Source organism: Pangasianodon hypophthalmus, chromosome 10 (assembly GCF_027358585.1).
Source record: "Pangasianodon hypophthalmus isolate fPanHyp1 chromosome 10, fPanHyp1.pri, whole genome shotgun sequence".
Taxonomy (NCBI): Eukaryota; Metazoa; Chordata; class Actinopteri; order Siluriformes; family Pangasiidae; genus Pangasianodon; species Pangasianodon hypophthalmus.
The window spans coordinates 20,647,750-20,764,942 of record NC_069719.1 but is presented as its reverse complement, the minus strand read 5'-3'; the positions used below and the strand labels follow the sequence as shown (position 1 = coordinate 20,764,942).

The following is a 117,193-nucleotide window of genomic DNA, read 5'->3' as shown; positions in this document are numbered from 1 at the left end:
CTTTTGCAGCAATTACAGATTTGAGTTGTCTCTGATGTGTCTATATGAGCTTTACACATTTTGATTTTGGCTTTTTCTTCCATTACTCAATGCAAATTTTCCAACTCTGCCAAATTACATGGAGAATGTTGGTGGACAGTGTTTTTTGGGTCATGCCACAAATTTTCAGTGTTGTGGAATTTTGGGAGTCTGGGCTTGGACTCAGCCATTCCAAAACACAAACCTTCTATTTTTCAAGCAAGCCCTGTGTTTTGGCTCATTGTCCTGTTGGAACATATATTTTTGCCCTAAATGCAGATGTGTGGCAGACTGGAACAGGTTCTTCCCAACAATTTCTTAAAAACATTCACTCCATCACTGATGCCAGTGATGGCAACAAGCATTCCAGTTCCTCCTGCTGAAGAGTAACCCTATAGCTTGATACTACCACCACCATGTTTGATCACAGCAATGGTGTTACCTGGGTGTTGGGCTGTATTTCATTTGCACCAAACATTATGCTTTGGCTTTAGACCAAATGGTCAGACCACAAAATCTTTTTCAAAAGCTCTCAGATTTTCTAAAATGGCCTTAGTCAGAAGTGGCTTTCTTCTGTTCACTATTCTGTAGGACCTGTGAAGTACTGATGATATTGTGAAGGTCTACACTGGTTCTCCTATTTCAGCCAGTGAGCTCTGTAACCCCTTAAGTGTTGTAGTTAGCCTCTTGGGCACTTCTATGACAATTGCTCTTCTTGTCTAAGCACTCAGTTTGGAAGGACAGCGTGATCTTGGTAGTTTTCCACTTTGTTATAACGGATTTCACAGTGCTCCTAAGAGGGTTCGGATTTTTGCTGATGTTTTAATAACCTTCTCTGTCTTTTGTTCCTCCTAACAACTTCATCTCAAAGCTTTATAGGCAGTTCCTTTTTCTACATGACAGGACTGATCTGCTATGATCCCCCCCCCCCCCCCCCCCCCCCCCCCCCAAAAAGTCAGAGATGTTTATTTTGCAAGCATTCATTTTTGTTTGGGTCACTTGGAACAAATTGGTATTTTCTTGCTTTTCTTAATGTTCATGCTGTTTATCTTTTAAAAAGAGGAACTGAAGCTTGCTAAAGACTGTGGAAAAACAACATAGTCCTTGAGCCCTTGCTCAGCAGTCAAAACAAACGCTCAGAGAGTATGTTGTGGTTCGACAGTCAGACGCACTGTGGTGGATCCTCAAACTGTTATTTTGACTCTGGAGTTTTCTCAGCCACTGGCAGTGGGTAGTATTTCTCCACCATCATGTGATGAAAGCTGAAGTATGTTTCACAGTATCTGTAAACCAGCTTGGTGGAGGCCAGATGGTTTGTGATAGTTTCATCCCTGCTGAACCACAGTGCTACTACGCTGGAGCATTCCACCAGGGCAGTACAAAGAGCATTTGCTAGTGTGGCAAAGACATCTGAGATGTCCTTGTTGAAGACCTGGGTTTAATAATAATAATCCTATCACCCTGCTAAATTTCTTGGAATGCAGGCTTGGAATGGAATGCTAAGGACTCAGCACACAGCTTTTGAAAATGTGAAAATTTCTACCATTTACTGCTGGGAACAAAAGTGCAAGATTACAGTGTTTTAAATTTCCACAAATATGGAAAAAAAAAAAAATAAGAACATTTTCTCTACTGAATGGCATGCTGTATTTGTATGGGGGAAATATTATAGTGGAAACTGGGTATGCTTAATTTAAGGTAAAGGGCAGGAAACAAATATTTGTGTCAACATCTAAAGTGGCATTCTATTAAGTTCAATAATTTATTAGGTTTTAAAAAACTATTGTAAGATATTTCATAACTAATACTAAAGCTCAAAGAGCCTCAAAGTCTAATACAGAGAGACACATATGGAAAGGATTTTTAAAGGTAAAAGGCAGGGAATTAATGAACATATAAATGAAATTAATGAACAGTGGTACTAATTTATCAAGCTGGATTCAAACGGATTGATTCATAAATTGTTGACAGGAGCGTTTGCAAAAGAATAGTGGTATTCATGAAAATCTATTTATATCCTATGAGAGCTCCTATAAGGAGACTCCTAATGTGAACTTACACTGCACTGCACTTCAAGATTTTAAGACAATCACATGAACAGGTTACACTTTGTTGCATCTAAATGAGCTCCAAATGTGTGATCCTGAACACTAATATCTATTGCCACTGATATCAACTGTTCTGCACATTCAGAGCTTTTAGACTATTGAAAGAGATTAGTGATGATTAGATTCCATTGCACTAGAGGGCAGTATTTTAACACAGTGTTTACTTAGGGAAGTACTGCTTGGACAGAGCACAAGTGCATTCAACTCTGACCTCTCTAACTCCACAACCCTGCAGAGTTTCAAGTCCATCCTATTCCCAACAAACCAGTCTCATTGGAGAATTATAATTATACTCTCCATAAGTAGGATTAGAAGCAGAGAAAGGTTTAAAATGCAGGGCAATGGTGCGTCAGGACTGAAGTTGATTAACCCTGGGCTAGATTGCTCCAAACAGAAGATGAAAAACCTGAGCTCATCTTTTCAACTTGTGCCAAACAGTTCACTACTAACACTGCCTAATGCAGTGACCTTCCATTTATGCAAAATGCAGGAACTTTTTTATTTCATCTACCTAATGTGGGTTTTTTTTTTCGACCTGGCAGCGACACTCTAGATGGAACACATTCCTAAGCCAGCAGGGGTGACATTCCAAAGTGCTAAACCCTAACATGCAATGCATAATGGAACCATTGATAGAGTGAAACCATTTCCTCTGTAAAACAGTGAGGGGATTGAGGAAATGGCTGTCGACACAGAGCTCAGGTGTAGGTCTTCCTGTTATCTGCTATTGGTTCCGCTTAGATTTCCATTAGAAAGGTACAGTAAGGGCTACATAACAAGATATATGACTTTGTCAGGATAGTGAATCGTGAAAATCCAGTATGGTTGATGAGAATCCAATGTGGTTATCATGAAGGTGCACAGTCCCAGCACCCAAGCTTAGGGTACATTGTGTGCAGAGCACCAAAGCTGCTGAATTGAATCATCACTCAACACAGGAAACGATGGAATGCAGTGGGTAAAACCGCATTCTTCTGGTGTCCAGAAGCTCAGATTGCTAGAACGTCTCAGTACATTCTTGATTTTACTGTGACCATTTTTCTTTCTTGAACTGTCTAACAGTCTAATATACCTGAATAACCCTGTTCCCCTATTAATGCCAGGAAGGAATCTGTTTCAAAAATGTCTAATACCACATGTGTTTTCTTCATTACCACATGCCTGCAAATTATAGAATGAGGGCTGTTACTTGCTTATTTGGGGTATATTTAGCTTAAAACCATCTTCAGGTAATTTATCAACACTGAATTTTTTAATGTAATTTTTTAAGTAAAAGATAAAGTTTACAATTGTGGTGCTTGATCTGGATATATGTATATATATATATATATATATATATATATATATATATATATATATATATATATATATATATATATATATATATATAAACTATTGGCCAGTCATTTTATTGACTTATGGTAAATCCTCACTGTATTATATAGTCATCAGGGTACATCTAAAAAATCCAGTAAAGGGCTATACACTTAACTATTCAGATCATTTACATTTATTAATTTGGCAGATGCCTTTATCCAAGGACACTTAGAAGGCAAGTACAATCCAATCCAAGCTTATTTTTGTGCATTTGTTTAATTAGAGTCTTGCTCAAGAGTAGTAGCAGTCCTGGATATGAAATTACAACTGTCTGGTCACAAATTCAGAATCCCAACCAAAAATTACAAAATCCTGAAGAATAATAAATAAATGAATAAATAATAATGTCTAATGAACTACTGCAGTGAGTAATTTGATCGGCAAATACATTTGTATATATAAAAGGTGAAATTAATATTATTTTTTTTTCTTTGGCTGTTCATGTTCAAGGGCACAGACTCACCGAAACTGGACAGTTGAAGACTGGAAAAAGACCAGGTGATTTTTTTCTTCTAATCTTCAACTGTCCAGTCAACTGTCCAGTCTAGTTTACAGTTTGGGTGAGCCTTTGTGCAAGATACCCTCAGATTCCTGCTCTTGGCTGACAGGAGTAGAACCTGATGTGGTCTTCTGCGGTTGTAGCCCATCCACCTCAAGGTTTAATGTTTTGTGCATGCTGTGATGCTTTTCTGATCACCACGGTTGTAAAGAGTGATTATATGAGTTACTTTATCCTTCCTGGGAGCATGAACCAATCTGGCTATTTTCCTCTAGCCTCTCTTATTTACAAAGCATTTCCATGCACAGAACTGTCGCTCACTCAGTGTTTTTGTTTTTCACACCATTCTGTGTAAACTCTAGAGACATTCCCAGGAGGTCAGCAGTTTCTGAAATACTCAACCAGCCCATCTGGCTCCAACAACCATGCCACGGTTGAAGTCACAGAGATCACAATTTTCCCTTTTCTGATGTTTGATGTGAACGTTAACTGAAGCTCTTGACCTGTATCTGCATGATTTTATGCATTTTGCTGCTGCCACATGATTGGCTGATTGGATAACTGCATAAATGAGCAGCTGTACATGTTTTCCTATTAAAGTGGATGGTAAGTGTAAATTAGAATTTAATCAAACTTTCTGTAGGAATACAGACACTTTTGTTAAGCATCTAACGGCTCATTTGTGCTTTTTTGCTTTTTGCTTATTTTGTCATCACTGAAAAATGTAAACTAGCCTTCTACACTACTATAGACCCCTTTGGTGTTTGTGAACAAAAAGAGATGTGCGCACAACCTGGTTGCAAAAAGACACGAGTAGCGGCAATCTGACCGAAGCCTCTATCATTTTATTTAGGAATCAGCTAAAATATTATCCCCATAATAATATGGATTACCACTAAAAGACACAGAGTGCTTTTCGGCTAAACTAATACTTTCACTTTCAAGACTTTATGACTTGGCACCCTGTCAGTGGCTAAAGGATCCTAAGCAGTGGCCTAGCCTGCAATGGCCGGATATTTCCATTACGAGCTCCACCTCTTCTTACACACTAGATGAAAGTAAAGATCTAGTAAAGATCACCTGTCCTCTGTTGCATCACTCACTACAGAGTTTCAAACTGCCTCTGGAAACAACATCAGCACGAGAACCGTGTGTCGGGAGCATCACAAATTTGGTTTCCATGGACGAGCAGCTGCACACAAGCCTAAGACCACTATGTGCAATGCCAAGCGTCAGCTGGCGTAGTGAAAAGCAGGCCGCCACTGGACTCGGGAGCAGTGGAAACGTTCTGTGGAGTGATTAATCACGCTTCACTATCTGGCAGTCTGATGGAAGAATTTGGGTTTGGTGGATACCAGGAGAACGCTACCTACTGGAAGGTACCAACACGAGTTTGGTGCTGAAGAACTCCAGTGGCCTGCACAGATCCCTGACCTCAACCCAGCTGAACACCTTCGGGATGAATAGGAAGCCAAGACTTGATCATTTGGAGCCTGATCTTCTCGTCCAACATCAGTGCCTGACCTCACAAATACTCTTTTGAGTGAATGAGCACAAATTATCACAGACGCCCTTTAAAATCTTGTACAAAGCCCAGGGTCATATTAATGCCTATGGATTTGGAATGGGATGTCCAATAATCTCATATAGGTATGATGGTCAGGTGTCCACATACTTTTGGCCGTACTGTATAGTGTGTATACAGAACTCAAAGAAACTCTGAACATTTATACTAGAGAGAAATTGAAGGTATACAAATATATCAATGCTTACAGTTTATTGTGGACATACAGTACTGTGCAAAAGTCTTAGGCACCCTACTTTTTAGTACAAACTTTGTTATGGATTTTTATTTTATGACTTGTACATTCTTGATTCAGTACAAAAACATTTTAGATTTCCAAACATTAGTTTTCCAGCACAAAATTAAATACAGAAAAATGTTTGTATGTCAGTAAAGAAAGCAGCATATTACATAAGAGATCACTTTTCAGACAAAAAAATATAATGAGGTTATAATGCTGGGTTTTGTTGCAAAAATAAGAAACAAGTGTGACAGTCTCCAGAAGAGCTGTGGCTAGTTCTGCAAGATGCTCACGAACTGAAGGATCGTCACACCAAATATTGACCTTACTTCATTTATTACTGTTTACTGCTCTTTATAGTATTTTTTTAATGTAGAAACATATAATTTCATTATTTTTGAAGGCATCTTTGCTCTACAGCATTTCTTTGCATGTGCCTCAGACTTTTGCACAGTACTATATTTAAGACATAATGTTTTACAATTACAATATCAAAACAAAGTTGAATAGAGTTAGCTAGCTAGACGTGTCCATTATAGGCAACTCCTCAGTAAGAACATGACCTAGATATCTAGGGTTAGAGAGCAAGTTTCTTGATGTAGTTTTTAGACAAGCTGTATATGCTTGTTAAAGCAATATCAATTAGGATATTCAATTCAATTTATTTTTCTGATTCTGCTACCCAACATGACATTCTAGAAAAAATTCTGGGTTGCTGTTAAAAATCACTATAGTCTCGCACTACGTTTCTGTAACTAAAAGGCATGGCTGATGTCACAGTGACAGGTCTCACTCAGGGGTTTGGACATCAAGGCATAATACTCCTTTTTTCCAAAGTAAGGACAGAGTTCAAACTGTCAGTCTCCAGTAGTCTTTAGCTCCTAAAGAAGCAGCTTTGGCTGGCGTTACTGAGTAAATGATGATGTTGCCATTCTGCACTATACACATTTTATGATTCACTTTACCTTTTTAATAATAATGTATCTGTTGTGTAATGGATAGCAGCTGCAACAAAAGGTCTTGGCACAGTAGGAAGGAACAGCCACAGCTGTGTTAGGAATCATTTTTTTATACTTGTTAATTGTTTGCAGGTTTAATTTCTTTTTATGTTTTTAAACCATCTGTTGAATGAAGGAAAAGACTTTGTTTTAAAATGTTTTTCCCCTTAACAAACCTCAAAAAAGGGAAAGAACACAGTGCCATGAGCATAGGTATTTGGGCAAGATGACATTGCCTCATACTCAGGCTCTTTGGATTAAAGATTAAAAGATGAACATGAGGGAAAACATACAATGTGATCCTAATTTTGTGTGCTGTATTTTTGTAAAAGAGCAGAACATTTTGTGTTCAAGATTTCTGGCTTATCTTAGCCGTGGATCAGGACTGCAATTGTAATTTTAGTTGCTTCGCTTTGAATTGGGTTATTAATGGATAGTATTAATTTTATTAATTTTAGCTCCTACTGTTTTTACAATATCTTCCTAAATCAGGAAATGTTCATTAAACAAAGCATATGAATGCAGCAGGGAGCATATGCAATGCATACACATAAATAAAAGATGTCAGAAATCAACCTTTGGCCAAAGGTTTGTGGACACTTGACCATCACACCCATATGTGCTTGTTGAACATCTCATTCCAGATTTAGTTCCCCTTTGCCGTTATAATATCCTCCACTCTCCTGCGAAGTCTTTCCACTAGCTGAGCCTGGCTGTGGGGATTTCAGCCACAAGAGCATTAGTGAGGTTGGGAGAGGAGTGTGGGACACAGTCAACTTTATAGTGTATATTTAATTTGCCTTTTACACTATATGGCCAAAAGTTTGTGGACACCTAACCATCACAACCATATGTGGGCCTTCCCCAAATTGTTGCCCCAAAATTGGAAGCACACAATTATAGAGGATGACTTTATATGCTGTAGCATTGCCAAAGTTGGAGTGGAAGGACTCGAGTGGTCTGTACAGAGCCCTGACCTCAACACCACTGAACACCTTTGGGATGAACTGGAATGCAGACTCGCCCAACATCAGTGCCTGACTTCACTAATGCTCTTGTGGCTAAATGGGCAAATCCCCAACAGCCATGTTCCACCATCTAGTGGAATGCCTTCCAGAAGCCTTATTGTAACAGCAAAGGGGGACTAAATCTGGAATAGGATGTTCAAAAAGTACATGGATGTGATTGGTCAGGTGTCTACAAACTTTCGAACATATAGTGTATTTTTGTTCTGGTATGCAAGACACACTTTTTTACTTTATTCTCTAGCCTGAGAATACTGATGAGTAATTATTGGACATGCATTTATAATCTTGGGAAGCAATAAATCTTTTACTTTTACTAGACATCTATAACACACGTATAGTGCATGTTTTTATTCCTTGGATTATTATAACATTCTGTATAGACCTGCAGACAACTCTACCAACAATGACCATGATTCATTGTCGTTACCGAGTTATTTGTAATACTAGCAAAGACTTTGGTGCTAGCTAGCTGGCTATCTAACTCTAGTTCCAAATTCATGAAACGGATATATAGGCTAGTTAGTGTCAAAATCATGTTTTTTTATTTCCTGTTTAAATAATTGCACTTTTTCACCTTAGCGTATACAGATATCAAAGGGAATTATTTATAGTTGCACTATTCATTGTCACCCAGATGAGGATGGGTTCTCTTTTGAGCCTGGTTCCTCTCAAGGTTTCTTCCTCATATCATCTCAGGGAGCTTTTGCTTGCCACCTTCACCTATGGCTTGCTCGTTAGAGATAAATTTATAAATTTAAAATGTACATCCTGAATTTATATATTTCTATAAAGCTGCTTTGTGATAATGTCCATTGTTAAACGTGCTATATAGATAAAAGTGAATTGAATTGAATGATGAGCAGAAAAACATCTCAGCATGCACAAAATTTCAACCTTGAGGTGGACGGGCTACAACAGCAGAATCATTTTACAGTAGGTATGGAGGCATTTGCTTGTATGTAGTCCAACTTTGGTGTGCATGACCAAAAAGTTGGATTGTGCTTATGTGTCCAAATCCTGACAAATATTTTAATTGCTCCAGATATTGGAAACATGTTTATTATGGCTCTGATTGTGTTTAATGGTAGTTTTAACAGCTTCAATATATTTTATATCCATTACCTGACTTGTGCTGGTCAAAAACTGTCTGTCTTTTGTGTCAAAGGTCTTAAGGTCTTCTTCCCAACCAAACCAACCGCTCCTAACCCCCCACAATAGTGATGGATGACAAAAACATTTTCATGTTTACACTCCAGAGGAACAGGGCATGGTCAAGTCTGATAGCAAGTTAAAAAAAAATCATTTTTTAGAATGTCTTTCTTTAGGCATGCTAGTAATTTCAGCAAATGTTATTTAAAAAAGTTCTCATGAGAATTGTTTTTATTAGAGGAAATAAAAAACCCAGGTCCTACATCAACATTCGTATTTTGGTAAGATTAATGACTATTTAAATGAACCCGGAGCAGCTAAAAACAATTGAAAATTTACCCATTGTGTTTTATTCTAGTGTCTCTACAAACAACCACAATAACAAACTCTATTTTATTACTATAACTACGCTATTTACACAGCTACTTTCACTGTTTATGCTGTCCACTTATGCACTCAGCAATGCCTTAAATTCCCTGTCTTGTGCATAAAATATATCTTCAAGCACATCTAAACATGTGTAGACAAATTTGATCAAGTCTCAGCCTGTGATTGAACAGTGAGACTTACATGGATTGATTACTCAGTGTTAGGATAGGTGCTAGGATATGTTACATAGATACAAAAAATCTCTATATGTGGAAATTATTTTGTTGTGACTTACTTACACCTACCAAATAGGTGTATTATGTAGACTCAAGGACATCATTTGCAACAAACGTATGTCTAAACATTGTTTACGGTTCTTAATTTTTAGTATCACAGAAATCTGTTCTTCATAAAGATTGGGACAGGACAAAAAATCACAAAGTATCTTCAAGAATTTGTTTAGCTGGAGGCAGTTGTCAGGGGCAGCACTGACCTCAATATGCAGCTTTGTTCTCAAGATACTCTTTGTGACTTTGTCACAGAGAAGAAACGTTGGGAAGAGAAAATATGGCTCCAATATTTTAAAATATGAAAATCCAGAAGTCCCTTCTGGTTGTAATTTAAGATTTCCCTGGCTGCACATTTTTCAATGAGGCAGATTAAAAGGCTGGATCTGCTAGCCGATTGAAAGCATTTTGAGGTGGCTGGGTGTTTCCTGCATGAGGCTGTATGTGAAGGCATTAAAAAATATGGAATCTCAACTTTAACTGCAGTTACTCTGTATTGAATATGTACCTTAATTGTATATTAGTATACTAACAGTATCAAACATAATATCAAACACTGTACACACTGGCAATCCAAAAGGATTGGAATTTAGCTGGAGATTTTTAAGAGAAAAACAGCTACAAAAAAGGAAAGCAGAGAGGAAAGCATTTTGGTCAGAAAGAGCAAGACCCGCCATATGGTTGGTCATCTAGATATTACGAGGAGCCAAAAGAGGAAAATTTTTCCTACTCTCTCTCCCCTGTCAGTAATAGTGACACTAGCCAAAATATTGTTTTGAAGAAAATAGAATGAACTCTAATCAATTATGGCAAACATAGGCAATGGGAAACGAAGGGAAATGTAATTGCGGGCAGTGTATGTAGGATGTACAGGAGATGATACCAGGTGATGATAAAAAGGTGCATTGCAGATACTGCAAATCAAGTGTGTGTACCATGGTGAAGCCACACTCACTGATAGCTTGTTGGCTAGCTGGCTAGCTAGCTCACAATGATTTGTACATTCCTGTTAAAGGGGCATCTGGTGAAATGGGTGTCCCTTCTTCCTTTTCATTTTCATCTGAGGAGCTTTCATATTTTAAGTCAGAAGTTATGTTCATGAAAAATGTATCGTTTCCATATTCACTGATGAGTTTTACAAAAGTACATCATGCAAAATGTTTGTTGATGAGTTTTACAAAAGTACATCATGCAAAATGTTTGTTGTGAGGTTTAGCCCATATTGTGAAGCTCATACTGCATTGCTGAAATGTTATGGCTGCAATGCATCGTTGTATCTCCATGATCTACATACTAGCTCTAGTTCTATGATGGCATTTAATAGAACTTGCTGTCTCACTTGCTGGATCACCTCTCTCTTGGTGTTCCAGTACCTCATGTTCTGCAAATTAATGTCCAGCCTAATTTTTGGTGTCTAATCACACTTCAGCATCATGCAAATATAGTATGGGTTTAAATTTATCAGGGTATATTACCCAAATGCTGTTTTATTAATTGAATCAATAGCAAATGTTTCAGTTTGCATGTACTTGCCTTTGGCAGCAAGTAGAATGTCATTGATATAATTCCCTTGGCAATTTGTGCAGTCTTTTATATAAAATGTATATAATCTATATATAAAATCTATATATAAAATCAACTACTATTAACTATGTATAAAATCATAAGGCTAATTAGCTCTATAAGTAATGTGCTTAGTAAGCAAACTAGCAGCCACAATAAAGTAACAAAGTACCTCAACTGTCCTGTATAGATGGAGTAGTTTACGTTGTTCTTCCAAAACAGGACAACCGGGTGTGCTACAGGGGTATAAACAATTGTGTTGCCACTGGTGCTCATTGGATATATGAGAGGTAAATATCAGATGAAAAAACAAAATATTCCAAGTCACTCACATGGTTAAGCGTAAAAGGCCTTTATTAACTAAACATTTGGTGTATCCAATGGCAAGGCATTATAATGATGTGGGTCATGGTAGTGACAGCTCCCTTAAAGTGATTGGAATTGAATCTATTCCATGTACTATACAAGGTGGGAATAGATTAAAACATCTTTTACAACGCGAGACTTTTTGGATTTATACACTTAAGGGTACGAAGTTACCTGGTATTAATGAGGAAATTGATTTTTTAGCATTCGGGTAGTAATTATCATTGTGTTTTTTTTGTTACAATGTTTTATTTGTGTGTGAGTTGGTTGGTTATAGCCACTCCCACTTGTTAATCAGCTGTGTTGATGTTCTACTGATTGCAAACAGTTTAAAGAGTGCTTTTGTGGACAGTGGATATGTACCCTGAGGAAGGCTGTGTTAAGCTGAAATGCGTCGATCAACGATTTTTCAAATGTTTTTATGATTTAGCCCAATTTAATAAAGGCCTTTTACGCTTAACCATGTGAGTGCCTTGGAATAGTTTACATTGTTCATTCACCCTTGTTAACTGCCTATTCAGGGTCATGGTGTGTTTACATTTTGGGAAATAGAACCAACTAAATTTGAAAATTTGCAAGCAGACACCAACAAAAATAATAACTGTGTGAGCAGGATTTAAAAAAAAAAATCCTGCACACATCTTTACTTCAAAAAAAGAAAGAAAGAAAAAAAGACCTCCTTCTGTTTAGGCCACGCTCACTTTTGGTTTAAATCCGAATACAGATACAAATATAGCTGCAAGCAGCAATTACAGGGCCAAGCACAACAGAGGCAAAGTAAAGAGCTAAGCAGACATCAGAGCATGCTCATGATTTTACATATCAAGTTCCAGTGCAATAGGCAGTAGTGTTTCCAAGATATTGCATAAAACACTATGTGGCGCTTATGTCAAATTTGACTATGCGTTATATGGAAACGGATTGAGATATCAAAAACTTTTTTTTGCCAGTATGCTCTGATGATTATCTATGTGAAATTTGGTGAAGATTGGATAAATGGTCTAGGAGGACTCCAAAAAGTAGGTTTTTTGACATGACTCAAAATGGCAGACAGACAAAATGGCCTACTGTGGAAAAAATGTGTATCACTGGTTTCTGTATGACCTAAGGAATAGAAAGAGGTGAGATGGCCATTGGATGAATTTCAGAAAAGCTATAAGCATGTATGGTTATAATGGCACATATAAACTTTCATCACAATACATCATACACAGTACAAAGAAGTTGCACAGGTACAGCCTCAGATCCTTGTGTTTCTCTGAAAAACTATGTTACATAAAACTATTAACACGCAAGGAAAAATGTGACAGCTCCACCTGGTGACTGATTTTCTTTCCTTTTTTTTTCAAATTTTGCACAAACCTCTCAGCCCAAATGGCAAATATGTCCACAGTGTTTTGTTTTGATCTTTGGTAACCTTGTCTAAAAACTGCTGAAATGTGATTGGCAGATGGCAGGCATGTTTTTAAGATACACAGCTGTCCTCATGAACAATGATAAACATGGACATAGATGCGGCATGCCAATTTTTAAGTCAGTCTGCCTGACACTTCTGTTTGGTCTATCAATGTGAAATCCATAACTTATTGCTAGCATGGACTGAAGATGTTCTGAGTCGAATTTGGTGAAAATTGGACGAACGTTCCAAAAAAGCAAAAATATGATTTTTTTCATATCTTGTGAGCACTAGGTGGCACTGTTCCGAAACTGTGCAGGTACCCTCAAGTCATGATGGCTATGACATATGCTAAACTTGGTCTGAATATGCTAAAGTGTTATGGAGATATAGCCTTACGTCCATTTCGGCATGCTTATTGTCAAATTCATTTGCACGTTATTCGAGAACGGTTTGACTAATCAGCTTGAATTCCATCAATTTTTGTCAGCATGGTCTGAAGATGGTCTGATTCGATTTTCATGAAAATCAGACAAACAGTCTAGGAGAAGTTTGAAAAAGTAGGTTTTTCAGAAAATTCAAAGCTGCGGAAATAATTACATGATGGAATATTCAATCACTCGGCATTCGACTCGGCATGAAAGTTATTAGCATAGACATGAGTGCAAATTTGAGCTGTTGGTGGCACTAGAGGGTTTGAAATAGCAACTATAAGTTTGCTATGGTAACATTTCAGACTGTCCCCTATCTGTGTGCCAAATTTCATAACTTTCCTATGTATGGTTCTATGGGCTGCCATAGACTCAAGAGTGGAAGAAGAAGAAGACTAATGATTACCTGCGGTGCTTGGCCCCTAGATATGAATATTTGGAGCATTAAACAGATAGAGATATTGGTGTAACACCCTTACTTTACATAAAGCATGACTATGGTACTATGGTTATTTACTGATGTTTTCAGCATTGTTGTGAAGCAGTGAAAACCTGATCAACCAATAGGATGTTGACTTTCATTCATGCAATAAATTTCATGTCAATCTGTCAACCTGTCAGCCGAGCTCACCTGCAGTCACCCAGAATTAGCAGCAAAAACAGACATTCTCCAGTTTGAACTTCTGTATGAGGACATGTTGAATCCTATGCAAATATTTCTCATTTTCATGGCATTTAGCTGAATAGGCTTTTACAGTGAAAAATCTGTGAATACAAGAGCTGTGTGTAATCATAAAGGCTACAATGCTTATAATGCACATCCTTTCAACACACTTAGTACTGTTTGTTTAAATAGTATACAATTGTGAAGAGTAATGATTTACACTCCCACTATCCAGTGTCACAATTTCTGTAAAGCTGCTTTGTGACAATGTCTATAGTTAAAAGCGCCATACAAATAAAATTGAATTGTTTTGAATTGAAGCTCAAGAATGGTTGCATCTTGCCCACTTTCACCAGCATCTAGCACTGTTGACGGAGACGGTGACAGTGAGAAACACTATGTAAGTACGTTCACTAAACCTATCTGTGCTCCTGCAATAAATACAAAGGTGCAGGAAGAGGATTTATAATCCATTCCAAATCGCAATAGTAAGTCATCCAAAGGTCAAGTATACTTCCTGAGACTCAGATGTCTCATAACAAAGCACTGGTTGATCTAGGGATGGTTTTTATTTTCTCAGTAATTGTTATTTCTCAGAAATCCTGTTTAAATGCCGAAGTTTTCGTGAGTACACTTGAGGTTAAGATCATAGCAACTGCAAGTATTTTGTACAAATAACTTTTTCCCCCAGTGTAGCCATTTTGAATCCTCTTCCTTGACCACATTTCACACAACCAGATCAAATTCCTTAACTTGACTGGAAAAAGCTAAGGTTAAGTACTTTTTTTAAATACAGGCTTAACCCTCATCCATCACCTCCATTACCTGTTCACTTGATTGTGCAGACTCAGATTCAGTACAGAATCAGAATCATCATTCAGTTGGATATATACCATCCCTAAGGTTAGGGTTAGGGGTAGACCTCTGTATTCAACCCAAGTCCTGCCGTAGCATGGAATCTAATAGATCCTGGGCAAAGAAAACCTATGGGCTTTTAGCTATGCCTGAACAAAGTGATTTGCCTCACGTCACACCCCAGCCATGCTGGATATCAAAGATCTTCCTGTCTCAGTGGGGTATCCATTTTCCAGATTCTATAAGATTAACATCACCCTCCTGGTGGCAAATCTCATTACCCTTCCAGTCAGTCCTGGGGTGAGTTGGTTCCTTCTGACATTTTGCTCTCGGTTATCCAGGTGGTAAAATACCCCTGGCGGTCTGTGGTTCTATGAACACTAGATAACCTCCAAGGTTCCCTGTCACTGTGAACCAGCGCCAACCAGACGAGAAGTCAGCAAGAAGGTTATAGGGACAGAAAGCCACTGACAAGTTTTTTTTTTTTGACAGAACATTATCAAGTGGTCTCGGCATGTGTGCACACATCCCAGAAGGTATTCAGGTGTTCAAACACTGCCCCTGGTTGTTATGCGGTGTTCATAGAATCACAGTTACATATGTAACTTGTGTTATATGAAATAGGATAGAATTATAAGGCTGTGCCTAAAGTTTGGAAATGTCCATGTACTTCAGCACTGGTACCCATTTATGGTGCGCATGTATGAACATGAAAATAGCATCAGAGAACAAACATGAAGCCAGCCTATGTATGTATGTTCCAGACAAATATAATAACACACTGGTTGTACAAGACAAATAGATCTTGCTCTCACTGTTTTCACTGCTTTCTAAGTTGATATTTAGCTTTTTTTTTTTTAATTTGTGAAAACAAGGTGAGATCCTGCTTAAAAGAATAAGCTTCTCTTCCGCTCTATAAGGATGCCTAAAAAAGGAAAGGGAGGAAGTTGATATGTCGTCATATGAGACTGGGAGACTTCGCCTCATGGGCGGCCTGAAAGGACCCAGCTGCTGAATCAGTGAGTCACAGTCTCAGAGGAATGCAGTTCTCACTCCCACTCTTCATTAAAGTCTAAACAGATACACTGTTGACATTTGGCATGTCTTTGCACTGAATCAGTTAACAAAGATTTTGTCTGTTGTAATACTCATGAGTCCTCATGATAAGTTGTCTATTTGAAGTGATAGGGAGGAATAAATGGGAAAAAATGTGAGAAATGATGTATTTCTGGTAAGCACAGTGTGTCACAGAATAACCAAGCACTCTGACTTGGAGGTTATACAAAATATTAATATGTTGTGTGTGACATTACACAGTACTCAGTAGCCAAGGTGACAGTACAAACGAAGGCCTCTGCAATACTGCCTTAAGAAGAAACCTCTAGTGTAAAACCTGTAATAGGTACCAGGTTATGAGTTTAGCTTCAGGTTCATGTCCATCATACACTTGATTCATGTACCTCATTACCATACTGTATGTACTCATTTACCAAAATCTCACTCAATTGGAACAAACCTCATTTAAAATATTCACATGCCTTTGCTTCTTCTTTTTGCATTTTGTCATGCTTAGTACTGAAGCCCTGTATTGTCTAGTATGTTGTACAAAGCTCCTGAAGGCATAATATGAAGGACTTTCAAGGCAGTAGGTACTTCTTTAAACCTTCTAAGTGATTCAGTTGAAAAGCTGTGAGAATGTTTGGGATCCAAATGAGTGACCTTATCTGGAATCAGTAGTTACATTACTTTGACCATTTTAACTTTTTTTTTTTTTTTTTTTTTTTGTCCAATTCCCAGAAATTGTAAAACAGTGCGTGTATGGATTAGAGTGGGCTTAAACCAGAGGAAATGCCTTTGTTACATTTGATAACCAGTAGACAGATAGCTATGAAACACTGCCAGACTTGAGTTCCTTCTAAAGTCATCAGCATCTGTGCTTCTGGTCACCCATACAGCAGCTGTGTACTGTCTGGAGTAACAAATGTACATGGTATGAAGCAGCTTGTGAATATGGTCTAAGCTAAAGGTAACATGTCCACCAAAGCTGGCCCAGCAATAGCTTCCTCTCATCTCTTCTGAGATGAGAGGTACCCACTAACTTTTAGTTTCCTTGCTGACAGTACTACCCTTATTAGATATCTCTCACTGCACTAGTTACCTCTATGAACTTTTGAGTGTTGTTGCCAGGCACATCTCTCAATCTCCCTGCTGTGTCCCTTGGCACTATGTACTCTAAGTATTTCACATCCACCCCGTCTAGCCAATTGGGCCTGTGACTATAAGCTGCTAGTGTTGTTGAGTGGTTTTCTCATGGTATACGACATACTAGCTGCTAAGTTAGCTGGATTCTGCTAACTCACAACAGTGGGGTGGGAGTCGGGTTTCGGTGCACTCTGTGCACTCACCGAATGCACTTTTTTGCACAGTGTCAGTATGCCTCGATGCAAGAACTGCTCATTTTTTACTTTTAGGTCATGACGAGCAGGTCCCATGTTCCACCCCAGAGGTTCTAACTTCCTTGCAGAAGTCAGGGAGAGTTACACCCACAAGCCCCTTGCAGGTGCTTAAGCATGGTGCATATCTCATGGGGCAGACCCTAAAAAGTACCCCTCACATGAAAGACCACCAGCCCCCAGCCTTCTTGTGGCTCAGGGCTTTGGCTCTTCTGATCGCCAGTCTTCAGAATATTGCCATACTTGAGGGCAGGCTCCTATGTGCCGCACCAAGAAGCAAGACCTTTTTGTGACATGTCCACCCTCTTCACCCTTATTGAAAAGTGCTTATTAACACCAAAACAGACCACACAAATCAGTGGAGTGAAGCTAGATTTGCTGTGAATGCTAGCCATGCTGTCATACCTATACGTGGCAGTCTATTGAACATACATTGTCTATTTACTTTTATGCAGAGCTACCTTGTGATACTAGGAGAGGAGTGGAGTGGACTGGGAGATGCTTGGAAAGTTATATGCAGGGCAGGATATCATATGCTAGCAACCTTCTCTGACTGTGTGGCTGGAGAACAAATTATAAACTTAGAGCAAATGCTACACGTTTTTTTTTGGTTTGTCTCTTGGACACTGTGTTATCATAATACTATTTCAACAACCAAAAGGCTATGCCGACATGACTATTTGGTTTCATGATGATTTGTCAGGCGGGAGGTCGAAAGCCCTGCTGTTCCCTGTACTGTTTATCATTCTGAGGCTGCTATCGTTTCCTCTCGTGACTGATCTAAAGAGCATAATGTCTAGTGTGCTTAGACAGGCACAGCCAATCAAGTAAAATTAGATTTACCTACCACTTATTTTTAACCACTTTAAGCTTTCTTTTTAAGTACATAGCATGCTCGCTTTTCATGACTAAAATACTGTTTTCTAAAATAACATTTTGCACTGTTTGCACTGTCTGAAAGAGAACTTCATAGCTAAACAGAGAATGAATCCAAACGCAATTTCCATCCAACTCCTGTTTTTATGTGGAAGCTGGGGAATGGAAAAGCCATTCTGAGCCAAGACCTGCCTGAAAGACCAGCATGCAGAAAAACAGCAGTTGCATGAAGAACTGAACTTCTTTCCAAAACATTACATGTGACACGAACAACGCACAGGACCATCCAGACACATCTGTGATAGTTTGCTATTAGTTCATTAGGAACTCATTAAAAAGACTCTGGAATAAAAACGAAAATGAAAAGTTATGATGTGTTAACTGTGCTATTGTCTGGTGGGATTGCGTTCATGTTTCTAAAATATTTGTTGTACTTTTAAACTAACATGCTATAATATCAATTAAATTCCAGATACCATTGTAGAAGTGGACAGACCTTTATAATGATTATACCAATGAATGAGTCTACTTTATATAACATTCATTCACTGAGTCATCTTAAGTAATCACTGTGTCCTGGTGATGGATCTGGAGCCTATCCTGGGAACACGGGGCATGACGCAGTGCTAAAAGTTTGTTAAAAAATAGTCACCAACTCTGTTCCTAGAGGTTCACAGTTCCTACAGAATTCACATTGAGCCCTAATTAATCACCCTTATTCCAAACTCTGACCCATAATTAAACACCTTAACTGGCTGGAACGGGCTGGAAATGAATTCTGTAGGAATGTTGTATGCAATTTACTAGATCTCCTCCTGAGAAAAGTAATGATTATTTGGAATATACTGTGTTTAATTATAAATGCTTTATTATATCAAATTTTCTGACTACTTCCATCAGCTGACAACTGGGGAAAAGACATTTGAGAGAGGAAAAATATGAATAATGAGGATATTTTCAGAACACATTTGGCTGTTTTGATATGGATATTTTCATTCCAGGCTGCCTTAGAGGAATAATCATGAACACTTTTCCATATCAGGTATTACAAATGCACAATTTCTAGCCATACTAGATCTGCTGCAATTTTAAGATATACTGCAAAGAGGATAAAGTAAAGACTATCATTCATAACTTTTGCTCTGTGTCCACACAAAGATTCCAGGGCCCCCAGTGACATTAAGTGATTCAGCAGAAGCTAACTGCTTGTCTGCAGCCCTGTGTTTGCAAAGAAGCATGCCACTAACACTTCACATGATCAAATGGAAATTGGGATCAGATCCCAATAAGTGCTCTTCTCTTTTAGGTACAAGAGCAATGGAAAGTGTTCTCCATATGACCATGTGTGAATGCCATTCTATAAACCCCAAGGGAGATTACAAAACATATGCATGGCTGGACCGTACAGTGAGAAAAGCAGCCTGACAAACTATAGATTTAAAATTATAACAAGTAGCAAATGTAACCCTTATATATGTGTGGTCACAATGTGTCATTTCTTATTTATTTCCTTATTATTTCCCCCATCCATCTACTGCATAATTCTAAGATGTTAAGTATACTAGTTGTAACCACTAGAGGGAGCACTGCTGGCACTAGTTGATGAGTCAACACTTCACTTTGAATCATACAGTAAATGAAGGAAACCCTGTCACTAAAACAAATACTTCTACCGGCTAAACATTGCTGCTGTTTATACGGGTGGATAAATGTTGAAACCTGCAAAAATACTCTAGAAATAGTACAATAACATATGATGAAATGTCACCCAATGGTCTTCTGTTGCATTATAGACCAAAAAAAGTATCATTTAGAGCTGTGGTAATTTTTGCTATTGCAAGTAATGGACATGTTGTGTTGTCTATGCATTCAAGCCTATTGAAGATCCAGTAATGATTTATTTTTTAAATCAAAGCTCCTATTTATTTTCAGAGATAAAGCTTCAAATACCAAAGTTAAAGCCCCTGTCAACTTCATAATTAGCATCTTACTGTTAGCCATGTGGATGTTTCTCTTTGTTTGTTTGTTTTTCAGTTGTAAGATTTTAGATTTATTTACTGCTTTTTATTCTAGCTGATTTGAGTTCGAAAGGACATCAGTCCTACCAATGTGCCAATAAGAATTGGACATCTATTTACTCAGTTTTGCACCAGCACTGTAAACAGTTTGCTTATGTTATTGGGGTGACTCCATTGGAGGTGATGTACAGCAAACATATTTGTTGTTGGTAAATCTTGTTAAAGTTACACTACATGGCCAAAAGTTTGTGGACACCTGACCATCACCTGACCATCATATGTGGGCCTTCCCCAAACTGTCACCACAGAGTTGGAAGTACACAATTGTCTACAATGTCTTTGTATGCTGAGAGCATTAAGATTTCCCTTCACTGGAACTAAGGGACCCTGCCAAATTTTGTTCCAGCATAGTAATATAGATGCCATTTAAAATGACTTGCTCCTGTGCACTAAGTGAGGTCCATAAAGACATGGTTTGCCAAGGGTGGTGTGGAAGAACTTGAGTGGCCTGCACAGAGCCCTGAGATCAACCCCTCTGAATAATTTTGGTAGTAGTGTATAGTAGTAGTAGTAGTGTATAGTAGTAGTGTATATTTTATGGGAATTTAGGTTTCATGCTTCTTCAGTATGGAATCATTCCATAAAGTGCTTTTTCTACCCAAACTCCACTGAAACCAGACCAAAACCAAGCATTGGAGTTTAAAGTAAAAACATTGACAAATATATAATATAAAATATAGATAATGTTTAAAAATTATTTGTCAGAGAAGCAATGATTCTGGGAATTTTAGGTAAGGTGTTGAGTTCCTAGTACAGGAACCTCCTACAGACATGTTATGAGCACGTAACCAACTTATACTGAAATATACGGGGCCTGGGAAGCAGGTCATAGTTCAGTTTAGTCACTTAACTGCAATGTTAGTATGCCAAATATATGGGTGAGTTTTACTGCTGACCAAATAATTCTGCAATGCACAAGACAGTTGAAGGCTGCCAAGATTGCTCATCAGACTAAACAAGGAAAGTACTATGACTGATGATGCTTTGTAGGCTGTAAGCTCTATGATGGCAAAGAAGAATATTTCACCACTGAAGTACTTTGAAAACAAAAATTCAGCACTGGATAAATTGCAAGACTCTAAAGTACATTTGTCATGTTTAGATTTGGGAGGTACTTATAAAACCCAGGTACATTGAAAATGAAAGTAAACTCACATGTTTTTGACTAGATTTTCCCCCCAATTCTAACTTTTTTCAAAAATTGTAACACCTAACAAACAACTGAATGATTAAACAGAATCATAAGTAAATACGAATCATGAGAATGGTCATCACATTACACTTCTACTACATTCATTAAGCTAACCTGAGTTTTTTACTTTACTGAGACCTCTTTCAGCCCTTCACTTGGACACCTGAGTAGCAGCTTAGGAAATTTAGGACTTGGATGCAACAGTGATATGATTAAACTTAATTTGGACTCACACAGTCAAGCAAGCGCTTGTGATACCCCAGCCAACCTCTTTGTCATCTGCAAGACTTGTGACTATGCACCCAGTCATAGGAAACCTATCCTCGATGGTAGTCAGCAGACTTCTGATCACACACACCTGTTCATAAGCCAGACTCGCACACGTGGTGTGAAGTCTTGCTCTGGCTATCTTGTTTGTGACATTATAAACCATTGTAATTGCCTGCTTGTCTCACTGGTATTGACGCTTGCTTAGTCTATCAATTTCTTGTTTAGTCTTAACTATGCCTAGTCCTCCTGGTTGGTTTGTATTGGTTTCTTTTAAAAAACCCTGCACTTGAACCCTGTCTCTATGCCTGTCGTGATAAATCTATTTATCTTGTTTGAAAGATGCAAAATGCATTTCACAGGTAACTTTGTGTAATTTAAACCTTTGTAAAAACAAGTGTACTGCATCTTCCACAGCTTTAAGTGAATTACATGTGAAAATTCAATAATTAATATAAATTGTAAGTGCAGTGCAGAATTGTAGTATAGTGATGGTGTTTGTTCTCATACTGTACATCTTTAAAAAAAAGTTCAACCTTAAATCAAACGGTTAACATTAGTTTTTGCATGTCTAGATGTCTAGAAGAGACTCAGTGGTGGTATGAGACAGCCCAGAGAAAACTATAAAATATTTTAAGTATTTTTTTCCTCCTGAGAAGTTCTTTTGGGCATTTATGGACTGATTTATTTTTACTGACCCCAAAATCCTTACAGATCAAAAGATCAACAATCTGTATTCATAAAATATTCCCTAACTCATGATGATCCCTTTCCAACCTGAGGCACATACTTTCCCAGAGCTCTGGAGGAAAATAAAACATACCTTTGCTCATGAATCTTGCAAAAAATGGTGCAGTTATATTGCAAAATATTGAAAAGTTTATTAAATTTAAAATATTAAAAAATATTTAAAGGGTTTGTTTATTATTATATGAGAGTGAATCAAATAAAAAACTTCATTTTTCTATTTTGCGTTCTTTATTGCAAATAGGTGATACACGTTTATTGCAAACATATAATTTTTCTACATAATGGTTTTCAGTGCAAGTGTTCGAGCACTTTACGAGTGTCTGAATTCCTCTAGAAAATGATTAAATTCTAATTTATGTCGCCTTTTTCATTTTCTCTTGCGTTTGACTCACCCTTGTATTTATGCAGGTCCCCCATAATGTCACTGTACCTGCACAGTACTGGTACACAACACTGTACTTGCACAGTAGCAAATAACTTCTACAGCAGAATGAGTTAGAGCAACCAGACCACAGCTGGATTACAAAGAAACTGTACTTGTTTTGTATGTTTTTAATCAATTTTTTTTTTATTAAGTGAATAGTCTGGTCAGCGAGCAGACCAAAACTGGTCTCCACAGACCAATAAGTAAAGTGTGATAATTCGTTCCATATTTTTAACAAATTGATTTTGGGCTCTGATGGCTGTATTACATTTTAGCTGCAGTGATTTATTATTAAGTTTTCTTTTGCTATTGAACTTGAGATTGCTACATCTTCTTTTAATCAGTCTTTTTACACACCCTATAAATACATTTCCTAAAAGGACTATTATTTAGACAGGCTTGGTATTAAAATTTCACCATTATTCAGTGATCTGTATCAATGGAAAATTGATGCACAATTGTGCCAGTTGTGCCATGGTGGCACTTTGCAGCCGCACGGCTCCAGGGTCAAGCTCCTGAGCTCGGTTGCTGTCTGTGTAGAGTTTCACATATCCTCTCTGTGTTTGCATGGGTTTTCTCTCGGTTCCCCGGTCTTCTCCCACCTCTCAGATAGATTCCCCCTTGGGGTTTGCGTGCATGGTGCCATGTGATGGACTTGCGTCCCAGCCAGAGTGTATTCCTGCCTCGCATCCAGTGTTCCCAGAATAGACTTGTAAACTAATTCACATAGGCTTGGCTAAGAAAGTAGTGTGTTATTTCTATGATCAGTGTTCTGTTCCTAGCTGTCAAGTACACATGAGTCAACAAAAGTATGAGCTTTTATGTAGAACTGGAAGGCTTAGTTTCCCTGTTCCTGCTCTTCCTGTTACGGTATGTCAGATCCCTGGTTGGATGTCACACCAGAGCCGGAATCCACCAGAATCACCACTTCCCAGAACGCACCTCAGCCTACAAACTAAATAACTGTAAATGCTAATGTATTGTGGAAGCCATTATGTTGATTTATATCTCGAAGGATTTAGAAGTGCACTCCCAGCATGTGTTTTATTTCAGGATGTTACTGGTGAAGATTTACACTGCTAGTTAAATGCTTCTTTCATAGGTTTGCTAAATTGTAATCTACGAATCCTAATCTTTCAGTGATTGATGTATCATAACTTGAACAGAATTAAAAAAAAAACTTGTTTTTATAAGCGTGGTTTACAAAACCGTAATTCTCTGAAGAAACAAGAGAAGAGACTCAAGATTTATTTGTTTTGGTGACAGCCTTTGTTTTCAGGTATATTTTCAGATATCTTAGAATCATTTATTCCATGTAATCATTTGCATATTTTATGTCTATTAATCTTAATTAATAGGTGACAGTAGATGACAAACACAATTGAAAATGCTTTGATGTTTATTATGAATGTTAAGATAAAGATTTAAATAAAGTTGAATTTAAAAGGAATAAAAACGAGTCAGGTCCACATTGCAAATCTTTCCTATTAGGCCTTTTAAGAAACCACTTTCTAAAGGAGTCTGCAATGTATAACCTGAAGCTCAATGATTTTTGCAGGCACACTTCCCTTGCATGAGATTAGCAGTAAACTATTTCCTGTTACCTCCTCTTACTCATTAGAAGAACTAAGGGATTTGTTTTTAAAGCATTTACCTTTGCAACATTTGACAGGCATCCTTAATCAAAGTGAATTCCAGAAGTCCTTCCTAGTCTCTGTCAAAAACATATTCTCATGTTAGTACAAATAGGTCAGGGTCTAAGAATACTATCAAGCTAAAACTGTTACAGAGCAGTTAGTACAGCAAAAAAAAAAATCTTAACACAATTCTGTCTGTTTTCTATTTTCAAAATAAACTACACAAAGGATTCAGCAGCCATGTTTCTGCATTCAGTTTATGGTAATGTAATCACATATCTCCATCTGCTTTTTCTGTTTTTGTTCATCTTGGCTCATGGCACCAATGGCGCCTGGAAAACCTATATCCCTGCAGGAGGCCACACTTGACATTTTGCACATTGAACATCAGAGGTACAAAGCTGTGCTATATTACATCTCCCAATGGGAGAAAAGTCCAGAAAACCTTAAGTCACAAGCTACAACTGTCCATGAGGGAAAGCAACATAAACACGGCCAAGGAACTCAGCGCTCTATTTTGCCTGACGCAGCACTAGTGTGCAGGCCTCTTCCCATAGAAGCTTGTGGTGTAGTGAAGGCTGCAGTACAAAGGGTTTAAATGAATGAGTAGTGAGAGTAGAAATGAATGAGTAGTGAGAGTTTAAATGAATGAGTACCATTGTGAAGATATGGATCTCTTGAACTCTTGAACACCAGTGCTGAAGTTGTCTCTCATCTATCAGCCATTGGCTGTTGGCTTCCATTACTTCTCCTTTTTATCGGATCACAAAATGGAATATACAGTGAGATCTATAAATACTTGGATACTGACAAAGTTATTGTTATTTTAGCAGTCTACTACAATATTGGATTTGAAATTAAATAATGAATATGCAGACTTTCAGCTTTATTTCGAAGGTATTTATATCCAAATCAAGTGGTACAGGAATTACAACCTTTTTTGTACATAGCCTCCCAATTTCAGGTGCTCAAAAGTAATTGGACAAACTAACACTCATAAATAAGTTGTGTCATAGTGCTCATGAAAGGATCAGAATTTGATGGAAAGGACCATAGTGCTATCCTGTTTTGTGTGGTGGTGTTGGGAATATTTTTCTATCACTGATACCCACTGAATATTTCTAATCGTTGTTGATGAAAACGTTTGTCCCTTTATGGTTACTCGAATGGACACTTCCAACATAATAATGCACCATGATAAAGGGCATACTGAATGCAAACAAGGTTTCACTGCTTCATTCACTTGAACAGTCCATGGATCTTAACCTTATCCACATTGTATATTCCTGCATAACACATCTTGTAGAATCTAGTGTGAAGTGAAGTGACTTGTGGCCAAGTATGGTGACCCCATGCTCTGCATTTAACCCATCCAAGTGCGCACACACACAGTAGTGAACACACACCCGGAGCAGCGGGCAGCCTTTTTTTGCCGCGGCACCCAGGGAGCAGTTGGGGGTCTCACCTCAGTTATGAGAGAGCGCTGGTCATTCACTCCCCCCACCTACAATCCCTGCCAGACCCAAGACTCGAACCCACGACCTTCAGGTTCACCTTCGGGTTGCAAGTCTGACTCTCTATCCATTAGGCCACGACTGCCTCCAATCTATGGGTGTATACCAAAGAATGTGTAACGTGCTAATAGCTAGGTGTTGATTACAGAATTTGAAGCACATGGCATGAATGTTGTGAAGGTAATTGCTGTCTTCCAAAATGAACATACAGGTTGATGCCGAATGTTTATCACTAGTTATATTGGCAAATGTAGTTGCTCTCTGGAATTGCTTTTCCTCCAAGAAAGTATGGGATTTATAGAAGAATCTTTTATTTTAAAGAGAGGTTTTCATCACAGTTTTCACAGCAGATAGAGGGATATTCCTATATTACTTAATTCATTCATTCATTCATCTTCCATAACTGCTTTATCCTGGGCAGGGGTTCACACACCCATTCACTCCTATTTAAAGTACCAGCATGTTTTTGGACAGTGGGAAGGACCCAGAGGACCAGGAGGAATCCATACAGACACGTGGAGAACAGGCACCACTCCACACACACAGTAGCGTGAAGCTTTGAGGCCATGCTGCCCTGATTTTCAGTTCTAAAATATATTTTATAATTTCTTGCAGCCTAAGGGCAGAAATATGATTAAAAATTCATGGAATAAGAACAAGCATGGTTACATAATAGTTATTCAGGTTTTTGTATTATTTGTAGATTAGTTTTATCCCTAATACAGTTTTATTTCGATTATAGTTTGAAGGAACATATTCAGGGACAAAAATTGCTTGATTACTGTATAAGAAATACACCATATACTGTATGTAATTCATTATTAATTAAAAAACAATAAATAAGTAAATAAAAATATATACTTTACAAAAGGAAATATCTCATAATTAACAAAAAACAAATTGCATCAAATGTTTTAAAGATTCTATAAATTGTTACAGAATAAAATCCAACTTTGTTGTAGGGTTGTGAAAGCCAATGATTTAGGATAATGATCCAAATTTCAAACCGTGAGAGCACAATAAAGCAATGTATGTGATTGACTGATTAACAGAACTATCTGTTTCAGTCAGAATGCTATTGGAAGTATTGTTCTGAATGAATTTCAAAGTGTATGCACTGTGAGGTACATCATACAATATTTTAAACTATTATGGCATTTGAAATGTTTGAGACAAAAATCCTGTGTAAATAAGGATAATGCCATGTATCACTTTATACACACTAAACGTAAAAAAAAACACGACTCTGTCACTATAGAGATGGATATATTGTAACACTGAACTCTTAACTATGATTTTTGCATCCCATACGCTCACTTCCCCCAAAATCACCCCGTACCCCCACCCCCTTTTCTCTCAAAACAGCCTTATTTATTGCCTCAATTCTTTATTTCATGGATTCCATTAGGTCTTGGAAATGTTCCTTTGAGATTCTAGTCCATGTTGATATAATTGCATTACATAATTGCTGCAGATTTGCCAGCTGCACATTAATGCTGTGAATCTCGGGTTGTACCACAACCCAAAGATTCTCCACTGGATTCAGATCTGAAGGCTGGGTAGGTCATTGAAGTACACTAAACTCACTGTCATGTTCATAGAACCAGTTTGAAACAACTTGTGCTTTGTGACATGGCACATGCTTATGCTTAAAGTAGCCATTAGAAGATGAGTGGCCATAAAGGGATGCATAAGGTCAGCAACAATACTCAGGCTGTGGCATTCAAACCATGCTCAACTGGTATTAAGGGTCCCAGTGTGTTCCAAGAAAACATTCCCCACACCATTACACCACCACCAGCAGCCCAAACTGCTAACACAAGGCAGGTTGCGTCTATGGATTCATGCTGTTGAGGCCAAATTCTGAGGCAAGTTTTTTTTTTTTTTTCAATCTTCAACTATCTGTTGAGCCTGTGCCCACTGTAGCCTCAGATTCCTGTTATTGGCTGATGGACGTGGAATGTTGAAGTCCATCCACCTCAGGGTTCTACATGTTTTCTGCTCACCATGGTTATAAAGAGTGGTTATTTGCTTTACCATAGCCTTCTGCTCTGACCTCTCTCATCAACAATGTGTGTGTTTGTGTGTGTGCCGCGTATAAGACTTTGCTCAGAATTGCTAATGTAGAAAATGTATAAAACATAACACAATACAAATTTTGTCTTACTATTTTTCTTTCTGAAAGAAGATATCTGAATCTTTTGCTTTTAGTCTATTTTATAATAATAGTCTTTCACCAAAAGATGACCACATGAATACATTATTTCTTACCTATTATTGTACAAATTGTATTTGATCCCATATAAACATGTACCACTGTCCACTGTGTAATGTGTTGAGTCATCCTCTTCTGAAGGATACAGGGAAGTCTATGGTCTGCACTTCACAGAGGAGCATGCAGATTCCTAACCAGTGAACAAGCACTGGATGCTATGATAGTCAGCTTTTACTTATTTTTAAGAACATGTTGATTAATTCTTTGGAAACAATAAGAAGATATTGGGAAAGAATACGCTAAAAACAAGTTTTTTTCAACATAACCACACATGTTTCTACATAACTTTATTAAATAATATCTTAGTGTTAGTACTGACAATAAACATAATAATAATAATAAGCAGATCCTCTGAATGTTCACAAAGTCTCTTTGGTGTATTGATTATTAAACATGTAACACAGCAGGTTTACGAATCCTTCTGACACTGATTAGGAAGTTAACTAGGTTTGTAATGTAAAACAAATGGTAATCTCTTGAGATTCAAACTGTATGTATTGCACTGTAGCTTTACCCTAAATGCACAGGCACAAATGCGTAAATCTGTCCTCAAGCATGGTTTAAAATAGAAAGAGGCAGATGGAGAAAGTGAGGAGATTCCGGACAGCACACTTTTTTGAGGGAAAAGATGAAAGTGAGCCAGGAATACAAAGCATTCCACAAGTTTTTCCATCTTCCAGTAAAGAGTCTGGTTAAGCGCCTGAGTAGCTGACACATGTTTCCTGTGTTATCTGTTTCCTCTGTTGCCTATAAAAAAACAAATCTAATTATCAGAGTCTTGAGTTTTCCATTAATGGACATTACTCTTGTTTCTGTATTCATAGCTTTTATTTGAATAAAAAATTCCCTCTAAATATATAGTATCATTATATAACAAATGTGGTTTGCATTAATTTCAACAAAACACTTTTTACATCAGGCAAATGTTTTACATTAGTCTTTTAAACGATGCTTTCAATTCTGTGTTAATCAGAGTAGTCCTGTGTTGTTTTATGGTCATGGAGGAGCATTGTTTTGTTTCACTGAGTACAATAAAGCCGCTTGACTTGACGTGGAACTTGGAAAAAGGACCTAATCGTCACATAAAGCCATATTTCTATCAAATGCTGTTTGTCACATGGTCATCACAACATTATTATAAGATATAACAAGTAATTTTGAACAATCACTTAAAAATGATAAAGCCGTTGTCAGTAGCAGCCCAGTGTTTAAGATTCTGTAGCAGTGTTAAGATAGTTTTGAGTTCAGATCCCAAAACTGAAGTAATTGCAAATATCGCTGACAGTATACATGTTGTGCTGCTTTTAATTAAGAGTGACTAATGAATGCAATGCAGATAACTCTAAAGTTATCATTATCCATATAATATATGGCCAAAAGTTTATGGACACCTGATCATCACACCTATATGTACTTGCTGAACATCCCATTCCAGAGTTAACCCCCCTTTGCTGTTATAACAACCCCACTCTTATAGGAAGGCTTTTGACTAGATTTTGGAGTGTAGCTGTGGGGATTTGTTCATTCAGCCATATAGGCGTTAGTCAGGTCAGGCACTGATATAGGGCGAGGAGGCCTGCACATAGTCTGTGTTCCAGTTAATCCCAAAGGTATTGGTCAGGGCTCTATGCAGGCCACTCAAGTTCTTCCACTCAAGCCTTGGGAAACCATGTCTTCATGGACCTCGCTTTGTGCACAGGAGCATTGTCATGCTGGAACATGTTTGGGCCTCTTAGTCCAGTGAAGGGAAATTGTAATGCTACAGCATACAAAGACATCCTATACAATTCTGTGCTTCCAGCTTTGTGGCAACAGTTTGGGGAAGATCCAAACATGAGTTTGATGGTCAGGTGTCCCCAAACCTTTGACCATAGAGTACAAGGCCAGATTTTAATTATTTCCTGAATGCTTTTAATGTCCTCATTTACAATCGATGTGCTGTTTGATCGCTGTTACAACCGTTCGTGCTCTTCACCAAGATGACCCTCAAATGTTGCCAGTGTGCTACAAAACAAAAACATAACTAGCAGAAGTTCATTAGCTCGTTAAAAATTATCATGTTAAATGTCTGTTACAGAGGCTGTTATTATTAATACAAATGCAATTATTCATAATAGTTTCATATTTATCCTCATTTTAAAATGCAATATTTGGATCATGACTGATGTGCTCTTTTTTCCCCTAACTGAACTAAATATTGGCATTATATAATACTTTCTACATGTCTATGTATATGTTTCTTAGAAAGACATGAAAGCATTTGCTCAAACTATTGTAATCTTCTCAAGATGTGTAACACACGCAGTAATGCTTGTGCACTATTTTTCTTTTCATTTTGTGTACATGTGTCTGTGTGCTTCATACAATTAAAAAATACATTATAAAATGTCATATATATGCCTATGTAGTATGTCACTGCTAAAACAATCTTAGTGAATTTTGAAAAAAAAAAAAAAATCATCATGGCTGGAAACTTGAGTTTGCCACAAAAAAATAATCATCTGCCAAAATTGACAAGGAGACTATTTTGTGTGTGAGTGTAAGATGACTTTGTTTTCACTGAGGACTTGTGACAGTTCAGTATATTTATTCTGCCTCCAACTATTTCCATTTGCACAAGCTATTTATTCAAGGCAAGTTCAGCTTCACTTGCTCTGAGGTCTTGGCATTCTCTCAACACCCCCCATGGCTCAAGCAGCAGTCAGGAAAAACAGAGAGACAGAGATTTTAATAGATTTTCAAGACAGAGAAGAACATTAACAGAAGCCATCATTTCTGTTCAAGCACCATCTTAGCTGTTTCTAGAGCCTCACTGCCCATCTCTTTTAGGGGTTTCAGTTGCAGGGTGGTTAGGGGTTAAAGAGAAATGAGACTAAAACAGGTTTTAACTAACTTAAAGAGTGGCCAGACCTGTGGCCAGACCAGCTAGTAAGCTCAGTGGCGATAATTTCTGTCTAAGCAAAGTTACATAATGTACAGCAAATTTGAGCACTTTAAGTTTAATTTGTTTATATAAGTTGAAATAGTATAATGCATTGATACTTGCACCATCCTGAAGGTCGGGAGGATGAGAGGAATCATAGCTATAAACCATATACATATGCCATATACACACCGTATACACACATATTTTGGTCTCATAGTGTATATCAGCCATTCAGCAGTCCTCATTCACAACCCTATACATTTTAAATTCTTTTGAAACACTAATTACCTCTTTTGAGTGCCCAACAATTAAAAAAAAAAAAACATTGCCATATGATAGATATAAGTTGATGTTCTATTGTGTCATCAGCACCCCATTTAGCTTGGCGGAGTTATTATATATTATATATTATATATTGTATATTGCACTTAGTGGTCAGAAATGGAAACTATAGCAAGTGCTAAAAGATGCCCCTGGGGCAGGAATCACTCTTTCCCCATGCTCACTCTATAAAGATTTTGTTTATGAGTTGGGCTAGGGCAGAGGACAGGACATTTATTAATATTATCTCTTAATCTTATCTGCCTATTACAGGGTTACTCTAAAAAAAAATCACTAGACACTAGCCTATAGCATAAGTCATGTGTTAGCCTCTTGACTTAATTTTATTTGAGGCTATATATATCATTATGAATGTCATTCTTCCTCACCAAAATCTATGGTCACATGACGTCCTGTGTGTAACACCAATATTACACCAATATTACTATTACCAATACACCAATATTTGCAATAAATACAGCCGGCATACAGCAATTGTTAACATTTTCACCTGGGTACATGTCGGACTACATGAGCATGATATGGAGCTATTCCTGCCATTGATGCTTGCATCATGTTGCTGCTGGTCTCACTAGACAAAGAACTATGCCCAGATGTTCAGTCATTAATTTTCCTTCCACTTTTTCTCCTGGTGGGGTTATGGTGAGAAATGCTTTAGCTTTAGAGGCCACAGATTCCAGCATCTTCTGGGGGATCTACAGGCTTTCTCAAGCTAACTATGAGTTATAATCTCTCAGTGGGTCCTGGGTTCACCCTAGTGTGTTCGTCCAATGGGATACAACTCATGCCTGATACAGCTCAGGTGGTCGCCAACAGGGGGCATCCTTGTAAGGTGCCTCAACCACCTCAACAAAAGACTGTCCTGGATTTGCCAAGCTCCTCATTCATTTCCACCACCTGTAGTCATGACCTTATTGGACATAAAGCTCCATCCAAAAACTGAGCTCCTGATTCACCACCACAGAACACTACAGCTTCCAAGGTACTTCCAAGGCAATGGTCTCTCCAACTCTTTTCCAGAAGAGAGCCATGGCCTTGGACTTTTTGTACCTTTCATAGGGATCTTTAAGATTGCTCTTTGTGCACTGTACCATGGCATGGCATCTCTTTGTGGCCAGTAATAGGCTTATTACTAATTTTCTACAGGGGGCTGTAATAGTCTATGCATGATGATAGACATCATCACCTTGGATGACCAATCTCTACTGTGACATGCCATTCTCCTCCTCTCGCCAAATTTAGATATGTGCTTTTACAAGAAGACTGATGCTACCTGGTTGTCACCATGCACTTCCTCCTTTCCAGATCCTTTCCAGTGGTGTGAGTCTGATAGGTATCTCCAGGCACCTTTCAGGTCAGTTATAAGGTGAGTCTTGTTCCTCATTGTTGGTATACGTTACACACTGGCCCTGCTGATTGAGAGGGTGTAATGTACTTATCTATGAATGACATGTAACTGTGATCCTATGAACTCCAGATCAGTTTTTTTGGTGTCTCTGAAATCTTGACCTAAATATGAATAAATGTGGTACTTGTATTCTTACCTCTTTTGGCTGATGCTTTTACCCACAGGGATTTACAATGTAGACAGAATAAAATATAACAGATACCAAATGAAAATTTTCTATACTATTCAGTTTGCAATGTGTCAGGCTGCAGAGACAGCATCAGTTGCAGAGAGTGCTTTTATTAACAACACCTGGCAATAGCAAACAAATCTGAATCACTAGGCAAATGTCAAAAACAGAGAACAGGCAGTGGGTCAGGTGATTTGCTAACAGTTTATCAAAGGTCAAGGCAAAAATCCAGAAACAAGAGAACACACAAAGGTCAAAACCAGAAACAACAAACAGGAATAGAAGGCTTGGTACGTCAGGGTAATATACAGAGCTGACCGCATATTTCACAAGGTGAAAGAGCCATGAGGGTTCTTATATGTTTGTGTAGGTGATTGAATCCAGGCGTGTGCAAGTATTTCGGGTGACTGTGGACGTTACAATGAGCATGGCGTGTAGGTATTGTAGTCCAAGGTGTCCATGTTAATAGGCAGATTATGAGAAGTGGAGTTCAGTGCAGATTCTGGTGTGGACATGACACAGTGTTATCAGACATATACTGACTACTTGCTAGTCTACTTTTATTAAACTAGGAATTCAGAATGTAAATAATATGGCATGGTCAACAAATGAAGATAGCACAGCTGATTAAAGAAATCAAGCTTCCTTTATATCCAATTTGTTTACTAATGTTTGTGCATGCACAGAACTCCAACAATTCAAGCACAGTTACTGTGCTGTTCTTGTAGGTGACAAATTCTCTAACACTACATACAGATCAGTGATAGATTAAAGGGAAAAAAAACAACATAAAGTGTCTTAGTAAAGTGTAAACCACTTTGGAGTAGAGTTCCTCTGGAACTCTTCCAAAAGATATTCCCAATTGGTGTTTGAATGATGGTGATTTAGAGGACTGTGCAAAATTTCACATAGGTGTTTAATTGGGTTCACATCTGAAGAATGCAAAGGCCATAGAATTGATTTACATAAATTTTATACTTTCAGACCATTCTGTGACCCATCATGCCCTGTGGATGGGGGCATTGTCATCCTGGAGGAAATCACTTACACCGAGATAAAAATGTTTTATCATAAGATAAAGGTGATCAGTCAGAATTAATTTGTATTGATTTACAGTGACCCTTCCCTATAAGGGGACAAGTGCACTCCATTCCAGCAAACCACTCCAGCAAATGCCCCAGACAGTAAAACAGAGCCACAGAATTTCCTTTAATTTGTCATCCATCTGTATATGGTGGCTGTAGTAAACGGGAAAACTAAAGTTTGTTACACTGTAACAATTAAAAAATATATATGTACTTGAAATCGTAAAATTATTCTGAATTCTGAATGTGGAACGTCATTTAATTGTAGAGTATAGGACAGACACAAAGAGAAATATAACATTAGAAAAAAAACTGATTAGAATCATTTATAGTCACATATAGGTTCTAGTTAAATTCAATCCAATGGTAACCCAGTTTTAAGCCTCCTGAAGTCTATTTCTTGTGCTTCTAAAGGCAGTCTTTTTCAGGTCAGAATAAAAAAGTGAACCAGAAGTGTACAAGTTTACTGCACAATTTATGAAGAAAGACTGAATAAAACATAATAATGGTTAAAGTATTTATCACCAGTTATGATCCTGACAGCTAAAATATAAATAGCATCCTAAAAGAATGTTGCTTTCATAACCCTTTTTCTACAGGACACTAAAAAAAAAGGTTTGATTATTTTTTAAATTACAGATAGCTTAAATCACCAACAATTCCACTCTTACATATACTATATAAAGAGGGGCTCTAAAGTGGTACATTGAGGAATGAAGTTCCTTGTAGACAGATGGCTTTATATGGCCTAAATGACTTTTTACAAAGCTGGAACCATCATTCTGGCACATCATTATGTTTGGAATTGATTGATGTGTAGTAGTGGGTGGTTCACAAACACAAACAGTGGAGCGTTGCAGAAAAGAAGAAGTTGCTATACCTCCATTAGCCTTTGCCCTAGTGCCTTAGTTTATCACTTTCCCCAGCTTTCAGCCTTAAGAATGCTTCATGAAAGCTTTATGGACCACCATGTAATAATAACAGACATAAGACTAATAGGCTCAGAAAACCTGCTGGAAAGGTATCAACTCAATGAAAGAAAAGATGTAGCCAATATAACAACCTGTTTAGCTTTGATACAAGTTTTCAAATCAAACACAGAGCAAATTACTGGTCAGTGTGTGGATTATAATGGTTGTATTTTGGTTGCATTGCACTTGTTAAAAAACAGATTCATACAGCATCCTGTAAATTTATATTTTATATAATAAGTTTATTCTAAATTGTATGTTGATTTAAAAAATTTTTTTCTTTAATTTGTAAGAAAAACAGACAAAAAGAAAAACCCTATAAACTGTTAAAAAATTTTTTGGAGCAGTTTACAGTGAACTATATTGTAAAGGCAGAATAAAAGTCTTAAACCCTACAGTACTAACTAGACTACTGATGTGAGCCATTAACTATGATTAACTATTGTTCAGTTGTTTCCAGTTGGACAGATAAAAATACTGCAGGTATTCGTTTCATACAAGGAATTTTGCTATGTAATACTGAAGTCCATCTGCAGTGTGAGACTCACATCTGTCATTATTGGACAAGCTCCAGTTTGGTGTAAGACAGGATTAAAATCGTATTGGGTGTTTTGGTATGCTCCACTCCTACCTCTGACCATAAATGGAGATACCATATGAGATTTTATGAAATGCAAAAGCACTAGTCATATTATTGCAGTACATTTACTTGCAAAATGTTCCAGTTATCCACTGGATTCCTTTTCCATAACACATTAATATTGCAGTATGGCTCTACTCATAGGATTTGAGAACATTCAGATCCTATGATTACTATATAGATGGGCAAGAATCAGTAACCAGTGAAAGGGTTTACATTTGGACACAACTTAATACAAAAACTGAAGAAATATCTCATCCTTCCAAAGGCATATTCAGACTCACCCAGTATCATGGTCTAACAATGAGATTAAGATGAATCCCGAGTATCCAGTGGGAAACTGTATTTGTGAATTGGGAAACCTATACAGTGTAAGGGTTTGTCTACAAATGGACATTAAACTTAAACTTTTATTACATAATACATCATTTTTTGTTATGCAACTTATAAAAATCTTTGATATGTTGTGGTTTTTTGTCATACTCTAATAATCACAACATAGGCTTTTATTTTTTACCGCATGAAAATGCAGTCCTGCTAACTGCTTTCTCCATCGTATTACTGTGACAACAAATGAACTAGCAGCCTCCTGCACCATGATTCCTGTTACAGTGTTATACACTACACATCCACCAGGACACATTAATACAACACAAACAAAATGTGTCTTTTCAACATGGTTTCATAATTTAAAAAGCAACACTTAATAAAGGTATCACTTTACTTAAATGCTATATGACATTCACATAAACACTTCCATAGACATTTAACATAAACCTACATACACATTTACTCTAAAGGCTTATTCCAATAGGTGTCAGCTGTTATAAGACTGCTTTTGTCAAATGATGTCAAGACAAAGCTTAACATGATAAAAGGATAAAGTTTATAACATTTAACATTAGCAGGACTGTAAGCTTATAAGTAAGTTTATAAGTAAGCTTATACACTTAGACCATGTACATAAGTGTATATTAGAGTAACATTATGGTTGTAATTTGACATGTCAAAACCAAACCAAAAATTTTGTTATGATATTTGTTAAAACCTACACTACAGTGGATATAAAAAGTCTACACACCCCTGTTAAAATGGCAGTTTTTTGTGAAGTAAAATAAAAATGACACTAAGATAAATCGTGTCAGATCTTTTCCCACCTTTATGTGAACTTTCAAAGTATACAAATAAAGTGAAATACAATCAGGAACCTTTTAGGGGGGAAAATATACAATAACTTAGTTGTATACATGTGCATCCCCCTAAACTAACACTTTGTTGAAGCACCTTTTGATTTTATTACACCACTCAGTCTTTTTGGGTAAGAGTCTATCAGCATAGCACATCTTGACTTATCAATATTTTCCCACTCTTTCTAGCATAAACATTCTAGATCCATCAAATTATACAGGCATCTCCTGTGCACAGCCTGCTTCAGGTCACAGATTTTTAATTGGATTCAGGTCTGGGCTCTGGCTAGGCCATTCAAAACATTGATCTTCTTTGGGTTAAGCCATTCCTTTGTTGATTTGGATGTATGCTTTGGGTCATTGTCATGCTGAAAGGTGAAATTCCTTTTCATCTTCAGCTTACTAGCAGATGTCTGAATGTTTTGCACTAAAATCGACTGGTATTTGCAGCTATTCATGATTCCCTCCACCTTGATAAAAGCCCCACTTCTGGCTGAAGAAAAGCAGCCCTAAAGATTGATGCTGCCACCACCATGCTTCACCGTGGGTATGGTGTTCCATTGGTGATGTGCTTTTTTTTTGCCCCAAACATACCTTTTGGAATTATGGAATTATTATACCTTTAGGAATTGGCCTCATCAGACCATAACACATTTTGCCACATGGTTTAGGGTGATTTAGTTGGGCTTGGATGGTTTTTTGTGAGAAAGGTCTCCGTCTCGCCACCCTACCACATAGTCCAGACATGTGAAGAATAAGAGAGATTGTTGTAACATGCAGAGAGTAATCAGTACTTGTCAGATATTCCTGCAGCTCCTTTAATGTCGCTGTAGGTCTCTTGGCAGCCTCCCTGGTAAGTTTTTGTCTTGTCCTTTTGGAGGGATGTCCTATTCTTGGTGATGTCACTGTGGTGCTCCATTTTCTTCACTTGTTGATGATGGCCTTCACGGTGTTCCATGGTACATCTAATGTTTTGGAAATTCTTTTGTACCCCTCTCCTGAACGATAGTTTTCAACAAGTGAGATACCATGCATGTTTTGTAAGCACTTTGCAGACCATGCCATCAGCAGTCCAAAGAGACCAAGAAGATGTGAAGAAAATTCTACAGAAAAAGCTGGCCTTTATTTGGTGTTAATCAGAATAATTTCATGATTAAACTTAGTTTAATTTTTTTTACTTCACAAAATTCTGCCATTTTAACATGGGTGTGTAGACTTTTTATATCCATTGTATGTAACAGTATTGTGAAATCAGGATTTAATGTTGATGCTTCCACCAAGTGCCATATTCAGGAGACAATTTTGAAAGTGCTCACCTTTGTTCACTTTTTCTAGTTAATCTCACTTGGCAAGCTATGTCATATTGTCACGAGTATGTGACTCGAATATCAGAGGTACACTAAGCAAACATAATCTTATGTCAGTTAAAATCTGGTACTTGTCTGGTAATGTCACAATACAACCTTATGTGAATAGAAATGTGGTACTTATAATGTCAATTTGTAAAGAAAATGAATGAAATGAGTGTTTATGACAGCTGAAAAATTGAAATAAACATTTATAAATATTTATGTCAGTTGTTACAAAGGATTTACCCAGATGTCTAGCCTTATGAACACTACACTTTTTATCCAAATAAATAACAGTTTAATTGGACCAAGTTGTAAGGAATGAACTGTAGGTGGTAATTTTACGTGGCATGGCGGCCAGTGGGTGGACTGGTGACTCTAGGTGTTTTTTGTTTTTTTATTTCCCCTCAGTGCTTTTGCCCTCGCTATACACGTTTACGCTGTCTCTGGTCTCTCTAGGACTACACAAGGAACTAGTATTTTATGAGTGAAATTTTTCCAAGACCTGAGACACAGCACCATTTAAGGCCAAAATAACTATCGAATTGTACAAAGGGATCAGTTCCAAAACTTTGTGCAATATATCAATATAAAGCAATACATAAACCTGTCATTTTTTCATCGTTGACAAGCTGTTAAAGTGTAAAACCTACTTACATTTCTGATTATATTCATAGGAACGCAGTCTATTGTCAAGCCATGAAAACTGCGACTTCTGGCAACACAAGGAGCCAAGAAAGCAACACAAAAAGTGATGCACGCTAACTGACTCACTGTATTTATCTAGATACCAAGCCCCAGGTCAGGATAAAAAGGCTGTTATCACCTGTCAGGAGGGAGATGCAGATCATGTTGAGGCTAGTAAATAGCCATAAGGCATAAGGTGTGCTGAAGAAAGTGAAATGGATTCTAATAAATAACAAAGGACTCATCTTACCAGTAATAGAGTCAGTATTCACTCATTGTTTATACTTAGTCATACCTGTGAGTCAGTATTGCTCATGCAAAAGAGGGACACTTGTAAGTTATGGAATATGCACCAAAGATAAACAGTACAGTTGAAATAAAACTGCAGAGGTGAAGTACTTCAATCCAGGGAAGTTCTAATAAACTCACTAGTTTTAACAGTGATATTAATTATTAGTGAAAAGAAAAATAACTCAGCATATTCCTAAAAATGTTATGTGAAATGTTTAAATTGGAATTAAGTGATTGCCTGAACTTTTAAAATCAGAAGTTTGTATGTTGAAATGTTGAAAATATCATTAATACTGTATATTAATAATATTATTCTACAAAAAAAAATCACATTCACGTAAGTTGTCTTGAATCACCATAAATTGAAAAACTTAAAAACTTAAAAACAAGCTCAATGCTCAGGTAAACCCTTCATTCATAACGGTTCACTGACCTTCACTAACTGCTTTATCATGATCAGGGTCATGGTGGATCTAGAGCCTAGGCACTGAGAATGAGGCAGGAATACACATCAACTCCCAATACCATGTACACACAATTTAGCACAATTTGTATGATTTAGCACAGCCAATCCACCTATTGGCATGATTTTGAGAGGTGGGAGGAAAATGGAGAACCCTGAGGAACCCACACAGAAAACAAGCAAATCTCCACACAGTCAGGGATCCCTGGAGCTGTGAGACTGCAACGCTACCCACTGCCCCACCATGCCACCCAAATTAACATATACTAGGCTCAGGCGTTGACTGCCACTTAATTCCCACAATTAGCTACAGGCTACAACTCAACAGTCATACTGCAGTGTTAGATGTGATCCGAAAGAGAAATTTCCACCAATTTTGTAGGTATGGCAAAACATACACCGATCAGCCATAACACTGATTATCCCTATACAGTGGCACCTCTCAAGGAGTGGGATATATTAGGCAGCAGGTGAACAGTCAGTTCTCAAAGTTGATGTGTTGAAAGCAGGAAAAATGGGCAAGCTTAATGATCTGTGATGGTTAGACGACTGGGTCAGAGCATCTCCAAAATCACAGGTCTTGTGGGGTGTGCCCGGTATGCAGTGGTTAGTACCTACCAAAAGTGGTCCAACGAAGGATAACCAGTGAACCGGCGACAGGGTCATGGGCGCCCAAGGCTCACTGATGCGCGTGGGGAGCGAAAGCTAGCCCGTCTGTTCTGATCCAACAGGAGAGCTACTGTAGCACAAACTGCTGAAAAAGTTAATGCTGGTTATGATAGAAAGGTGTCAGAACACACTGTGCATTGCAGCTTGCTGCGTGTGGGGCTGTGTAGCTGCAGACCTGTCAGAGTGCCCATGCTGACCCCTGTCCACCACCAAAAACACTTCAATGGGCATGTGAGCATCAGAACTGGACCATGGAGCAATGGAAGAAGGTGACATGGTCTGATGAATCATGTTTTACATCATGTTGACGGCCGGGTGCATGTGGCATGTGCGTCGCTTACCTGGGGAAGAGATGGCACCAGGTTGCACTATGGGAAGAAGGAAAGACAGCGGAGACAGTGTGCTGCTCTGGGCAATGTTCGGCTGGGAAACCTTGGGTCCTGGGATTCATGTGGATGTTACTTTGACACGTACCACCTTGTGGAGTCCATGCCTCAACAGGTCAGAGCTGTTTTGGCGGCACAAGGGGGACCTACACAATATTAGGCAGGTGGTTTTAATGTTATGGCTGATCGGTGTATATTGTCCTGCTACTTATGGCCCAAAAGTGCATGCTTATCAGGGTGAGGGCTGCTTATTCCTTTTGATCACTTTGTTTTTGAATTTGTTGGAAAGTGTATAAAGCCTGGAATGAGAGCCTATGTAGACAGTAGTTATACAGGGAATACCACCTCGTACCATTTAAGCCAAAGATCCCAATTTCCACAATTGAGAATTGGTTTACAAATAAATTCAGTGCCATTTTTATTGTACAATTATAAGGTGGCTTTTGCAATAATTTCACCTCAGAAACTGACTGAATTGACCTAATTCCCTTGGTCTAATTCCCTTCTTGTACAGCTCTCTGGAGTTTGTGGAGTGAACAACTATGTCATATGCCATAGTCTGACATTTTTATACATTTAATTACATTTATTTAAATTTTACCACAAACCTAGCTACAATAATATTCAAACAGAATTTAGGTCAGGTTTTCTGAAAGAACTGAAAAGAAACAGACTTCATTTGAGGTCTGCAATGAATTATTCTGAACAGAAAGACTTGTTTTGACCATGGTGCAGTATTTCTGAGCTGTCGGAGAATTAGCAGCCAACATTTGTCTGCTATCCAAACAGGGAGGGTGGGCAAGGAAGCTGCTCCTAACCTAATCTGGCAAGTTGTTATGCCCAACCATGCTTCTGTAAATGCTGAAGTCATGGACACGTCTCTACATACCTGCATTTACGTTTCACTGTGATTTTTCCAGAAACGATGACGATACTGGCCAGTAACTGCACACACACACACACACACACACACACACATACACGCACACACATATTCATCTTCATCTGTGGAGCTGTACAGAAGAGTGTTTTAAGATTTAATACCAAGCAGGGGAATGGTCTTTCTCAGAGTACTGTATAGCAGGCTGATGACTGCTAGGGCTTTGTTTTTCGGCACATTTCTACTGTCAGCTACTGTGCTCTTTGGGAATTAAGGAACATGCTGTTCTAGACAACCTGTTAACAATCTCCCCCTTTCATCTACAGCATCTTTGTGAATGGTCATATGCCCTCAATGCACTTTTTTGAATTAAATATGTAATTCACATGCAGTCCCCTCTGTAAATATTGGAATGGCAAGGCCAATTCTTTTGTTTTTGCTATACACCGAAGACAATTGGGTTTGAGATCAAAAGATGAAAACAATAGTTCAGAATCTCAGCTTTCATTTCCTGATATTTACATCTCGATATATTAAATAACTTAGAAGAAAAGCCTGGAAATGCATGGCATCTAGGGAAAGCATGGCACCTTTGGTGTCAGACCATCCAATTTTTAGGTAAGCAAAAGTATAGGAACAGATAGTCTTAAAGTAAATTGAAGTAAATAACACTTAATATTTGGTTGCATATCCCTTGCTTGCAATAATTACATCAAGCCAGCTGCACACTGACGTCACCAAACTGTTGCATTCTTCTTTTCTGATGCATTTCCAGGCTTTTACTGCAGATTCTTTTAGTTATTGTTGTCGTTGTTGTTTTGTTTTCCCCTCAGTCTTCTCTTCAGGAGGTGAAATGCATGCTCAGTCAAGGTCTGATGATTGACTTGGCCAGTCTAAAACCTTCCACTTTTTTCCCCTGATGAAGTCCCTTGTTATGTTGGCAGTGTGTTTTGGGTTATTGTCTTACTGCATGATGAAGTTCCTCTCAATTAGATTGGATGTATTTCTCTGTATTGGAAGACAGAATGTTTCTGGAGACTTCTGAATACATTCTGCTACTCCCATCATGAGTTACATCATCAATAAAGATTAGTGAGCCCAAGCCATGACACTACCTCCACCGTGCTTGACCGATGTGCTCATATGTTTTGGATCATGAGCAGATCCTTTCTTTCTCCACACTTTGGCCTTTCACTTTGGTATTGGTTAATCTCGGTTCCAGAACTTTTGTGACTCATGTCTGTATTTCTTTGCGAATTCCAATCTGATGCTTACTGCTGATGAGTGGTTTGCATCTTGTGGTATGGCCTCTATAAGTCTTCTTTGAATGGTGGATTGTGAGTCCTTCACCCCTGCACTGTGGAGCTTGTTGGTGATGTCACTGACTGTTGTTTTAGGTTTTTCTTCACAGCTCTCACAATGTTTCTGTCATCAACTGCTGTTGTTTTCCTAGCCAGCCTGTTCGAAGTCTGGTTGTTAGTACCAGTTAGACCAGTGTTCTCTTTCTTTTTCAGGACATTCCAAATTGTTGTATTGGGTACGTCCAGTGCTTGTGCAATGGCTCTGATCAATTTTCCCTCTTTTCTCAGCTTCAGAATGGCTTGCTTTTCTCCCAAGATTTCCAAGAATTCCAGTTTTACATTCCAAATTTCCTTCAGTAGTAGAAATGAATTTAAAAATGAAGTCAGGGGGATGTTAAGTGTTTGAAATGTGCCCTTAAATGTCAATTTAAAGTGACCTGGCCTGTAAAATCCTCCTCAAAATATCTTACATTTATTACAATATCATACCATATATATATATATATATATATATATATATATATATATATATATATATATATATATTTTTTTTTTTTTTTTTTACTTTTTTTATTTTTTTTTAAATTAATAAAAGGGTGAAACTTGAGTTTAAGGACATATGTTGTACTTATTTGCTATCGGGAAGCATATGTTTGATTAAATTTGACTGAATTAAATGAATACAACTAAATCTGGCCATAAGGTATCTACAGTATACTTAGGTTCATATTATTGAACCTGTAACATTCATCATGGGGTTTCTCAATCATTAATACACTTGATATCCTGATTAGGGCTGAGATTAATCCCAGGAACACACATATAAATACCGATATGTGATATGGGATTTTTTAAAAACATACAACAGTAGAAATAAAGCATGTTACTGTGTAGGACATTTCACCTAATGTGTTATGATTACTATATACATTAGTAAAGGTTTATAAGCTTTATTCACAAAAGTTTAAAGGTTTATTCATATATATATATATATATATATATATATATATATATATATATATATATATATATATATATATTGTAAAGGTTTAAAAGTTCTGCCTATTTACAGAGGAAAGTCTTTATAGCTGAAGCCCAGTAGACTCTCTAGTGGACATATGGTGCATTTCTGAAGCCTTTATTATATAATAAGCAGTACAGTTACATGGATTTGAAACTGGGATTCAGCCTAAACATGTTGTAAATACAATAATCATATATATGTTTTGATCATGTTATTAAAAACTTTATGACACTGCATTCAGCAAGGTTTCTAAATTATAAATGCTACCTAATACTGAATGAAATTCAAAATCAGGCATAAATATGAGAGTTTATGACGATCATAAAACTGACTGTGACATTTTATTCTTTCGACAGGAAACGTGGGTTTGGCCTGAGCGCGTCTTTAAAATATTTATCCGCTGATGGAAAGTGCGACGGAATGCATATTTTCCTCGCTTATTACCCGCACTGGTGACGTAAGCTGTAAGTCCGGCCCCCTTCCCCCTAACAGCGTCTGATTGGCTGAGACGGCATTTTAGGAATGTCTAGAAATTGGTTAAATAGCCTTTGCTCTGTACTGAAGTCTGTAGTAAAGGCTGAGATCTGAACTTCATAAGAAACGACAGTATGAATGAATAGACTACCGAGCCTGCTGGATAGAGTTTTCAGGAAATACTTAAACAGTAACTGTGTACTGAAATAAACTTGTTGGATTTTAGGCTTTCGGAGTTCGAGATTCAGAAACAAAAGGATTTAAACAACACACTTTTATTCATCGTTTAGGGATATCTGTTCTTCAGGTGAGTAATCCAATGTAAAATGTACAATATATGACTGGAACTTTAAAAATAATAATAATAATAATAATAATGATCTGCTCTGATCATGGTATATGTGTCCAGGAATGTATTAGAACATCTGTTTTAAATAATGGATCTATAAACATATTGTTTGTTCTCAGTGCAGCCAGCTGTGTTGAGGTCTGAGCATAATGTTGACCACATTGTGTTTACTGCTGATGCTGTGGAGTTCACAAGGCAGCGTAATAACAGGTGAGAACTAAAACGGACATTTCTTTATGCACTACTTGCTGAAATGTGATGATCAGGTGACGGAGCTGTCCAGGCGTCTCACTAGGAGCCTCCAGGTCACTGACTGCGTGTTTCCCCTTTGCGTTTACAGAGAGCCGAGAAGACAATAGCGTGTATGACTTACTTGAGCTCTCCAAGGCACAGAAAAAACACCATGGAGTGAGCCTAGTGAAGGGACCCGACCCTTACAGCCCTGCTTACAAAATCCTCAACCCCAACCTGATCCCTGCCATCCCTGAGCGCTTCTTCAGGGATCTCATTTACTCCATCCAGGAGGAAAAAGGCTTCCTATTCGTGGCCAACCTCAAGCAAGCCAAGAAGACCAGGGGCAGCCTGTTCTCCGTGGAGAGGAGAGATGGCTCTGGTTCTGTTTTTGAGCTTGTCTCAAATGGGCCTGCCAATACTTTAGATCTGATTTATGCCACAGCAAGCGGGCACCACGAGATCTCAATCGAAGATGCACAGCTGGCCAGCGGCAGCTGGATGAACATCACCCTGTTTGTGCAGGAGGACCGTGCGCAGCTCTATATTGGTTGTGAAGAGATAAACACAAGCGAACTAGATGTGCCTATCCACCAGATTCTGACACAGGAGGTGGCTGACGTCTCTGTCCTTAGGATTGGAAAAGGAGCAGTGAAAAGCAGATTTATGGTAAGTGCTTCTCAACTTATATTCCTACAGTGTACTCCTCTAATAAGGCACTTAACAATGCTTGGTTAGGTTGGGTCATTTATTTTCCTCAGGGAGGACATTTTTACTCTTCTCCTTTGTTCAGACTCTGGCATTTTCACAGTCCGCACACTGAAATGTTTTCACTGTCTGCATTCCATGTTAATTAAATATATTGCGTACTTTATAAATCAAAAACGTATATCACACATACAGTACAGAAGTGGGAGAACATATCTGGTTCAGTGGGACAGTTTATTGTGAGCTACTATTACATTTTTATTGCCTGTCAAGAACTTGAGTAAATCAACATTTTATCTATTGCATTCCAATCCAGTTTTTGGGGGGCCTTCTGATTGTCCACATATTTTCCCCAGCTCTCTACACACCCTGATTGCTTGTTTTAGATATGTTAGGAACTGGGAGAAAGCAAAAATGTGGACTGCCTGGAGGGCCCTGCTACCCAGGTTGAGGGTAGCCTGCTACCCAGGACTGAAAAACTGAATACACCGATTTAACTTTCTGACAGTGCTATTAAATAATTGCAAGCAATACTAAAAGAACTTTACCTACAGGAACCCGCACTTTATTTTCACCAGTTCACCATTTGCAAATTTTCTCTACAGGGAGTGCTCCAGAATGCACGCTTTGTATTTAGAACCACTTTGGAGACGATCCTTCGTAACATGGGATGTGAGAGCTGTAAGTAATTACAATAATCACGAGAAGCCCTCATAGTTCTAAAATGAATCACTTTTGGTCAAAGCTAGAGTAAGCAGTGCCAATATCAGTGTTTGCTCTCTGGACAGCCTCCTTCATCATGGATGTCGTGACCCTTGACAACCCAGTGAATGGCTCCAGTCCAGCTATACGCACAGATTATACTGGACACAAGACCAAAGGTAGGTTTTTGCACATTCTTTTGTTCTTTATTCTTCTTTGTACTTGCACTCTTTGATGGATTGTGGAGTTTCAGAACAAACCTTTCTTCTATGTCCCTGTGATTCAGATCTCCAGGATATCTGTGGTTTCTCTTGTGAAGACTTGGCCAGCATGTTTAAGGAGCTCAAGGGGCTTGGTGTGGTTGTTAAGCAACTGTCAAATCAGCTCCACCAAGTGGTGAGTATTAGAAACAGCTGTTCTCAGCCTGTGCTGTCTCTCTGTCTGTCTGTCTGTCTGTCTCCACCTCTCTGTTCAACTGCCGCACCACTTGTACCTTAATTACCTTCTTCTCTGTGCTATACAGTAGCTTAGCCTCATGCAAATAACAACAGTCTCTCACTATTCCTTCTGCCATTCTTATGCTTCACATGCACTTGCTGTAAAGGCTGCCCTTGTCCCCAATGCAGCAGCTCTGCTAACACATTATGTTTACTTTGTGCACTTCCAGACTACAGAAAACAATCTAATAAAGAACCAAATTAAGAAATACAGTGGGGTGTGCCTGCATAACGGCATCGTCTACAAAGATAAGGATGAGTGGACGGTAGACAGCTGCACCCACTGCACCTGCCAGGTAAGCCTGCATCTGAATGGAGTTATAACAGATGTCCCAATCAAATAGATTTCTATTGGTTATTAATTCAGTTAGTTAAAAGCCAGTGTTGTTCTGACCCTGCCGTTTAACTTTTCCCCATCTTTCTAGTATATTCCACTACTGGCAAGTTTCAGTAAGCTGGCCTGTAGTGATAGACAGAAGACATGGGTCATAATGAGATGCAAATGGAAACTTGTGGTTGTGTGAACTTTGCAGAATCCGTTCAGTGACCACAGAGCATTAGCACATTAGTCAGTCTTGTCTGTGTTTAGAAGAGAGTGTTGGAGTATTGCTAATTTTATTTTCTTTCCAACCATTTTGCTAGCAAGAAGTTGGTTGGATAATGAAAAAGGTTTCACTCACTCTGGCTGGAGTTGCTTGATTTGCTAAAAAAATGATAACACACAGAAATAAATGCAGTACACTACCTTACCTATTATAGATCTCTAATTTATCATGTGTGCACAGTGTCACATACATTTATTATATCTGTTATTCTGTGTCTAAGCATTGTAAATCATAATAATCTGGACTAAATACAGTATTCCTTTCCATAGAACTCTGCCACTATTTGCCGGGAAATCTCCTGCCCTCTCATGCCTTGTGCCAATGCCACTGTGCCTGATGGTGAATGCTGCCCACGTTGTGGAACTCGTAAGTTAAGCATTTTTCAATGTTGCCAATACATTGTTCCATAATTTGACTGCATTTCTCTAAACTAATAGCAATATTATTTAAAACAGCTAACCAACTCTCTTCCCCTCTCTCCCTCTTCAGTGAATGACTATGCTGACGATGGCTGGTCTCCCTGGTCCGAGTGGACTCACTGCTCAGTGACCTGTGGCCGTGGCATTCAGCAGCGTGGCCGCTCATGTGATCGCATCAACAACAACTGTGAGGGTACCTCGGTGCAGACCAGAGACTGTTACCTGCAGGAATGTGACAAACGCTGTGAGTCATTATGCATGTGGGAACTTGAAAATTCAAGCCTAATCTGTACCTACTCACTATAGATCAACCAATTATCCACACAATGTTTCTACATTAAAAACAGTATTTTCTGTACACAAAATGCAAATTTGATATAATAAAAAGCAAGGTTGACTAAGGTTAAAATTTTGTATTGCAGTCAAGCAAGATGGAGGCTGGAGCCACTGGTCCCCCTGGTCCTCATGCTCAGTGACCTGCGGTATGGGAGTCATCACTCGCATCCGCCTCTGTAACTCACCCACCCCACAAATGGGAGGCAAAGACTGTCAAGGAGAAGGCAGACAGACAGAACCATGCGAGATGTCCCCTTGCCCAAGTAAGAAATTTTCATACCTTTATATAAAACAAGTATTTGTAGTTATTATTGCTAGCACTGTATAACAGTGTAAAGTTTATCTTATCAAGGAATTGGATTTTGTAAAATCACTAAATAGCAAAGTATTTAACAAAAGTTTACCTGATACATAAATTGCTATCAAAGACCCAATCTCTGTTTCCCTCCCTATCTGTGGTGTAGTCAATGGAGGCTGGGGGCCATGGTCACTATGGGACTCTTGCTCTGTCACTTGTGGTGGTGGACTGCAGAGTAGACATCGCCTTTGTAACAATCCTGTGCCCAAATATGGTGGAAAAGAGTGCATAGGCGATTCCAAAGGCACCCGTGTGTGCAGCTCTCAAGACTGTCCCGTTGGTAAGCAGGACACTCACTTTTAGTAGTTTATTTGTCTTCTATTGCCAAAATTGTCCAGCAAACCTGATCCTCTTTTTTTTTTCCCCAAAGATGGCTGTCTTTCCAACCCTTGCTTTGCTGGTGCTAAGTGCACCAGTTTTCCTGATGGCTCCTGGAAGTGTGGGGAGTGTCCACTTGGTTATACTGGAGATGGTATCAACTGTCAAGACATTGATGAGGTATGAACATCGTGAAGAAAAATATGGTACATATATTATGTCACGTGATAATACTGTGGCTTGTTAAATGTAAACTTTATTTCTGCAGTGCAAAATGGTTCCTGATGCTTGCTTCACGCTCAATGGAGTCCATCGTTGTGAGAACACAAATCCAGGCTATAACTGCCTACCATGTCCTCCTCGCTACTCTGGAACTCAGCCTTTCGGCAGGAGCAGTGAGCAAGCAATGGCCAACAAACAGGTAAGAGAGGTTCTGATGAAGTCCTACACTCTTGTTCTTCAGACCTGTACAGTGTGGAGTCAATCAGTAGATCTGATTCAATTTATGAACACCCGTACATTTGGCAAGAGTTTAATTAAGAATTTTGGAGTAGTGGTTCCGAAATGGGGCTTTGTGGATGGTGTCACTGCAGTGTGCAGCCCCTAGTTTGATAACTGTTGAATTAGACCAAGAAAAAATGACAGCTCTCATTCTGTTCATTTATGGGTAGAAAATAACACTCAGTCATATCATATCTCCTCTAGGTCTGTGCACCAAGGAACCCATGTGAGGATGGCAGCCATAACTGTAACAAAAAGGCCAATTGTATTTATTTGGGCGTTTTCTCTGACATCATGTTTCGCTGCGAATGCAAGCCAGGCTATGCTGGTAATGGTTATATATGTGGAGAGGACACTGACCTGGATGGCTGGCCCAACACTGATCTCCACTGTGTTGAGAATGCCACCTACCACTGCAAGAAGGTAACTGTCCTCTTGATTGTATGCTTAGAAACCACATCTCCTTGAGGTTGCAACCCCTTAATCCAAACTCAATCTTATAGGACAACTGCCCTGACCTTCCCAACTCTGGGCAAGAGGACTATGACAAAGATGGAATCGGAGATGCTTGTGATTATGATGATGACAATGATGGGATTGCTGATGATAGGGTGAGTTGAAGACACTTTTTCCACTCCTATGCAATGTTCGTTTATGCAAAGAACAGCAGGAATTAAAGAAGAGTAGAGGCATGAACTAGTCTACCAGCAATAACAATAACAGGCATAATGTCAGTGCTCTAAAACCTTTTGGTTTTATATATATATGATTTAAAGTTCTATTTAGGAGAAAAAAATGAACTGGATAAATAAATAGCACGTTCAGAGCCAAACATTAAATACCAGCACAGATGGATTCTGAATGTGGGATACAGCTCAAGGCATTGATGTAGTGTTCATGTTGTTGGGTAAAATGGGCCCCATATGTTTAAATGGTTGCTTTAGTACATCTCTTTGACATTACATTGTCTGCACTGACGCATACAGAATGTTTCAGTATTAAACATGTTTCTGTCTGAAACAGGACAACTGCCCATTTGTCTTCAACCCAAGGCAATATGACCAAGACCAAGATGAAGTCGGTGACCGCTGTGATAACTGCCCATATAACAGCAATCCAGACCAGATTGACACAGACAAAAATGGGGAAGGCGATGCTTGTGCAATTGATATCGACGGTGATGGTAAGAGTCAAGCTTAGCAAATGCGTAATAGGGAACAGTCCAAAAATACCCTTGCTAATTAAATGATTCATTGCTCAGGTATTCTGAATGAAAACGACAACTGCCCATACGTGTACAACGTTGACCAGAGAGACACTGACCAAGATGGGGTTGGAGACCACTGTGACAACTGTCCACTGGAGCACAACCCTGATCAGGTAAGTCACTCTCCATTCCTGACATGTTTTGCCAGTGACTTTTTTTTTTTTTACAACTTGGAATGTAGGGCAACACATAATGTTCAAACCCTATAAACATTGCTTTGCATGCCCCAGACCAGAGTTGTACTTGTGCAACCTATATTTGAGTAGATAGAACTGAACAAAGATATAATGTAGAATAGAAGTTAAACTGGCAGAATTCTTATTGTGGTATTATATCATGAGCCATGAATGCACCTCTATCCATGTGGGAGTGAAGAGTTAAGAAAATAACCACTGAATTATTGAGGCATTACAAAACTAATTAGCAGTCCTTCACAATGATGGTCTGCACAACAGCTTCATTCATTATTTTCTTCCTACAGATTGACTCCGATTCAGATAATGTGGGTGACAAATGCGACAGCAATCAGGACATTGACGACGATGGTCACCAGAATAATCTGGACAACTGCCCATACATCCCCAATGCCAACCAGGCTGATCATGACAAGGATGGCAAGGGTGATGCATGTGACCATGATGATGACAATGATGGTGTACCTGATGACAAAGACAACTGTAGACTGGCCTTTAATCCAGATCAGTTAGATTCTGACGGTAAGCACAATTCCAATAGCATCAAAACTTAAGACTTGATTTTTGGATCAGTTTTTGTTTTTGTTTTTTTAAACTTTATCAGTTTGACCTAAACATTACATTTCTTCTAGGTGATGGACGGGGTGATGTTTGCAAGGATGACTTTGACCAAGACAATGTCCCTGATATTCTGGATGTTTGTCCAGAGAACTTTGCCATCAGTGAAACAGATTTCCGTAGGTTCCAGATGGTTCCTCTAGACCCCACAGGAACTTCACAGATTGACCCCAACTGGGTGGTCCGCCATCAGGGTAAAGAGCTTCTTCAGACTGTCAACTGTGACCCTGGCATTGCTGTTGGTAAGTCATCAAAAAATTCAATTGAATAGAACAAAAAAAGAAAACATCAATGAGGGCATAATTTAACCATCATCATTGTCTTCTGTTGTCTCTCAGGATATGATGAGTTTAATGCAGTGGATTTTAGTGGAACCTTCTTCATCAATACTGACAGAGATGATGATTATGCTGGCTTTGTGTTCGGCTATCAGTCCAGCTCTCGCTTCTATGTGGTCATGTGGAAACAGATCACGCAGACCTACTGGTCTCAAATACCCACAAAAGCTCAGGGCTACTCTGGACTGTCCATCAAAGTGGTCAATTCCACCACAGGTCCAGGAGAACACCTTAGGAATGCTTTGTGGCATACTGGAGACACAGCAGGACAGGTAAATAGCATTTGTTCTTGAAAAATGTGAAAAGTGCTAGGTCAGATCTTTTTTTTTTTTTTTTGCAGATTGTGATATTTTGACCATCTTAAATTTCAGGTACGCACTTTGTGGCATGACCCCAAGAAAATTGGCTGGAAGGATTTCACTGCGTACAGATGGCAGCTGATCCATAGACCCAAAACTGGACTTATCAGGTTAGTGTCCATCTTAAAACCTTTTCTTTTATAACAGAAACAGAAAACCCATGGCACACACCTGGTCATCTTCCTGTTCTTTTTTTTCCACAGAGTCATCATGTATGAAGGCAAGAAAGTCATGGCAGATTCTGGAAACATATATGACAAGACATATGCTGGTGGAAGACTTGGCCTCTTTGTCTTCTCTCAGGAGATGGTTTACTTCTCAGACCTCAAATATGAATGTAGAGGTAATTTACATTTTTAATTTTTTTTAGAAATTACATTGAAATATGAGTATATTTCAGTTGCAAGCACTTGGCAGTGTACTAATATTTATTTTGGATATACTTTTCTTTCAGATGTCTAACAGGATGAATTTTTAAGAATGTGGCATCAATTTTTTTTGTTATCGACCAAGACATCTAAATGTGTGTTATGAGACGAGGCCTAAGGAACTCTGTTATGGTGGGACCAAAGCAACAAAAGGAAACGTTACAAGGTCATGTGACCTTTGAACTAACACCAGCTGGATGACGATCATATACTTGCAGAAAAGCAGGTAAATCATCATCTCTGCATGGAACAGGGAAACAAAACCCTTGAAAACTTCTCCATTTCTAACCTGGTCTCCTGTTAGTGAGGACCAAAAAAAAGAAGAGTTATTGTTTCTAATTTAAATGTATAGATCTGCTGTGGACTATGATCCTGAGAGAAAGAAACCTCTCATAATAAGAAGTAAAATCAGCTTACTATGTCCTTTTAGTACACAGAAATGGGCTGTCTGTTACTTCAAGAAAATGAGTGATTTCTGTATGAATGTTTGTCAGAAAGACCCCTCGTGATGATTAAGTGCTAACTGAAAAGCCACTTGCCCTTTTCTGGAGGCATTAAATACATTCTGATGTTCTCAGGGTTAAAGGGACCTTTGTCATCAATGTTTCAAAGCAAAACAGTATGTACCACAAAGTTATTTACAATACTTAAACCATATCTAAATAGGAAATTAATTATTGCCTGTTACCATGTAACAGGCAGATAGACATTTCAGTTGTCACTTTGTATTAATTTATATTATTGATACCCATTTTTGTGTGTGTGTGTGTGTGTGGGTGTGGGTGTGTGTGTATATATATATGTATGATAGAACATTGAGAACAAACTGGATCTTTGTAGTAGAATTTCTTTTATTATGTATTAAATAGTAGTGATTTTTATCCAAAATCCAAACCATTTTGTAGTTTTTAGCCATGCTTGTACTATGCTCTGCATTCTAAACAGCAAAGAAAGACAATATACAAATAATACCTCATACTAAAATATAAATCAGTTACATTTTTACTTAGTTAGCAATGTTGTACAATCATATGTTTTCAAAATGTATATAATACAAAATATTTTTGCCAAATAAAATATCCCTACAGGGCATAAATGAATTTTTTATGTTGTGCTTAGTGAATGAATGATTCATTTTTAAATAATAAGTTATTATTGACATTTGATGTATTTGAAGATGTAATTTCATGTTGTAGATATGTGCTATTTAAATAATTTATCAGGAAGTGTGACATGTTTTTGGAAGTGTTCTGTATGTATAAACAGTTTGCACAGTGATGTGAGGATGTTTTTATTGTCTTTTGTTGTTGTTCTTGTTGTTCTTGTTATTAGACCCCCACCTTCCATTGAGGATTGCCTTGTACTATGAGGGTTGCCTTATATTTTTATATTTAAAATTTCTCCCACAGAAATGCTGTTTTTACTTGTATGTTATTTTTAAAAGAACAAACAATAAACAGTTAAAATTAAACTGTTGTCTGAGTTTTTGCGCTATGTATTAAAATAGCCAATGTCCAATAGCCAACCAAAAAAATTCTATTCAAAGTTTCATACATGCAGCTAAGAAAATAAGAATAATTCTGGTATCTTTTTCTCTGTAATATGTGATCATAAGTACCTGGTCTAAAAACAGAATCAAACACACTGACTTGGTGATTATTAATGTTTTAACAGCTACACTTCATTCCCACAGTGCACAGCCATCTATATTCTATTTAGGCCAAAAATCTCCCTAAACTGGGTGACTGGCCATTCTCATCTGACCTCTGTCATCAATAAAGTGTTTCTGTCCACAGAGCTGCTGCTCACTGGATGTTTTTTGTTTCTTGCACCATTATGTGTAAACTCTAGAGACTGTCGTATGTGAAAATCCCAGAAGATCAGCAGCTACTGAAATACTCAAACCAGCCCATCTGGCATTAACAAAAGTCACTGAGATTACATTTTTTTGCAATTCTGATGTGTGAAAAGAACACAAAGTGAAGCTCTTGACCTGTATCTGCATGATTTTATGCATTGTGCTACTGCCACATGACTGGATAATTGCATGAATGAAGAGCACAGGTGTTCCTATTAAAGTGGCCAATGAGTGAATGAATTCAGCACTTCGGGGCAAACATGCCTGGAATGTTTCTCCCCATAAATCAAGTTGTAATAAATTACACTTTTCAGTCATATTTCAGTTGAACTTTATCAGTGTACGGCACTTAATCAAAAGTAATGTTTAATAAAGATCCTCTACTGTCATGTCTTTTGTAACAGTTTGCGTGTATTAGGAAATACAAACACATTTCAACAGCATTGTTGTTATATAAAAACATATTCTGGGCCCTACAGGCTCTACATTTTTTGCTACTCTTTACCATACTGATGCTAGCTTCTTTCTCATTTCACATTAAGACTGCAGCTTCACCACTTGTGCTTCTTGTTGCTGGGTTCTCTGCTCTTGGACAGGACTGGTTGGAGTTCCACAAGCTTCCTGCAGCAACTCTGAGAGAGCAGAACTGGATAGACGGGGTGTACTGGCCAGCAGAGACATTATTTGACCTTCTACAGCACAATAGGGTTCGGGGTCTGAGAAATCTTCTGTACATGACTCAGAACTTCTGCTCAAGGCCATCTCACATTCCACCAGCAAGTTCTTCATTTGCTCTTCAGTCAAACTCTGCAGGTGCAAACATGACAGATCAGAGAAACACAAATTTGTCTGGTGCACAAACAGAGCTAGTAGCTAAAGTACTAAAGATCTTTAACTTGACAACAACATTATCTTTCAGGATTAGTGGAAAATCTAGACATGAATATTCTTATATTGTCATCTCACACAAATCATTTGCTGTGAGTGGGGTAAATTCTTTAATGCTTTAATATTACATGACCTGATAACACACTAACACCACACTCCTGCCACCAAAGTCACCTGAGCTACTTATACTGGACCTGTATCTGTTATAATACTTACTTACTCACTTACTTACTTACTAACTAACTAGCTAACTAACTTGTTTGTTTGTTTGTCTATTTATTTAGAGGAATATTTGCTGGCTTTTCCTAACAAAAATTATGATGAGACTCCACTGAATGCTAAGAGACTATGAGAAAGAGAAGGTAGTTAATCAACCACGATCACTAAGACTGAAGAATTGCCAGCTTAAACTACAGCCTAAAATAGAGCCGTGTTTCCACTCTTACAATGAAAACAATACATGACACATTTTTGCCCACTGATATAACTAGTTTCTGGTTATGTTTAATAAAACACACTTTTGATTTGACAGTAATCAATTTTATATGCTGTACTGTTCATCCTGTCACATCCCATTACAAAGAGTCACATGTACACAACAGTGCTGGGTAGATCTTCTCTTTCTGCTGCAAAAGTGGATGGTCTCATCTGAGCCCCCTCAGGATCTACCCAACATCTAATGTTTCACTCAGACCTTGGCTGTCATATATCACATCACATCACATGCTGATTCTGCCTTAGGCGATAAAGCAAAAGAGTAATTTACCTGTTTGGTAATAATCAGAATCACTGTGGTTCCTCCTCTGATTATTCTTCTATTTCATTTTTATTCATGTTTTCTTCTCTAAACTGTCAAGACAGGCTCCACAAACTTGACGTATGTTTTTAGACTTGACTTCAACCTCCTCTAAGCTTGCATAATGGGAACTTTTGTCTAAGAGAGACATGTAACCCCAAATGGTAGTCTTTCCATATTAAAAGTAATAACTAGCCACTATAACAGCAGATCTCAGGAAAGATTTTTTTATATATATATTGACACAAAATCAAACCCCAACCACTGGGAAATTAGAATAATTGACTCTAAATGATAGAATGTACCATAATGAAAACCCTATGAAAAAGTCCTATGAAAAATGCAAAGTAGGTCAGTGGTCAGGATTTGACACTGACTTTCTTGTGCTGGAATCTTCTGTTGGCCTGGGGAAAACATGCCTTTGGATCAGGGATTTATGTGTTTGAACACGCTGAAACTTAAAACAGTTGCAGAAACTCTTGGGCTATCTCTGTAAGCTGTACAGGAATTGCATAGGCATGTTAAATACTAGCCATTGGTGTGAAGTCTCTAGATCACAGCTTAAAACAAAAAGTATGATTCCTGCTTGCTGTGGGTGCCCACGTCTCCAGACATAATGCTGGGCTACACACTAAAACACAGTCAATGTTAGAGGTAAGTATGGGCACTATGCTAGTCTTAAATGCTAGTCTAATCATCAGATATGGAAAAGGAAAGGCTTTCTCTTAAAAAAAATCTATTTCTATTAAAAGATGATAACCATAGCTTATATAGACTTATATTTTGGGACAATAAAGTAAAACCAAAGAAACATTTCTACCCCCATGATGCACTAATTTGTTATGACATGCACTAGTGTATTTGCATAAGTTGAATTAAAGTTTAATTTAATTGAACTGAATTGATGTGAATTGAAATGATACAGAACGTTCTATGCCTTCAGTGGCCTGGAATATGAAATATTTTCTTTGGTAAACCATTCAAGTGTCTTTATTTAATAATTGTTGATATTTAACACAGCTATTGTCCTTCCAAACGACCTTGACAATCAAATTTATGATCAGAATTTCATAATTTAGTACTGGCTGAAAAATGGTCAGGGGGTTCTAATTTAGTTAGGGTGCTGTTAGGTGCATTTACCAAGTAAAACAGTTTGCTGTTTATGTGAACAGCTAGATGATATCTTACACAATTTGCCTTTTGTACATACTGTATAGGTATTATTATAAAATTGACAGACACTATGTGTTTAAGAATTCAACTAATTCAAAATTGGAACCTTTTTAGATTTTTGAGTCTTTAAGATTTGTTAGATGAGAATTAGAAGAAAATTAGAAGAAACTTGTTCAGTGGTCATGGCACAACTCAAATTGTTAGAGCTCAATTAACCAATTAACACTTTATGGTAATTTGTTTTTATGGTTGAGTTGTCTAATTTGATATGAATCCTAGGATTGTTTCTTTCCTTGTTGTGCTTCCACATTCATACTGATTCTGATTCAGCCAGCAACCTCAGCTGGGTTGTCTATGCTGCCTTTAATAAACACTAATGGCCCCATACTAAATCTAGATATAAAAATCTATATTTAATAAGATAACATTTACATCAACTTCATTCTCAAAGTCAGGTTTTGTGCATTTACTCATAGCCTTACACTGAAACCCTTTTCTGGATGAAACCAGCATATAAGAAATCTATGTCTAGATTACTGTGTAGAAAGCATGGGCTTTTATCTGAGGCATTAATCAAAGCCATCTGCTGTGCCCTGCAACAATTTCCTCTCTAAAAAGACAGAGTTTACCTTCTACGTTGTGGAAAAGTGTGGAAAAGTGTTATGAAACATAATGCTGGCACTTCAAAGGAGCTCTCCATCTGCATGTTTGATAGTAGTTTTGAGTCAGAGGGAAATGTAGCAGTATTTAGGTGTGAATCTAAAGCTCCTGCATGATGTTCTATATATATATATATATATATATATATATATATATATATATACACCGATCAGCCATAACATTATGACCACTGACAGGTGAAGTGAATAATATTGATTATCTCGTTACAATAGCACCTGTCAAGGGTTGAGATACATTAGGCAGCAAGTGACCAAGTTGATGTGTTGGAAACAGGAAAAATGGGCAAGCGTAACGATTAGAGAGACTTTGACAATGGCCAAATTGTGATGGCTAGATGACTGGGTCAGAGCATCTTTAAAACAGCAGGCCTTGTGGGGTGTTCCCGGTATGCAGTGGTTAGTACCTACCAAAAGTGGTCCAAGGAAGGACAACCAGTGAACTAGCGATGGGTCATGGGTGCCCAAGGCTCACTGATGCGCGTGGGGAGTGAAGGCTAGACCGTCTGGTCTGATCCCACAGAAGAGCTATCGTAGCACAAATTGCTGAAAAGTTAAAGCTGGCTATGATAGAAAGGTGTCAGAACACACAGTGCATCACAGATTGCTACGTCTGTGTAGCCACAGACCTGTCAGAGTGCCCATGCTGACCTCTATCCACTGCCAAAAGTGCCTACAATGGAGAGGTGAGCATCAGAACTGGACCACGGAGCAATGGAAGAAGGTGGCCTGGTCTGATACATCACATTTTCTTTTACATCATGTGGAAGGCCGGGTGTGTGTGCATCATTTACCTGGGGAAGAGATGGTACCAGCATGCACTATGGGAAGAACGCAAGCTGGTGGAGGCAGTGTGATGCTCTGGGCAATGTTCTGCTGGGAAACTCTGGGTCCTGGCATTAATGTGGATGTTACTTTGACACGTACCACCTACCTAACCATTGTTGCAGACCAAGTACTCCCCTTCAAGGCAATGGTATTCCCTAATGGCAGTGGCCTCTTTCAGCAGGATAATGCAGCCTGCCACAGTGCAAGAATTGTTCAGGAATGGTTTGAGGAACATGACAAAGAGTTCAAGGTGTTGACTTGGCCTCTAAATTGCCTAGATCTCAATCCAATCGAACATCTGTGGGGTGTGCTGGACATCAAGTGTGATCCATGGAGGCCCCACCTCGCAACTTTCAGGACTTAAAGGATCTGCTGTTAACATCTTTGTGCCAGATACCACAGCACACCTTCAGGGATCTAGTGGAGTCCATGCCTCGACGGGTCAGGGCTGTTTTGGCATCACAACCCCTGTCACCTGAACTAGCCACTTTACTCACAGGTTATTCTGTCCTCTGTATTATTCATACATCATATCATATTCACATCATATATTATTCATTATCATACCATATATATATGTTACTAAGGAATGTCACTACACACCAACCACCTATAGCAGTATTACCTTACATACAGGAATATCACAATAGACTTTACTCAACCTGGCAGAGCAAGCTGGCTATAGAGAAAAGACTTGCCTGAAGAATAGCCTGGAAAACAAGCTGCAAGAAAGCCTTTGCTGCATTGTGAGTGCTACTGAGCTGGAGGGCTGGCTAAAGTCCATGGAAGAAGGATTAGGCCAGAAGACTGGAGAAGCTGATTTATAAATTAGAAAAAAATGTCATTAAAAAATGTCATAGACATGGAAATAGCTACGGTAATCAATGTTAGATTATTTCAAGAGAAGCAACAAGCAACTGGAGAACATCTTCAAGCTCACTCCTATAACCTCAACTCTACTATCAATGCTGCACCCAATGGCCAGTTCTTCCACAACACCTCAACCAAGCTGCATCCTCAACAACCTAAGCTTTGAGACCATCAATCCAGTTCGAGTTAAGTCACATTCACTGAAAAATGTGAATATGTGTCTCAGATGAAAGTAAGAGAACTGCTACGGGCCATCTGTAGGAACTGTGACCCACAGTTGGTGAGTCTGCTGAGGAAAACAGCACAAACTCTGTATATGAGCTGGTGAGTTACACTGGACCATCATCTGACTGCTACAAAGGGTTACTTAAGTAAAGCACAGCAAGACGCTGCTGGAGAAAGACCACAACTACCCAAATCCTTTAAGCATGTTCCAGGTCATTCAAGGTCATTCCAAGTCACTTAGGTAAGAACACTAACTCTTCCACTTTTCATCCAAGAAACCTTCTGGGAGGTGAATAATGAAGCCAAAGAGGAATTTGCACCCAGCAGAGGACAGACCATGCTCTGTTCAACCTCAAGGTGCGACAGGCTTGGTCAAGCTTGACTGTGAACTGACCAATCACTACATTCTCCAGACTTTCTATATTATGAGCAACTGTAGGTTTAGACTCTCTAAAACACGCATGCATATTCCATGCCACAGGTGCAGGAAATCCTTGAGGCATGTGGCTTCAGAATATGAACAGAGATGCAGAAAAGAAGCAGTGTGAGCCTTCTTGGAGCTAGCAGGCTAGTACTACCAGTTCACCCTATGTTCTCTGAAAGTGTTGCAGCCCTTAACGCCCTCGAAAAGAAGAATGTTACCTGGGCATGGACATGGGAATGTAGGAGATCATGAGGACAATAAATATTCTCTGAAAACAGCCCATATCCCGATTCCACCTGATTTTACTAAAACCTTCCAGCTCCAGATTGATTCCAGTGATTGGGGTGCCATTTTTACTTTATTATTACTCTGTTTTTAATTTGCCAGCATTTAACCAGCTTTATCAGTGTTATGAGCACCTAGGTCCCTGGAGGACTAGTGGTTGGGCCACAGTGCTCTCGTTGCTACAGCCCAGGTTCGATTCCTGGCCAGGGAACCACGACAAAGCACTCTCAGTGCCGGTCCCAAGCCCAGATAAAATTGTTGAGGGTTGCGTCAGGAAGGGCACCCAGGGTAAAAACTGTGACAAATCAAATAGGCAGATCAATGATCTGCTGCTGCGACCCCTAACAATAGCAACTGAAAGAAGAAGAACAACAGCATCAGTGTGATGGGCTTCTATCTATCCTGCTTTGTTTTTTATGCATGCAAGTGAATTATATACTCAACAGAAAACCATCCAAATTCATTACAAGTCTGAAGTACCATTATTGTATCAAAATAACATCACATAAAAATTCATATACCAGTCAGCAATATCAATGCTGTTAAATACTAATAGCATTATCATAACAGGCTTTGCACTTTGCAAAAGGTGAGATTGCCTCTTCGGAATTCTTGCCACAAATATTCCATGTGCTTTTAGGCCACTCTATATACAATTCAATAATATAAATACTGTATAACACTGTAGAAGTGTGAAACTGTTTTTCACTGTTTTCTTCAGCTGGTGTGAAGCAAATTATCTAGATAAAGCTCTGTAGCAGGTCACAACAATAGCCATCTTCTAATATTTTAGAAGATTTACTTCAGTTTTTGAGTTTGTTATATTCCAGAAATATGAGAATAGTTCACTGGGCAAACTACCAGATCACTATTATAAACCTGGGATGCACCTAAAGTGCTGCTGTGAATCGAAATGGTGTCGTTTATGCAGCATATCTTTATAATTCTTCTATGATTTCTGAGAACATTTTCTTTTAATAATGATAAGGAACAATGATTTAAGAATGACAAAAACATGCATAACAGGCCTCATTTATCTTTTAGTAAATGTGTGTGTAAATTTTTGCATAAGCTAAAACAAATTAATAATTGCAGCCAGATTTACGAAAGTTTTAGAAACACTGATTTTCTTCGTACCTGCATGTGTGTATTGATCACCCCTAAACTGCAAAGTGTGTTCCTGACACAGTTTATTTGCACTACTGGTTTTTAAACCTCCTTGCCCTCATAAGCATGGTGAATGCTAAATCTTCCATCACCTATGGCATTTGTTTATGGCTTATGGCTATGCACTGACAGACCAGTCTGTCCTGTCCACACAAGCTTCTTAGATCTATTATGGCATTTCTCTTGTCATTATTAAATGACCAGGTTTTTTTGTCTTTATTTTTAGTTTTGTGTTGGTTCATTTTATTTTTCATATTCTTTATTTAATGCTAATAATAAAGTATAAAAATAAAGTATTAAAAGTAATTAAATTACTTGATTAATATAGATTTTTCATAGTCCCTGACTTAGTAAACGAGCATGAGGATGTGTTTTTGATAGAGTCTCCAAAGCACTTCTATAAGTTGCTCTGGATAAGGGCACTTGCTACGTGCTGTAAATGTAAATAAACTAGGAATTTAAACTAAAATTAAAATTAATGTGACATATTGCAGATATATAGTGCACATCAGAAATGCGCACCACTGTAAACTTGTTTGAAAGAACTGAAAAGACTAAAAAAAGAAGAAAAATCCTTTTTTACCTTTCCCTATGACCAAACATTTTGGGCTCATCTCTGTTTTCAACTGTTTTTGTGCAGTTTTTGACTTTATGGGAATTTTGCTGAAACCTTACAACCATCACCCCACAAGCTTCATGGATCTATTCTGTGAAGTTCAACATTAAGGTGAAAACCTCACACATACACGATTTCTTTTTTGTTTCATCTGGCGGGGTCCCTGAAGCTGGCAAGACTTCTAAAACAGAAATGTTTTGTTAGCTTTAGTGGAAATAAATTATTAAGTAGCATTAGTAGCAAAAAATGTTCCATCAACTTGCTTGAGCACAAGAATGAGGTTACCTGGATGTTACCTGCTGTATTTTGCACCAAACATTATGCTTTGATTTTAGACAAAATACCTCGAATTTACTCTCTTCAGACCACAAAATCTTTTTCCAAAAACTCTCAGATTTTCTAATATGGCCTTTCTCAGAAGTGACTTCCTTCTGGCCACTCTCACATAGGGGCCGGATCTGTGAAGAGCTAATGCTATTATTGTGGTTTGCACAAGTTCTCCTATTTCAGCCAGTGAGCTCTGTAACCCTTTCAGTGTCATATCTGGGCACTTCATGTGGGCACTTCTCTCACAATTGCCCTTCTTGCCAGACCACTCAGTCTTGGTAGTGTCTGGGTTGTGTGATATTTTTTCTGCTTTTTTTTTTTCATAATGGATTTCACAGTGCTCCTAGGAATGCTCAAAGATTTGCTGATGTTTTAATAACCTTCTCCATCTTTTTTCCTCCTAACAACTTTATCTCAGAGCTTCACAGGCATTTCCTTGGTCTTCACGACAGCAGGACTGATCTGATCTGCCATATTAGATTTGAGAACTTCCCCATAGTCAGAGATATTTATTGCAAGATTTGCAAGCATACAATTGGGCATAAGTGGATTTAAAATGAACAAAGACGTACCCTGTTTAATATACTGTGAGCTCTCGAAAATTAAATACTAGTCCTAATTTACTTTATTTCATTTTAATTCTGTAGAGAGTCACTTCAAAATGAACAAAAAAGTAATCACTGTGGGGGGATACTTTGTGGAGGCACTGTATTTTCTATGTCGAAATGGATTTATGTTTAGAAGAAGCCAAAGGTTGCTTTCAAACAGCAATGTCTGCTGACAACTGTACATGGGGGATTCATAATGGAATGGGCAGCCATCTGATGGAAATTATGACATCCAGGGAATGCTTTGCATGATTACATAACAGCCAACAAAAATGAGTCAGTTTTACAAGACCAGGAGCACCTATTGCGCAAACACACTTTCCTGATAATGATCCCATATTCCGGGATGATAATGTCCCAGTATGTACTGCTAAAATTAATTGACTGGCTTTAAGAACACCAGGATGAAGTCAAGTCAAGAGTAGCCCTACTTTTATAGGGTCATTGACATTAATATATTGTTACATGGTTCTGTTATTTTGATTAACCCTTTTATATGTGAAAAATGTTCCCAGATGTCTTTACTTTACTTTTTTACAAAACTGAACATGCCAAGTTGTGTGTCCTGACTACCAGTTAAATCACCGGCGTGTTATTCATGGTAACACATTCTTTTATGTTGTGGTAACACATTCTTTTATGTTGTGTTCATGTTGCTTAAAAAACCTAATCAGACAGACTTTGTACATTGTGGTCTATCGATCACAATAAATACCAATTATCAGGTTCCAGATTACTTTAAAGGCAAGACAGTATATCTAACCATCACTGTATACATGGTTCGACTGACAGTTTTTTAAACACCTGTATTACATGCATGCATACATAATATGAAGAATATTAAATCTGAAATCTGTAATATCATGTTATATATTGTCAGAAATATAATACATATTGCCTGGAATGTAATGCATTTTACATAAAAATGTAAATGATTAAAAAAAAAATGAAATCTGAAGAAAGGTTGTCACTATTACACTGTAAAATAAAAGCAGTAGGTTCCCAGATCTAGTCCAGCTGCAAAACCCAAATGCAGCATGAATAAAGCGTGGTTAAGTCTGAGTATATAACCAGCTGGAATGGACAAGGCTTTTCACCCTCTGCGTGTGATTTTAGGATTATAGGATAAGGGTAGGCTGTACTGTAGCGGTTTAGTTAGCTTTAACTGCACGGCACAGCATGACCAACCAACCCATCAACATTGCTCATAGAACCTGCATGGCTGGGGTTGATGCATATAAACGCAGATTGTTTCAAGCCAAGTGAACAGACCAAACTGTGACCTATGCAAATTTAATAAGCTCACATAGCGTGGTATGTTTCATAATTTAGCCGCAAACAAAAACGGAAGGCATTAATATTCTTTTGCAGCCTATAAATCTGAAATATGATTAGAGACCAGAGAGATTAGAGAGATGTTTATGGCTGTTTTCTCAAGCTTGACCTTAGACTAAACCACAGCCATTGTCCACAATAGATAAAAGTGCAATTCCTATAAGCAAGTCGAGTGCTTAACCATTTGGTTAATCTATCCTGAGACAGAAGAGAGGGCTTGCTGTCTTCCCATTAATGAAAAAGATATATAATCCAATCTATATTTAAGATTTACACACCATGTTTCCATAGATATATCAGAATGTCCGCATGTACACCATTTAAGAGACCATCTCGAACTTGGCTATATCTAAGCTAAATAATATATCAGCACGATTTTATTTGTTTCCAGAACAGCTGGATTAAGAAGGGCCTAGCCATACTTGAAACATGAAACATGATCTGGCAACCCGTGACAGAAACGTGCATTTTTCTTTGGGGAATACACTGCTTAACTGAGCAGCACCACAGCTACAGCATCACATAGTTTGGTTTAAGAATAAAATCGGCAATCATTCTGAGGCCGGCTATGGTAGACTATTGCACTGTTGTATTGTATTTGCTGATGTCTGAAGGGACCTCTGGGCCTACACAGGATTGTTTGATTGCTGTTTGTTTTGAGCAAATTAACTAATTTTGTGAGATGGCCACAGCACAGTATAAGATTGCACATATCAGAACATGTCTGAGATAATATGATAAATAGAATTATGTAGAATATATTGTACAGAATTTGGAGTGTGCAGGACATTTTTCGATACTGTGGTGGGCTCCGCAGTTCTGTACGCTGTAGTCTGCTGGGTGGGAGGCAGTACAGAGTTGGACAGGAAGAGACTGAACAAGCTGGTTAGGAGAGCCAGCTCTGTCCTGGGCTGCCCACTGGACTCTGTGGAGGAGGTGGGTGAGAGGAGGATGCTAGCCAAGCTGACATCTTTTATGAACGACACCTCTCACCCCCTGTATGGGACTGTGGAGACCCTGTGTAGCTCTTTCAGCAGTAGACTGCTACACCCCCAGTTTAGGAAGGAGCGCTACCGCAGGTCATTCAGACCAGTGCCTGTCAGACTTTACAACACCGCATTACAGTGATGTTCAAATGTGCAATATTTTATAATTTTATATAATTTTATTTCTTTTATTATTTCACTTTTCTTTCGTCCTATCATTAGTCTTTAATACCTGCACTTTAACTGTCTGTGAGCTGCTGTGATAAGTGAATTTCCCCACTGTGGGATCAATAAAGTTTATCTTATCTTATCTTATCTTATATTGAATACTTGACTAAATACTTGATTAAATTGCTCAGTGTTTGAGATTGCATTACTATTACTGAGATTGCATTAAAAAAAAACCTTGTCAACTATGCAGCATTAGGAGCAGTAATTCTGTTTCCTTTCTACTAGCGTTTACCAGCTGGCAAAGAAAGATCTACCAGCTTGACCTGCTACGCATGTACTTTGGCAGGTAGTAGCTGGTCAGACCAACCTGGATTTTTCAGCAGGGAAAATCTTATTTAGGAATGTCTTTCCAGTGATTATTTTAATAAACAGTCCATTTATTCTGCAGTTTAGCACTTATGTTTTTCTGTTGTGCATGTTGTAGGTTGTACTACATTATTATGGAAAGGTGTCCTGAAATTTACTGATGATTGAAAATACAAATTCTAATACTGCATTGTTTAAAAACTGAAAATGATGAAAATGCGCATAGGCTGCAAACATGCAGTGTGTCAATCTATAGCATTTGCACATAATCAGGCATTAGGGCTCATTTTTATAAGGCCACATCATACAAGCTCTGTGTCTTGCTTCTCCACCCCAGTCAAAATCTTCTGCATCTGTCCCTGTTTGTGAAGAAAGAAAAACTTGCTACTTAAAGTAGGCTCTAAAAGTCTCTTAAAGTCTTGTTTAGTAAGAGAGGTTGTGTCTGACAGGTCTATAATACAGGGTCATTAGAAGGACATTGTTGTCTTTCCTGGAATTGACTGCTGGAGTGTTGTAATAGGTTAACAATTTAGCCCTGCTGCCTTCCTGGATAATAACCTTTTCAGCCTTTTTTCACTTTTATTCTGTTACACGTGTTCATTAAACAAACAGAGAACAAATAAACAAACAAACAAATAAATTAAAAAGTGAGTTTACAGCCCCACAGCCCCTAAGAAACACAACAAAGGTTTCGACCAAAAACGGAAAAATCCTCACACTAATCAAGATCTGGGTAACATTTTCTACTTTCTCCACTACAGCACAGGCATAAATCAAACTGTGCGAACTGCTGTACATTGCCAGGTTTGGCCGACTTCTGTGTAACCAGGCAGCAAACAGAAGGCTTTTGGGAGCAGCTCTTGAGAAAGCCCTGTTTTGGCTAACCTGAATAAGTGGAACAACAGTAATGCTATAAAGTTAATCCATGCTTTTGAGTCTCATGTTCTTCTCTTGTTTGACTTTCGTATTTTAAACTTCTTCATAAAAGGCTTTTATTGTTATTTCCAATAATGTGCTCATTTTAAAGGCTGTGCAATTAAATCCCTAAACAAAGAACAATCCCATCTGATTCAAGCTCATATTTTGCTAATGTAGCAATATACAAGCATCAGAATGACATGTCATTCACCTTAACCATGTAAGTGAACACACTTGCGGCAACCTAGAAGAAAATTTGGACTAAATAAATAGGGTATGTATAGGGGTATACTGTATGATATGTCACAACCTTATTATATATGATGTATGATATTTTCCTATGTACAGAATTACAGAAAGATTAGCATTCTGACTTGCTACTGAATTTGAGTCATAAATATCCAAAACAAAGGCATCAACCAGAACATTCCAACCAGTGAGACATGGCAACTTGTTTTGCGAGTTAACAGCAAAAAAAAAAAAAAAATAGTGCATTTACTTTAAAAAATGTTTCTAAGAAATATGAAGATCAATCTGTTTAACCACAAATATTTGATAAGCGCAATGAAGAAAACCTTCAACACAGCCAAAGAATTTGTTGGGTTGGGTATTTTTGTTGATGCCTCCTCATAATATACAAACTTAATATGCTAAATTTACATTTTGACTTGAATAGTTAAAAATGCATTACCCCTAGCAGTATAGGATCTGGTGTTAATTAGGGCCGTCCCACCTTCCCAGCATTTCCACTTAGTGGTAAAACATGTCTAGACAGTATTGACCAATAAACTAAGGCTAAGTGTATGATGACATGGCCCAGGTTCTTTTAAAAAAAAAAAGAAAAAAAAACTATATGTGCATGTTGTCTTACACTCAATGAGATGTATACCTTCAGCATCACATGTTTACAGTGCAAGTGTCTGGTGTGGCTCAGTGTGTGTTTCTCCTTGTTTGATTGAAGCATAGCCTCTTTGAACTCACATCTGGGTGTTGTCTCTGTGTGAGGAGCTGCAGCTGCTGCTGGATTTCACACAGACACTCCTCCTGCTCTCTCGACTCCTTCATGTCCCGCAGGACCCTCTCGCCCAGTTCTCCAGGTTTTTTATCCTGACATTCAGCAGACAAAAATCCTTTGTTAACATTCACTGAGACACTGTTTGTGTTCTTCTAAATCTTTCCTGAATAATATTAGAAATGGTTTAACTGTCTGCCTGCAATGAATGTCACAAAGCTCAAAAAATAACTTTTAACTTTTAAGAATAAAAATATAACAGAATCCAAATATATAGCATATTCATGACATCAATTTTCAAAAGTGTTTTCTACAGTCAAATGATAGTCAGAATGAAGTGACTTTCTCCTTTTTAGTTCGCTAACAGACATAGAACTGGCATGAAATGTTCAGCCTTAAATCTAGAGTACGTCCAGTGGCAGCACGGCAGTTATGTTTCGTTGATAGTAACCGTAAGACTGTGTGTTCAACCCCAATGTCTGCCAAGAGGAGCAAGTGCCTTAACCCTTAACTGCTCAGGATTGTTTTTTTTTTCTTGCACATCACTTTGTTTAAAACGTATAAATATAATGTAAATGTAGATTAGGTTTATGTACAAAGGAATTTACCTACAGTCCCCTATACTGGAAATACAGTCCGCAAGTATTGAAATGGCAAGGCCAATTATTTTGTTTATACAATACACTGAAGACATTTGGGTTTGAGATGGAATAAAAAGAATATTAGATGATAGATCAGAATTTCAGCTTTGATTTCCTACATCTACATGTGTTAAACAACTTAGAGCATGTCACCTTTTGTTTTGTTTGGTGATCATAAATATTGGAACATGTAACCGACAGGTGTGCCCTGTTAGATTGATTGTTTAAACAGATAATAGTTCTGAATGACTACTCTTGGTTTGAGCCCTGGGTTTCGCCTGTAAAGATTGTGTTTGTTGTTAAAAAGGATAAACCAACATGAAGACCAGAGAGCTGTCTTTGGGAGAAAAGCAAGCCATTTTAAAGCTAAGAAAAGAGGAAAAGAGGGATGTTCTGGAACCAAGATTAACCTCTACCAAAGTGATAGAAAGGCTAAAGTGTGGAGAAAGAAAGGATCTGCTTGTGATCCAAAACATACAAGCTCATCGGTCACGCACAGTGGAGGTAGTATCATGGCTTGGGCTTGCCTGGCTGCTTCTGGAACAAGCTCATTAAACTTTGTTGATTACCATTTCATGATGGTAGCAGTAGAATGAATTCAGGAGTCTACAGAAACATACTGTCTGCCAATTTACAGAGAAATGCGTCCAATATAATTGGGAGGAACTTCATCATACAGCAAGATAATGACCCATAACACACTGCCAACACAACAATGGACTTCATCTGGGGAAGTAAGTATAGGATTTTAGACTGGCCAAGTCAATCATCAGCTCTTAACCCAATTGAGCATGCACTTCACCTCCTGAAGAGAGAAGGGAAGAAATCCCCCAAAACAAACAACAACTGAAAGAAGCTGCGGTACAAGCCTGGAAAATCATCACACAAGAAGAATGCACCAGTTTGGTGACGTCAGTGGGTCGCTGGCTTGATGCAGTTATTGAAAGCAAGGGATATACAACCAAACATTAAGTGTAATTTACTTAAATTTACTTTAAGACTATCTGTTCCTATACTTTTGCTCACCTAAAAAATAGGTGATCTGCCACAAAAGGTGCCACATTCTAAGTTGTTTAACATGTAATATTAAAATGTAACATGTAATATAAGATGTAAATGTGAGGAAATGATGCTGAAATTCTCATCTATTATCTTATATTCATCTTTTGACCTCAAACTCAAGAGTTTTCAGTGAATAACAAAAATCTTGCTGTTCCAATACTTTCAGAGGGGACTGTACATCATCTTCCAACACACTTCATAATTTAAGATAGAAAAACTAAAACAAGCAGTTCTGATTATTGAAAGATCTTATGTGCAGGCTGTTCTTTCACTCTCCCTGGAGTGTTAATTAGAAGTGCTGATTTAAAAAAAAAAAAAATATATATATATATATATATATATATATATATATATACATACATACATATCCAAAATGAATACGTAAACAATGAAGTCATTCTATGTATTTAGCTTGCTGTAATATAGTGTTTCTTATCCAACACCCACATTTAAAGAGGCCTTGTGGCATTTCATTGTCTCATAAAGCAAGGCTAGGATGTCTAAATTTAAACCCTAACCTAAAATTTACAGGAATCCTACACAGAGCCACTGTAAAGTGTAATATATACTTCATAAAGATTTTCCCATGCACACACACAGGCCATGTCACATCAAGGCTACATTTACAAAAATAAAAATAAGCAAATTTAGCCTTAGCAGCTTGTACAAAACCTATTCTCAATCAATTGATTCATGTAGTAATGCTTTAGTAATTCGTAATCCTTCTGAATACAGGTTTTTAAGCAACACACATGGTTTAGCCAGATCTCTTTTAGTTCTTCTAAATTCTTAGCAAGTGGAAATGCCTTGAATATTGTCGAATGTAGCTAATATTTCCTATTATAAGATTACAATAAACCAAATATAAGATTACTAAGCCTAATTTTTAGCCATTTTTTATTCATTTCAAGCTTGAAATAGTCTTGTTCTATTGGCAGATAATTTTGCAAATTTTTAGCAATAATTTTAGAAATTAGCAAAATTAACTGCCAATAGAATAAGAACATTTAAAGCCTGAAATTAGTAAAAATGTCTAGCAATAGGTTTAATAATGTAATATTTGGTTTATTGCAATCTTATAGTAGGAAATACTAGCTGAGGCTGATGTTGTTACAGCTGCATTTCACTAAAAAGGTCAGAGTGAAACGTGTCAAGCGCTACCCTTAGATCTCTGGTTATATGTTTATTAGGTACACACTTGATAACCATGTTTTTATCATTAAGATTTTGAAGATGCATGTTTCAAATGACCATCTCACCAAAATTAAAACCAGGCAGAACACAGGGTCTAGTGTTCAGAAGCTTGTGAGCTTAAATCCTAGGACCACCAGAGATCAACTTTTGGATCATTGATCAACCCTTACTTGCTTAGCTCTAGGTTTAGGTTGTATTCTGTCTCGTTTGTACTTCAGTTTGGCTAAGAGCATTGACCAAGTGAATGAAACATCAGATTTGATTTTCTCCACGACCTAAATGCAGATCCCAGATTCCAAAATGCTGTGTATAATATACTGCAAACAACCATATAACCGCAGTGTTTTACTTAGTTTTACTACTCACACATGCAGTGTAACAGATGGATGGATTCAAATTAGAGCACTTCAAAGTAAGTTCCTGTTGCTTTTCTCCAGTGTGACACAGAATGGATTCTAGACAGTGTGTGTTTGATACTGCATCATGTGAGGAGGAGATAACACATTGTTAACATCTCTTTCAAGCTGGGTCTCAGCTGCAATGTGTTACATCAGTACCATTAGCCAGGACTCTAATGTTAGCAATAGATTCAAAGCAAATAGATTCTGTACTTCATCTACAACAAAAAACATCTATCCATCCCAGCCAAGTAAGGAATAAAACACAACAGGGCATGCTTTTATAGGAAAATAATCAATGGCAGCATGGTGTGATTTTTTTTTTCTTTTCTTTTTTTTATTTTCAACAGCATGCCCTGAGGAAGTGTTTTATTCGTCTTATATGACAATTACAATTTTTATTATTATACCGCTGATTTTTATTTATTAAAAAATGACATAATAGTTTTGATATTATACCAGTGATTACAGTTTTTATTTATTAAAGATCATCACTTTTCATTAACTTATAGTTACACCTAATATTGTGGAACAATGGTTCCAGATATCACTTACATTAGAGAAGCTAGAAACAGCTATAAATAGTCACTTACAGCTTATAGCTTATAAATAGTCTTATGCAGCTTGAGAAATGTTACTGAGAAACTATAAAGTGCTATGACAAGCTGCATCAGACTGGTAAGTCACTATTTATAGCTGTTTATAGCTTCTCTAATGTATGGGATATCAGGAGAAAACTTAAAGGAATATCTTTACTGTTGACTGTTACAAAGTGCTGACACTGGAGACTCCTTCCATATAGTATGTTAAAGAAAGTCTTCTCACAGAAAGCTTCACCAAACCAACAGCTATCGATTTTTTCTTTATTAAACAACAGTATGTTTTTTAATCTGTTCATTATTACATTTAGATTATGTGGAGTGTCCTCCAACAAATCCATATGAGTTGTTACTATATAATATTGTCTCAGAATGAGCACATTAATATAAACCTGTGATTTTTACTGAATTTTCCAGACAGTTTGTACATGCTTTATTGAGTGTAGCTTGATCTGAGTATGTAGTTAGCTATAAGGCTCTTGGGGAAGTAAAATAAAAAAAATAAAAGTAATAAAGATCTGACACTTTATTTGTATAAGTCACATTTTATATAGGTTTATGTTGTAAATACATATGTTTATGCTGTAAAGTTTACGTAAGTTTATGCTGTACAAATAACTTCTAATACAATGTTGTAACAATTGAAAAAACTTAGTGAAAGACAAATGCAACTCAGGAAGAACAAATAAATATTTATAAGAGTCAAAGGCAGTGCTTGACTACCCATGATACTGTTTCTAAAATTACTGACTGCAGTTTTAAGGGAACTCAGTTAATCCATTACAAACAAAATAGGTTGGGATCAGTTGTGACATTTGCTAGCTACAAATATTAACCTCTTTTGGTTATGAAGGGAACTACTTTACTTAGTGAAAACAAGGCCTAAATAAATGATTTTTATTCCGATACTACATTTCACTGTGTTCTTCACGTCAATCACCATGGGATGGTTTTAAATTGCTGCAATAATATCACTGAATACCAGTGACATACCAGTTTTTTTTCCAGTTATGCTATTCCATTGCATATCCTGTTAAATGCTTTTCCAAAGGAAGGTCTGCATCTTGGAAGACCTGCAGACTTCTAGATATTAATCAACAAGATATTAAGATATAAAATGCTTTGTACATTATTACAATTAGACCTGAAATAAATTGGGAGCTTATGGTTCTGTTAAGCTAGGGATACTTGTGAGCTCTATAGAGGTACTATCCTAAGTGCTCCAGTGAAAAAAGTGTGAAAATCTGTTGTTTCAGAGCTAACCTGAAACATTTTAAATTTGTGCACCATTGAACTTTATGGCAAAGAACAATGGAGTAGCTCTGGAGCTGTTGTATTGCTGTGCTTTGTGCCCCCACAGTCAGACTATGTAACCTGAGCCCTGGAAGTTTGGCAAAGCTCTAACAAAAACAGAGGCAGCATGAGTCACATAGTCTGCCCCTCCACTTCTGGGCTTTCACTTACTGCCACGTGGAAGGAGGATCTCAGCCAAAGCTCCTCCACACACAATCCCTTCCACTGGCTATATTAAAGCTGTAGGGTCCAGTGCACAGAACACTACACCTTTGTATAGCTCACCAGTGGCTAAGGCACAGCACTGACATCCTATGCAAAATTCCAACACTAACCTCAGCAAACAGAAACACTAAAGATAGCTGCAGCCACGACAAAAACTAAGGTTGAGGTATGAGCTGTCAAGTATAACTATAACAGCTGCTACATGCATTGAATGAGACAAAGAATCTTGTGGTTCATATTGATTTAAATAAGTCAGGTGATCAGAAGAACATATACTGTATATAAAAAAACATGTATGTGGATTAACAACTCTTAATTGCCACTAGGAGCAAATAAGTGTGTGAATATGTGTGTGTGTGTGTGTGTGTATGTGTGTATGTGTGTATAGACTGGTGTCCCAATCAAGATGTATTCCCACCTCACACCCAGTGTTTCAGATCCACTGTGACCCTGACCAGGATAAAGTGGTTACTGAAAATGAATGAATTCTGGGAATTACTGTAGAAATTAAAAGCTAAAAAGATTTCCTCATGAATAAAGAAATAAACAAAGGATGTGCTCTGATGTGCTTATCATTCACAGATCTCATTCACAGATGGCACTGTGATAGCCAAACATTTCTGCTGTATTAGAATATCAGCTTGGGCATTGTAACTGCTGCTTTTGGAGAGCGATGTTATTCTGGATAAACACATGTTTTTAACAGATCAAAACCCGAGGGATATCAAAAAAGCATGAAGCGCATGCAAAAGCACAAATAAACCCATTCAACTGCACATTCTTCTATCCAAAAATAAAAGTAAGATTTACGACCTGTGTTTCAACAAAACACTGGATAAGCAAAATTCAACGTGAGATTTATAATCTTTTGTGAAAGAAGAATAATGATGTAATAGGGATATCATATTCTATATCCCTAAATCTCTTGAACCTTTGACCATAGCAGTTAACCTGCAATCATATTATATTAGGCAAACGTAGTTACTCGACTATAATATAGTTAACTAAATAAGCATGGTGATGCACCAGGTAGCTCACAGCTCCAGGGTTCCCAGTTCAATTCTGAGCTCGACTTAATCTCTGTGTGGAGTTTTGCAAGTTCTCCTCACGTTCATATGGGTTTCCTGTTGGTTCCTCCCACAAACATGCCAGTAGGTGTATTGGTGTCTCTAAATTGACTTGTGGTGTGAATGAGTGTGTGAACGCATGTGTGCACAATGCCTTGTGATGGTGCCCTGCCTCGCACCAGGATAGATTGGTTACTGAAGATTAATGAATGAATGATGTTTGCTTTCCAAATCCAAATATTTGTCACAAAGCATATTTGGTGAGTTACATTTTTTCAGCTGTTAACATATTTACAGTTAATAATCTCTACACATTTGTACTCACTATATACACGCTACTTAACAATAAACTGACACAGAACTGAATGTACGGGTAACTCAATCCACCTAGTGTAGGGGTGTCAAACACTGGTCCCTTTATCGGGACCGGCCCAATAAAGGTTTTAACCTGGCTTTCCAAATGAATTTAGAACCTGTGTTGTATATTACAAACATCTTCTCAACCATAACTGACTTAAACGATTTGAAAAAAGAGTTCGTCTCTGTTACATTAGGACCAAAAAATATAGGCTCTGCTGGATATCTTTTATGCTTGAAAGCTTTCAGAATGTGTAATATGTGTCTTACAATATTCTACTTTAAGAAGTATAAGCCTATAATTGATGTGGCATCCCATTACGGTTCACTAAGACCCTGGCTTTTGTGCTGCAATTGCTCCGTTTTATATCTTTGCCCTAACTTGGTTTATATGGGAACACTTCACTTCATCCATCACAATAAGGCACACAATAAACTAATACAGTTAGAGACATCTGCAGATAGAAATGAAATGGAAAAAATGCAGTATAAATAAAGATGGCTGTAGTTGTTGTTATTGTGGTTGTTGTTGTTGTTGTTGTTGTTGTTGTTAAAGATAAAAATGTTATTAATCCAAAATAAAAGGTATGCTGTTACTGTTTGTACCAGAACTGTCACACAGCTTTTCACAATGAAAAAAGAGATAAGCCAGTTCTTTTCTCCACCAAAACAAGTCCATCTCTAAGACTCTGCCCATGTGGGGACCATATGCTGATGGTCAGAAGAGTGTTTTCTGAGTCAGAGTCCTTGGCATGCTACAGCTGCAAAAAAAATGCCACAACAGCAGTAACAGAACTGCATGGTACAAGTTATATGCGGCTAAATGACAAAGGTGGGAAAAAGCAAAGTACAAATGTTTAATTGAGTTTTTCTTTCATTTATGTCTTTTGACTTTTACTCACTACATTTCAAAAGTGGACGCTTCAAGCAGCTGATTAATCTAAACCATAAGGGATGTGACAACAAGAACAGAAGGGTAAAGGATCCCTTGATGTATATATCTGTAAATTTCTTGTCTTTGGTAGCTCCGCCTCCCTGGTTATTAATACCTGATTACTAAGACTGGGCAAATCAAGGACTTTATATAAATACCCACTATCAGATCTCACTCAGAAGTCTTACACCCTTCCATAAGCTTGTGTTTACACTATTCTGCTATAGTCTTGTCTATAGATCTAATGTCCTCTGGTCTGGTTATGTCTACACGTGTCCTTAAATCCTGCCTTGCTTAATCTAGCCTTTGTCCAGCTTTTATTTCTAAGAACTTGTTGTTTTTCAGTTGTCGTTCAAGTACAAGTTAGTTATTGTCATAGTTACTGTCATTCAAGTACAAGATAGCTTCATGGTATACTAATACTTAGTTACTTCCAAGTTGTTATTCTCTTGTTTCTACTTTATGTTTGGCTAATCAATCTTCTTGATGCTTCTTTCTTTAGTCCTTTATTTATACTGTGTAGTTTATATTATTCAACTTTAGGTTTGCATTGTTTAGTAGTAGTTTCGCTATTTTTATCTGCATGCAGTTTTTGACATTCTTTGTACTTTATCTTTCTTTGTGTTTTTCAGTACATCATCATGCACTAGTCCTTGCTCTGTCCTTGTCATTGTTATATTTCATTTGTAATTGGCTGTTTGTACACATACATGCGAGAGCACGCTCTTACACCAAGAAAAGGAAAATAACCAAAAACACACCCAATGTCTCTGTCTGTTTTCTAGCTAGTTTGTATTATAGCAGCTAGCTACTGGCATTGAAGCTGGTTCGTATCAACATCAGAGTTTTCATGATACCTAAAGTTTAGGAGACTGGGGAAAGAGCTGGGGTTAGATAGCATTAGTTAGTGTTTGTCCATGTTCCTTGGTACCTTGGCAAAAGTTGCAGGAACCAAAACCACTTATTTGTGATATCGTTTTCATTTGTGATTCTTTCTTGTATTTTCATACTTAAAGTAAATTTAAGAGTTTGTATGTTTGTACTTTAAAATGAGTAAAGAACTTGAAGCTTTTTGCACCTTTACTTGAATAAGTAAAGTGTATTTGTGTATTTCTATTACCTCTGCTTAGTAGTCGTGTTGATTTCATATCATAATCTGCAGACATATGATTCTCTCAACACATGCTGTCTCTCTCAAAATGCAACATAAATAATACAAACAATAAACATACAAACAAACAAAAAAAATATTGCGCAAAAGTAGTTTTATTGGATCTCTCTCTTCAGAATGTGCTAACTGCACTTCAAGTTTCCTTTTTAACTGAATGACTACTTTGGAAAATTGACTTCAAGCCCAGACACACTCTTTTGTCCTAGGCCTAAGAAACTCTAGCTGTGCTCCTTTACAAGAGCATGGAAATATGGCTTCGACCTCACACATCTGACTGACAACATATGGTAGGGTTAAAATCTGACAGAAATCTTGAGAAGACTTTAGCTAGCAAGCATTTTAAATGTTTCCATTGCAGAAATGTCTGAAACAAATCTAACTAACCCTTCCAATAGCAATTCTGTCAGATTTTCTGGAAGTAAAGTGCAATGATGGAACAGCCCAGAAATGCACTTCTGGCCAGTGAAGGAGACAGCACGGGTTCAGTAGGTTAACCAAATGGTTTTAATCATCTATGGAGAGGCTACATTTGTGAAAGTCCTTGTCCATTAGTAATGGTGCCTCGCTACCTTTACTGCCTTTTTACAAAATTCAATTATTCTAATTACTCTAATTCAGTTTTAATAAAACTTTTAGTTCAATCAACAGGCAGTAAACCATGATTAGAAGTGGATGAGAAATAGAGGTATGTTTTTACTTGCTTTAATAAATAATTTATTAGTGTTAGCAGGTATAAATAGGTTCTAATTTTCCCCTCCTAACCACCAGATTTCACCAGATTACGTGCTTGTGCTCACAGGCCGAAGTCACGCAGTGGTCCACTATACAATGCTATCATTAATGGCCTCTGTCTCTTCCTTCTTCTTGCCTTGTACACATGTTGGTCATGTGTAAATGAGACTAAATGACCAAAAGTATGTGGACACCTAACCATCACACTTATATATGCCAATTCCAAAAACATGAACATTAACACAGAGCTGGTCCCCCACTGTTATAACAGCCTCCATTTCTGGGAAGGCTTTCTACTAGATTTTGGAACGAATTTGTGCTTATTCAGCCACAAGACCATTAGTATAGTCAGGCACTGATGTCAAATGAGAAGGCCTGGGGCACAGTCTGATTCATCTCAAAGGTGTTCAGTGTGGTTGAGGTCAGAGCTACTTGAGTTCTTCCACACCAACCTTGGCAAACCATGTCTTTATGGACCTTATTTTGTGCACAGGGGCACTGTCATGATAAAGCAGAATTGGGCCCTTTATTTTCAGTGCCTTTGGCCATATAGTGTATCTGTGTAACAGCTCGTGAGAACAGTCAGAGCTACAGGTGAACCTGTCTTTCAAAGCTGGCAAGAGCTTCACATTAGCTTTGTGTTAACTTCATCTTAGCTTCTCGTTAACTTCACGCTTTTGTTATAGTGTCAGGGACTTCCCCCTCGCACCGCACGCAGAATCGATCAGCGCACATAACAGCCCGCAGCACTATAGCGCTCACGTCCGTGTTGTCATATGTTTTGTTTACTTTGCCACGTGTGTTTTTGTTTTCATCCACGTCCTGTCTCTTCCCCTGTGTCGTCATTGGTTGTTTCCCTCATGTGTCTTCATTACTCGCACCTGTTTTCAGTTCGCCCCTTAATTAGTTTGCATATTTAAACCCTTGTGTGTCTTTTTGTCCACGCGAAGTATTGCTCAATGTTTCCCTCTTGACTTTGCCGAGCCTTTTAGTCTTGTCATGGTACACCAGTTTTTGACCTAGATCCGCTTCCTTGTTTGTGTATTTCGAATACCCTTGATATTGCTGTTTGTAGATCTCCTGATCTCTGCCTGGTCCCTGTTTCTGATTTTGGATTTGTCTGCCTGCCTTTCTAATAAAGGCGTTAGTTCACTTGCAGCCGTCTCTACTCTCCATTTGTGACATATAGATGTTTATTTTATGACTCCTGGATCATTGAGTCGGTACAAAAAATTATATTTCCAACAAAAGAATAAATGTTACAGAAAAAAAAATGTTTGTACGTCAGTAAAGAAAGCAACACATTACATAACAGACCACTTTTCAGACAAAAAAAAAACATGAAGGCTGCGGGGATTTGCATGCAAAACCAAAGAAGCATGTGTGACAGTCAAAGTCTCCAGAAGAACTGTGGCAGATTGTCCAAGATTCTCAATAAAACTTACCAGCCAATTTCCTTATAAAAGTGCACAAATTGTATCTGAGACTACTGATGGTTTTTTTTAAAGCAAAGGGTTGTCACACCAAATTATGACTTTGTTTAGTTTATTACCGTTTAGTGCTCTTTATAGAATTTTTGTATGTAGAAAGGTTTAATTTTGTTATTTTCGAAGGCATCTTTGCTCTACAGTATTTCTTTGCATGTGCCTAAGATTTTTGCACACTACTATGTGTATCCAAGAGGCCGTTGCCTCTTGGGTATCATGGCACAGGAGTAAGCCTCTAAGTGGTGGAGTGGATTGCCCTTGTAAGTCCACACTTCTAATGCTGAGTCGTAAGGTTAGTGGTCTCCACTAACTTGCATGGTAGGATTTCCCATGCTTTGTTGCTAAAGCTTCCATGTAAGACCTCTGTGCATCTTAGAGAAAGAGATTCAGCCACAGAAAGTACATCAGGGTCTGTCTCTATATGTGAAGCAGCACTGTTCCATTGCTGCTAACAGATTTTGCATTAGGCCCATGGCCGGTGCCAGTTCCTCTACCTCCCTACGCCTTTAAGGGCACTTAGTCTCGCCTTTCCATGGGGCTGAGCAAATGAACCCTCTGCAGTTTTTCTTTTATGGTACCACAAAGGAGCTTATCTTCCTTTTCCTACCAGCTTTCTTCGTGTCTTAAATCTCGCTCATTTTGTTCCTCAGTAAGACAAGAATGGGAAAGAGGAGGGTCATGATATTTTTTATAGGCTACCCAAGTGTTTCCTTGCTACTAGGCTAGGAAACAATTACCTGAGAAAACTCCATGAGTTTGGGAGGATGCCACCCTGGTAAAACTCTTCTAAATATGAAATTAAAAGTTAAAGTCCTTTTACGTGGCATCTTGAAGGTTAATCTAATCAATACTTGTGAATATGCTGTCTGAGTTATTGCATAGCTATTGTCATTTACCTTAGTAACACAGACTGTTTAGCATCCATTATTGTTAATATACAAGTATAATTTTGTTTGGTGTTCTTTATATTTCATGGTATAGGGTTGTGTTAATGTTCTATAGATTTAATAGTATGGGGTTGTGTTAACATTTTGTAGTTTTTAGGAGATTGTGTGAATGATAGCTGGCATTGGATGTTGATCTGGTTAGAAGGTTAACTAGCTATGTACCAACACTGATGAACTCTGCTAGCCTACTCTGTTACTGACAGGAATTTTAAAAAATTGACAACTTTATGTTAAAGGACAAAACCACTTTCCCATTAAAACAAAAATCTATGTTTGTTCTAGCAGTACTCTTTCTATGCAAGTGAGGATATTATTATATTATTATTATTATTATATCTTCTTTGCATAAATAGTGCTCTTAGAGTTTCACCTCTGAAGACTAACTTCTTTCCAAACATTCTGTGTAGACCAAAGAATGTCAGAATGCCTTTGTGACTATTAAGCCACTGTTATGTAACTTCCAGGTTATAGCAATGTTATGTAACTCCCTCCATTTTAAATCTGGATTTGATCATCCCAAATGAATCTTTTGACTGAATCCAAATGTCCTTATGAGAAAAGAGAATTTTTTTAAACAAATGGGGCACTTTATTTTCTGTAAAAGGTATTCCATGGGATGTAAGAGTGCACTAGTAAGTGATTCTGATTTTCTGATTTGTATGGAATACGGGATTATGGCACACTTTAAAAAGGACAGATTTTTACAGTATTTATGCTCATAGATTATGGAAGAACAAGAAATGAATAGTACAGAAAAATGATGCACAACTCAGTAGTGTCAGTGTGAAAACGCAACATGCGATATATTGGATGGAAAGAGTAAATGATGGAAATTGAGAACAGCTTTGTTCCCTTTGTGTATGAGATATCATCCTCATATAAAGTTTTATAAGGCAAACAGATACATGGCTTATTCTGAAATTAATTTAAGGCTGTGCTTGCAATCCAAACAAATGTTAATAAATCACAACTAATTCTGAATAGATTGATTGGTAAATAAATTGATTTTATGTACGCAGAGAACCACATTCACTAGACTAGAACACATTGAAGATGCCCAAGAATTTATGGAGGTTTTGGTATTTCTATAAATATTAATATGGGTAATTAATGTCAATAAAATGTATTGGATATTTTAAGTAGATATTTTAAAATATGTTAGATATTGTAAGAGATTAAGTAGTGAACATAGCATGATGGTTAGAGGGGCCTCTGAAAACACAAAATTCCTAAAAGTGGCAGATCAGTGTATTTAGGAACATGGCACAAACCTGAGAAAAGCTGCGGTAACCATAGGGGCCTCGTACGGACAGAAATTCCTGAACAGGAAGAAGAAGCTGCAGTTTGGCATCAATGTGAAAGAGTTGGTCGAGTTCAGCTGCTTGGGGTGTATAACCCTCATCCAGTGGCGTGGACACAGCACACAGGGAAAAGTCTGTCTACAAGAAGGACAGCACAATAAAGTCAGAAAATGTGTTAAATATAAAACAATCATTTTTGGGTTGAAGGTTGTCAGTGTTTCAGTAAACAGTGAACCTATCATACAGTTAAGGAAATACTATACGTGTAACCCTAGATGCTGGTTGTGATTCCGTGTATTGCTACGTATGTGACATCTCTAAAACTGCATATTATCATCTGAGAAATAAAGCCAAAAATAAGAAATATGCTAACCCTCCATGAGGCTGAGAAACTATGCTTTCATAACCTCGAAATTGGACTAATGTAACGTGCTGCTAGCTGGCTAACTTGCTCCCTCTCTAAAGAAGTTTCAGATAATTCAAAATACGGCAGCCAGCGTCTTTATCAACAAAAGAAATCAGAGCACATTAGTCCAGTTTAATACAAGCTATGCTGATTGCCTATTAAGTTACACACTTATTACAAAATCCTTCTTATGATGCTTTAAGCTCTGAACATTTATCTCTGGTGTAATTTGCTGAACTCCTGAAACAGGATAGTCAGTCCTGAGCACTTCACTCAACTGAAGCATTTCTATTCTGAGTACCAATAATCAGTTGGTGGGAGATTTTTTTTTTTATGTATATATACTCTATATGGACGAAAGATTGTGGACACCTGACCATCACACCCATATGTGCTTCTTGAACATCCCATTCCAGATTTAGACCCCATCTGCTGTTATAATTATAATAATTATAATGTTATAATAATACTTATTCAGCCACAAGAGCATTAGTGAGGTCAGACACTGATGTTGGGCGAGGAGGTCTGGGGTGCAGTTGGCGTAACAGTTCATCCCAAAGGTGTTCAGTGGGGTTGAGGTCAGGGCTCTGTGCAGGACACTCGAGTTCTTCTACTCCAACCTTCACACACCATGTCTTCATGGAGTTCACTTTGTGCACAGGGGCATTGTTATGCTGGAACATGTTTTGGCCTCTTAGTTCTAGTCAAGGGAAATTGTAATCTTACAGCATGCAAAGACATCCTTTACTATTGTGTGCTTCCAACTATGTGGCACAGTTTGGGGAAGAACCACATATAGATGTGACGGTCAGGTGTTCACAAACTTTTGGCCAGGAAATACCCAAGAATATTCTTTCAGACAACATTAGACATGCCATCTCAAGAGGGGTATTTAAATACAGACATAGGTAAATATATGTTAAATATACTATAATAGTTAGTCAATTATTATTATTATTATTATTATTATTATTACTATTATTAAAAATAATAATCTTTTTAAAGATTATTATGGGAAGATGATTTCAAAGATTGCCAAGACTAAAGTCTATGACAGTAGCATACACAGCTACTGCATACAATCTGGGAAGAATAATAAATTGGTAGTGAATGAAGAGCTCAGAGATTAAGTGGATTATTTAAAAATCCATGAAGAATTTCCTGCAGTAGAGATGAATTACAAATGACAACACAGGGAGAACAGTAATCTTCCCTGAACACCTGAAAAAGTGAAAATCGTAATACAGAACATCTGGATGTGCTTGTATGAGGCACACACACACTATATTGTAAGGAATGGAAAGAAAGAGATTATATTCCAGTTCTAACTGGATTATGCAATTGGAACTGCAATTAATGGTGGTTTATAACTATTAACGCTTCTTCCAGCAATATACAAATACTGTGATTAAATTTTGCAATGTGTGCTTATGCAATACAATATGTTTACACTTTGTATAACTAATATATGATTAGTTTTCTTTATATATATGTAATTATAATATATTATATATATTTTTAGCAAACAATTCCCCTCAATCAGTTAACAATTTAACTTTAGAAAATAGCCTAGCTAACTCCCCTGTCATGTTCCAGAGTGTTAGCACTAGTGTGGCTAGTAATGATTAATGTTTTCAGTTCAAGACTTGTGCCTGAACTAGGTAACGGTTGGATTTGACAGTGGTTACACTGGAAGTACCTGTGCTAAAAATGTAATTAAAAATCAAAATATTAACGCTTGAACTGGGCAGCTCAGCTTGGGGCAATGTTGTAATGACACCAGGCTTGACCCACTTGCCTATAATGAATGTTTTAAAGGTGTCCTGTTGATGTTTTAAAATAGTTTGATAGTCAGGAATGAGAGAAATGAGGGGACCTACAATATATGGCCAAACGTTTGTTGCCTGACCATCATATCCATATACTTGCCTTCCCCAAACTGTTGCCACAAGCACATCAGAAGCACATAATTGTACAGGATGTCTTTGTAAGCTGTAGCATTACAGTTTCCCTTCACTGGAACTAATAGGCCTATCTCAAATATGTCCCAACATAACAATGCCCCTGTGCTGAAAGGGACGTCTATTAAAACATAGTTGGACTTGGAGTGGAAGAACTTGAGTAGCCTGCACAGAGCCCTGACCTCAACCCCACTGAACACCTTTGTCATAAATTGGAATCCTGACTGCACCCCAGGCCTCCTCGCCCAACACCAGTGCCTGACCTCATTAATGCTCTTGTGGCTAAATGAGCAGAAATCCCCAAAGCTATGTTCCAAAGCTTTGCCAGAAGAGTGGATGTTATTATAACAGCAAGGGGGGCTAAATCTGAAATGGGATGATCAAAAATCACATATGGATGTGATGGTCAGGTGTCTACAAACTTTTGGCCATATAGTGTATAATGTCCTGTGATGTCAGAGTTGGGTATTAGTAATATCATACTCATTAGCACTGTAAGAAGAACAATAACTCAGACCTAAGAGTTGCTGTGCTCCAGGCAGAAGTTGGGGAACCAATTCCGCAGAGATAAGATAATAAATGTAGAATAAAAGAACAGAAGGCATCTGCATTTGATCATGATGTCATATCAGAATCTGCCAAAGCTTTTCTGCGTCTGGTCATTCATGTGTCCTATCACTGGAATGAGCCAAAAGACATAAAATTTGTCTACACTTTGCACAATAGCAGGGTCTCACAATAGCAGGAAGTCTTTCAGCCTGACCCTTTAGGAGGCCTCTGAGCATCTGCTCTCCTCTGTTTGGTTGTCATGCATAATTGGTGACAAACCATTGCAAAGAGGAAAAGGACATCATAAATGCAGCTGCCAGGTCCTCTTGAGGAATGATGGAGTATGCAGTATGAAAAGGAAACTGTGAAGTGCAGCTTAGCCCTATGTGCATAGTGCAAAAATATGTGAGAACATCCAGATACATATCATTAAATTAGATAACTGATGTTCACCGCCCAGATGAAGTCTTGCCTGAGACAGACTGGATAAAATAATCCCTGCCTTGTGTGTGTGTGTGTGTGTGTACAGTACCTCTGGTTTTGCAGTTGGATCAACATAAGGCTCCTCTTCATCTATGTCCTTGAGGAGTTCCTCTAATCGTTCTTTCTCTTCCTGTGTCATTGGCCCCAAGCTTCCTGCACTACTGGCTAGCTGCATTTACACATAAAATGGACAAAGCTAAGAAGACATGCTGAGAGAAGGCTTAGAGCACATGCTGAGACAAACGCAAGTGCCATAATTATACTCTAAAACATTTAACATGTTACTCAAAATTTTAAACAGTACTCCATTCTCATACTTTTGATAATTATGGTCTAGCACCATCTTTGGAATAGAAACTCACCTGAAAGACTTATTATGTCCTGTCCATGTCAAAATAGTCTATTTAAAATAATACTTAAAATACTTTTTCAACATGAATCTTTGGCTCAATTTCAGTAAAACTGAAATATATATCATAAAATAACATTAAAAATCATAGTTATGTACAAGAGATAACTTGCACGTTGATTTGATTTGTACTGCCATATCTGCAATAACTTGCTGGGATCTGTGGAACAGCCACTGTTAAATAATGTTTATACAGTTGATGTAAATGGATTCATATAGCTGAGATTTTACAGTTACACTGTGTTAGCTTTGTAAAACCTTTTAATCATGTTAGACATGAATCTCTTGTTCAGTCATACATTTTGCCCTTGAACGTGGTGTCAACATACCTCAATGTTTTTCCTGATGAAATCTTGTCTATGCTTGCTCTTGCCCATCACACTCTGCCTGCTTTCTGTCTGCTTGACTTCTTTCACTTCAGGACCCATTTTAAGAGAGTTTGAAGTTTTGTAATTTACTCCGACCTCTGACCTAGAAACTAGTAAAATGGTAGAGTCCACAAAGCTGTTCAAAATTGAATTCAATCTTTATCATTTTACAATAAAGCCAAACTTTAAAAGTATAACTGACTCCATGTTTGCTAACATTAGACTTCTAAATCCCAACAAACAAAGGCATGGCATTTTAAAAAAACATATTCATAATAAAGACATTATAATAACTGTATATGCCAAACCTCTTTCTGATGAGAAATATTATTACTATCATGTTTAGCACCATTCTCATGATGAATTACATAAAACACTGCATATAATTTCATTTTTTTTGTCCTCTGTGCCTGTGACCTCGATTTAGGTTTATAAAGGTTTTTTTTCTCTTTAAATGTTAATTTTAGTTATAGATTACTCTACAATAATAAAGCTACCTGAGACCCAATAAAACTACTAACATCTGGCTTAGACATGAGAATGATTTGTAATGTCAGGAGGCCCTCTAGTGCAGCAAATCAGCAAAACTACTGTATTCTAAATCTAGATCAGAAACACAGTGAATATAATAAGCAGTGTAACTTGCTTTTTGTTATGTGTTTATTAAGGTGTACAGGCCACATATTTCTTGCCTTTATTTCCAGGTCTGCAGCTTAGGTCATTCTCTTGCTCTGGGACTTGGGTTCCAAACACAGGTACATAGTCCTCTTCACTGCAATCCTTGGCTTGAGTGAATGAAGTCAATTTGTATCACAATAACAAGTTTTTCATCTCATATAACTTTTAAGACTTTTAACTTCATTTATGGGGAAAAGATTAAACTGAGGACAATATTTTACAGGATTATGAAATTATGGTTCCACTTCCTTACATACCAGACTGCCAGGGTTATTTCCTTTAGAACCAGTGGTGCCTTGCTGTGTGATTGTTTCCTTGTGGAATACCAGTTGCAAAGCCATCATGTCACAACTGTGCTTCAGAGTGGTGCAACAGAAAAGCTTTCACCCTATTGTCCAGAGATCATGAGTTTCAATCCCAACAACGACACAGCCAAGGAGTCCAAAAGAGCAAAATTGGCTGTGCTCTCTTGGGCATATTCTCTCTCCCTTGTCAATCACAGTGACACTTGCCAATCATGGGCATCTGTGAGCTCATGCAGAAAGGGGCAGATTGTGCTTTCCTCTGAGTGTATTACGATGCCCCATGAGCAGCATTTCAAAAAGATGTGGTTGGCTGGCTCAGAGGAAGGAAAAGTTAGCCTTTGCCCTAGCCTTAGCTGTCGTATGACAGGAGAGACCTGACTGGTGGGTGGAAATTGGCCAAGACTAAATTAGGGAGAAATCCAGGGGAAAACCTCATGGCCTTGACCCCATGTAGGTATGCTCTTGACTTGGCAGTGGGCATAAGCTAAATGCTAGCAACAATGCAATAGCATAATGAAATGCAGAGAATACAGGAGCTTAGTACAACTGCTTCACACAGAGACCGACCCTGATGTGCTCTCAGTAGCTGCTTCTGGTTCTGAATTTGAGGCCCATCTTGGTGGAGTATGCAACATCAAAAGTGTGCTGCAGGCAAGTATTAAGGCTGGCTGAGACTGGGCCATTATAACAATTATCCCTGGATCTGTTAACACAAGTAAGAAGGCAAGTTTTGCTGACTCAAGACGCAGACACAGGCCCAGGGGGCAATACATTATCAACTCCATCTGCCTGAAACATAACTAAACACTTGAGGTATTACCTTTAGGCACCCTTGTCCTCATATTATTTTTGCATAGATGCTTCAAATATTTAAAATAACAGCAGATGGACTTAATTATGAAGGATACAGCACAGGCTACATTGGTGCTGCCATGACAGCCCAGAGCACACACACACATACAAAAAAAAAATCACTGCATATGGAGGGGCACGGCAGCAAAGTACCTGAAAAGATATTTTTCAGGTAAAGATAAGACACAAAAAAGTGAGTTGGTGTTTCCCTCTGTAACTGAAACATTGGAGCTTCGTAAAATTAGATCAGAAACTCTACACCAAAAGGTTAGGAGAGCCAAGCCAATTGGCTAAACTGACTGCAGAAGTGCAGTCGCTACAGGATAAACAATACATCAGGGCCAGAGTGCCTAGCGAGGTTCTCTTCATAATTCAAAAAAAAGAGGAAGAATCTGCCCCATTGTAGATATAAAAAACCTAAATGTCTTCTTATAACAACTGTTATTCCATATGCTATGCATACCAGATCTGATGTGAGTAGTGAGCAAACATGATTGGTCTGAAAAACACTGGGCATAAAACCCATATATAACACAGTGAACAATATTTTGGAGTTTTTGATACAAACATTTTGGGTTTAGAAAAAAAAAAAAAAAAAAGAAGAAGCAAAACAAGTAGCTAATCAGTGGAATTTGCCGTATGCCAAATGCAGATATAAAGTGCCTTTTTTTTTGTTTTGTTTTGTTTTGTTGCGTACTGATATTGCTCTTGCAAATAAGAATGTGTCCAGGTCAGCCCTGTGACCAGTGAGGGCTCTGAGCACTTTCTGGAAGTGACAGCTAGCTAGTAGGTCACTCACCAACTGTGCTTTGGGGAACATCATAAAGCAGCTGACTAAAGTCAGGTTAGCCCATTACGTAAAGGAAGTCACTGCACAAGCATATTCGAATACGGTAAGAGGCACCTTCTTCCAATAAATTTGATGCACACTATAGCAACCTCCTGGTTAACACGCACTATGGTTACCTCCTAGTTGACTCTAAGAGGACTGTCAATTTTGTTCGTTTGCAAAGCAACAGCATGGAGCTCAAAGCTCACCATCTACTTCAACAGATTTTACAGAATGAATGTTAATTAGTTGGAGTGTTATTTATCCTCAATAGAGAACAATATTAAAATTGTGAGTTATCATCATCATTAAAGTATGATGTCAGCACCATTTGTATGCTTTCAATTATCGTTGGGGTGCACTAGACATATTATAAACCAGAGTGACAATGAAAATTGATATGCTGTCTTCACTAGTTCCAAAGGAAACCACCCTGGCAGTCTAGAATATAAAGAAGCAGGATGAAAGATTATGTATGTAACCATGGCTCTAAGCCTAAGACTTAGTCCAGGGTGACCAGTCCACCCTGATCTCTCTGGCTGACAAGAATGGCCACAGGACAAATGTGATGATGACCTTTTATAGGCTAACCAACATGGGGTCACAGAATCACAGTTACATATGTAACCTTTTGATTTGACTGCTGTTATAATTATGGCTACTTTCAGTACAGAAAAACTCTCCAAAAAGCCTACTGATTATTCAAACAAATCAATGTGAAACATTAGACATGTAAAAAATGTCAAAATTATAATTTAGTGTATATAATTTAATGCCATTTATGTCTGATCAAAACACATGTCTAATATTCACTGGAGAATGCCCTTGCCTATAGCATGACTTACAGGTGTTGGAGGTAAGCGCTAGGAACAACCTGGTATTTTCTGCTTCATCAGTGCACTCTGATCTCCTTTCAGGTTTGTGATCCTGCAAAGTATTATAGCATAGGCAAGCACACTACAGAAACTTTCATGTGAGAGGAAGATATACTAAACAAACGTCTGCAGACATGCATCTGCATTCTGTATGCTGTCAGCACTATTACCTTTAGCTCCTTCCAGAGTCTCTGATGGAGCTCTCTGCTTTGCTTTTTGACTTCTTTTTCAGTGGAGATCTTGGCAGCCAATATTCTGTCCAGTCTTTTCATTTTCATGATGGCTTTTTGCAACTCTGGATCTTTATTCTCTTCCTCAGATATATCTGTAAAGCATAGAATCCCTAAAGAATATCAACAGGGTATCATGAAATGGACAGACAGATGCAAATGTTGGTTTGCTAGTTTTATTAAAAACCAATGCAGGAGAAAGCCAAAGGACTAGCCAAACTCCAAATGGTCATTATGAATCGTCTGCAAGCCCAAGCCTTGACCACCCTACTTTTTTTTAATTCCAGATTTATAATTTAGGATTACAGTAACATTTGAACATTTGATCATATGTCAGTAACATGTGTGTAATGTAAGTGGCTAAAAACCTAAGGAATAGGTGGGAAAGGTACGCATACATTGCTGGACACAGCCAAGTCAGGAGGCGTGAAAGGGCACATCTCTTCTAGCCTCTAGCCTCAAATGATATATAAGGAATGACTCAAGATGGGGCTTGTCGTTATAGGAAAACAATCCGTGCCAGAGTGGTATGATATGACCCGACGTGAAGCAGAGGGGTCTGGTTTATACTTGACACTTGACTTTATGTTTGCATGCAGAAGCAGTGGCAACACATGCAGCACTGTTCACACACTCACCTGCGTATCTTATGTACATCTGGCGGATTAAAAGCAATATCCGGTATAGTCGGAATGTCAGAGATAAAATATCCCTGTCTGTGTAGTTTCCAAGTCGAACTGTAAAATGGTCAGCGATTTCATGCACAATGAAAAGCTCTAAAAACACACTGATGAGCTCTGTTTCTCTCAAAGCTTTCCAATGTTGTCTTGTTTATTGTCTTGAGCTGTCTCAAATAGAAAACTCTGACCTTACATTCAAAAGTATTTACTAATCTAGAACTATCAGATAACTGTTATACAACACACACCTTTCAGTAGATTTGAAGGCTATATGAGAGATTTTCAACATTCAAACACTAACTATGATAGGAAAACTGGTTTTAGTGTTAGTACTCAATAATGGTCTAGAATAGCACATACTAAGTATGTGATTTTAAACACAATACTAGTTGTTTAGCAGAGGTATATGAACAGAGGTATATGAACAGAGGTATAACAGAGGTTTATTGCTGAGCTAGAGTAGTGGAGCATGTCAGGATGGTGACAGTCTGTCTGTCCAGGAGCTAAATGAGGTGCTTTTCTGGGTTGACCACTGAATTGCGGAGCTGGGCTTTCAGGACGATGTGAAACATGTGAAGACATCCTTTGAAGGAACCAACCAGTGTTCTTCCTGGCTGTATCTCTCCCAGTCAGTGAGATAGTCTATTTACCCTGAATTTGCTCATGTGTCTTCAATATCAAGTGCTGGAGAGGCTGCTCACTGGGGGTGGCACCATCTGATGGAATTACAGGCTTAAGAAGGGAAACATGGACGCATGGAGATGCAGTAATAACAGGACAGTTGTAGCCAGTAGGTTACTATGTTGATTCATTGAATTACTCTGAATGAGCCGATGTAATGTGGCATGAGTTTTTCTCTCACCTTTGTATGGTCCTTAGTTGACAGCCATAACCTGTCACCTGGTTTATAGCCGGGATTCTTGTGGGTGTGGCATTTCAAGGAAAGAGTGGTGGTTGTTAGCCCAACCTGTGTGTGCAGGACTGGTAAGGGTAGATCTGCCAGTTGGGAGAGTGTAGGAGAGTGTATGTCTTAACATAAACACCCACCTAATAGTTTCTGGTGAGAAGGTAATGGATCACCCAGGTTTTTAGAGCATTAGACCATTATAAAGATTGGAAAGGATATAGCTCTTGCTTGGAGGTCATTGGCACGAGATGGATGGTATTGGAAGGCCTGGGTGATTTGGTCATTGATATCACATCTTAGTACGACGATGAAGATGGTGTTGTCAGTGGTAGGTTTGGGATCTGCTGGGTAGATATGTGATAGGGCATCTGCTTTTATGTTTTTGGAACCTGGATGATATGAGATTGTGAAATTGAAATTTGGTGAAGAAAAGGACCCATCATGTCAGGTATTTGAGGGTCTCGCTGTCAAACTACACAGTACAGCCCCCTTCACCCAATGTCACCACTCCTTCAGTGCTAGGTTCATTGATAGCCATTTCCAGACATCATAGTTTCTTTGAAAATTAAGCTATGGGATACCTCTTGGCAGGTGTGTTCTGACACTGAGACAAGATGGCTCCCAGTGCTTCTTTTGAGGCATCCACCTCTATGAATGGGCTGCAATGATGCTGAGGTTTTTTAAAGAATTGTAGGTAGAAGTTTGCAAACCCTAGGAATCTTTGTAGGTCCTTAATAGTTTGTGGAGTGGGCCATTCTGCTACTGGACCTTGGCTGTGTCCATGACAACACCCTCTTGACTTACCATGTGGCACAGGAAAGTGACCTAGGGTTAGACAAAGAACTGTGGAACTTGAAAAAGAGATTCTTGCAAATACCTTTTTGATCTGTTGGATGTATTGAGATAGTGAGTTTGAATAGTTTAAAATATCATCTATGTAGGCATATGTATATGTAAATTTCAGTATGTGAGTACATCATTCATGAAGGCCTGGAAGACAGAGGGGGGTACCGACCAGTCCATATTGCATTACGAAATAACCATAATGATCTGCGGTTTTTTCAATATGGCGGCATGGTAGCATGCAGCGGCCATTTCAGCTCCACAATATGGTGCATGTTATGTGTAGTCTACACCAATTGGGAAACTTTTACCAGAGATGTTCACCTGGAGCACTGGTGAACATGTCTATCATGCTCGGAAAGCGAGCTGGCATCCGTGCTAGACCAACCCATCTCAGTTTAGCATTCAACTCAATCATCCCTCAGAAACTGATAACAAAGCTGAGCCTGCTGGGTCTGACCACCTCACTCTGCAACTGGATTCTGGACTTTTTGACTGGGAGACCCCAGTCCATCAGGATTGGCAACTCCACCTCCAGCACCACCACACTTAACACCAGTGTTCCCCAGTGTGTGATCAGTCTACTGCTGCTTATCCTGCTGACTCATGATTGTGCTGCAAAGTACAGTTCAACTCACATCATCAAGTGGGCCTCATCAGCAACAATGATGAGTCAGCGTACAGAGAGGAGGTGAACCAGCTTGCAGAATGGTGTAGAGACAACAATCCATCTCTTAACGTTGATAAGACTGAAGAGATGATTGTTGACTTCAGGAGGACCAGAGTAGACCATTCACCACTGCACATCAAAGGAACAACTTTGGAGAGAGACAAAAGCTCCAAGTTTCTTGGTATGCACATGACCGAGAACCCCTCCTGGACTCCATCTGCCTAGCCAAGAAAGCCTATCAGCGCCTCCAACTCCCTATGGAGCCTGAAGAGAGCCAAACTCCCCCCTCCCATCCTCACGACCTTTTACAGAAATGAGAGAGAGCATCCTGACCAGCTGTCTCACCACGTGGTACAGGAACTGCACAGTCTCTGACCACAAGACCCTACAGCAAATTGTGAGAGCAGCTGAAAAGATCATCTGAGTCTCTCTATCCACCATCGACATCTCATACAACAACCGCTGCATCCGCAAAGTCACCAGTATTGTGGACGACCCCTCTCACCCCTCTCATGGACTCTTTACCCTCCTTCCATCTGGCAGAAGGTACAGAAGCATCCGTGTCACCACCAGCAGACTCCTCAACAGTTTCTTCCCTGAGGCAGTCAAATTACTCAACACCCTGCTGCCTCAAAGCGCTCACCTGGGCTAGTCAATATGACTCAGTATGACTCAGAAACATTGCACACCTGCACCTTACAAAGCTGCATCAGTCACTTTTTATTATGAAACTCTTTTTTGCTGCCAATATTGCTGCTATAATTATTGCAGCTACACAACAAAATATTTTACAGTTTACAGCCCATGTTCTGTGTATTTATTTTCCTGTACTTGTCTCACACTGTTGTGTAGTGCACTATATGTTGCCTTTGTTCTGTGTTGCACCATGGTCCTGGAGAAACAACATTTCGTTCCAATGTTTATAGCTATATAGATGAATGACGATAAAGCCCACTTGACTTGACTTGAGGTTGTACTTCTGATCCTCTCTGATCTGAACTAGCTTATAGGCACATGTATATGTAGTGTCTGTATAAGTAAAACATTCTTTTGGGGGATGGGGTATAGGGGTTCAAGACATCCCTTGCAAGAACCCATGAGCATTCCTCCCAGCTGTATTTCTCTGCTTTAATGTCTGTTTAACTTCAGGTCATTCAAATTTATCCCTATTAGCTGGACTATACAGGAATCACATTCCTGCCTTTCAGGTAGTAGAAGTAACTCTTCACACTTAATGATTATCTAAAGAGGCTGAGTTTTTTCGCTGACAGTCCTTGCCCAGTTGAAGCCAGTTTATTTGTGAAGGCAGTTTTGTTTGTTTCAGGAGCCTTTTGCCTTCAGATTTCTAAATGGGAGCTCACCAAATAATTTGACCAAACATTTGATTTTAATTCACTGCTGCATGGTGAGGCAATTTTCACTGAATCTAAAGTATATGGTTGAATCTCTGCATGTCTGAAAAGATGTAAATTTATTTCACTTCAGAATTCATCCCACTGACAAGTAAGTCACTTCCACTAGCAGCTATGCATGCTAAAGCCATCTGTCTATAAGACTTTGTACCACAACTTTATAGCTTTTTTACTTTTCTAACCAAACTGTCACCTAGCTTTTACATAAATGAGGCATATCGGTGGTTTGCAACTAGCCAAGAAACAACTGAGTAGCCAAATGTTCACTTGCTTACAGTCCCATGGGACTACAAAAAAGGCTATGATTTCTATATCATTTGACCAACATACATGTACTGTTCAATAACTTAATATAATACTTAAAATAAATACTCCATCCAGTTGTACATCCAATATCGAACATAAATCTTTAGGTATATGAAGAGTCCATCAAGTATATTTCTTTCACATTTTAATGTAAACAAGATATGAATAAATTTAAATAAATCATATTTAAGATATGATTTACATCACAGCAAAATGTGATATGATTTAAAATCCAAAAGATCTCACAAAGGAGGAAAATCCCTTGAATCTGGACCATCTCCGTGATGCTTAATTGCTCACACTGTAAATTCAAGTGTCTCTAACCTACCTTGGTCAGGGGCCAAGTCTTCTGATGGACAATCCAAGTTATTCTCCTCTATGTTCTGTCGATCCTAATACAAAAAGAGAGGATCAACAACAGCTTATTAAGCTTTAGCTCTGATAATTAAATAACTGTGACAATAATGGGACAGAAAAAAGGCATTGAAAAAAATGGGGAGAAAGTGGAACTCATATTAGGAAATAATAATTTTATTATATGGTGTCATAACATTAAGCAAGAAAAGTATTCTGTACTGCATCCAAAACTACATACTACTCTATTAAATAATACATCTAAGTAGCATGTCTTCCCTGGCTTAATAATAGTCTGACATGCTATTATATCATTAGTATTCCTACTACTAGTATTTATTAGAAAGTTTCTGAAAGACTATCAAAGTGACATTTAATTGAAAACAAAAGCCTAAAGCATGTTCCTTGCAGCTAATGTTCATCACTTGACGAAATAATAATAAGTCATAGATCAACCAAACCACAAGCCTCTGCTAACCCCAAGATAGAGTCAGATCACTATCACCATCTATATCTATAATATTAGAACTGCTTTCAGAAGCAAGTCTATACCACCTGAGTTTCGGTGAGCTCAGAGCTGAGGACCTCTAGGGCTCCGATCCTGTCCTGATTCATTCTCACCCCCTCTGAGAGGACCACACTGGACACTCGACTCCCAGGCCTAGAGCGCTCACTGGAAGCTGGTCGAGAAATATCATCCAGGCTGCCTTTCGTAATGTCCATCTATTATCTTCTTAAATAAAAATGAGTGAACATGAGCAATAAAAGAAGATGAAGATGACTGATAAATATCATAAAGGCAATCAGTCTCTCTCTCTCTCTCTCTCTCTCCACATTACTCCTGCTGTCTGCTGGTGCCTAAATCTGAGTCCATCTACCCGCTGGACCTGCTTGACCCATCATGAGACAATATCTTTCCTTGGAGCTTCCTCCACCTAAGAATCACTCACTGGTGCTGAGGATGGCCACATGGACCTAAAGATTGCCGTGAAATTGCTGTGGATTGTACCACATGGATTCCCTAAAGATAGCTGTGGATAGTCCAATGTGGATACCCTAAAGATTGCACTTACCAAGGACAGTTTATACCAAAGTCTCACCCATTCTTGAGTGGATAACTTCACTTGGATACTGTAAATTTAAAACAAAAAAACTCTATAGCAATCATAAAACACCCAGATGCTCATAATGAACCGCATTTCAATACAGTCAGTACTGTTTAACTATATAGCATAAAGTTTTGGCAGTGTATTGATTTATAATCACACTATCCTCACCCAGAAGAGGATGAGTTCCCTTTTGAGTCTCGTTCCTCTCAAGGTTTTGTCCTGATGTTGTCTCAGGGAGTTTTCCCATGCAACTGTTGCCTCTGGCTTGCTCATTAGGGATCCAAAACTTTATCTGGATTTCAGTAAAACTGCTTTGTGCTTAGTTTTTATTGTTAAAACCACCATATAAGTAAAATTTAATTGAATCCAACCAATTTGGGGTAACAGCACTTTTCTTTCAGGTAGAAAGGATTGTGGATTTAAATTATGGGCAGAGAGGGGAGTGATGGATATGGATAATTAAGCAATAGAACAAGAGAAGGAGTGTGTTATCACAAAGAGTGACAAATGGCAGATGGTGGTGAATAACTATCTACATCTAAACTGTTGCAGACCGCAGTTTGCCCATCCCAGATCTACACATTTGCTACAAAATATTATCTGTTGATTATAGCATTATACTCTATGCTCTCTACAGTTAGCCTACTATAATTATAATAATAATAATAATAATAATAATAATAATCATAATGCTGTTATCAGATATAACAACATGGTTGAAATAACTTAACTTTATCTTTAAGAGACATGACTTGAAATAAGTTAATTTTATTCTTAAACTGCTACAGGCTGGAATTCGCTCAGTGGTCACAGTTGCAGCTTGGCTTCTGTAGATTTTCAAAGCTAATCAAAGTGTGCTTCAAGACGTAAGTCTTATCTTTGCCTATAAAAACCTTTTAGATTTTTGTATTTGATAAATGATGCAATATATCTGATACTAGGAACACTTTTCACACAATCAGATTGCATGGTTGGAACTGTTTTATAATTTAAATATTATATACTTTTTAATGTAATTTTTTTTAAATATATATATTTACAGATTAGGAGTAGCAGCACAGAATGTTTTCAAAAACAGTTATCTACCCTTAAACAGCAATTTTCTAGCCGTGGCCAAGTATCCAACATGCACAGAGCCCAGAGTAATAAATCAAAGGAAGCAGCAGTAGAGATGTAAATACAAAAATCTCAGAGGAAGACTGAGGTCTGGGAAGATGCACAATACCAGACTATTAACTCCAGAAACAAGCTGATGCAAGATAAATGGACTGTGCATGTGTATATAACCCCACCCCTGCTACACCAATTTAATGACAATAATCCAAATGCATTTGGTGTGTTGCAGAGACACTATTTTTGCTAAGATCCAAAAATTTGAAGAAATTTAATACAAATTGTATCATTAATTACTGCCAGTATCATAGGTCTTTGTCCACACTTATGTATCTTATGGTTTTAGATAAATAAAACCACACTGTCAAGTGCCAACAAAAATGGTCAATGGTCAATGGAAAAAGATGGAAGATGGTTGGCCAGTGGTTGATGTCTTGGCCATGCAAAAATGAAGTCAGTCATCCAGAATCTTTTTGTTTTGTGTAAACCAGGGGTCACATGCTGGTATGAAAGCCTGCAGCCACACCGGCCCTTTGACTGAAGACCCCTGCCATAGCGTAACACACAGGTTCCCAGCTCTGGTCCTGGACTGCCAGTCCTGCACAATACACCCACTCTAATTCAGGAAGCGCTGTTAAATAGCTGATTAATTGGATCAGGTGTGTGGGGAAGAGGGAAAACACATGTGTAGGACAGTGGTACTCCAGGACTAGGATTGGGAACTTCAGGATTGTGTTGTAACCTAAAATGAATTTGTATTGACTTCATTTGCATTTTCAGTCCAGTCTCTCTGTTTGTTGTCTGTCTAGAAAAGCAATAAAGCTTATTTCTGCTATGCAAATGATCACTGAGGGTGAATTCACTTTAAAGCTCACTTTCATTCTGAATGAACAGGGTCTTAACTAAATCACACCTAAATCTAAAGCAAAAACACGTTAGCAGCCATTAGCATCATTCTGATACGTGACAAAGAGGAGGGGAGTTTATGGCATTAGATATCGTCTATCAGAACAGCCTGGAACTGAACAGTGATCTTTTAGTGAGCTAAATTTATACCTTATTGTGATAGCTCTGTCCACACAGCGTCCCTTGTTTACGTCATGTGACACGGTATCCAAGCGCAACCACCGAGGTTTTACCAGGTTGCCAGATTGTTTGTAAATCCCCCATAGGGTTTCCCAAAAGTAGCCATACATAGAGGAAATCAACACTTTTTAGCAAAATCTTTCATACTTAGTATATATACACACACACACACACACACACACACACACACACACACACACACACACACATATATATATATATAGATATATATAGATATATCTATATAGATATATGTGTGTGTGTGTGTGTGTGTGTGTATTCTGGAGACTTTGACTGTTGCACTTCCTTCTTATGATTGCAGCAAAACCCAGCAGCCTATGTTTTTTTGTCTGAAAAGTGTCTCTTATGTAATCTGCTGCTTTCTTTACTGACATACAAACATTTTTCTGTAACATTTAATTTTGTGCTGGAAAACTAATGTTTGGAAATCTAAAATGTTTTTGTACTGAATCAATAATGTAGAAGTCATAAAATAAAAATCTATAACAAAGTTTGTACTAAAAAAAATTGGGTGCCTGTGTATGTGTGTGTGTATATATATATATATATATGGCCATATATATGGCCCCTGCGGCCATTTTAATGTAACGTATGACTGATTAACAGAGAATTCTGGGTAATCTACAATCCCCTGTTAACCCATCATACATTATGTATATTCTAGTAATAAGTCATGGAAGAATTTGCATCATTCTGAGGAGAAGCATGGCAGCAGTAACAAATTCAGAAGAGTAAAGCACCTTTCGAGAAAAAAAAAATCTTGACATCCAAGTAAAATTTTGCATAATAAAAGTTTGAGTGTCCAAACATTCAGTCTTAACTGATGTCTGTTAGCATAAACATGTATAACACTGAAATAAAGGCATGGTTTTAACAAATGAAAATGTTTTATTCAAAAATCACAAAAGATAGTAATTTATATTTAAGTCTCATCTCATATACTTTTATCTAGTTTCTCTTCTGTGTTGTGTGTTGTATACTATGTTTGTTTGTGGCGTTAATTTCTACTGTTGTTGGACTGTTGTAAAGTGACCTTCAGGTTGAGAAAGGCTTTGTACAAGTCTTTAACTTTAGTTATTTATTTATTTATTTATTTATTTATTTGATGACATACACCTTCTGGCAGATGGATGTCTATCCATCTGGATCTTCAGGTTCTGAGAATAAGAATGAAGATCCGCTCAAGGCTAAAGGAAATTGGTAAATTTAGAAAAAGCAAAATAAGTATAAAACACTTCATATTTTGTTTTAAAAAGAGACCAGATGTATCCTAGAAAATATTCACTGGATATTTCTCACTGATAGAAAATATCATAAATAATTACATCAACAATAAAATAAACTTTAATGAACACAACCTAAATAAATAGTTGATGACTATAAAAAACAAAAAAAACAACATAAGTAATGAATAAATATCTAGTGGCTATAAAAATAAAAATAACATAGTATTTATGTAAATGTTTAGAGGCTATTTTCAAAAATAAATATCATAATTAAAAAAATAACAAATTCAGACAGACAAGCAGCAAAAAAAAATATGGAAAACAAAATAGGCATTACATATGATGAAATAAAAAAAAAAAAATTGGTTATGATGATGAAAACTTCTCAGAGGAACAAGACACCATTCTACACAGGAAAAAAACCCATGTCTGTGTCAAATGTAATATTTCATGCATTCATACCATAGAGAAATTTCTTTAAAACTGCTTATAAGAATTTAAATATAAATGAGCTTACAGTTAAACAAATATTATAATAGTTGTGTAAAAGCTGAGACTCTTCATACAAATCAAAACAAGTTTGCCTTTTTGCTGTTCCAGGTGTCTTATGTACATAAACACAAAGATATTATACAAATGACTTAAAAATGCAATAGGATACAAATAAAAATCTAAAAGTTTCTGCCATTTGTTACTACTGAAACTCAAAGTCCAATGCAGTGGATATGAAGTTGATGCCCTGTCATTTTTTTCAGCCTTATTTGTTTAAGTGTAGGAAAAAAACTCTGACCTAACTTTAATCAGGTCAGAAGGGATAGGTAGTAGCAGGTGTCTCTATCTATCAGATTCATTACTGACTTATGGATTGGATGGAATCTTTATATGTATGGTATATGTGGGTATATTATGGAGTGAGTGTTACCTGTTATTTGGTTTATATTTGGTTTAATTTTCATTTTTGTAGTTTTTTTATTAATTAATTTATTTATACATACATACATACATACATACATACATACAGTATAGTCAATTGTTATATAGTCTAAGTTTAAAATTACCACAAGAGGGCAGTGTGAGTTTTCTTAAGAAGAAAGAACCTGCTCAAGAAAAGAAAGTCTATACTAGCTGAGAATTATTACAAAATCACAAAAACCATGTGAGTAATGTTTGTGTGTGTGTGTGTGTGTGTATGCACTAAGCATTCATTACTTTGATCAGAGTCATTTCAAGCAGCTAATCTCACTTGTGATTACACTGTACATGCAATGATTCATAATGACAAAACAAGCCTCTTCCATCTCAACCATGTTAAATGAGTAATGCATTATTGTTTCACATTGTGTGGTTTCAACCTGCAGTGAGTCAGTTTATTGCAATTTCCTCATGGATGATGCTTATGCAAGATATGCACCACTAAACACACACACACACACAGAGAGAGAGAGAGAGAGAGAGAGAGAGAGAGAGGCTAGAGTGCTTGCGTGTCCACATATAATTGCCCACAGGCCAGTGTGTGTTAACAAGCTTCTAGAAGATGATCTCATTGTTACCTGTGGTGCTGAGATGCCTGGGGGAAATCTCCTCACATAATTTTTCTCCTCACAAATCCCAGATCCTTAAGCAACATTCCTATAAGCAGGCTGGAACTCATGAGGGGGACTGATTACAGTTTAGAAATATGGTTCCTGTAGATAATTAGTACACAAATGTGAAATATTTGGCTGCACTTTCTGCTATGTGTAGATAATTACAAACACACAAAATAAGTAGGTATACAAATAAATGTAAATTACTGTCCACTTTATTAGGAGCACCTGTACACCTGGACATTCATGACATTCATGCAATCAGGCAATTACGTGGCAGCAGTGACACATAAAATTATGTAAATAGAGCCAAGAGCTTCAGTTAATCTTAATATCACAAATCAGAATGGGGAAAAATGTGATCTCAGTGACTCTGACCTTAGCATGGCTGTTGGTGCCAGACAGGCCGGTTTGATTACTCCAGAAGCAGCTGATCTAATGCCATTTTTACACACACACAATAGCAGACCTGCCAACCTTTACACACCAGAATCTCAAAGTGGGGGCTCCGCAGTATTAGTATGGTGTTCCTAATAAAGTGGACAATGTGTGTATGTTTTTTTAAATATTGACATAGGAATACTTGCAAATAAACAAGGATCTGTAACCATTTCTGATGATCAAGAACCTTTTTATTGTACACTTTACAGATCATACGTGCTAATAATGAAAGCAGTGAATGGTCTTGTTGTGATCAGCTTATGAAAGATTCTTCTACAGATGAGATGGCATAATATTTCCTGTAGCCAAATAAAGACTTTGAGTCATTAATAATTTGGGAAGAATCCTTGGCTCCAGCCTTGAAGTTGCTGTGTCTAAATACAATTTTTATGCTTTGAATATTGAAGGACTCTTACCCCAAATATCTCCTATTGCAGAAATACAGAGAGCTATAGGTTTCTAATTCCCTATCAACTCATGAAAAATGCAAACATGAAATAGGCTTCTATATGTTTTATTGGTATGGTCAGACATTTCAGAACATCTACATGATATCCAATGTACTAACTCTAAACCCATAATGGAAGTTGTTTATCCCTACTCAGATTTGTAGAGAAAGCTCTAAGTGTAGGATCCAACCGGCAATCACTTAGAGACACACAAAAAAATGCTCTAAAATTATTATTTTATACAACAGGGAAGAATAGTTGTATTTTGCTTGTGAATATCGAGACCAGTCTTCGTGGTCTTTGTTATAAAGCCAGAATCCATTTCCATTTCAAGTTAAGAATAAGCTGCCCACACCTGTGTTGCTGCTTCTCATTGGCTATTTGTTTTTCATTGACTTGTGCCTTTCCATTTTGTCTTGTTCAGTCAGTGGTTAATTGATCCAGTTGTGGCAAAGCTCCAGCTCACTGAAACATAAATGCAGGTTTGCCTGGCTGTGGATTCTGGGCATGCAAAACATGTAGTTCTTTTTCAGTCCTGTGGTGGGTGGCTGGATTCACCAGTGTGGGTATCAGGCCCATATGCATCGCTGGCTAGATGAAAGACTCATCCAGTCAGTAATGGAAGGCATCTCAAATTATTCCGGCACACCTCTGGGAGAGGCTATTGGGCTGGCCAATCCTGGTGCTAGGCTAACACCAGTGAACCTAGTGTTGTGCCGCAGTGGTTGGCAATGACACAGCTTGCAACATCTATTTGGTCAGGTCTTCCTTTTCTATGAAGTTGATTAATGTATGTCAGAGAATTAGCTTGTATACATGTACTTATTTGCTTATTTTTATTCTTTAATAAGAGACACAATTAGTGATGCAACTCATGGCTCTAATGGGGGCAGGCTACCTAGACCCACTGAGTCCTGTATCACTGCCACTGTGTCCAACTTTCTGAAACTAAATCCTGACAAAATAAAATCTTGAAATTTCACTCGTTGCCTCTAAAACTCTTCTCTCTAAAATTACAGAATGTTTAGTTGATATTGATGGTGTCACTGTTAAAACTTCAACAAATTCTCACAATCTAGGTTTAAGTTTTAACACACTTTTTTTTTTTTTTTTTTTTAATATTGCGAGTATTGTAGATTCTGTCCAATTATAATAATAAAACTCCATAATAAAAAATGTGTTAATTGTTTTTATAGTATATACAAGGTCTAATTATACAGCGTATTATAAAATGTACTACAGTGTTTGTTATTTATGACAGGGTGGGAGCTCTTATGTTTGTTTGTTTGTTTGTTTGTCTGTTTGTTTGGTTGGTTGGTTGGTTGTTTGCTTGTTTGTTTGGTTTTCAAAGAGCCCTGGTGGTCTGGAGCAAAGTTAAACAGACATTTCGATGTCTCTATTATAGTTACACTTATGGTTAGCATAAGTATAGATATAAAATCTCACCAGTTTCAGTTTTGAAGTCAAGTTAAGTAGGGTTTGGAATGAAATGTCATTTGCTCAGGACCATGCTGCAACACACAATACAGTAGTACAGTACACAGGACTACATAAATTGCAAACACACACCCGTTTGAGACGTGCAAAAAATACAATAAATACATAGGACAATGCATTCTATCTATACAACAGAACAATTTTGCGTGGATTATATTATACATATATTGTGTTATACTCAAAAAGGTTCTATTGCTGTATTATTATAACACATTTAAGTTCACATATCAAGGATTTGATACATACTTCGTATTTCACAAGCTATGTTTAATGAAGAAATGTCACAAAAGACTGTATTCAATGAGGTTCCAAGTATGGGAAATGATAACAAATGACCTGTAATTATTAAAATAACCAATAAAATCTTTAATATACCTTCCAAATCTGTAAAACCTTTAAAACTAGTGCTTGTTTGGACTAAAATAAGATTATCTTAATAGGATAAATCTCCATATTTATCATGTCAGAGAAAGCACATAAATCAGCCCAATGTTTTAATCTAATCTGATTCACATACAGTATCTCTATGTGAATCAAACTAGAGACATAGCAGACAAAACATCTCATGAATGATTTTATCTCTTCTCCATCAATAACAGAAATATGATCATTTGAGGCAGGACAAGGCAGACTGGGTTTTATGTTCTCCAGCTTTTTCAGGACCTACATCCCCTTCCCCACTGCTCCATTCTCTTATGTCCTAAGAGATTTATTCCCTTGTAACTATACTCGTGAAATTGATGTGGATCTTGGACCCTTTGTAGCATATGGTATTCCTGCCGTTTGCAATAAAACAGCCAGCTGAGGTCTACAGACAGGGCAGTCTTTGCGTGACTGAAAGTTTTGGGGGAGTTCTGGGTGTGTGTGTGCGTGTGTGTGTGTATACAGTGGGTGAGACTTTAGAGCACCTCTACAGTATGCAACATAAAACAGAGCAAAATGCAACAAAAGAGTTCAGATACATTTAAAAGGGTTGAATTGATTTTTTTTATTGTCCATAAACTTAAAGCTAAGAACCATAGACAGAAGAATCCTTAATTTAAATTTACACCGCCACTCCAGTCCCCTTCCTCTCACACAAACACGCGCACACACACACACACACACACACACCCAAACAGGAGACACAGGAGAGAGAAAAAAAGAGGTGTCGTGGGGCAAAAAGTCACTTAACTTCAACTTATTTAAAAGTGGCTGTTCAATGGGCTGACACTTGGTGAAGAGCTAATAAATTGCAGAATGCAGAGATTAGACATAGAGACTGAGAAACACTAGAAAATTTGCTAGAGGGTGATTTGTCAAGCCTTTGCTTTTATTTGTCTATCAAGAGTGTCGTCAACAGTGGAGGCTGACAGATGTGTGCTAGTGATTCACGTGTGGGTTCAGGTGTGGGCATTTAACAACCTGTAAAAGTGTTCAGATATTAAGTATGACCCTATTCTGTCTGCCTCTTTTCACATCAGGGGCTGAGCTTCAGGGGTTCCTGCCCCTCTTGGCCTGCCATGAAATTGGAGTCTTCAGGTCAGATTGAGACGAGTAGAACTGCTTGGCCCACAACACAAATATAAATGTGCAAAAATACTGACATTTAGAGTTAGATTTTTTCATATGTCAGATGCTTATATCTAAATAACTTACAAGTGACAGAATTACAATCCAAGCACCCAGCTGTTATAGCAACTAACAGCAATACAAGTTCACCGGAAACAAGTGTCCACCAATTCACCAGAAACCATTGCATAATATACATTATATGGCCAAAGGTATGTGGACACCTTAGTATTAAACATCCCATTTCAGCTCCATGGGCATTAATATTAATTAATAAGTTGTTCCCCCTTCACTGCTATAACAGCGTCCACTCTTCTGGGAAACCTTCCCGCTAGATTCTGAACTGTGGCTGAGGTGGATTTGCCCATTCAACCACAAAAGCAAAAGAGGATGGGCACTGATGTCAGACAAGAAGGCCTGGCGTGACGTTGGTTTTCCACTTCATCCCAAAGGAGTTCAGTGGGGTTCTGTGCAGGCCCCTTGAGTCCTTCCATACCAACCTTGGTAAACCATATTTTTATGGGCTTTGTGCATAGGGGCATTGCCACTAGGGAACAGGTTTGGGCAAGGCCTCTTAGTTCCATTGAAAGAAAATCTTAATGCTACAGCGTGCAAGACATTCTAGTGTCTCAATGAGGCCTGAAACTAAAGCCATGAGTTGGAGTAAGTAAAATTACTCTTGTTCTTGTTCTACAAACACTAGTCAGAAAACAGTCAACGAGTGATATAGTCTTGATACAACCGTAATATTAATTGACACTGATAAGAATCACTCATTCACTTTCAATAGCAACTTGTGGATCATGGTGGATATAGAGGATCATGGTGGATATAGAGCAGGAACATGGGATAGGCAGAATATGCAACAAATAAGAAATATAGAATAATATACTAAATAGTAACAAGGAGGAATATAAATTTAGTTCGGAGGACATGGCATTCTGCAATGATTTGGATGTATGTTTGGGCTCATTGCCTTGTTGAAAGATAAATCTACAGCCAACTCTTAACCTCCTGACAGAGGCAACCAGGTTATGGGCTAGAATATCCTGGTTCTTGGTGCTATTCACGATGCTGTTATTTTATAGAGTTTAGGCTACTAGTTCGAAAGCAGTCTCAAAATGTTAGTCATCAGCCACATATTCTATAGTGGTTATAGAGACTTTACCTAAAATGCAGCCTCCCTTAATTCAACAACCATATATATGTACACTCACCGTCCACTTTAATAGGAACACCTGTACACCTGTTCATTTATGTCATTTAGTTATCTAATCAGCCAATCATGTAACAGCAGTGCAATGCATAAGATCATGCAGATACAGGTCGAGAGCTTCATTTAATGTTCACATCTAACATCAGAATGAAGAAAAAGTTCCTAAGAGATCAGCAGTTTCTGAAATACTCAAACCAGCCCATCTGGCACCAACAATTGTGCCACAGTTAAAGTCACAAAGCTCACACTTTTTCCCCATTCTGATGTTGGATGTGAATATTAACTGAAGCTCTTGACCTGTATCTGCTGATAAATGATCGGGTGATTAGATAACTGCATAAATGAGCAGGTGTACAGGTGTTTCTATTAAAGTGGATGGTGAGTGCATATCGTGTATGATGAAAGAGTTCATTTGTGGTCTTATCTGACACTCACCAGACAATTCCACACCATACCACCAGAGGCCCCATTGCGTGAACCCTTACCACTTCTGGTTCATATATTCTCACCTGCAGCTTATTACTTCCTTCCTTATAGACTTGCTGTTTACATACCCCAACGTATAGATAACTCATTGTGAAATATCTTGCCCTCCCTTGGGTTGCATTACTGAGTCCCTTTTCTTGTGTATGTTTCTCTGGTTTGTTCTTTGGATTGTTCTCTGGTGTTTCACCCTTTGCTTTGTCCTTTGGATTTGTTTGCTGGTCTGATTTTTTTGCCTGGCTTTATGAATAACGATTGTGTTTTTTCTCTCTGATTTAATATACTCTTTACTTGGATCCTACCATCAAGCTCTGTGTAGTGTGTTACAGAAACCTCTCATGGATTCAGCAGAGCTCAAAGCACACTTAGTAAGTCAAGAGTCTCAGCAGCTAGAGAGAGTTCTTGCTCCCCCTCAATGTTACAATGGGTCTCCAGGTTTCCTCTGAGTTCTCTGTAGTGAAGTGAAGTCGAGTGAAGTGACTTGTGGCCAAGCATGGTGACCCATACTCGGAATTTGTGCTCTGCATTTAACCCATGCACACACACAGTAGTGAACACACACACACACCGTGAACACACACCCGGAGCAGTGGGCAGCCTTTTTTGCTGAGGCACCCAGGGAGCAGTTTGGGGGTTCGGTGCCTTGTTCAAGGGTCTCACCTCAGTCGTGGTATTGAGGGTGGAAGAGAGCGCTGGTCATTCACTACCCCCACCTACAATCCCTGCCGGACCTGAGACTCGAACCCACAACCTTCAGGTTCACCTTCGGGTTGAAAGTCCGACTCTCTATCCATTAGGCCAAGACTGCCCCCTAAAGGCCAAGACTGCCCCCTAAAGGCCAAGACTGTCCCTGTATTATACAGCATCACCCCAAAATGTTAAATCTGTAATGAGACAGAACATCTGTACTATCCATTTTAACCGGGGAAGCTAGCGATTGGTCTACAGCACAGATTCCTAAACCTAGTCCTAGACTATCCCCTGTCCTGCACATTTTTTGTTTTCTTGCTCTAACCCATTTCAAATCAGGAAGGGCTGGTGTGTGGAATATGGGTGAAATGACCTGCTGATCATCCCCATTGTCATAAGATATATACTAGGTTTTCCTTGGTTATCAACATATGACATGGAGTGACGAAGAAATTGTACAATGGAGCGTTTCTCTCTAGCCCACTGTGTTCAGGTACCCTGCCCTACAACAGTGATCAAGAGTCCAACAACAGCTGTTAAGGTAGCTATCCCTTCCCAATACCTAAACCTAACAGAAGTCTTCAGTAAGTCAAGGGCCCACTCAACTACCACCTCAGTGGGCATGGTTTTGTGCCATTGTGCCATTCTTTGTTTTCATTTATTATGGAGGACGTATGCCTTAACAGCCGTTCAGATCCACCCCCTGAAGAATGTCCACCACACAAGGTATTCTTTGGGCAACAAGGGCAACACCTGTTCTTCCTGGTGGATTGGCCCAGAAGAACATGCTTGGGTGGCAGCAGAGCACATCCTCGATCCATCACTCATACAGGACTTCCACTGAGAGCACCCCAATTGTCCTACCCCTAGACCTAGGGGAAGACCTCAGTGTCAGAGGATCAGGGCTTCAGAAGCCACCCCAAACTGTTTCAAATTTCCAACTATTCTAGACTTTTGAAACATTTTCGTTATTGCCCTGACTCTGCTTAATGGCCATTTTAACTGCTTATGTATTTTCGTACATTAATTACCTGATTTATTCAGGTCAACAGCTACCTGTCGCTTGCGGTGAAAACTCTTTTTCCCCATGGTGATGGATGACAGAGGGATTCTACCGCTACAACCTTATTCAGCAAACATTTTCTTGATCATTAACACACACATATTTTTGTTTGTTTTCTTAATTTGCAGAAGGGTAATATTACCAAATCCCCTATGTTCTCAACATTTAGATCTCAATTTCTTTCACTTTTTGTGAATCCTGATTTGATCATCATTTTATAAAATCATTTTTATAAAATGTTATTTTGATTTTAGAGTGCACAACACTGTATTAAAACAATTCAAATCCACATAATTTAGGCTACATGTTTTGGTAATTTTCCTACATTTCACATAATAGCTGAACAATATTTTTGTGTGGAGGAGTAGTCACTCCAAATTTAAATAAATTTAGACACTGAATGTTCTTTTAATGGAGATTATCTTTCTGCTTCTTAATTTTTAAACAAGCTATCCTTATTTCAAATAATCAAACTCTGTTTGCAGTGAAGTTACCAGACCACCAGTGAAGTTAGTGATTGGAGGCAATTAGTTACGGGAAAGAAGGAGGAGGAATTGTGTGTGGGGGGGGTGGGGGGGGGGGGGTTACAGTAATAGTGGCCCTATTCTATAATGTCTCTCATTTGTCATTTAACGATGCCATTTGGATGTGGCTAAGAGAAGCTGTAAGGCATTGTCATGGAGCATGCAATCATGCTGGTTGGAAGCAGTTTTGGGCAAACTATGCTATTTGTGGTTGCTGACAGATCAATTTGTATGCAACGATGAAGCCCTGAGGTTGATCATGGAAATGCATAGACAACATCACACATACCTGTTTGAAGACAACAGACTTTTTTAAAAAGTTGGTAAAAAGGCAAATTCTGTTTTATTCGAGTGTGTGTGTGTGTGTGTGTGTGTTCCTGTGTACAATTCTGTTTCTGTTCTCTTCAGGGGTGTAGATTTCAATAAGGTAGTGTCAGTAGTCCATTCACAGCACTACTGAAAGACACTACTCTGATAATGTGGATATATTTGATCATTCTTCACTTCTAGGTGGTTTGCTCATGTGTTTTTTTTATTAATTACCTCTTACAAGTAACTGCAATCGAGGACTAGTGATATAGTAATACTAGGGAGAGTATTTCAAGTCCCTCATGGAAATTTTATACACTGGTGCACACAGTCTTCTCTTTCAACCACTTGGGACAAAATGACCCCTAGCCCCTAGACCAATGTGTTGAGTATCAAATGTATCCAATACAAAAGGGAGAGAAAAATCAGTGGAATGTACCATTATACATGGCCGCCTTAATGCATACAGCAGCACTGTTGTGTCCATCTTACTGGCTATGGTGTGTGTTTACTGCTAACTGAACATTTCTTGCTGGCTGTCCTTTCCAACATCATCAATCACATTGCTATTTATACGCCATTGTTTGTAATATCTGCCAGCTGTGTGTGTTTTTCTCTGTTTTCTTTGGCATCTGTGTTAGCTCTTAGATAGTGATCCACTGCTAATGGTTTCATTGTTATCTAGCTTTGGTCTGACAGAGATTACCCTGTATGATCTGTTTTTCACACTCCAGAGTCATCAATTTCAGGACATTGTGCGAGACCTTGGAGTGAAGATATTGAATAAAACAGCGAGTGTAGCCACAACCTTATGTGCATGTTTCTCATATGACTGCTGTAACACCCAACCCATACATTTCCCTTCCTGTCCACCAGAGGGCACTCTCCCCAAGTTACCCCTATCATTTGCTGAATGCACTTTGTCACTAAATGCAAAGTTATACAGTTTGCCTTCATTCTTGTAAAGAATGAAGAAAGTTCAAAGCTGTGGTTTTTTCTGGATAACCTTCTGTGTACGACTCTTTTTGCCCGATTATGTTTTCTTGCCTTTTTTGCCTAGCCCTTATTGTTCTAATGATATTTCGATATCTTTTGATTTTTTTTTTTATCCTTGCCTTCCTCCTTGACCTCTCTGTGGATTGTGTAGTTTTAGATTTGTCGTTTTAAATTTGTGTAGGTTTAGATTTGTTTTGTACTTTTCTGTTTTTCTGACCTTGGTTTGTGTTTTTGACTCTTTTCTTTTTTCTATTAAACTCTTTGCAAATGGCTCCCTATCTCTGTGCCTGAGAACCCCTTGTTACAACTGTATTTGGATACAGTAGATATAAAAAGTGTACACAACCCTGTTAAAATTGCAGGTTTTTGTGGGGTAAGAAAAAGAAAACAAGATAAATCATGTCAGAACTTTTCCACCTTCCACCACAAAGTTCACGTGAAAAACAAATAGAAATGTGTCAGAAGAAAAAAATTTAAAAGAAAAAACAAAACGTATAATAACCTGAGTTCTCAATTGTGCACACCCCTTAACTTATACTTTGTTAAAGCAGCTTTTGTTTGTAATACAGTACTCAGTCTTTTCAAGTCTACTAACATAGCATATCTTAATTTGGCAAATTTATTCCCCTCCTGCTTGCAAAAATGCTTCAAATTTTTCAAAATGTGAGGGGATCTCTTGTGCACAACCCTCTTCAGGTCATTCCACAGGCTTTCAATAGGATTTAGATCTGGGCTCTGACTGGGCCATTCCAAAACGTTGATCTTCTTCTTCTTCTGAAGCCATTGTTTTACTGACTTGGATTGGTGCTTTGGGTCGTTATTGTGCTGGAAGGTGAACATTTTCTTCACCTTGAGCTGTCTAACAGTGGTCCACAGGTTTTGCGCCAAAATAGACTGGTATTTGGAGCTTTCCATGATTCCCTCTATATTGACTAGAGCCCCAGTCCCAGCTGAAAAGAAGAAGCAGAAGTTTTTATATAAACTGTAGTAAGCTATCTGGTCGCAGCTTATTGCATAAGGTTTGAGAATTAACCTTTAACTGAAGGGCTCCATTTTTTTTTTGTTTTTTTTTAACCAAACCAGATGTTGAGGCACAGGAAAAATAGGCAAAAAATGAACTTTTTGGCCTGTTTAGGCCTATTCTTTTAGGCCTGTTAATCCTAAATCACAATTTCCAGCAAGTGTTTCCACTACTCTTCTTGTGTGTGTGCCTTATATTTATGATATAGTAGTGTTATTGTTACAAGTGTTATTGTTAAACCAGTGGTTTGTAACTGCCAGTCCATAGCCCCCCAGTGGACTGCCATGGTACTGCAAGGTACCATGCTACTTAATTGTAAAATAATGACTGAAATGGTAATACACAAATAATAGTACCTTTCTTTATTTCTTTCTTTCTTTATTTATTTTTTGCAACAATAGGTGGAGCATTATTTGACTCAGAAGGAACATCTAGTTTAGGATACGAGCAAGGTGTAATAAGTGAGTGTGTAAGTTAGTCAGGATTCAAGTGTGTACCAATAGTGTGTTTATTAGGGGCAATCCATTGCTTCTAGTTTCAGAGTCAGAACATACCAAACCGGCAAATTAGAACAGAACAGCGTAACCCATACTCAAATGACCAAACAGACAGGCTAGTGTAAAAAAACAAGGGCTAGGAGCTATGACAATGATATACCAAGGCTTAGTAAAGTAGCTTGCACATACAATACTTCACAAACACACAGCTGACACATTTCTTGTTCTCCACTGACATCAGCACATGATGTGGCCTTCAGCTGTGCACTATTTAAAGCTATTTAATGTCACATTTAATTAATGAGACATTGAACTGACTTGAATTTGGATGTGATTTGCCTAATTGTGGTACTTCTGATTGCTTGAATGATTCTTGTTATTTGTCATTGTACCCCTCTGGTTGAGCTATTAATTATCCACTGTTCAAAGTCACTAAAATAAGCACTGATGTTAGAGCACTTGTCTGTATGATTTATACCACATATGACATGCAACGTGGAAAGTACAATTTGTGTGAAACTGTGTAGGACATTTGTGTATAGCCACAAATGTCCTACACATAGATATAACATTTGTGTAATTACATTACACTTACTTAAATTTATTCATTACACCTTGGACAGTACGCCAGTCCATCACATGGCACCACAAACTCTTACACACACATTCATACACACTCTTTCACACTATGAAAATTGGCAATTTAGAGTAGCCAATCCACCTACAGAGACATTCTGGGAGGTGTGAGGAAACCGGAGTACCCAGAGGAAACACATGAAGACACAGGAAGATCATTACTATAATTGGCCTCAGAAATATGCATAGTTTCAGTGAAAGTGCCTGTATTCACATTGTAGTCAAGTGCTAAGCTGTGTGCTGTGAGATTACCATGGAGCAACACTTTCCCTTTTAACCAGAACTTCTAAATTAGCTAGCTAGCTATTGTGACATGCTATCACTGCAAAAAAAATTTAATAAAGTTTTATTCTTATAACACCTTTGTAATACTATAACCTGAATTACCATACGCATATGCGCAGGAATCCCAAGACCTTCCATAGTGATGTATGACACAGTGTTTGCAATAAATACTGGTGTCACGCAGCCATCTTTCCCTGGAACCTTCTCAGCGAGTTCTTGCCGGGTCAGTACTGGTTTTGAATAACAAGCAACTCTGGAGGTTATCTGGGGTTCATAGTAACTAGTGTTATTTTTCACCCCTCCTAACTGCTTAATAATCTTCTGGATAATTTACAACTGTCACACTCACACCACTGGAAGGGGTGATGTTGACCTTCTATAACCTGGAGAAAGCGTATGGTGTTATCCAGGTAGTAGCATCTCATGGGAAGGAGATCCTTCTTGTAAAATTTATGGAAAAATATTCCAGGTTTTCTATGTCACCTTGGCATTATTCAAATTTTTCTATTTCTATTGTATTTTCTATGCACCCACCCTCACATGTACACATTATCAGAGTGGAGGGGGAAGGGGATCTTTCGAGGTGTGGATATACCGTACACAGTGTTGAACTACTGTGTTCCCCTCCAGCTTCTATTTCACTTCTTATCTTAATATTTCCTTGTCTCGTTTAAACTGCATTCTGCCCCATGTTACCCCTTGGTTCGATGCAGCCCACACATGGGCAGTGAGCCAAAACAAATAAACCAGCAGCATGCTGCTTAACAAGGGCATGTAAGGGGTCAGAGGGGAGCTCAGCAGGAGGAGACCAGGAGGTGACAGAAGGGAGGGACTCAGTCACGCAAATACATCAGCTGCCCCAACTGGCTCCAGCCTTCTCACGCAGGAGTCCAGACGTTTTTTGTTTTTTCAAGCCACAGCCACTCCAACAAAGCCCATTACTATTTTGATTTAAGTGATAACCAGACAATTCTACTCACTTTTACAATGACTTGCCTGCTTTATTCTCCTAATGAGCCTATTAAATCGTAGTTTGCTCACTTGGAAAGAACAGAAGTACAACCAAAATCTACATGAAAGCGACCTCCTTCTAGGCTTAATAGCAGCTTTAAAACTAAGACAACTCATGTGTTCTATTTAATGGCTCATTGGATATCTCATATTGGATATATGGTTACGTGAACGTCATTATTCTGGACTTGCTTAGAGCTCTCCTTGTTAAGCTGGACAGATAAATAACTCCTTCCAATAGGTTGCAGACACGATTTATTGTGCACCATCCAATTAGTGTACAACTTGAACAGAAATAGAGTAACATTGAAACAAAAAGAATGTTTAATTCTTTAATTCTTTAAAAAGAATGCGAAAAGAAAAGAGTCAAAAAGTTCATAAGTATACACATCAAAATATTTTGCCAAATTCAGATTGCGGTATTAATAACAAAATTGCACACATTGCAATTCCGACCTCAGACATAATCCTACGGACTTAAGCATTACTCAGAAACTTGGGAGGAAGTTACATGTACAGGGCAGAATTTGCCAAGGTGTGTATCAATTACACGTGATTCTGATCTTGGACTTTAAGCCAGTTTTTCTTGTGTGTTATTGGCTCAAGTGAGGCACAGTGTCTGAGCTTGATGTAACCACAATACGTCACACTAAAATGTATGTTTTTGGCTGTAAATACACTAAAAATGTTCACTTTACTCTTCCAACTGTCTCTTTGAGCTGTTTCCTCCCAATATTTTTGATTGTGACAGAGTTCATCCAAGTGTTCTTTGTAAGTCACTAACAACACATGCACTAGCTGTGCAATTTATCTGATTGCAAACGCCAACTGTTACTTGCAATTTGGGATCTTAGAAAACCAAGGCACTTATTTTATCATTTATTATAACCCTATTGTGTACCTTATTCCATATTTAGAATACTTGTCCATATATCTGTGAGAAATTATTAAAAACAGAGATTTCTACCTTGTCTGTTTGTCTATCCATTGCCACAGGTCATGCTATTTATTTATTTATTTATTTATTTATTTATTTATTTTAATTTGCTCAGTCCTCCCAAACTGGATACTTTGCTTTTCTGTCAGCCCCAGCATTTCACATGCTCTGCCAGTAAGTGTGTTTTCATTTTATGGGAATAAAGTGAGTAGCTAAGCTGCTGTTTTGATTTACTGTTTAGCACTTTTTTACCTTATTGCTAATATAAGCTAGGTTCTTACCTAATGTTATTAGTATTTGGTAGTAAGTGTGAAGTTAGATAAGAATTATAGCATAGAATTATAGGGATAAATTCACATATTTACAATATATATATTTTTTAATCCATTTATTTCTGTAAAGCTGCTTTGTGACAATGTCCATTATACAAATAAAATAAAAATAAAATAGTACACTATACAAATAAAATTGAATTGAATTGAATAAATGGCTCCTGAGCACACTGTCTGTGAGGTACAACCAAACACAAGTCAACAACAACCCATGAAGGCGCGAGACCCATGCCAACTGGTCATACTTATTGCAGAAGTGCAGTTGCTACAAGAAAAACAAGGAACAGAGATTCCAAAAAAGGGAGACAGAATCTGCTCCATTCTGAATCTAAGAAACCTAAATGCCATTTTAAAGCAGCTGTCATTCCATATGCTGTGCATAACAGCTATAATGTTAGTGGTGACCTAACATGAATGTTTTGTGGCCATAGAGCTGAAAGATGCTGATTTCTACATTCTGTGAAACACAGGCACTTTCTCTGCTTTCACATTGATCACTGTATCAGTTCAGGGTCCTTCCCTCTGGGTTAGCTCTAGCATCCAGGGTGTGATCCACCATAAACCCCCAGTGTCTTTGTGTACTCCCTTATCTGGTCAAATATATGTCGTGGGCACAGTCCCAGAAGCAAGTGGTGAACCAGATAAACCTCCTGATCCTACATGTGGAAGCACTAGGACTAAGTCAATCACAAAAAAGAGTCACTTGGCTCCTTTGCAAAATGTTCAGTTCTTTGGCATGAGGCCCAACCCATGTGCCACGTAAGCCTTCTTGACAGAAAACACAGACACCCAAAATATGGATGTGGTCATGAAAATGTAATCGACTGGGATATACATTGTCTCACAGAAGTACTGTGGCTGAGGATTGGGAAGTGTAGAGCATTTGGAATACCTATGGCAGAGCAGAACAGACGACTCACTGTCCAGTGTGGTTCACAGACAGAGAAGGGACAGATGCTTTGGGCCAGGAAGCGTTCGTACACTATAGGCCAAATATACAACTGCATGCTTTTCTGCCACTGCTGTGGACGACGCTGCCGCACATCTGACAGACTATGCAAACAGCCCCATTCCGGCCAAACAGACCATGATTCTGCCTTCTGTCAGACCAGACCATGATTCTTCCTTTTGTTGCGGATCATTGTAGCATGATACATAGCATCATTGTCTGTGCACTGAGCGCAGGTTGACATTTTGCCACAGGAACCACGTGAGCTAATCTAGGTTTCATTTCAACCCATGGAAGATATAAATAGTCTGTTATTGCATGCATTATCGGTCAGCATGCAGTGTAATGCTCTGAATACCTTGCTATGGCCGGACCCAGGATACTTGCCAAAGGTATTGGCACCACAGCATATTAATAAACCTCTCAACCTATTTGCTCTTGCAGATGAGAATTCACCCAGGCCAGTCCAGGCTAGTGTCCAGTTGCTGTGAAATGTTGTGTTAAATTAGTAATGATAACCAGAAGCAACCAGAGACCAATATTGGGGTTTCACAGCAACAGGGGGGATACTTATGCAATCTTGTGCAAACTTTTATGTTTTTTAATTTGTAACTGATTTTACAAGCAATATTGATTTTTCCCCCACTTCCATAATATGGGTTATTTTGTGTAGTTTCATGACATATTAACCCACATATTGAGTCCAATTCTGTTCCAGGTTATAACACTACAAAATGTATTAGTGCAATTTCAATATCATGTGGCCAAGTAGCAGAGAGTTGAGTAAGCTATACTGCATTGCTTAATAAATCAGGTTATTGCATCCCTTACACAATAACTGAAATACTCCTGACATCACCAGGATACCCCTTTAAAGTGTGTTTTCTTTTGTCTGCACTGCTAAATTGCTCCTAGCAGGTGTTTAGGAAGGTTCTTGTTTTGGTCTTAGTGACTTGGAAGTCCTCTGGACCAAATTTTCACAGATTTAGGGCATACTTTTAGCTCTACAATCCTTTGTCAATTAATCTTAGACTGAAAAAAGTTAGGATTCTCTAATCTTCTATTAAAATTTAGAGTTTCTGCTAAATCCATCAGTTAGTAGCCACTTTTAGCTTTAGTATTCTTTGTGAATACAGTCCCTGGAGGTTTACCACAGCATATTCTGCAAAGAAAGGGATAGTAAATATTACATGTGATACATTCAACATATGTAGAACAGAGTTAACAGACCATGAAGAATATTGGCAGGCT

The 117,193-nt window shown here is 38.1% G+C and overlaps 2 protein-coding genes across 4 annotated transcripts; one reads left to right on the top strand and one right to left on the bottom strand.

Annotated features, from left to right (window-relative positions):
* Window positions 1-44,728: 44,728 nt before the first annotated feature.
* LOC113530102 (thrombospondin-1) lies at window positions 44,729-54,330 on the top strand. 2 transcript variants are annotated; one of them, XM_026919852.3, is made up of 23 exons: window positions 44,729-44,938; window positions 45,105-45,190; window positions 45,321-45,880; window positions 46,525-46,600; window positions 46,708-46,800; window positions 46,908-47,017; window positions 47,289-47,414; window positions 47,993-48,089; window positions 48,213-48,386; window positions 48,565-48,741; window positions 48,943-49,116; window positions 49,207-49,334; window positions 49,423-49,575; window positions 49,860-50,078; window positions 50,159-50,266; window positions 50,679-50,838; window positions 50,917-51,035; window positions 51,404-51,638; window positions 51,749-51,976; window positions 52,073-52,344; window positions 52,444-52,541; window positions 52,635-52,774; window positions 52,886-54,330. In XM_026919852.3, the coding sequence occupies exons 2-23, from the start codon at window positions 45,130-45,132 to the stop codon at window positions 52,891-52,893; spliced, it is 3,516 nt and encodes a 1,171-aa protein (XP_026775653.1). In that variant the 5' UTR covers window positions 44,729-44,938; window positions 45,105-45,129; the 3' UTR covers window positions 52,894-54,330. The 2 variants fall into 2 exon arrangements, with proteins under 2 accessions (XP_026775653.1, XP_026775651.1); XM_026919850.3 differs by having other exon boundaries at window positions 45,100-45,190.
* fsip1 (fibrous sheath interacting protein 1) lies at window positions 53,831-98,239 on the bottom strand. 2 transcript variants are annotated; one of them, XM_034307750.2, is made up of 11 exons: window positions 98,193-98,239; window positions 95,470-95,647; window positions 94,889-94,952; window positions 89,683-89,837; window positions 89,483-89,564; window positions 86,666-86,758; window positions 85,935-86,083; window positions 85,246-85,365; window positions 81,768-81,935; window positions 68,359-68,484; window positions 53,831-55,524 (listed from the first exon to the last, which is right to left on the bottom strand). In XM_034307750.2, the coding sequence occupies exons 2-11, from the start codon at window positions 95,635-95,637 to the stop codon at window positions 55,255-55,257; spliced, it is 1,395 nt and encodes a 464-aa protein (XP_034163641.2). In that variant the 5' UTR covers window positions 95,638-95,647; window positions 98,193-98,239; the 3' UTR covers window positions 53,831-55,254. The 2 variants fall into 2 exon arrangements, with proteins under 2 accessions (XP_034163641.2, XP_053093600.1); XM_053237625.1 differs by having other exon boundaries at window positions 95,470-95,644; window positions 98,193-98,231.
* Between the last annotated feature and the right edge of the window lie 18,954 nt (window positions 98,240-117,193).

Coding starts and splice junctions, on each gene's coding strand:
- fsip1 (XM_034307750.2), bottom strand. CDS start 95,637: ATGGACATTACGAAAGGCAGCCTGGATGATATTTCTCGACCAGCTTCC. Junction 94,953..95,469: donor CTGAGCTCACCGAAACTCAG/GTGGTATAGACT, acceptor TTTTTGTATTAG/GATCGACAGAACATAGAGGA. Junction 86,084..86,665: donor CTGCAGACCTGGAAATAAAG/GCAAGAAATATG, acceptor CCATTTTACTAG/TTTCTAGGTCAGAGGTCGGA.
- LOC113530102 (XM_026919852.3), top strand. CDS start 45,130: ATGTTGACCACATTGTGTTTACTGCTGATGCTGTGGAGTTCACAAGGC. Junction 48,742..48,942: donor CGAGATGTCCCCTTGCCCAA/GTAAGAAATTTT, acceptor TCTGTGGTGTAG/TCAATGGAGGCTGGGGGCCA. Junction 50,079..50,158: donor CCACCTACCACTGCAAGAAG/GTAACTGTCCTC, acceptor TCAATCTTATAG/GACAACTGCCCTGACCTTCC.